A 140,878-nucleotide genomic window follows, 5' to 3' on the forward strand; every position below is an offset into this window, starting at 1 on the left:
TTGATCGTAGCTAGCTGCATAGCTAGCTACATAGCCGTCTTTGTATCAAAGATAATTATGTAGTCTAGAGCGATTTCCTAGGTTAGCTAGCCAGCTATTGTCGTTCTTTTAACGCAACGTAACGTAATCAACACTGCTAGCTAGCCAGCTAGCCCCGTATAGCAGCACAGTAGAAACTATTACACTCAACGGAACGACTTGATTAGTGTAGTGTCAACAACGCAGCCAATGCCAGCTAGCCTACATAGTCAACAACGCAGCCTCTGCCAGCTAGCCTACTTCAGCAGTACTGTATCATTTTAATCATTTTAGTCAATAAGATTCTTGCTACGTAAGCTTAACTTTCTGAACACTCGAGACGTGTAGTCCACTTGTCATTCCAATCTCCTTTGCATTAGCGTAGCCTCTTGTGTAGCCTGTCAACTATGTGTCTGTCTATCCCTGTTCTCTCCTCTCTGCACAGACCATACAAACGCTCCACACCGCGTGGCCGCGGCCACCCTAATCTGGTGGTCCCAGCGCGCACGACCCACGTGGAGTTCCAGGTCTCCGGTAGCCTCTGGAACTGCCGATCTGCGGCCAACAAGGCAGAGTTCATCTCAGCCTATGCCTCCCTCCAGTCCCTCGACTTCTTGGCACTGACGGAAACATGGATCACCACAGACAACACTGCTACTCCTACTGCTCTCTTTCGTCTGCCCACGTGTTCTCGCACACCCCGAGAGCTTCTGGTCAGCGGGGTAGTGGCACCGGGATCCTCATCTCTCCCAAGTGGTCATTCTCTCTTTCTCCCCTTACCCATCTGTCTATCGCCTCCTTTGAATTCCATGCTGTCACAGTTACCAGCCCTTTCAAGCTTAACATCCTTATCATTTATCGCCCTCCAGGTTCCCTCGGAGAGTTCATCAATGAGCTTGATGCCTTGATAAGCTCCTTTCCTGAGGACGACTCACCTCTCACAGTTCTGGGCGACTTTAACCTCCCCACGTCTACCTTTGACTCATTCCTCTCTGCCTCCTTCTTTCCACTCCTCTCCTCTTTTGACCTCACCCTCTCACCTTCCCCCCCTACTCACAAGGCAGGAAATACGCTCAACCTCATCTTTACTAGATGCTGTTCTTCCACTAACCTCATTGCAACTCCCCTCCAAGTCTCCGACCACTACCTTGTATCCTTTTCCCTCTCGCTCTCATCCAACATTTCCCACACTGCCCCTACTCGGATGGTATCGCGCCGTCCCAACCTTCGCTCTCTCTCCCCCGCTACTCTCTCCTCTTCCATCCTATCATCTCTTCCCTCTGCTCAAACCTTCTCCAACCTATCTCCTGATTCTGCCTCCTCAACCCTCCTCTCCTCCCTTTCTGCATCCTTTCTCTCTATGTCCCCTATCCTCCAGGCCGGCTCGGTCCTCCCCTCCCGCTCCGTGGCTCGACGACTCATTGCGAGCTCACAGAACAGGGCTCCGGGCAGCCGAGCGGAAATGGAGGAAAACTCGCCTCCCTGCGGACCTGACATCCTTTCACTCCCTCCTCTCTACATTTTCCTCTTCTCTCTCTGCTGCTAAAGCCACTTTCTACCACTCTAAATTCCAAGCATCTGCCTCTAACCCTAGGAAGCTCTTTGCAACCTTCTCCTCCCTCCTGAATCCTCCTCCCCCCCCCTCCTCCCTCTCTGCAGATGACTTCGTCAACCATTTTGAAAAGAAGGTCGACGACATCCGATCCTCGTTTGCTAAGTCAAACGACACCGCTGGTTCTGCTCACACTACCCTACCCTGTGCTCTGACCTCTTTCTCCCCTCTCTCTCCAGATGAAATCTCGCGTCTTGTGACGGCCGGCCGCCCAACAACCTGCCCGCTTGACCCTATCCCCTCCTCTCTTCTTCAGACCATTTCCGGAGACCTTCTCCCTTACGTCACCTCGCTCATCAACTCATCCCTGACCGCTGGCTACGTCCCTTCCGTCTTCAAGAGAGCGAGAGTTGCACCCCTTCTGAAAAAACCTACACTCGATCCCTCCGATGTCAACAACTACAGACCAGTATCCCTTCTTTCTTTTCTCTCCAAAACTCTTGAACGTGCCGTCCTTGGCCAGCTCTCCCGCTATCTCTCTCAGAATGACCTTCTTGATCCAAATCAGTCAGGTTTCAAGACTAGTCATTCAACTGAGACTGCTCTTCTCTGTATCACGGAGGCGCTCCGCACTGCTAAAGCTAACTCTCTCTCCTCTGCTCTCATCCTTCTAGACCTATCGGCTGCCTTCGATACTGTGAACCATCAGATCCTCCTCTCCACCCTCTCCGAGTTGGGCATCTCCGGCGCGGCCCACGCTTGGATTGCGTCCTACCTGACAGGTCGCTCCTACCAGGTGGCGTGGCGAGAATCCGTCTCCACACCACGTTCTCTCACCACTGGCGTCCCCCAGGGCTCTGTTCTAGGCCCTCTCCTATTCTCGCTATACACCAAGTCACTTGGCTCTGTCATAACCTCACATGGTCTCTCCTATCATTGCTATGCAGACGACACACAATTAATCTTCTCCTCTCCCCCTTCTGATGACCAGGTGGCGAATCGCATCTCTGCATGTCTGGCAGACATATCAGTGTGGATGACGGATCACCACCTCAAGCTGAACCTCGGCAAGACGGAGCTGCTCTTCCTCCCGGGGAAGGACTGCCCGTTCCATGATCTCGCCATCACGGTTGACAACTCCATTGTGTCCTCCTCCCAGAGCGCTAAGAACCTTGGCGTGATCCTGGACAACACCCTGTCGTTCTCAACTAACATCAAGGCGGTGGCCCGTTCCTGTAGGTTCATGCTCTACAACATCCGCAGAGTACGACCCTGCATCACACAGGAAGCGGCGCAGGTCCTAATCCAGGCACTTGTCATCTCCGTCTGGATTACTGCAACTCGCTGTTGGCTGGGCTCCCTGCCTGTGCCATTAAACCCCTACAACTCATCCAGAACGCCGCAGCCTGTCTGGTGTTCAACCTTCCCAAGTTCTCTCACGTCACCCCGCTCCTCCGCTCTCTCCACTGGCTTCCAGTTGAAGCTCGCATCCGCTACAAGACCATGGTGCTTGCCTGCACGGAGCTGTGAGGGGAACGGCACCTCAGTACCTCCAGGCTCTGATCAGGCCCTACACCCAAACAAGGGCACTGCGTTCATCCACCTCTGGCCTGCTCGCCTCCCTACCACTGAGGAAGTACAGTTCCCGCTCAGCCCAGTCAAAACTGTTCGCTGCTCTGGCCCCCCAATGGTGGAACAAACTCCCTCACGACGCCAGGACAGCGGAGTCAATCACCACCTTCCGGAGACACCTGAAACCCCACCTCTTTAAGGAATACCTAGGATAGGATAAAGTAATCCCTCTCACCCCCCCCTTAAAAGATTTAGATGCACTACTGTTCCACTGGATGTCATAAGGTGAATGCACCAATTTGTAAGTCGCTCTGTATAAGAGCGTCTGCTAAATGACTTAAATGTAAATGTAATGTAGTGGAGACCCCGGTTGTGCTGGTGGAGGCGCTGGTAGAACTCCCTGTCTCTCCCAACGGTCCATTATCTGGACTACGCGGTCCATGGCGGTGCCAAGATGGTGGAGCATTGCTGAGTGCTCCCGGACGCGCTCCTCCACCCCTATACCGGGGGTACCTGCTCCTGCTGACTCCATAAGTTTGGTCCGGAATTCTGTAAGGGGTGCATACTGGCAGCAGAGAAGTCAGGCGCAGGAGAGCAAAACTGTGTTACAACGGCACAGTTTAATAATACAAATCACCGTAAACAGAACAATCAATATAATGGTTACAAAACCCGACGCACACCAGAATAACGTGCACAAGCATTTACAATAAACAATTCCGGACAAGGGCATGGGGGGAACCGAGGGTTAAATACACAACATGTAATGATGGAATTGAAACCAGGTGTGTGGGAAGACAAGACAAAACAAATGGAAAATGAAAAGTGGATCGATGATGGCTAGAAGACCGGCGACGCCGACCACCCGAACAAGGAGAGGAAACAACTTTGGCGGAAGTCGTGATAATACCTTTACTTTTGCTACTTAAGTATATTTAAAAACAAATACTCTTACACTTTTACTCAAGTAATATTTCACTGGGTGACTTTCACTTTTAATGAAGTCATTTTTTATTAAGGTATCTTTACTTTGACTCAAGTACTGTATGACAATTGGATACTTTTCCCACCACTGACACACACACACACACACACACACACACACACACACACACACACACACACACACACACACACACACAAACACAGAGAGAGAAAGCGAGAGCAGCCCCACTGGATGAGTTTTGGGGGTTAGGTGCCTTACTCAAGGGTACAATGGCAGTAGGTAGCACATAGGATATTAATGACAGCAACCCTCTGGCTGCTGGAACACTCCCAGTGTCCTGTCCTATATTAGGAATAGAGAGAAGATGGGTCCTAAAACAAGCAGCCCTATGAGATCACAGGTTGGAAATACATTGTAAACCTTTATTACTCACTTTGCATGAAATGTATCTTATACCTGTATAACTCTTATTTCACTAGTAACAACAAAATATTGATATGCTACATTGTACTTCAGTAATTTAATTAGAATTGTACAGAAATTAAATGAAGCTGTTTTGAGAAACCGGGACTGTTACTCCTTAAACATGTGTAATTACAAAAACTGCTCAGTCCATTAGTATGCCATTACAAAGCAATCACTACGTTAGTATGCAACAACACTGTAGTAATTACACGGTTACTACATAGGTATAAGAAAAGGTGCACGTCACCACTTTTTAACCTCATATTCATTATCCATTATCTCCAGCACCATACCAGTGTCTACATATGTTCTCTAGTAAAAAAAAATCGAATCAAAAAGTGTTACAGTTGAAAATATAAAGATACATAATTAGCCTTATTCATAAAGGCTCATCAATGCTTATAACAACATACCTGTCTGCTTGCCCCCTTTTCTAATTTTCTCTATATTTATATATATTCATTGTACAATGACAGCAAACCATGGCTCCATTATTTTACTCTTTAATTATGAAATCATTTCTGCCACCAATGACGTAGCATTGCCATCGTGATGTGAAAATAAACATATTTGGCAGGGCATTATCATTCACATTATATATTTATATTTGTCACTAAGGCACATTTCATATCACACAAAGCACAGAAATTGTACCGAAACGTGACGAGACAGTGAACAATAAACATGAACTTGCTCGACATACAACCAAAAATATATGTAATTCCAACACTATCGTGTATTGAATTTCAAACCACTGTTTATGGTTACACAGTTGCCTGGGTAGTTATGAATAAGGTAGACTTTGATTTATCTATCTGTGTTCACTTGCGTAGGTGTGTGCGTGCATGCCTTTAAGTGTGTACATGTACGGTCTGTGTTTGTGTATGTGTCTAGTGTGTGTGCGTGCCTGTGTGTGTGTGTGTGTGTGTGTGTGTGTGTGTGTGTGTGTGTGTGTGTGTTTGCGTGCGTTCTCGCGTGCGTGCGCGCGTGCGTGCGTGCATGTGTATGGAACAGAATATTGAAAAATATGACCTTGGTATCCTGTAATCCAAACCATCAATTTATACGTTTTAAGTTTGTTCACAGACTGTATTGAACACCAAGGAAACATTTTCAGATTAAATTGACCTCAACTCCCAACTGTTCACTGTGTTGCCTAAATCAGGTAGGCACATTCCTTCGTGGGATGGGAGGTTGTTTTTCTTTTCCTGTTTCTACTAATTTATTATTACTTAAATTCTGTATGTATTTCTTACATGTGTTTTTCTTTTCAGTTGCAGCCCACGGGTATATTTTATATAAATTGAATATATTAATTGAAATGGATAATGTACCTATATTGCTGCTAATCTAAAACTAAAGCGCCAAACAAAGATTCATTTGTGCTTCCTTTTCTTACCCCCAAACTCAGTCCCCATTTATATAACTGAAGAATCAGATATGGCAAGCACCAAAGGTGTTTCCAGGATGCGGAAGATGTTTATCAAGCTGATGATCCTTTTGTGGTGAGTATCTTGTTTCAAAGGTAGTCAGGGGTTGTGTCTCAATAGTCTTGAATAGTTTAAGGAGACAATGTCATTAGCACTGATCTGAAATGACTGGAGGGGACAAAGCAATATAGTAGAGGCCAATTTAAGCCTTCTATAGTTATAAAGTAAAGGATATAAGGAGAGGACATCATTCAGGGGAATATAGACACAACCCTAGAGAAGGAGTGTAAGAGTGGTATGAGTGTCAGTTGTGAGTATAATTAGCTAACTTCAGGATTAGGTATTGACCTTTGACACCGAACTAATTATCTACCAGGGCTGTTTGCTTGAGCAACAGTGTCATCCAGAGGCCCGAGTACGACGACATACTCCAGCCCCAGAGTTTGTCAACCCCACCTGGATGGCAGGCCTCCCGGACAGATGCCTGCTGTTGACGCTCCGGTACCGCTTGCCATTTGGTAGCAGAGAGAACAGTCTATGACTAGGGTGGCTGGAGTCTTTGGCAATTTGTAGGGCCTTCCTCTGACATCATCTGGTGTAGAGGTCCTGGATGGCAGGAAGCTACCCTCTGTAGTGCCTTGCGGTCGGAGGCTGAGCAGTTGCCATACGCAACTGGTCAGGATGCTCTCGATGGTGCAGCTGTAGAACGTTTTGAGCATCTGAAGACCAATGCCAAATCTTTTCAGTATCCTGAGGAGGAATAGGCGTTGTTGTGCTCTCTGCACGAATGTCTTGGTGTGCTTGGACCATGACCGTTCATTGGTGATGGGGACACTAAGGAACTTGAAGCTCTCAACAAGCTCCCCTACAGCCCGTCGATGAGAATGTGGGCGTGCTTGGCCCTCTTTTTCCTGTAGTCCACAATAATCTCCTTTGTCTTGATCACGTTGAGGGAGAGTTTGTTATCCTGGCACCACACTGCCAGGTCTCTGACCTCCTCCCTATAGGCTGTCTAAATCGTTCTTGTTGATCAGGCCTACCACTGTTGTGTCATCGGAAAACTTAATGATGGTGTTGGAGTCATGCAGTCATGGGTGAACAGGGAGTACAGGAGAGGACTGAGCACGCACCCCTGAGGGGCCCCCGTGTTGAGGATCAGCGTGGCAGATGTGTTGTTACCTACCCTTACCACCTGGGGGCGGCCCATCACGAAGTCCAGGATCCAGTTGCAGAGGGAGGTGTTTAGTTCCAGGGTCCTTAGCTTAGTGATGAGCTTTGAGGGCACTATGGTGTTGAACGCTGAGCTGTAGTCAATGAATAGCATTCTCACGTAGGTGTTCCTTTTGTACAGGTGGGAAAGGGCAGTGTGGAGTGCAATAGAGATTGCGTCATCTGTGGATCTTTTAGGACGGTATGCAAATTGGAGTGGGTCTAAGGTTTCTGGGATAATGGTGTTGATGTGAACCATGACCAGCCTTTCAAAGCACTTCATGACTACAGACTTGAGTGCTACAGGTCGGCAGTCATTTATTCAGGTTTCAGGTTACCTTGGTGTTCTTGGTCACAGAGACTATGGTGGTCTGCTTGAAACATGTTGGTATTACAGACTCGGTCAGGGACAGGTTGAAAATGTCAGTGAAGACACTTGGCAGTTGGGCAGCGCATGCTCGGAGTACACATCCTGGTAATCCGTTTGGCCCTGCGGCCTTGTAAATGTTGACGTGATTAAGATCTTTAAACAGATCGGCTATGGAGAGCGTGATCACACAGCTGTCCGGAACAGCTGGTGCTCTCATGCATGCTTCAGTGTTGCTTGCCTCGAAGCGTAGAAGTAATTTACCTCGTCTGGTAGGCTTGTGTCACTGGGCAGCTCATGGCTGTAAATGTGATATTTCCATATTTTTTTTAAATACATTTTCAAAATAATTCTAGAACTGTTTTTGCTTTGACATTATGGGATATTTTGTGTAGATTGATGTTAAGTGGCTAGTGATATATTTTACATCAATTTCCATCAATTCCCATTATTAAAGTGGCTGAAGGCTAGCTGTATTGGGTGCAGTTGACTGAACTGCTCACTTTTGTGTCTGTAGGTATACAGACGAGGCATACAAAGGTATGTCAATTGGCATCGGTATCTTCAATGAATATCCCATCGGATGTGTATGAAAACCATTTTCAAGTTTTTTTCATTCACATTTACCACAAAAACCAAGGTATGAATACTGTTGTGTGCATGTTTTGTTAATCATCTGTATACTTACTATTTTTTGGATTCACAAACTTCATTTTCCATACACCTCTGAATATAACTGCAACATATTTCTGGCTATGGAGGAGGGGGGGGATTAAAAAATTAACCCCAAATGGTTCTTCAAAGAATTTATAGGGGTTGCTCTACAGTTTCAATTTGAAGAAGAACCCCTAAAGGTTACTCCACGAACCTTTTATTTTTTGTGTGTTCCTGAGGCTGTCGTTTCAGAGGCTGTTGCAGCTGCAGTTCCAGAGGATGTAGCAGTCGCGGTTACAGAGGCTAGCATTTCAAAGGTGATTGCAGTTGTGGCTCCAAAAGTTGTCGTGCCCGAGGTGGCAGCTACAGCTCCAGAGGTGGCAGCTCCAGAGGCTGCCCCAGTGGCTGAGGCTACCGCAGAGGTGGTTGCCACACCAGAGGCGACTAAGAAATGAAAAAAGCAGTTCCACCCACAGAGAACCAGAAAAAAGACAAAGGTCCCCGCGTTTGAGCACTTAATGTCATTACTAGATACTCACAGAACAGTTTACTCTGTTTGACTCCTGGCAATAACAGTAAATCAATTATTTGGATCTGTTTTGAAAGTGGAAGAAGTAGTTATTTAATGACAAACTCATGGTTGTACATTGTATTCTACTCTTTTTTTTTTTGTCATTTCATTATTTTCATATGCATGTGATGCATGTCACTTTCAATGCAAGTTGATATGAAGAATAGTTACTGTGCAAATGCCTGTGATGGAGCCTTTAACTTGGTCTTGGTTTCCAGGTGCAAGTTGATATGAAGAGTAGTTACTGTGCAAATGCCTGTGATGGAGCCTTTAACTTGGTCTTGGTTTCCAGGTGTCGGTACCATCGACAGATTTATTTCAGTTTCTCTTTAGGCAATGTTAAGAGCTGAGACATTGGTGGACAGGATATTGTACAATACGTATCAAATCTGACAAAAATGGTCAGGAACTTAAATATTTGATTTTAACAGCACAAAACATGTAACAAAGTATAGGGTAAAACAAAATGGTATTTCTCACATCTCTTCATTGATATACAGTATCGAAATACCTCCTAAGGAGCTTGACAAAGCACAGACCTTTGCAGGAGCCGAGTGCCGAAAGTAGTTAACTGTAACACCTTTAGAAATCAAGCAGTCTGTCTGCTTTTCCACTGCCCTCAATGGGGTGCTTTTCACGGCACCAGGCTTTGTCTCTGCCAATGTCAACATGTGAACATGATGGTTAAATTGTGATATATTTTGCTTTGACTTAGGAGTGTCGATGTACAAAACACTTATGAGCTAGTTGATTTATCACGTAAGGTAAAATCCTGATCGTTGGACTGTGTTCATTTTCAGATTTAAAAACAAAAGGGATTAATTAAGGAAACTGCCACTCCATGCTCCATTTCCCTTAATTCTCACCCTTGAAGATCTGAGTGGATTGGATATGTGTAAGCAATGAATGCACCTTTATCTATCAAATTGCTATACGTAGCTATTAGCATATTTCTTACACATACAGTATGTCTTTAGATCCAGAATTGATGCGGTCCCCGTATATCACCATATCGAGCTACAACAAAACCAGAAGAATGTGCACAGTGTACTCTTCAGATATATGGATGACCAATTAATCACTAAATGTTGAGGCCTGGCCAGCGAAGCCATTGAAAAACCTGTTTAGCTAGCTGGGACGGTAAAATGCATAACAGATCAAATTTTACATCCACGCTACCTCTGAAGAGAACGCAACATCCTCAAACATTTTCCACAGGTTGAGAAACAATGGCAGTTTTATTTTATTCAAATTGCACAGCTCATTACTATAATGAACAAGGAATATAAATGCAACATGTAAAGTGTTGGTCCCATGTTTCATAAACTGAAATAAAAGATCCCAAAAATGTCCCACATGCATAAAAAGCTTCTCAAATTTTGTGCACAATTTTTTTTACATCCCTGTTAGTGACCATTTCCCCTTGTCCAAAGCAATCCATCCACCTGACAGGTGTGGCATATCAAGATTCTGATTAAACAGCATGATTACACGGGTGCACCTTGTGCTAGGGACAATAAAAGGCCACTTTAAAATGTGAAGTTGTCGTCATACAATGCTACAGATGTCTCAAGTTGAGGGAGCATGCAATTAGCATGCTGACTACAGGGATGTACACCAGAACTGTTGCCAGAGAATTTAATGTTAATTTCTATACCATAAGCCACCTTCAAAGTAATTTTAAAGAATGTGGCAGTACGTCCAACCGGCCTCACAGCCGCAGACCACGTGTAACCATGCCAGCCCAGGACATCCACATCTGGCTTCTTCATCTGCGGTATCGTCTGAGACCAGCCACCCGGACAGCTGAGGAAACTGTGGGTTTACACAAAGAATTTCTGCACAAACTGTCTCCGGGAAGCTCATCTGCGTGCTCGTTGCCCTCACCAGGGTCTTGACCTGACTAAAGTTTGGCATCGTAACAGACTTCAGTAGGCAAATGCTCAACTTCGATGGACACTGGCACACAAGAAAAGTGTGCTCTTCATGGATTAATCCTGGTTTCAAATGTATCAGGCAGATGGCAGACTGCGTGTATGGCAATGTTTAGGCGAGTGGGTCGCTTATGTCAACGTTGTGAACAGAGTACCCTATGGTGACGGTGGAGTTCTGATACGGGCAGGCATAAGCTACAAACACAATTGCATTTTATTGATGGCAATTTGACTGCACAGAGATACCGTGACAAGATCCTGAGGCCCATCGTCTTGCCATTATTCAGCCGCCATCACCTCATACATAATGCCTGGCCACGTCGCAAGGATCTGTACACAATTCCCAGAAACTGAAAATGTCCCTGTTTTTTTGGCCTGCATACTCACCAGACATGTCACCCATTGAGCATGTTTGGGATGCTCTGGATCAAGGTGTATGACAGCGTTTCAGTTCCAGCCGATATCCAGCAACTTCTCACAGCCATCGGAGAGGAGTGGGACAACATTCCACAATTAACAGTCTGATCAACTCGATGCAAAGGGTGTGTTGCACTGCATGAGGCAAATCGTGGTCACACCAGATACTGACTGGTTTTCTGACCCACGCCCCTAACTATCTGTGACCAACAGATGCATATCTGTATTCCTAGTCATGTGAAATCCATAGATTAGGTCCTAATTAATATATTTCAATTGACTGATTTCCTTATATGAATAAACTCAGTAAAATATTTTAAATTGTTATGTTCATATTTTGTTAAGTGTACAATTTCAATAAGTCTCTCTGTCATCACTGTATATGATCATGTTTATTCACAGAGGACAGTAGGAGTTTCTGGCTCCTTTAAAAAGATACCAACTCTCCCCCAAAATCCAATAGAGACATATTCCAAACTGGTCAGGTTGAAGTGTCTCCACCACAGGGCAATTCCAACCAGACCACCAAATGTGTTTTCTAACATCCAAAAACCCAGGGAAAGCTTAGGGTTGGATTGACATGATTTAAGAACAGGTCACTGTCCCACCCTTGGAAACATACAAGATGAAGAAAATATCGACACCACATGGGAAACGTTCCTCTTATTCTCAGACTATTGATCATTGGTGGTTCAAGGTGTAATATGAAAAATACCACCACATGAAATTGCATTTAAAGGGTATTTCCCAGGAAACCATATTGTGTCTTAACCATGTGATTTCCTATGCAGCCAAGAACCAACATAATATAAAATAGTCCCACCAAAATGATGGTTTAAATCAGAAATGTTTTAAGTATCACAAATCCAGGGAGGCCAACAAATAAGGGTGAACAAAAAGGAAAGTCAGTGCTAGCATCTCCAAGGATGGGTCTATGAGGTGTGTAACCCCTCCCCCACTGCAAGGGTATAGTATGACCCACGTTGTTGAGGGAACCTTGTGGACTGTACTACTCTAATCTTCAGGGGGAGGGCTATGCATGCCACCAAGCCTCCTGTTACGGTTCTTAGAAGCCGTATTTTGCCTGTGTTTGCCGGCGAGTCAGCTTGTTGTCGGCCCAGCTGTTCTTCAGCTCCAGCTCTCGCTCCTTTGCCTATAGGTGATAAGAATTAGAAAAAGTTTGCTCAAACTGACACATGTTTGTAAACATCCCATATCTGGTTAGATTTAGGTATGTTGATGTGAGGCCAATAATCATGCATGTTGAGTGTTTAAAAAATTGCAAGTGATAGGTGTGCCAAGTCATGGTCAGTTGGTGCCAAACTGGTCCAACTTGTCCAGTGGGAACACATTTTATTTATTTTTCTCCCATTTGGGTCTACTGAATGGGACCTTGGTGTTAGATTCCAAGACAGTACTGTAACACGATCTAGCAATGTATATGTACTCACCTGGTGGATGAGGTATGTGATCTGGTGCTTGCGTCGCTGTTGCCCTGTGGGTTGGTCTCCCTTTTTCTATAGAGGGAAGAGGTCAGGGGGTCAGGCCAAACAAGGTTGAGAACAGATGACAAAATCCTCACCTTTCCACATGGAAAAAGTCCTGCCTCACCAACTCCACAGCTCTCGTTCCACTATTGCCTAATATTCCCCTACCCCATCATCACTACTACGATCCAGTTTCCAATTCAACGCCTAGCCCCTAACAACCCTTTATATGTTCACAGATCTGGAAGGAGTGGACAAGTGTAAGCAATATCGGAACAGCTCCTGTGTAAATCTCCCTCACCTTGCTGAAGGACTTGCGCTCCTGCTTCTCCTCAGTCATGCTCTTGGTCATCCACTGCTGGTTGCCACTCAGCTGGTCATCTCCCTTGATCTCCAGGAACTTCACCTCTTCCTTGCCCCTGTTCCTCTTCCCCTGCAGCCTCATGAACTGCAGACAGAAAACATTATATACTATTCTATATCTTGAAGCAGTAACCTCTTTATACAATGTATGAACAATGCCGACAATTAAAGATATGATCAGGACAATATAAAACAAATCAATTTCAGTGATATACAGGATAATGTCAGACAAGCAGGACTTCCTGATTAATCAGGGGGGGGGAAGAACATTCCTGATCAATAACAAGCCAATAAACCATTGTCAAGTCAGGAAACCTTCATACCGCTTCATCATCAAACAGGGCGGAGGAACCAGTTTGCTCTGGCTCAGGCAACGCTGGGTCAGACTCAGGATCCTGGTAGTAAGCCTCGTTGTAGTAGCCCTATCCAACAGGAGAATGTTTTTGTTAGCCTGTATCAACATGACAAAAGCATTACGCTATCCTGATGTGTCTCAATGGATGAAAACAAGAGAGATTTTACAGCGAACTGTTGTCTGCAAGAGCAACTCGTAGGGGTCAATAAGGATCCATTCTGGGCAGAGTATATCTGATGTTTGAACCTGTATATCAGCTTGGTAAGAGACTGATATAGATCATTTGCTCTCTTCTAAAATAAGTTGTAGTTGGAGATTTAAGTAGGTAATGCACAGCGGGTCTATTGTATTTGGTATATTGTAGAAGTTGAGTATTATTGTAGTTAATTTTGGTGTATTGGCAACATTTTTTTATATAATGCTTTGCAAAGCAATAAAGTTTGTGTGTCCATCCATATAGAGAGAAAGATAACTATATCTATTAACACAGCATTTTCTCAGTACCTGAGGCTCTGCCGAGGGCTGTTGGTACGCCCCTAGCTGTTGACCTCCCCAAGCTCCCTCTTGGTTCGCACTAAAGTCCAGAGGAGCGTCTGACTGGAAGGTACCACGCTGTATGCTTGCAGGAGCGGGTAGTAGGCCTGAGGTGGGGACAGGCTCCGGGTTCAGGCTGGGGATCACAGCGGGGAGAGGTTTGGAGCTCTCTCCCAGGGAGAAGTAGTTCTCTGGGGCCAGTTCCTCGTCACTTTCCTCAGCAGCTATCTGCCTCGCTAGCTGCAGGGCAGCCGACTTGGCTGCTGCTTTGATGGCGGAGGGAGATGCGCTAGCACTGGCGTGGCCCTGGGAGGACCCTAAAGAGGGCTTTGTGGTTTTCTTTGGCTCCGGCCGCTTGGTGAGGGTGTGAGGCACTAGGGCCCTCTGCATCTCCTTCACAACCACATTTTTGGGCTGAGGCAGGAGGGAGGAAAGGCCAGTGCCAGGGCCCTAAGAGAGAGAGATAGGTTGAAAGACAATGAGAAAGCATGTCCTTGAATCAAAGTTTTTCGTACACAGATTTACAGATGTTGTCGCAGGTGCAGCGAAATGCTTATGTTTCCTGTTCCAACAGTGCAGTAATACCTACAGTAGCAATAAAAAAAAAGTTATTTTATTTTATAGAATACAGTATATACATAAAGTGAGTGAACCAACATGCAAACATAATTAAAGTGACCATTGTTCATGACTATGTACATAGGGCAGTAGTCTCTAGGTTGCAGGGTAGAGTACCGGGTGGTAGCTGGCTAGAACAGTGACTTAGTTTCAGGGTTGTCTAGTGGGCGGAGGCCAGCTAGTGGTGACTTAGATCAGGGGTCAGATCATGATATGTATGGTTGGAAAGGCCTATGTCCACAAACTGAGAATTTGACATTGAGAATGATCTAAAATGCAAGTGCAAGTCAGGTTACCTGGGGCAGGGATTTCTTTCTCCTTGGTTCATCTTCATCAGAGTCAGACTGTTGACAAGACATAGAATCATGTTGAAATCTCCACTTTGAATCCATTTAAAAACAAGCAAACAAGGTCTGTAATTGAATGTTTAAAATGTAGCCTAGGTATGAACCTGTGGTCCTGTTACTTACATCCCCTCTTTTTATCTCAGGTATAGTGATTTTGACAGGCTCTGTTCGCTTCTTCGGCTTAGGTAAATCGAAAGGCAACCCTCCTTTAAATGCATGAGAACGGGTAACGGAGTCCTCGTCGCCATCCCTTGACACAGTGTTCCGTGATGATGCGTGTGTTGCCCCTTTGCTTGGTCGCACGTTTCCTAGTGCCTCTGAGGCAGATATTTTTGGGGCAGGAAGGCGTGCGAAAAGCCCCCCGGGTTTGCTCCCCGGAATGATGGAACTAGATGTTTCTGAATCACTGTCATCACTGCTAGCATACGCTACCAAAGACATTATCGATGTTTCTGCAGCAGCTTGTTCGCATAAGTAGCGGGTAAATACAGATATGGCTAACTAGCTACAGCTGCACCCACGACCCACTTTCCAAGCTCACGATAGCTAGCTACAATTGTTTGGCCAGGAAAGTATATGAGACGTATTGCATGAGAACAATTAAATTGTGGACAACCATTTAAAATTGGACCAACTTCATTGCTAGCTTTAAAATTGAATTTAAAAACAACTGGCTTGCCAAAGGCTAGCGAGGCTCAAGTCAAGTCGAGCCACACTGCAGGGTAATGTTTCAAACAGGCCGAGGATTGATTGACTCGTAGCTAATAAGGCCTCAGCAGGTCGTTTTAACAGAATTTTAATGTAAACGTTAAGCTAATTGTAGTTTACCGTTACATTTAATATCATGCAATCGATTTAGTCAATACCCCATGGTTTCTTTCCTCCACCAAAATAGCTATTTCTATCCAATAACATTAGCAATTGCTAGCATTTCCTTTTTGGGTCTCTTATGCCATTCATGGATAGATGCGTGCAAAACAGAAGTGTTCAAGCTGCTACTTATTGCGCAGCTTCGACGCAAATCTACCTTCTTCTTCTTGTGGTTTTCCGGCAGACGAGACGCTTTGTTACATATTGTCAATCTGTCTCACTCACGCAGGACATTTCTGATCCCCAGCAAGACTACTCAGGGTTTTCAGGCACATAACATGCATTTTTTTCTCCTGTACTTGTTCCAAAGGAGAAAGTACTCAGGCTTGTGTTTCACAGTAGGTTGGGGTTTTCACCTTGCACCTTCTTTCTGCCTCGCTTCTTCTCGCCATTCCAACCCCAGTCCTCCAACATGGATGACTTTCATCTGTGTGGGACTTCAGGAAATTCAGTTTCAAGCTGCCCTCTGCAACTTTTTCTTCTTCTTCAAGTTTTATTGGCGAATCACAACCAACTGACAGGTGCATTCTGGCCCTGTCAAAAAAACTTTCCTTTCCACATCATACATTTCATAAAATAATAATACATATTCAACTGTTTCCTCTACCATACAGCCATTATACATTCAAAGATCAATTCAATCCTGTATGCCCTAATCTCATCCCACACAACATAACTTCCTCCCTTTTGTTCCTATTATATGCCACGATGTCCAGTACAGATATCCTTGTACTATAAAACTGTCTGCCATTACTACTTTCATCCCATTGTCTCTGCCAAACCCATTTTTCTGAATCAATGTTTTAATTTCCCCTTTACCTAACTGCACCTGTATATCCACAATATTATTTTTTACTGCTCTTTTTGCTATTATATCTACTAAACTTCTGTATGAGCCAGAATCCAACAGAACTGAATTTCAATACCATTTATTTGTAACCCCAACAACAGCATCATTCTTTCTAACTGTAAATCCTTACGTTCTGACTTTCCAGACCTTAAACTACACAAAACTCCAAACATATTACTACTCTTGGTTGCACCATTTCAATCCAACAATTATCGCAACCATTTTGGTTGCTGCCCGCTGCTGCCATGCGCCCTTTTTCTTTTTCATGGTATTATGGCGGTCCACAAACAAATGTTAGAGGTGCATGCCGCCACCTACTGGGTGGGTGGGGGGGGCGGGGTGAAAACTAGGTAACTTTAATGCAGAAAAAAACACAGGGAATGGGTGAAAAAAAAACATTTCGTCCTCATTTCCACTCGCTCCTTCAGTAATTTCCACTGTCTCTGAATAGGACACTTGCTGGACAGAGCCCTGATTCTTGCTACTTCGACCTCCTTCACTCTTACAGGGCACTCCTGAAACTCAGGAACATGGTTCCCACCACAATTGCACGACCATCTGACCACTGAGTGTAGCTCAGTGTTTATCACCATAATGCCCTCCAAGCTCATCACTAAGGACCCTGGGACTGAACACCTCCCTCTGCCACTGGATCTTGGACATCCTGATGGGCCGCACCCCAGGTGGCGAGTGTAGGCAACAACACATCCGCCACGCTGACCCTCAACACAGAGCCCCTCAGGGGTGCGTGATTAGTTCCCTCCAGTACTCGAAGTGCACCCAAGACTGCATGGTCGCGCACGACTCCAACACCAACTTTCAATTTGCAGACGACACAACAGTGGTAGGCCTGATCACCGACGACAGCCTATAGGGAGGAGGTCAGAGACCTGGCAGTGTGGTGCCAGGACAACATCAGCAAGACAAAGAATCTGATTGTGAACTACAGGAAACGGAGGGCCAAGCACACCCCCATTCCCATTGACAGGGCTGTAGTGGAGCGAGTTGAGAGCTTCAAGCTCCTCGGTGTCCACATCACTAATGATCTATCATGGTCCACACACACCAACACAGTCGTGAAGAGGACACAACAATGCCTCTTCCCACTCAGGAGGCTTAAAAGATTTGGTATGCACCCTCAGATCCTTCAAAAGTTCTACAGCTGCACCATTGAGAGCATATTGACTGGCTGGCATCACCGCTTGGTATGGCAACAGCTTGGCATCCAAAAGCATGGCGCTACAGAGGGTAGTGCATACATCTGCATTGACCCTTTTTGCACTAACTTTTATATCAGACCAAAAAAAGTACATGTACATAATTGTAGGTTGTAAAAGGATACAAACAATTAGATTGGACTCTGACATTAAGCTAGATTTGCACCTGATGGTCCAAAACAAAAACAAACAAAAATTCTACATACTAACCCAAAAATCAAATCTACCCATTGAATGAGAACAGCAGCTACCTATTTCCTATCAGGTCCAGCAGGTCCAAATCTACCATTGCTATGGTGATTTGAAAAAAGGACCCATTAGTTCATGGTATCTTTAAAGTACATGGATATCCTTCAAACATGTCAGGGAAACAAACCCCCTAAACATACACATACCAAGAGACGGATATAGATGCCTGGAGGACACTGTGGGAGTTGTTGCTTCACTTCCCAGCTGTTGAGCTTCAACTCCACCAGACACAGCATGCTGTGGCAGTTGTGGAGTGTCACAAGAGGGAGGCGGTTTGATCTGGCGGTGTAGCGACAGTGGCATCATTAGGTCTCACAATGGTGGAAACATTGTCCATCATTTGGAATTGTGGGAGGTATGTAGTGTATCCCATGAACAGTCAATTGACCTTAGAGCACGTGTTTGTTAGCACCTGATCATTCTAGCTTTTCTGCAGTATTCTGCATAATCGGACTAACCATAGTAGTAATATTCTGCATAGAATATCATAGTACTGATAATCCATCTTCTGCTTTTGGCTTGCTCATCTCCTTATGTCTGGGCCCATTTTTATAAAATGGCAATTGCTGGGTTTAAAACTAATATTGTTGAATGAAGTGTAAATGCTATGCTATGTTTCTGTCACAGACTGCCTCGTGGGACTGTTCGAAGGGGGTAGCAGCAGCTTTTCAGCGAGCCAATCACTCAAAGGTTTTATTTTTTACAAATGTAATGTTGCCATCATGTTGATCCAAAGAGTGTGTTTTAAAAACATTTACTGTCTTTACTCAGCACACTGTTTTTGGTTTGAAATACTGAAATACTGATTTCCCAACATCCTAAAATGGACTTTAATACTGCCAACAACAAAACGGTTCTCATTTCCTGTACTTTATTTGGAGCAGCAATATGATCTTAACGAATCTCCACAAATGAGTCATATGAGGAATTCAGACATTGGCAGCATGAACTCAATGCTAGTTGTTGGATTCCACCAGCCTCCTCAGATGGCATCAGAACCCCTCTATGTCCTCAGGTATACAACAAGAAACAACAACATGATGGATTTGACAGGTGGAGAGGTGAGGGGCTTCTTAAACAATATCATAAGGCAAATGGGACTCATTTATTTTAGGCAGATATGAGTCAAATTGTAGCTGCAGATGCCTTATTTGGTATATCAAGGAAGCTATCCTCAGGCACGACTGTGGAGGGACCCAAATCTGCTGAAAGGTTTTTCTGCAAACAAAGCTCACACATTTGTCTGTGCGGCTCAGAACCTGTCAAATTAGGTACTTTAGATGCTATACAATGAAGTGTCAAAAGTTTATATGTGAGAATAAGACAATATAGTAAGTCTGGCATCACAGATCATGATAAAACACCCAACAGGTTTGATTGGAGATACTTTGGTTGGTCTTGGATTTTGGCTAATATGTCAAGAGAAGACTGGACTCCTTTACAGCCCATTCATGCTAAAAAATAAATGTACTTGATATATCCAGTAATGTCAATCATCTTTACACAGGTTTTTACAGGTACCTTGGACTTCTCAATATTCCCACATGGTGTCTTGATCTGAGAATACCAGGAGCAACTCGGGGACATTTTAGAGTTGGACAATTCAGGATGAATTATCAGTTTGAGATACTTAGTGTACTACTCAACCCTTTTCACACTACTAGTCCAGTGGGGCTGCGCCATGCTGAATTTTGGCCTGGCCCGGTTATGCATTCATTTACCATAAGATTTCTGGAACTGTGCTGCAAAGGAAAGTGAGAATGAAAATAGAGCCAGTACAGTACCCTTTTTTGGATCGGCACAATAGTGGAGAAAATGGTATTGGTTCTCCCTAGATAGGCTACCCAAATACATAAACAATCTTTTATCAGTAGAATATTATAGACAATTGACCTTTTAAAGCAAATCAAATACAAAACAGGCATTTTTGTTGGTGTATTGGAAGGTTTCTGTTCCTTAGAATCCATGGAGGGTATGTAATCTTGCAGAATTCCAATATCTTTGTTACCTCGGTTTTGGCCTAGACCATACTAGTCAATCCCAGATAATGAATCTGCTCATGAGAGGGAAGCGGTTCCAAATTTCAAACAAAAACAAGGTCTGTAGATAGACTACAGAGGATTACGACGGCAGGAATAACGGAATGATTATATTTTTAAATAAGAAAATTACATTTAATAGCTGCAGCTTTTAACCACACTCTGCAAAGCTCTGGATCGCGCAAAGTTACCAATTCGATTGCGTCCATGTTCCAAATTTCTACGCATGATTTAATTTTGACGCGAAAACCTGAAGCCACCCAAAGTTGGAGCTCTTAACCTCACAAGTGCAATCCTCTGGGAGGCTATATCTCGTTGTTCTTACTTGCAACAGTAAACTGACATTCTACATTTATATATATTTTAAAAATATATCTTATTCATCTGCTGAGAAGCTATGCCGAGGTCGAATAGGCAAAAAGAATACAAGCCTGGGGATCTCGTGTTTGCGAAAATGAAGGGTTATCCACATTGGCCCGCGAGGGTAAGCTCCTTCATACTTTTCTTCTTGCTTAACCAAACGCTAATAGTAGGCTTACCTCTTTTTGTTTCTAGTCCACATGCATGTAGGCCTATCTGCTAGATCAGTTCAACGAGGCCTACCCCCTGGTCTTTGCAAAGTTTATTGGCGTATGACTACGTGGTGTGAAATAGGCTAGTGGCATTTTTTTTTTGTACATTCGGTGTTTGATTTTGAGAAATGCGAAATCATTTATTTGTAGTAGTAAACATACTTTTACAGTAACCTAGAAAATGCCGTCCTTATTACTGTTCAGTTCGCAGAGGCACGGTTTAATTTAACCATTGGTACGAGGCCTAGTATAGGCTGTTCGATAGATCCTGGCTTCATGTAAACAAACATGTATAACATCTTCAACTTCGGTAACAAATAGTCTCGAGTAGCCTACGTTTAAGAACAGTTACCACTCGGATATTAGGCTATTCCAAGTCCAACTAGTAGCATTTTACAATGTGAATGTGAGACAAAGTTGAGGCGAGTCGTGAAATGGATTCTTTGAAACACTGTAACCGAGTTTGCTACAATGTGGTAATTCCCGTATGGTTAATATTTGGCGGCAGCGGCGGCGTTTGATTGTCTGGAAGGAATGCATGAGCCTATTGTAACGGTAATGTAAATGTTGTATTTTAGCCTAGACTCCATTCCAAATTAGGGGAAAGTAGGTGATTTATTGTCATTAATGAGAATTGCCATTGTTTATATATATATAAAAAAGAAGTTATATCCTCGGGCAAAGGACAACACACATTGCTTTAATTGGTGCTCTCCCTTCCCGAGGCATTCCAAATCCATTGAAGTGTAATTAACTGTTTCGGCAACGTGAATTAGTTTCAAGTAAATATTCTGCCAATGTATGCAACAACAGCGTTTGGAAACTTCTAAAAGTTTCATTAATTTATTTTCGTCAAAAGTCATGCCAAATTTACCTCTGTAATTTATACTTTTGCACAGTAGCCTCCCCAAAATAACATTGGGAAATGACCAGCTGAAGCAAAAAATAAATAAAAGAAAGTAGTCTTCAGGACAATGTGTTATTTGTTCATTTGTATTAATTGTGCATTGCTCATGATGGCAGTATACTGTACATGACAGAAATTCACAACCATATGCCTAGAGGGCACTGTTACAAAAGTAAGATATAGAGCATGATATCAGAAAGCTCAGAATGGCTGTCAGCCTACGATGACCATAGATACAGGACATGGCTGGTCAGATCCCTGGAACACCATAGCTGTGTCCCACAGAGAAAGATAATGGGTACCTCTCAATTTTATGTAGTCTTAATCTGAAAACAAGGTAGCCTAGGTGTCCTGTGTTGTGTCCCAATAATCTCCTTGCTTCCGAAGTGTGCTCTTGTTCACTTCCCTTCACGGATTTTAAAGTGGCAATATGTAACTTTTTGGGCCACCCTGACCAAATTCTCATAGAAATGTGAGTTATAGATCTATCATTCTACTTGAAAGCAAGTCTAAGAAGTAGAGGTCGACCGATTAATTAGGGCCGATTTCAAGTTTTCATAACAACTGGTAATCAGCATTTTTGGACACCAATTACATTGCATTCCACGAGGAAATTGCGTGGCAGGCTGACCACCTGTTACGCGAGTGCAGCAAGGAGCCAAGGTAAGTTGCTAGCTAGCATTAAACTTATCTTATAAAAAAACAATCAATCTTAACAATCACTAGTTAACTACACATGGTTGATGATATTACTAGGTTAACTAGCTTGTCCTGCATTGCATATAATCAATGCGGTGCCTGTTCATTTTTCATGAATCACAGCCTACTTCGCCAAACGGGTAATGTTTTAACAAAAGCGCATTCGCGAAAAAAGCACAATCGTTGCATGAATGTACCTAACCAATATCAATGCCTTTCTTAAAATCAATACACAGAAGTATATTTTTTGAAACCTGCATATTTAATTAAAAGAGTCATGTTAGCAGGCAATATTAACTAGGGAAATTGTGTCACTTCTCTTGCGTTCATTGCATGCAGAGTCAGGGTATATGCAACAGTTTGGGCCGCCTGGCTCGTTGCAAACTAATTTTCCAGAATTTTACGTAATTATGACATAACATGGAAGGTTGTGCAATGTCACAGACATATTTAGACTTAGGGTTGCCTCCTGTTCGATAAAATACACAACGGTTCTGTATTTCACTGAAAGAATAAATGATAATTTCCGGATTTGACCATATTACTGACCTAAGGCTCATATTTCTGTGTTTATTATATTATTATTATTAAGTCTATGATTTGATAATTGATAGAGCAGTCTGACTGAGTGGTGGGAGACGGCAGCAGGCTCATAAGCATTCATTCAAACTTTACTGCGTTTGCCAGCAGCTCTTAGCAATGCTTGCTTCACAGCTCTGTTTATGACTTCAAGCCTATCAACTTCTGAGATTAGGCTGGTAATACTAAAGTGCCTATTAGAACATCCAATAGTCAAAGGTATTTGAAATACAAATGGTATAGAGAGAAATAGTTGACGCGTCATAATTCCTATAATAACTACAACCTAAAAGTTCTTAACTGCAAATATTGGAGAACTGGTAATATTGAACCACCAGCTTTCATATGTTCTGAACTTTAGCTTTTTTACATGGCACATATTGCACTTTTAATTTCTTCTCCAACACTGTGTTTTTGCATGATTTAAATATGTTCTAGGTGTGCTTTTTTCTATGCTTCCCGTTCTTAATTGTTTTTTGCTACTTTTACTTTCGTTTTTTTTCCCACCAGCCTCAAAGAGCTGAAACAATATTTTGGGTTATGGAAAATGTATTTCACAGCTGTTTAGATAGTGTACAATCTTATTTTGTCACAAACTGAAATTAGTCCACTATTAGTTTTAGCAACCAGAAAATGGTGGTGCAAAAAACCCAAAACATAAGCATGGGAAGCATAGAAATGTTCTATGCCCGCTATATCAACCGCTTCTTAGACTTGCTTTCCATGTGAATGACAGATCTAGAAGTTTGGTCGGGTCGCCCAAAAAGTTACACATTGCATCTTTAAGTAAAAATACTTTAAAGTACTACTTACATTTAAGTCATTTAGCAGACGCTCTTATCCAGAGCGACTTACAAATTGGTGCATTCACCTTATGACATCCAGTGGAGCAGCCACTTTACAATAGTGCATCTAAATCTTTTAAGGGGGGTAGTTTGTGGGGGTATCTGTACTTTACTATTCATATTATTGAATAAGAGAACATCCCTGACTCTGATCTGGCGGACTCACTAAACGCATGCTTTGTTGGAGTGTGCCCTTACTTAAGTATAATTAAAACCAAATACTTTTAGACTTTTACTCAAGTAATATTTTAATGAGTGACTTAAGTTATTTTCTATTAAGGTATCTAAAATTCTACTCAAGTTTGACAATTTTGGACACTTTTTCCACCACTTCACGAGTATCAAGCTATAATGTGAAATTCATATGGCTCAGTAGGTTGGAGATTGGTGCTTAACTTTTGGGTTCAAGTCCTGCAGAATAACCTTGTCGAACATGCCAATCCAAATGTTCTTACTCTATGGCTAGTCTTGGCAAGGTACGCTATATTTGCTCTTACATGTTTGACATGACATCATTGTATCATCTGCTCATCAGAATTGTATGTTGAGTTTGTGGATAAATGGAAATAGAAACAATTCTAATCCTTTGATCTTAGATAGTTTTGAATAAGAAATGTAATTAGAGTACTAATTTAGGCCTACTGCTGAAATGTTCATTTTTAGAATGAGTCTTTCTATTTCTGTGTGTGTATGTTCATGTTGGACACCTCCAAATGTGTAACTACTCCAAAGAATGTGGCAAATGAGCACGCAGAAAAGTATACGCTCACATAAGCATTGGGTAATTAATACATTTGTGCATGATCCCAGATGTGCATGCACATTCATAACACATTCACAGCACGCAAAACAAAAAATCAGTACTATTCCATAAACTAGCCCATAATGCCAAACCTACACACACTGTGTTGTTTTTTATTGTTCAGCACAAAGTGAGTCAGTGAAGAGACCATTTTCACAAAACTAAATGTCAGTCATTTACGCTGTGTGTGTATTTGAGTAACAAAACAAGTGTTGGTCAGTCATTAAAGAACCTGTCGACAACCAGGCCTGTCGAGTGTGAAGTACATTTTTAATTACCTTAATGGAGCACTGGCGTCTTTGTTTACACTGGTCTGTCTCTTCTCTTTGTTTCAGTAGCCAACATTTTTTTTATGTACTTGTTTGTGGTAGCTCCTGCAATTCATAAATCCATATCAGGTACTGGCACAGGTGATATTTAAGAACGGCTGTCCTAGTGCTCCAGTTGCCTTGAGAGATGTGGAGGGTTATCGCCATTAGTTGGTTCTCCCTATTTGATTTCTTAAAAAACAATCCTTTATCTTATATTTGTTTTTGTTTTGCTCCATTTTTTTTTGGTTTGCTTCATATCTTTAAGTTTGGTGTGGGTTTAAATTGTGTTTGCCTCCTCTTGGGCATATTTAGACATGATTGGGGCCTTTAAGTCCCAGTTGGACACCCCATGAGTGTCCTTCTGAAACCCTTTTTGAACCTGTTTAGTTTTGGTTGTTAGTGACTCTTTGTTAGTTCACCTTCTGTTTGAGCTACAGTTTTTGGTTTCTTTCTGGGGGACGTAACAGATGCACTCACTAAAAGATTGCACTCCCTGTTTCCTTCCGCAGATTAATGAGTTACCCGAAGGAGCAGTCAAGTCCCCCTCCAACAAGTACCAAGTGTTCTTCTTTGGGACACATGAGACGTAAGTGAATATGGTTTTTGATGCGACGAATCCTATCACAATTCCAAATGAGCCCCTACCTTCAATACACTTGTGGAGATCTGAGAGAAGTAATATGGTGAAAATACAGACTAGCTTATCAGAGAACAAGTTGGAGCTACCACCATATTGTTTCTTTCGCGTATCAAATTCTCTCCAAATCTCCACAAGTGCATTAGGCGGTTCGTTTGGAATTAGAATTAGCTCCATAGAATAGTAATTTGAAGCTCTGTAGGTTGTTGCATGCGTCAACCTTTGAACTTTCTAAAATTTTGCCATCTCAGTGCATTCCTGGGTCCCAAGGACTTGTTCCCCTATGAGGAGGGCAAGGAGAAGTTTGGCAAGCCCACCAAGAGGAAAGGCTTCAGTGAGGGTCTATGGGAAATTGAGAACAATCCTACGGTGATACACGAACCCGCAGGTTATGAGGTGTGTGTGTGCGTGCTTAGATTATGACGGAAAGGGTCGTGTCTTTCTACCTGCCGACGTGCATGAGCCTTTGTTCCTGTGTGACACATGACATGATTTTAGCCAATATTAAGAAGCTCACCGCACAATGTTTATTTTTCCTTTTCTGGTAACACAAAATCCCTATTACTTTATCATCCATGACGAAAAGTACTCCCAAATACAGATTTACCTATACTCAACCTCAGCAAATACAGGGAGTAATTCACCACATTTTCCTGTCAAAATTATGTTCTTTTCCCTTCAGCTGGCAAAGGAGACCCCAGCAGAGGGGGTGGTGGAGGCAGGTGTGCCGCGAAAGGGGAATGCAGAAGGAAGCAGTGATGAGGACGAAGGGACCCTCATCATCGATGAGAAGACCGACAGGGGAGGGGCCAAGAGGAAAGCTGGGGATTCCGTCGAGGTAAGTGTCAGTCACAAGCAATGTTCCCATTTTTTTCTTTTTACGGCACAGAGCAAATTTCATGTCTGCTGAGCACCAACTTGAACGTTTATAGTGAACACTGAGGCTGTACCCACTTTAAGTTAGTTTTAACAGTCTATTTTATCATAATGTAGACCTACCAGAGTGGCCTACCATCAAAAACAATGGCGAAAATGCATCCCATAACATTTTAATATGGAAATAGCTGTTCTATCATTCAGCCTACAGTAGCAGACAATGTGTGATGTTCAATGAAGGCCTACATTCCATGAGACTTTTAACCTCTTTATCCGCTTGTCCTTCAGACAAGGTGACTGAAAATGTTGTTTGATGCCAGAAACCACTTTACAAAATCAAATGTATTATTATTCCCATAACATTATTACAGAGAATCATACAAATTATGCTACCCTCTGCCTATTGGCTACTTAGCTTATTCAAACCTGTTTCAAAATACAACACTGCCCCTTTAAGACAAAAAAGCCCTTTTACATGGCTCGTTTTTTTAAGATGTCTAGAAATGTATACATTTTGTGCTCGTGTAGGAAGCAATCACTCCCGTATTGCTAACTACAAATGATCTATAACTGGGTTAATAACTCACTAAAGATAAAAGTAACACCCACTCGCCGACAAATTCTCACAAGGAACCCACATCTGCGAACCCTGTATCTCCGTCTCCTCTTCATGCGAATGACTGGCACTGGCCGGTATTGGCGAAGAACTTACTCACAGGCAATGATACCATTTTCTGCTTTAGGCTGCATTATACAGAGTGCATAAAACATTAGGAACACCTGCTCTTTCCATGACACTGTCCAGGTGAAAGCTGTGATTCCTTATTGATGTCACTTGTTAAATCCACTTCAGTCAGTGTAGAGGAAGGGGAGGAGACAGGTTAAAGGAGGCGCTTTAAGCCATGACATGGATTGTGTGTGTGTGTGTGTGTGTGCGCCATTCAGAGGGTGAATGGGCAAGACAAAAGAAAGTTCCTTTGAAAGGGATATGGTAGTAGGTGCCAGGCACACCGGTTTGTGCCAAGAACTGCAACGCTGCAGGGTATTTCATGCTCAATAGTTTCCCATGTGTATCAAGAATGGTCCACCACACAATGGACATCCAGCTAACTTGACACAACTGTGGGAAGCATTGGAGTCAACATGGGCCAGCATCTCTGTGGAACGCTTTCCAATCTAATTGTATTTGTCTCATCCCCCGAATACAACAGGTGTAGGTAGACCTTACAATGAAATGCTTACTTACAAGCCCTTAACCAACAATGCAGTTAAGAAAAATAAGTGTTAAGTAAAAAATAACATGAGTAAAGATCAGCAGTAAAATAACAGTAGTGAGGCTATATACCTAGGGTACCGGTACAGAGCCAATGTGCCGGGGCACAGGATAGTCTATGTAATTTAGGTAATATGTACATGTAGGTAGAAGTAAAGTGACTGCAGGAGCAGATTTCAGGAGGACAAGACACCGTTTTTTTCTTCTGATGACTGATATAAGGGCCTGTACAGTATGTGATAGGCCTATCTGACTTATATGATGGTCATAATGCTTCTTGACTGTGTTATAAAGTGTATTTTCTACAAGGTATTTAAAATATGATGAAAGAATTCATTACAACAAAAAGAACAAAGGATTTAAGAAACAGACTTTCAAACGAAAGGAAACATCTGGGCAGGGTAAAAAACTATAAACAACTTATGTAATAATAAGATAATTCTTCAGATGTTTAATAAATCTAATCATAAATATTATACAATTATTTTAAATACCAATCATGAGTCTTTTTGCATAGCCTCGTCTCAAGCGAGTGCTATTTATACTTTATAAATACTATATATAATGTTGAGTGACCAGTGTAATTTCTCAAAAAGATTGACATGCCATTGGTAGACATTCCAGCAGAACTCGATGCTCCTTTAAAGATGGTATCTGCAGTAGGGGAAACAGTGCCACTGTTAATATACTGTATATGTTTTTGTTTTTTGGGGAGACTAAGCGGAGGTGAGGAGTGTCGCACAGCGTGCAGAACATATTCTGCTGTTTTATCGCGCATGTAGTGATGTCCGAGGGGAATTTCTTATGTTGTTGTTGTTTTGCACTAACTTCTTTGTTATAATATTGCAAATGAACATGGCAGTTTCACCATCAAGCATTCCAGATTTAAGTTTTCAAAATGTCCTAGGACATATTGATGGTTAAACAATAATCACACTCTACAGAGGATGTTAAAGGAAATATAATAAACATTTTATTCCAGAACAGTGGTAGTACAGTAGGGGCCCGAGGGCAGACACTTAATGTGTTGTGAAATCTGTTGATTGTATAGTTATTTTTAAAAATTGAATAACTGCCTTAATTTTACTGGACCCCAGGAAGAGTATCCCTTGGCCACAGCTAATGGGGATCCTTAATAAATACAAATACAAACAGTCACACTGTTGTAATAGTGTGGTGTATACCTTCGTCCGAAAATGCAAACACGACCCTTTTCATGGCAGTGGTTTTTCTACCAAAACCAAGTGTGGATTGCAGTTGCTCCTTAGAGAAGTCCATAGACCTCTTATGTGGTAAGAAAACAAATACCTGAATACATAATTTCACTGAACTATCCCATTACTTTCAAATTTGATTGTATTACGTTTAAAGAATTAATGCCTTTAAAGGCTAGTCGGAATGCCGCCAAAACAAAGCGAAGTGTGAAAATAGTCTGCGTTTTAAAAAGACTGAGGCACTGGAAGAATGTAAAGGTTATGCATGTAACATTTCTAACTCTATCACATACAGCGCCTTTGGAAAGTATTCAAAACCCTTGACTTTTTCCACATTTTGTTAGCTTACAGCCTTATTCTAAAATGTATTAATCTACGCATAATACCTCATAATGACAAAGCAAAAACTTTTTGGCAAACTCCAAGCGGGCTGTCGTGTGCCTTTTTACTGAGGAATGATTGGTGGAGTGCTGCAGAGATGGTTGTCCTTCTGGAAGGTTCTCCCATCTCCACAGACAATCTCTAGAGCTCTGTCAGTGACCATCGGGTTCTTGGTCATCTCCCTGACCAAGGCCCTTCTCTTGGTGGTTTCAAACTTCTTCCATTTAAGAATGATGGCGGCCACTTCTTGGGGACCTTTAATGCTGCAGAAAGGTGTTGGTACCCTTCCGCAGATCTGTGCCTCGACACAATCCTGTCTCGTAGCTCTACGAACAATTCCCCTCGACCTTATGGCTTGTTTTTTTGCTCTGACATGCACTGCCAACTGTGGGACCTTATATAGACACGTGTGCCTTTCTAAATCATGTCCAATCAATTGAATTTACCACAGGTGGACTCCAATCAAGTTGTAGAAACATCTCAAGGATGATCAATGGAAACAGCATGCACATTTTGAGTCTCATAGCAAAGGGTCTGAATGCTTATGTAAATAAGGTATTTATATATAACACATTTGCAAATTATTATTTTTCATAACAGGGTATTGTTTGTAGATTGCTGTTTTAATTTTTAAATTTTTTAGAATAAGGCTGGAACGTAACAATGTGGATAAAGACAAGGGGTCTGAATACTTTCTGAAGGCACTGTATGTAATGAATGAATAAAAATCCACTGGAGAAAAGCTGGCCGGTTCGGCTACATCTCCCTGTTTAATGATTAGTTCTGGTTTGAGAGGTTGACAACGTTAGAAAAACATTAGCATTACAATACTTCCTCATGACCTTGAAACAGTTGTTTTACATCAGTTTTTGTGACAAATCTTCGCTATATTTCTTTTAACATCCTGTATTGTGTGCTTATTATTTTACCATATGTTCTAGGCTATTTTGAGACCTTAATAAGGAGCATCAGGTACTGCTGGAATGTCTACCAATTCATGTCCATCTTTTTGTAAGAAATTACTGGTCACTCAAAACAGATAAAGTATTTCTAATGTATACTTTTTAAAATTTATTTTAATTTTATTTCACCTTTATTTAACCAGGTAGGCAAGTTGAGAACAAGTTCTCATTTACAATTGCGACCTGGCCAAGATAAAGCAAAGCAGTTCGACACAGAGTTACTCATGGAGTAAAACAAACATACAGTCAATAATACAGTATAAACAAGTCTATATACTATGTGAGCAAATGAGGTGAGATAAGGGAGGTAAAGGCAAAAAAAGGCCATGGTGGCAAAGTAAATACAATATAGCAAGTAAAACACTGGAATGGTAGATTTGCAGTGGAAGAATGTGCAAAGTAGAAATAAAAATAATGGGGTGCAAAGGAGCTAAATAAATAACATAAATACAGTAGGGAAAGAGGTAGTTGTTTGGGCTAAATTATAGGTGGGCTATGTACAGGTGCAGTAATCTGTGAGCTGCTCTGACAGTTGGTGCTTAAAGCTAGTGAGGGAGATAAGTGTTTCCAGTTTCAGAGATTTTTGTAGTTCGTTCCAGTCATTGGCAGCAGAGAACTGGAAGGAGAGGCGGCCAAAGAAATAATTGGTTTTGGGGGTGACCAGAGAGATATACCTGCTGGAGCGCGTGCTACAGGTGGGTGATGCTATGGTGACCAGCGAGCTGAGATAAGGGGGTACTTTACCTAGCAGGGTCTTGTAGATGACATGGAGCCAGTTGGTTTGGCGACGAGTATGAAGCGAGGGCCAGTCAACGAGAGCGTACAGGTCGCAATGGTGGGTAGTATATGGGGCTTTGGTGACAAAACGGATTGCACTGTGATAGACTGCATCCAATTTGTTGAGTAGGGTATTGGAGGCTATTTTGTAAATGACATCGCCAAAGTCGAAGATTGGTAGGATGGTCAGTTTTACAAGGGTATGTTAGGCAGCATGAGTGAAGGATGCTTTGTTGCGAAATAGGAAGCCAATTCTAGATTTTACTTTGCATTGGAGATGTTTGATGTGGGTCTGGAAGGAGAGTTTACAGTCTAACCAGACACCTAGGTATTTGTAGTTGTCCACGTAAGTCCGAGCCATCCAGAGTAGTGATGCTGGATAGGCGGGCAGGTGCAGGCAGCGATCGGTTGAAGAGCATGCATTTAGTTTTACTTGTATTTAAGAGCAATTGGAGGCCACAGAAGGAGAGTTGTATGGCATTGAAGCTTGCCTCGCCCTCACTTTAGATGAAGCCACGCAAAAATACATAGCTAATGATTAAATGGCATATAAGGACCTATATTATACATATAAATGATCCTATGGATCATTACTACATACTTTAGAAGTTTATAAATATGTGAATAGCTAGCTTACTAACATTAACAAATGTTGGAGTACTGATTTTAATTAATAAACAATTTACTAATCCATTATAAATGCTTTACTACAAGGTGATATTATAAAGTGCTGCCAAATAAATAGGAAAGGTGCAGGTGTGGGTCACTTTGCTATTCGTAAAGAAATTGTTATTACATGGTATTTTAAAGGTTTTTAAGAGGTTGTTTATTTGAATCAGTAAAGAAAACGTAAGAAAGTAAGCAATCGTGTATGTTTGCCGACTTGTGGAAACATGGCACTTGAATAAGGGTCATGTGTCTTTCTCTCTGAAGAGCTCTCCTAAACGACCTAAGGACACAGAGTGCAAAGGTGACTCGAAGGTGGATAGCAAGAAGTCTGACACCGAGCTGAAGCTCAATGACAAGGCAGGGCCTAAGCCCACAGCTCTGTCTTCTGCAGGTGAACCAAAGCCAGAGAGCCAAGCAAAACCACCGACCGAGGCCCAATTAACATCAGAGAAGGTGAGGGAAGCTGTCTTTTACACGTTGAGTTACAGAGACATAAAACAACAACACAAAATAATAATGAATGTACCCTTCACTGTGTTTTACACCAACCTCCTGTTTGGAGAATATCTATTAATTTGGTCATACTTCAGGGCTGACAACAGGGTGAGTTTTCCAAACGCCTTGTAGCTAATATGGCCTGTTATTTCTCTTGACAATCTTCTGTGCTTGAATTAACGCAATTCAAATTAAGCACTTTGCTGTCCTACGCGAGCTGTGTCATGAAGAGATGTGTTGTACTGTGCTGGCAACGAGGTTTTTGAGAAACTCACCCCTGATCCACTTAACTTTGAATAGTTAGTGGTGTTTGGTTATTTCAACATGATTTAAAAACATAAATTACTGATGCAATGTAACATTTTCTCCATGCTTTTCTTTCAGCCTGTGACTGACAGTGCATAACCGCAACCCTCCGAGGATGACCAAGGACCCGTGGTTCTTTTCCATGGAATTTTGGGCATCAACATAATTAGCTAATCTTTGAATGCTAGGTTTCTGCTGTTATTAAGTAACTGGAAAGTGTTAAGACCTATATAGAAATTGTACAGGCAAAACAAACTTACTTGCCAGTTGGGGGTATTGAATATCCCAGGATTTAAATTGTTGTCAAACCAATAGTGAGGAGAAATGCAATGCTCAAGAGGAAATGGGTTTCGGATGTATACATTTTTTTTTTTAAGTGCAATTATGAAGTCTAGCTGCTAGGTGTCAAAATGCATTACAGTTTAGAGAGTACACACGCCCGCCGGTTTCTTAACAATCTGAACATAAGCAAACAAAAACACAATTTTGGGGAAAATCTTTTGAACATGACATTTATAATGCTTTTCCATTTGACATGAGAATCCTGCTTATCCTGTTTTAAATACGTTTTTAGTTTTGTGGTTTGTTGGTTTGAGAATATTAGATAGCTTTTTATCTATGACGGTGTGCTTTATAAAAATAACACATCTTTATGTTCTTGGCTTTAAGGTGTGTACAGTGCATTCGGAAAGTATTCAGACCCCTCCACATTTTACATTATAGCCTTATTCTAAAATGGATTAAATAGTTTTTTCCCCTCTTCAATCTACACACAATACCTCATAATGACAAAGAAAAAAACAGGTTGTTTTGAAATTTTTGCAAATGTATTAACAAATAAATACGTATCACATTTACATAAGTATTCAGACCCTTTACTCAGTACTTTGTTGAAGCACCTTTGGCAGCGATTACAGCCTTGAGTCGTCTTGGGTATGATGCTACAAACTTGGCACACCTGTATTTGGGAAGTTTCTCCCCTTCTTCTCTGCAGATCCTCTCAAGTTCTGTCCGGTTGGATGGAGAGCGTCGCTGTACAGCTATTTTCAGGTCTCTCCAGAAATGTTCGGTTTTAAGTCCAGGCTCTGGCTGGGCCACTCAAGGACATTTGGAGAATTGTCCCGAAGCCATTCCTGCGTTATCTTGGTAGGTGAACCTTCACCCCAGTCTGAGGTCCTGTGCACTCGGGAGCATGTTTTAATCAAGGATCCCCCTGTACTCTGCTCCGTTCATCTTTCTCTCGATCCTGACTAGTCTCCCAGTCCCTGCCGCTGAAAAACATCCTCACAGCATAATGCTGCCACCACCGTGCTTCACCGTAGCGATGGTGCCAGGTTTATTCCAGATGTGACACTTGGCCTTCTAGCCAAAGAGTTCAAACTTTGTTTCATCAGACCAGAGAATCTTGTTTCTGATGGTCTGAGAGTTATTTAGGTGCCTCCAAGCAGGCTGTCATGTGCCTTTTACTGAGGAGTGGCTTCCGTCTGGCCACTACCATAAAGGTCTGATTTGGTGGAGTGCTGCAGAGATGGTTGTCCTTCTGGAAGGTTCTCCCATCTCCACAGAGGAACTCTGGAGCTCTATAAGAGTGACCATTGGATTCTTGGTCACCTCCCTGACCAAGGCCCTTCTCCCCCAATTGCTCAGTTTGGCAGGGCAGCCAGCTCTAGGAAGATTCTTGGTGGTTCCAAACTTTTAAGAAGATGGCCACTGGGTTCTTGGGGACCTTCAATGCTGCAGAAATGTTTTTGTGCCCTTCCCCAGACCTGTGCCTCGACAAAACCCTATCTCGGAGCTCTACTGACAATTCCGTCGACCTAATGGCTTGGCTTTTGCTCAGACATGCACTGTCAACTGTGGGACCTTATATAGACAGGTGTGTGCCTTTCCAAATCATGTCCAATCAATTGAATTTATCACAGGTGGACTCCAAGTTGTAGAAACATCTCAAGGATGACCAATGCAAACAGGATGACCCTGAGCTCAATTTCGAGTGTCGTAGCACATGGTCTGAATACTTTTGTAAATAAGGTATTTCTGTTTTTAATATTTTATACATTTGCAAACATTTCTAAAATCCTGTTTCACTTTGACATTGTGGGGTATTGTGTGTAGATTAATGAGACAAAAATAATATTTAATACATTTTAGAATAAGGCTGTAACGTAACAAAATGTGGAAAAAGTCAAGGGGTCTTACTACTCTCCAAATGCACTGTACATAATAGTAATTGTACTTACGTTTTTCCTCGGCCTGACTTTGAAATAGGGGATGTATTTTCTTACTCGTGGTGTTTCACTTTTAAGATATTTAACTTTTCTTAGATCACTAGCAAGTTGTCGCTAGCAAAACTATCGCTTTAAAGCTACATAACATGTTGCATGCTGCCTGTACATGGGAGGTGACCAAATGTCTTCATTGACACTTAGATCCCATAGAATTAACTTTTTATTGAATGTCACAAATCTATTCACATAAACACAAGAGAACAAAACCACTTTGCAAAGCCCTGTCTTAACCTGTTACACTCATACCTGTATATTGGTTGAAAAATGCCTGCTAAGCAACTAAATTGGAATGCAGTGGCTATAGAGTAACATGCTATAAATGACGTCAGAGCTCAGGTTCTGTGCTTCACAGTGCTGTATGGGTTTTGACTGACAGCCGTTCTAAACTTGAGTACTGCACACGAGAGAGAAGTTGCCCCCATCCCTCCCGCTAATTGGATAACTTTGGCAAATTTGTCTGAGTGAGGGAAATGCTTTACATTTTAAGAGGACTCAGTGTATTTTGAAAGATGAGATGTTGACGATAATAAATACTGTTTTGATGTCCATCAAGCAAGCCAAACACCCGTGAGTCCAAATGTGCACCTCACATTTCCATATCGTAAAACTCATGTCATATACAGGGTCAACGTTTATGATCACTATGTTGGATGTACAGTTACAAGATGACATGGCGTCATACCCTGGGTGGTTCTGAACAGAATGAGCCTGTGTTTGTCTATTGTGAAGCAAGTTTGCTGCAGTTCACGCAACTGAATGCACTTGACTCCTTTTCTATGCACACCAAAATTACTATCCGTTTCTCTGAATTGCCTTGTGAAAGCCTAACGTTGTAAGATTGTACTTTATAACTTAGCTAGTGATGTTGGCAATAGAACAAGCTTTCAAATTATGCCCACCTGACCCAGATTTCAAATGATAATGGTCTGTTTTTGGATTGCATAAACAGTAATTGTGTGATGGCGTGGATGCAAGGTTGTGTTCCAAACAAAACGACTACAAGTGTGCTTGCTCTAGTTCCTCAATGGCACAGCTAGGAGAGCTTAAAAAAAAGCACCCTATAGTTGACGACTCTTCTTTGAGTCATACAAGTGCATCGGAATGACTTAGTAACTGTGCACACTTTGGAAAGGTGTTTGGCCACATGGAGGCACCAGATAGTCCTCTCACTCAAACCCTTATGTTGCACCTACCCCACATTTTCCAGGAATATTCTTATGTTACTGGATGTATCCAGAGTATTTTCAGATTTTATCAACAAATGTGGCAAAGTACAGTAAACGTAAAATGCACATAAAATCAAGTGTAATGTTTGGATTCAGTCTTGTCAGGTAAACTGTTATCCTCAACTTTTGGTCAAATTATTTCCATCTTCTATCTGTTCACTTTCACTTGCTACCATGTTTATGCATTTGGTTGTCATGTTTCTTCTGTAAGAAACATTCCAATTCAGCCCTATCAAATTCCCACATGGAAAGAGTTCAGGGAAAACTATATTTCAGAAAATACCCCAAAATGAAATGTGCATTCTTAAAAAGCAAGAAAAACATTCCTGGATGTCTTGTGAAACTGTTGGTATTAACCAGTGACATGTTTTGAAGGAGCACAGTACTTTCAGGTGTGTAATATGATTAGGAAGGACATTGTTCTATGGCAGGGGCATTCAATCCTACCCAGGAGGTCTGGAGTACTGCTGGTTTTCAGTTCTACCTGATAATAAATTGCACCTACCTGGTGTCCCAGGTTTTAATCAGTCCCTGATTAGAGGGAAGGAATATTACTTTTTTTTTTAAAGCAGTGGAAGTGGCTTCAAGGTTCAGATTTGAATATGAGGGTTTTATGGTAAGGTATCGCTCATGTCTTAAATATATTTCTTGATAGTTCATGTTAATATCCACTGCACTGTTCATTTGTCCATACATGTACAATGTCATCCATCTTTTATGGTGCTTTAATGGTGACAATGTAATGAGAAGGACATCAGCCAATGTCCAACAAGATGGTGTCCTGGTTATTGTGATATTGGGCCACTTGTGAAAACATAACACTTCAACACTGTGTAGACGACCTGTCTGGGTACATGGTTGTTACGTTTCTGATTTGGTAATTGCTCTGCTTTTTTATGATACTATTCACTGTGGGACATGCTTTGAGTGTGTACTGTGTTACCTTGATATTTCGGTGTGAGTGACTTGTCCTTCAAACCTTTTGAACTGGAGCAAAGATACCTTTTTGATTGAGTATTGTCCTATGATTTTGGATGCTAAACCAAATTTTGAAAGATTTATTTTACTTTTAGCTTGTAAGAATAACCCTTTTGTTGATGTTTGAAATTCAATATGGTTTTTATTTCGGGGAGCCCTTTCTCACATTTTATTGGTCCCTCCCTTATTTGTATGTTATTTGTAATTGTCATTGTGGGGGATCCCTGTGTATTCTGGTTTGTATGATTGGATGTCATTCATTCGTTGTGGCCCATGTTTGGTGAAATCCATATCTGCATTCAATCAGGTCTTTCGAACTCCATAAGTCATTCATTGACTCGTTTTGAAAACCACGACTCACAGGGGCGCTGCAGGACCAGGCCTTAGAACTGCTGTAAGTTTGTACTGAATATGGCCCAGACCTTTCCTTGAGCCTTTCTTTTCAACTGCTAGACTGTCACTCATTCATAGATAACGTTGTATGCTGACTGACCTACTACATGATTCTGGAGCTTTCATTATTTTTCCCTTCTACATTTCAACTTTTAAAACCTAATGCTGTCAGAACGATTCCAAATGTTTTTTTGGGTCATTGCCACATCCTCACCACCTTTGCAATTCACAGTGGACGTAAAGAGAAAAAAAATGGCCTGATTGTCAGTTCGCCACGCTTCTCGCTTGGTTCTTCCATTGTAGCTAGCCACCAGTCCATTTGGTTAAACTCAATAAACATGTTGATGACAAAATGAGGCCACCTGCCTGTCATGTTTTGTAACTTTTTCTATGTTCCTGTGATTGTGAACTTATGTCAGGACACCTACCCAGCAGTGCCTTTCTTAACAATGTGCACATTCCTCTCTAATCATTCAACCTGGACATTAACGTTCATCCCACCCAATTTAGTGGCCTTGTGGTTAGTGTCCGCCCTGAGATTGGAAGGTTGAGAGTTCAATCCCTGCATCTCTGCTTGGCACTCAGCATAAAGGAGCTGGATCTGGGTGAGGCCCTGTGATAGACTAGCATCCTTTCCAGGGGTGTACTTGTACATTAAGCTGCCTCACGCTACAGAAACAGGAGATGGGCTCCTGACCTATGAGCTGTTCCGGCTCACACAAGCAAAGGCTCGTGCCAGCTACTTCCTTACCACCGCTGCCACTAAATATATTAGATGGTGGATGCAAGAAGGCAGGCATATCTTTTACTGGAAAGTCCACTATCTGACAGTGCCATTAACTTCCTGTCAAAGCATTTTCCTATTTATCCTGTGAAATGGGTAAACCTAAATTTATGAACCCATTGAAATCACTTAAGACTAAAGTGTATTTATGAGAGTCTTTGTAGAGCCCCACAGTGGAGGTGTCGTAATACCAATAAAACCTAAACAAACCTAAACCTAAACAAATGCTTCCAATCGTTTATCCGCTGTTCATTTTGACTTGGTTGTTATGTTTTGATAACCAGCAATCTCTCTTGGACAAGGCAACTTTTTGTTAATATATTCAGCTCTATTTACTCTGAATCGAAAATGCTTATTAGCGTCGAAGTAGACATGCAAAACTACAAATCCCTGCAAGCTCTTGCACGTCATCTCTAGCAGACAACTTTGCTAACAGGTATTGTGTCAGTTTAAAACTTGCACAGAATTGTCCATTTTAAACACATTTTGCCAAGTTATTTATGACTACATTTAGCTAACATTGGATAGTTCATCCAGAGATTCTTACCTTTGCCTCGATTCGGCAGTCTCGTCCAGATCATCATCATCGCATTTGTAGTTCTTTATGATAGCCTAATTAGCGTTTCATTTTTCTGGGTAAATGCACACAAATATATTGATAAAAGTCACCTAGTCCTAGAGAGGTTTACATAGTTATCAAAACTTCACTGCAGGGTAAGCCTAGCTGAAACACCGCCCTATGTGAAGAATGAGTGGTGGGAAAACAATGGAACAGTTTCCCTGCCATTTATTATGACTCATTCTGTTGTACATTATAAGGTTCTCACAGTCACCTTTTGTTTTGACCCGACAATACCAAAGGAATTAAATGAGACTGGGTTACATTCAAATCAAAGGTAAACATTTATAGCAATAGTTGGGTTTGTACCCACGTGTACCCATGTCCATTGGAGCTTATGTCCAATGCCTTAACCACTCGGTCATCCTGCTGTTACCAAAAGACTAAAAAGTGCCGAGTCAAAGTGGACATAGTCATTTATTTTGGATTTGATTCACACAAACTTCAAATCAGAGTTTATTACATCCAAATCAAAGCTAAACTTGTTACCAGGAGAGGGGTTCGAATCCATATGTCCACTGGAGCTTAAGTCCAACGCCTTAACCTCTCATTATCCTGATGTAGCTCAAATATACTCAAGAGCCCAGCCAAAGTGGAAAAAGGGGTCATAGACATTTCTTTCAGCCTTTATCCACATAAAATACAAATGAGCAAAAGGAGGGTTGATTACATCCAAATCATACCAGGAGTGGGGTTTGAACCCTCGAGGACATTTATCCATTGGATCTTAATCCAACGTCTTAACCTCCCCGGCCATCCTAGTTTTAATAAAGTACAATCAAGACCCTAGTCAAAATGGAATAAGGAGCACACAATATCTAAATGAGACTTGATTACATCTAAATCAAAGGTACATTTCTACCAGGAGTGGGGTTCAAACCCACATGTCCATTGGATCTTAAATCCAACGCCTTAGCCATTCTGGTGTTAATAAAGTATAATCAAGAGCCCAGTGAAAGGGAAATAAAAGGACACAGATTTTTGGCTTTGAGCCAGGCGATATCTAAATGATTACATCTAAATAAAAGTTCAACTTTATACCAGAATGGGGTTTTAAACAACCAAGAACATTCTTCAGTTCGATCATGAGTCTTAAGGCCTTAACCACACTGCCATCCAGGTGTTTTATAAAGGATAAACACCTAAAGTGCTGAGTCAAAATGGAGTAACTTGTCATAGTCGTTTCTTTCAGTTTTAATCCACACTAAATGCAAATTAATAAAATGAGGGTTGATTACATCCCTATAAACGTCTTACCGGAGTGGGGATTGAACACACACGTAGGCCATTGGATTTTGATTCCAACACCTTCACCTCTCTGCCATCCATTGTCAATTCTTTCAGCCTTAACCCATACTAATTTTAAATGAGGGTTGATTACGTCCATATTAAAATTCTTCCAAGAGTGGGGTTTGAACGCACATGTCGTCCATTGGATTTGAATTCCAATTCTAAACCTCTCAGCCATCCTGGTATAAATAAAGTACTTTCAAGAGCCCATTCAAAGTGGAATAAGGAGCACATAGTCAGCTATTTTGGCTTTGAGCTAGACAATATCTAAATGAGACTTGTTTACATCCAAATAAAACTCTACCAGAAGGGGGTTTGGAACCAACAAGAGGAATCAATTATTTCATATCAACACCTTAACCACTCAGCCATCTAGGTGTTTCTAAATGATAAAAAAGAGCACGGAGGCCGATATTTTTGCTTTGATCAGGACAATATCTAAAAGTGACTTTATTACATTCAAAGTAAGCTTTTAGCCAGGAATTGGGTTGGGACCCACGAGAACAACCTGTTCCTTGGAGTTTTATTCCAACATCTAAACCACTCAGCCATCCTGGTGTAGATAAAGCACGATCAAGAGCCCAATGAAATTGGAATGAGGAGCACACAGTCAGTTATTTTGGCTTTGAGTCAGAAAATATCTAAATGAGACTTGTTGATATGCAAATCAAACATAATACAAGAATGGGGTTTCGAAGCAAGAATAATAATAATTAAGTTGATAATGACTCTAACACCATAACTACTTAGCCATCTTTTGTGTTTTTAAAGGATAAATACTTGAAGGCGGAATAAGGGGAACAAAGTCAATTCTTTCAGCTTTCATCCAAAGAAATTTCGAATGAGTGAAAGAACAATTGATTACATCCAACTGATAGATGCACTTACACCAGGAGTGGGGTTCGAACCCATGAGGACATATGTCCATTGGATCTTATGTCCAACGCCTTAACCTCTCAGCCATCCTGGTGTAATAAACATAATTTCAAGGCCGCAGTCAAAATGGAATATGGAGCACACAGTTAGATCGTTTGGCTTTGATCCAGACAATATGTAAATGAAACTTGATTACATCCAAATCAAACTTTCTACCAGATGTAGGTTTGGAACAACAAGAACATTTTAATTTCGATCATGAGTCTTAACGCCTTAAACACACTGACATCCAGGTGTTTCTAAAAGACTAACAAGAGCTGAGTCAAAGTAGAAGATCTTGTCATAGTCATTCCTTTCAGATTTGAGCCACGCTAATTGGAAATGAATGAAAGGTGGGTTGATTACATCCAAAGTAAGTTTTTTCCAGGAATGCGGTTGGTATCCACAAGAAGATAGCATTCATTGGATTTTTATTCCAGCAGTCTAACCCACTCAGCCATCCTGGTGTAAAGTACAATCAAGAGCCCAGTGAAATTGGAATGAGGAGCACACAGTCAGTTATTTTGGCTTTGAGTGAGAAAATATCTAAATGAGACTTGTTGACATGCAAATCAAACTTAATACAAGAATGGGGTTTCGAAGCAAGAAGAATAATAATTAAGTTGATAATGACTCAAACACCATAACTACTTAGCCATCTTTTGTGTTTTTAAACGATAAACACTTGCTGAGTCAAGGCGGAATAAGGGGAACAAAGTCAATTCTTTCAGCTTTCATCAAAAGAAATTTCAAATGAGTGAAAGGACAACTGATTACATCCAAATGATAGATAACTCATACCAGGAGTGGGGTTCGAACCTCTCGGCCATCCTGGAGTAATAAACATAATTTCAAGGGCGCAGTCAAAATGGAATATGGAACACACAGTTAGATCTTTTGGCTTTGATCCAGACAATATGTAAATGAAACTTGATTACATCCAAATCAAACTTTCTACCAGATGTAGGTTTGGAACAAACAAGAACATTTTAATTTCGATCATGAGTCTAACGCCTTAAACACACTGACATCCAGGTGTTTCTAAAAGACTAACAAGAGCTGAGTCAAAGTATAAGATCTTGTCATAGTCATTCCTTTCAGATTTGAGCCAAGCTAATTGGAAATGAATGAAAGGTGGGTTGATTACATCCAAAGTAAGTTTTTTCCAGGAATGCGGTTGGTATCCACAAGAAGATAGCATTCATTGGATTTTTATTCCAGCAGTCTAACCCACTCAGCCATCCTGGTGTAAAGTACAATCAAGAGCCCAGTGAAATTGGAATGAGGAGCACACAGTCAGTTATTTTGGCTTTGAGTCAGAAAATATCTAAATGAGACTTGTTGACATGCAAATCAAACTTAATACAAGAATGGGGTTTCGAAGCAAGAAGAATAATAATTAAGTTGATAATGACTCAAACACCATAACTACTTAGCCATCTTTTGTGTTTTTAAACGATAAACACTTGCTGAGTCAAGGCGGAATAAGGGGAACAAAGTCAATTCTTTCAGCTTTCATCAAACGAAATTTCAAATGAGTGAAAGGACAATTGATTACATCCAAATGATAGATAACTCATACCAGGAGTGGGGTTCGAACCCACGAGGACGTATGTCCATTGGATCTTAAGTCCAACGCCTTAACCTCTCGGCCATCCTGGTGTAATAAACATAATTTCAAGGGCGCAGTCAAAATGGAATATGGAGCACACAGTTAGATCTTTTGGCTTTGATCCAGACAATATGTAAATGAAACTTGATTACATCCAAATCAAACTTTCTACCAGATGTAGGTTTGGAACAAACAAGAACATTTTAATTTCGATCATGAATCTAACGCCTTAAACACACTGACATCCAGGTGTTTCTAAAAGACTAACAAGAGCTGAGTCAAAGATCTTGTCATAGTCATTCCTTTCAGATTTGAGCCACGCTAATTGGAAATGAATGAAAGGTGGGTTGATTACATCCAAAGTAAGTTTTTTCCAGGAATGCGGTTGGTATCCACAAGAAGATAGCATTCATTGGATTTTTATTCCAGCAGTCTAACCCACTCAGCCATCCTGGTGTAAAGTACAATCAAGAGCCCAGTGAAATTGGAATGAGGAGCACACAGTCAGTTATTTTGGCTTTGAGTGAGAAAATATCTAAATGAGACTTGTTGACATGCAAATCAAACTTAATACAAGAATGGGGTTTCGAAGCAAGAAGAATAATAATTAAGTTGATAATGACTCAAACACCATAACTACTTAGCCATCTTTTGTGTTTTTAAACGATAAACACTTGCTGAGTCAAGGCGGAACAAGGGGAACAAAGTCAATTCTTTCAACTTTCATCAAACTAAATTTCAAATGAGTAAAAGGACAATTGATTACTTCCAAATGATAGATAACTCATACCAGGAGTGGGATTCGAACCAACGAGGACGTATGTCTATTGGATCTTGAGTCCAACGCCTTAACCTCTCGGCCATCCTGGTGTAATAAACATACTTTCAAGGGCGCAGTCAAAATGGAATATGGAGCACACAGTTAGATCTTTTGGCTTTGATCCAGACAATATGTAAATGAAACTTGATTACATCCAAATCAAACTTTCTACCAGATGTAGGTTTGGAACAAACAAGAACATTTTAATTTCGATCATGAATCTAACGCCTTAAACACACTGACATCCAGGTGTTTCTAAAAGACTAACAAGAGCTGAGTCAAAGTAGAAGATCTTGTCATAGTCATTCCTTTCAGATTTGAGCCACGCTAATTGGAAATGAATGAAAGGTGGGTTGATTACATCCAAAGTAATTTTTTTCCAGGAATGCGGTTGGTATCCACAAGAAGATAGCATTCATTGGATTTTTATTCCAGCAGTCTAATCCACTCAGCCATCCTGGTGTAAAGTACAATCAAGAGCCCGGTGAAATTGGAATGAGGAGCACACAGTCAGTTATTTTGGCTTTGAGTCAGAAAATATCTAAATGAGACTTGTTGACATGCAAATCAAACTTAATACAAGAATGGGGTTTCGAAGCAAGAAGAGTAATACTTAAGTTGATAATGACTCAAACACCATAACTACTTAGCCATCTTTTGTGTTTTTAAACGATAAACATTTGCTGAGTCAAGGCGGAATAAGGGGAACAAAGTCAATTCTTTCAGCTTTCATCAAAAGAAATTTCAAATGAGTGAAAGTACAATTGATTACATCCAAATGATAGATTACTCATACCAGAAGTGGGGTTCGAACCCACGAGGACGTATGTCCATTGGATCTTAAGTCCAACGCCTTAACCTCTCGGCCATCCTGGTGTAATAAACTTAATTTCAAGGGCGCAGTCAAAATGGAATATGGAGCACACAGTTAGATCTTTTGGCTTTGATCCAGACAATATGTAAATGAAACTTGATTACATCCAAATCAAACTTTCTACCAGATGTAGGTTTGGAACAAACAAGAACATTTTAATTTCGATCATGAGTCTAACGCCTTAAACACACTGACATCCAGGTGTTTCTAAAAGACTAACAAGAGCAGAGTCAAAGTAGAAGATCTTGTCATAGTCATTCCTTTCAGATTTGAGCCACGCTAATTGGAAATGAATGAAAGGTGGGTTGATTACATCCAAAGTAATTTTTTTCCAGGGATGTGGTTGGTATCCACAAGAAGATAGCATTCATTGGATTTTTATTCCAGCAGTCTAACCCACTCAGCCATCCTGGTGTAAAGTACAATCAAGAGCCCAGTGAAATTGGAATAAGGAGCACACAGTCAGTTATTTTGGCTTTGAGTTAGAAAATATCTAAATGAGACTTGTTGACATGCAAATCAAACTTAATACAAGAATAGGGTTTCGAAGCAAGAAGAATAATAATTAAGTTGATAATGACTCAAACACCATAACTACTTAGCTATCTTTTGTGTTTTTAAACGATAAACACTTGCTGAGTCAAGGCGGAATAAGGGGAACAAAGTCAATTCTTTCAGCTTTCATCAAAAGAAATTTCAAATGAGTGAAATTACAATTGATAGATGAACTCATACCAGGAGTGGGGTTCGAACCCACGAGGACGTATGTCCATTGGATCTTAAGTCCAACGCCTTAACCTCTCGGCCATTCTGGTGTAATAAACATAATTTCAAGGGCGCAGTCAAAATGGAATATGGAGCACACAGTTAGATCTTTTGGCTTTGATCCAGACAATATGTAAATGACACTTGATTACATCCAAATCAAACTTTCTACCAGATGTAGGTTTGGAACAAACAAGAACATTTTAATTTCGATCATGAATCTAACGCCTTAAACACACTGACATCCAGGTGTTTCTAAAAGGCTAACAAGAGCTGAGTCAAAGTAGAAGATCTTGTCATAGTCATTCCTTTCAGATTTGAGCAACGCTAATTGGAAATGAATGAAAGGTGGGTTGATTACATCCAAAGTAAGTTTTTTCCAGGAATGCGGTTGGTATCCACAAGAAGATAGCATTCATTGGATTTTTATTCCAGCAGTCTAATCCACTCAGCCATCCTGGTGTAAAGTACAATCAAGAGCCCAGTGAAATTGGAATGAGGAGCACACAGTCAGTTATTTTGGCTTTTAGTGAGAAAATATGTAAATGAGACTTGTTGACATGCAAATCAAACTTAATACAAGAATAGGGTTTCGAAGCAAGAAGAATAATAATTAAGTTGATACTGACTCAAACACCATAACTACTTAGCCATCTTTTGTGTTTTTAAACGATAAACACTTGCTGAGTCAAGGCGGAATAAGGGGAACAAAGTCAATTCTTTCAGCTTTCATCAAAAGAAATTTCAAATGAGTGAAAGTACAATTGATTACATCCAAATGATAGATTACTCATACCAGGAGTGGGGTTCGAACCCACGAGGACGTATGTCCATTGGATCTTAAGTCCAACGCCTTAACCTCTCGGCCATCCTGGTGTAATAAACATAATTTCAAGGGCGCAGTCAAAATGGAATATGGAGCACACAGTTAGATCTTTTGGCTTTGATCCAGACAATATGTAAATGACACTTGATTACATCCAAATCAAACTTTCTACCAGATGTAGGTTTGGAACAAACAAGAACATTTTAATTTCGATCATGAATCTAACGCCTTAAACACACTGACATCCAGGTGTTTCTAAAAGACTAACAAGAGCTGAGTCAAAGTAGAAGATCTTGTCATAGTCATTCCTTTCAGATTTGAGCCACGCTAATTGGAAATGAATGAAAGGTGGGTTGATTACATCCAAAGTAAGTTTTTTCCAGGAATGCGGTTGGTATCCACAAGAAGATAGCATTCATTGGATTTTTATTCCAGCAGTCTAACCCACTCAGCCATCCTGGTGTAAAGTACAATCAAGAGCCCAGTGAAATTGGAATGAGGAGCACACAGTCAGTTATTTTGGCTTTTAGTGAGAAAATATGTAAATGAGACTTGTTGACATGCAAATCAAACTTAATACAAGAATAGGGTTTCGAAGCAAGAAGAATAATAATTAAGTTGATACTGACTCAAACACCATAACTACTTAGCCATCTTTTGTGTTTTTAAACGATAAACACTTGCTGAGTCAAGGCGGAATAAGGGGAACAAAGTCAATTCTTTCAGCTTTCATCAAAAGAAATTTCAAATGAGTGAAAGTAGAATTGATTACATCCAAATGATAGATTACTCATACCAGGAGTGGGGTTCGAACCCACGAGGACGTATGTCCATTGGATCTTAAGTCCAACGCCTTAACCTCTCGGCCATCCTGGTGTAATAAACATAATTTCAAGGGCGCAGTCAAAATGGAATATGGAGCACACAGTTAGATATTTTGGCTTTGATCCAGACAATATGTAAATGAAACTTGATTACATCCAAATCAAACTTTCTACCAGATGTAGGTTTGGACAAACAAGAACATTTTAATTTCGATCATGAGTCTAACGCCTTAAACACACTGACATCCAGGTGTTTCTAAAAGACTAACAAGAGCTGAGTCAAAGTAGAAGATCTTGTCATAGTCATTCCTTTCAGATTTGAGCCACGCTAATTGGAAATGAATGAAAGGTGGGTTGATTACATCCAAAGTAAGTTTTTTCCAGGAATGCAGTTGGTATCCACAAGAAGACAGCATTCATTGGATTTTTATTCCAGCAGTCTAACCCACTCAGCCATCCTGGTGTAAAGTACAATCAAGAGCCCAGTGAAATTGGAATGAGGAGCACACAGTCAGTTATTTTGGCTTTTAGTGAGAAAATATGTAAATGAGACTTGTTGACATGCAAATCAAACTTAATACAAGAATAGGGTTTCGAAGCAAGAAGAATAATAATTAAGTTGATAATGACTCAAACACCATAACTACTTAGCCATCTTTTGTGTTTTTAAACGATAAACATTTGCTGAGTCAAGGCGGAATAAGGGGAACAAAGTCAATTCTTTCAGCTTTCATCAAAAGAAATTTCAAATGAGTGAAAGTACAATTGATTACATTCAAATGATAGATTACTCATACCAGAAGTGGGGTTCGAACCCACGAGGACATATGTCCATTGGATCTTAAGTCCAACGCCTTAACCTCTCGGCCATCCTGGTGTAATAAACTTAATTTCAAGGGCGCAGTCAAAATGGAATATGGAGCACACAGTTACATCTTTTGGCTTTGATCCAGACAATATGTAAATGAAACTTGATTACATCCAAATCAAACTTTCTACCAGATGTAGGTTTGGACAAACAAGAACATTTTAATTTCGATCATGAGTCTAACGCCTTAAACACACTGACATCCAGGTGTTTCTAAAAGACTAACAAGAGCTGAGTCAAAGTAGAAGATCTTGTCATAGTCATTCCTTTCAGATTTGAGCCACGCTAATTGGAAATGAATGAAAGGTGGGTTGATTACATCCAAAGTAAGTTTTTTCCAGGAATGCGGTTGGTATCCACAAGAAGATAGCATTCATTGGATTTTTATTCCAGCAGTCTAACCCACTCAGCCATCCTGGTGTAAAGTACAATCAAGAGCCCAGTGAAATTGGAATGAGGAGCACACAGTCAGTTATTTTGGCTTTGAGTTAGAAAATATCTAAATGAGACTTGTTGACATGCAAATCAAACTTAATACAAGAATAGGGTTTCGAAGCAAGAAGAATAATAATTAAGTTGATAATGACTCAAACACCATAACTACTTAGCCATCTTTTGTGTTTTTAAACGATAAACATTTGCTGAGTCAAGGCGGAATAAGGGGAACAAAGTCAATTCTTTCAGCTTTCATCAAAAGAAATTTCAAATGAGTGAAAGTACAATTGATTACATCCAAATGATAGATTACTCATACCAGGAGTGGGGTTCGAACCCACGAGGACGTATGTCCATTGGATCTTAAGTCCAACGCCTTAACCTCTCGGCCATCCTGGTGTAATAAACATAATTTCAAGGGCGCAGTCAAAATGGAATATGGAGCACACAGTTAGATCTTTTGGCTTTGATCCAGACAATATGTAAATGAAACTTGATTACATCCAAATCAAACTTTCTACCAGATGTAGGTTTGGACAAACAAGAACATTTTAATTTCGATCATGAGTCTAACGCCTTAAACACACTGACATCCAGGTGTTTCTAAAAGACTAACAAGAGCTGAGTCAAAGTAGAAGATCTTGTCATAGTCATTCCTTTCAGATTTGAGCCACGCTAATTGGAAATGAATGAAAGGTGGGTTGATTACATCCAAAGTAAGTTTTTTACCAGGGATGTGGTTGGTATCCACAAGAAGATAGCATTCATTGGATTTTATTCCAGCAGTCTAACCCACTCAGCCATCCTGGTGTAAAGTACAATCAAGAGCCCAGTGAAATTGGAATGAGGAGCACACAGTCAGTTATTTTGGCTTTGAGTTAGAAAATATCTAAATGAGACTTGTTGACATGCAAATCAAACTTAATACAAGAATAGGGTTTCGAAGCAAGAAGAATAATAATTAAGTTGATAATGACTCAAACACCATAACTACTTAGCCATCTTTTGTGTTTTTAAACGATAAACATTTGCTGAGTCAAGGCGGAATAAGGGGAACAAAGTCAATTCTTTCAGCTTTCATCAAAGAAATTTCAAATGAGTGAAAGTACAATTGATTACATCCAAATGATAGATTACTCATACCAGAAGTGGGGTTCGAACCCACGAGGACGTATGTCCATTGGATCTTAAGTCCAACGCCTTAACCTCTCGGCCATCCTGGTGTAATAAACTTAATTTCAAGGGCGCAGTCAAAATGGAATATGGAGCACACAGTTACATCTTTTGGCTTTGATCCAGACAATATGTAAATGAAACTTGATTACATCCAAATCAAACTTTCTACCAGATGTAGGTTTGGAACAAACAAGAACATTTTAATTTCGATCATGAGTCTAACGCCTTAAACACACTGACATCCAGGTGTTTCTAAAAGACTAACAAGAGCTGAGTCAAAGTAGAAGATCTTGTCATAGTCATTCCTTTCAGATTTGAGCCACGCTAATTGGAAATGAATGAAAGGTGGGTTGATTACATCCAAAGTAAGTTTTTTTCCAGGAATGCGGTTGGTATCCACAAGAAGATAGCATTCATTGGATTTTTATTCCAGCAGTCTAACCCACTCAGCCATCCTGGTGTAAAGTACAATCAAGAGCCCAGTGAAATTGGAATGAGGAGCACACAGTCAGTTATTTTGGCTTTGAGTTAGAAAATATCTAAATGAGACTTGTTGACATGCAAATCAAACTTAATACAAGAATAGGGTTTCTAAGCAAGAAGAATAATAATTAAGTTGATAATGACTCAAACACCATAACTACTTAGCCATCTTTTGTGTTTTTAAACGATAAACACTTGCTGAGTCAAGGCGGAATAAGGGGAACAAAGTCAATTCTTTCAGCTTTCATCAAAAGACATTTCAAATGAGTGAAAGTAGAATTGATTACATCCAAATGATAGATTACTCATACCAGAAGTGGGGTTCGAACCCACGAGGACGTATGTCCATTGGATCTTAAGTCCAACGCCTTAACCTCTCGGCCATCCTGGTGTAATAAACATAATTTCAAGGGCGCAGTCAAAATGGAATATGGAGCACACAGTTAGATCTTTTGGCTTTGATCCAGACAATATGTAAATGAAACTTGATTACATCCAAATCAAACTTTCTACCAGATGTAGGTTTGGAACAAACAAGAACATTTTAATTTCGATCATGAGTCTAACGCCTTAAACACACTGACATCCAGGTGTTTCTAAAAGACTAACAAGAGCTGAGTCAAAGTAGAAGATCTTGTCATAGTCATTCCTTTCAGATTTGAGCCACGCTAATTGGAAATGAATGAAAGGTGGGTTGATTACATCCAAAGTAAGTTTTTCCAGGAATGCGGTTGGTATCCACAAGAAGATAGCATTCATTGGATTTTTATTCCAGCAGTCTAACCCACTCAGCCATCCTGGTGTAAAGTACAATCAAGAGCCCAGTGAAATTGGAATGAGGAGCACACAGTCAGTTATTTTGGCTTTGAGTCAGAAAATATCTAAATGAGACTTGTTGATATGCAAATCAAACTTAATACAAGAATAGGGTTTCGAAGCAAGAAGAATAATAATTAAGTTGATAATGACTCAAACACCATAACTACTTAGCCATCTTTTGTGTTTTTAAACGATAAACATTTGCTGAGTCAAGGCGGAATAAGGGGAACAAAGTCAATTCTTTCAGCTTTCATCAAACAAAATTTCAAATGAGTGAAAGGACAATTGATTACATCCAAATGATAGATAACTCATACCAGAAGTGGGGTTCGAACCCACGAGGACGTATGTCCATTGGAGCTTATGTCCAACGCCTTTACCTCTCGGCCATCCTGGTGTAATAAACATAATTCCAAGGGCGCAGTCAACATGGAATATGGAGCACACGGTTAGATCTTTTGGCTTTGATCCAGACAATATGTAAATGAAACTTAATTACATCCAAATCAAACTTTCTACCAGATGTAGGTTTGGAACAAACAAGAACATTTTAATTTCGATCATGAGTCTAACGCCTTAAACACACTGACATCCAGGTGTTTCTAAAAGACTAACAAGAGCTGAGTCAAAGTAGAAGAACTTGTCATAGTCATTCCTTTCAGATTTGAGCCACGCTAATTGGAAATGAATGAAAGGTGGGTTGATTACATCCAAAGTAATTTTTTTACAGGGATGTGGTTGGTATCCACAAGAAGATAGCATTCATTGGATTTTTATTCCAGCAGTCTAACCCACTCAGCCATCCTGGTGTAAAGTACAATCAAGAGCCCAGTGAAATTGGAATGAGGAGCACACAGTCAGTTATTTTGGCTTTGAGTCAGAAAATATCTAAATGAGACTTGTTGACATGCAAATCAAACTTAATACAAGAATAGGGTTTCGAAGCAAAAATAATAATAATTACGTTGATAATGACTCAAACACCATAACTACTTAGCCATCTTTTGTGTTTTTAAATGATAAACACTTGCTGAGTCAAGGCGGAATAAGAGGAACAAAGTCAATTCTTTCAGCTTTCATCAAAATAAATTTCAAATGAGTGAAAGGACAATTGATAGATGATCTCATACCAGGAGTGGGGTTCGAACCCACGAGGACGTATGTCCATTAAGTCCAACGCCTTAACCTCTCGGCCATCCTGGTGTAATAAACATAATTTCAAGGGCGCAGTCAAAATGGAATATGGAGCACACAGTTAGATCTTTTGGCTTTGATCCAGACAATATGTAAATGAAACTTGATTACATCCAAATCAAACTTTCTACCAGATGTAGGTTTGGACAAACAAGAACATTTTAATTTCGATCATGAGTCTAACGCCTTAAACACACTGACATCCAGGTGTTTCTAAAAGACTAACAAGAGCTGAGTCAAAGATCTTGTCATAGTCATTCCTTTCAGATTTGAGCCACGCTAATTGGAAATGAATGAAAGGTGGGTTGATTACATCCAAAGTAAGTTTTTTCCAGGAATGCGGTTGGTATCCACAAGAAGATAGCATTCATTGGATTTTTATTCCAGCAGTCTAACCCACTCAGCCATCCTGGTGTAAAGTACAATCAAGAGCCCAGTGAAATTGGAATGAGGAGCACACAGTCAGTTATTTTGGCTTTGAGTCAGAAAATATCTAAATGAGACTTGTTGACATGCAAATCCAAACTTAATACAAGAATGGGGTTTCGAAGCAAGAAGAATAATAATTAAGTTGATAATGACTCAAACACCATAACTACTTAGCCATCTTTTGTGTTTTTAAACGATAAACACTTGCTGAGTCAAGGCGGAATAAGGGGAACAAAGTCAATTCTTTCAGCTTTCATCAAACTAAATTTCAAATGAGTGAAAGGACAATTGATTACATCCAAAGGATAGATAACTCATACCAGAAGTGGGGTTCGAACCCACGAGGACGTATGTCTATTGGAGCTTAAGTCCAACGCCTTAACCTCTCGGCCATCCTGGTGTAATAAACATAATTTCAAGGGCGCAGTCAACATGGAATATGGAGCACACAGTTAGATCTTTTGGCTTTGATCCAGACAATATGTAAATGAAACTTGATTACATCCAAATCAAACTTTCTACCAGATGTAGGTTTGGAACAAACAAGAACATTTTAATTTCGATCATGAGTCTAACGCCTTAAACACACTGACATCCAGGTGTTTCTAAAAGACTAACAAGAGCTGAGTCAAAGATCTTGTCATAGTCATTCCTTTCAGATTTGAGCCACGCTAATTGGAAATGAATGAAAGGTGGGTTGATTACATCCAAAGTAAGTTTTTCCAGGAATGCGGTTGGTATCCACAAGAAGATAGCATTCATTGGATTTTTATTCCAGCAGTCTAACCCACTCAGCCATCCTGGTGTAAAGTACAATCAAGAGCCCAGTGAAATTGGAATGAGGAGCACACAGTCAGTTATTTTGGCTTTGAGTCAGAAAATATCTAAATGAGACTTGTTGACATGCAAATCAAACTTAATACAAGAATGGGGTTTCGAAGCAAGAAGACTAATAATTAAGTTGATAATGACTCAGAAACCATAACTACTTAGCCATCTTTTGTGTTTTTAAACGATAAACACTTGCTGAGTCAAGGCGGAATAAGGGGAACAAAGTCAATTCTTTCAGCTTTCATCAAACAAAATTTCAAATGAGTGAAAGGACAATTGATTACATCCAAATGATAGATAACTCATACCAGAAGTGGGGTTTTAACCCACGAGGACATATGTCCATTGGATCTTGAGTCCAACGCCTTAACCTCTCGGCCATCCTGGTGTAATAAACATATTTTCAAGGGCGCAGTCAAAATGGAATATGGAGCACACAGTTAGATCTTTTGGCTTTGATCCAGACAATATGTAAATGAAACTTGATTACATCCAAATCAAACTTTCTACCAGATGTAGGTTTGGAACAAACAAGAACATTTTAATTTTGATCATGAATCTAACGCCTTAAACACACTGACATCCAGGTGTTTCTAAAAGACTAACAAGAGCTGAGTCAAAGTAGAAGATCTTGTCATAGTCATTCCTTTCAGATTTGAGCCACGCTAATTGGAAATGAATGAAAGGTGGGTTGATTACATCCAAAGTAAGTTTTTCCAGGAATGCGGTTGGTATCCACAAGAAGATAGCATTCATTGGATTTTTATTCCAGCAGTCTAACCCACTCAGCCATCCTGGTGTAAAGTACAATCAAGAGCCCAGTGAAATTGGAATGAGGAGCACACAGTCAGTTATTTTGGCTTTGAGTCAGAAAATATCTAAATGAGACTTGTTGACATGCAAATCACACTTAATACAAGAATGGGGTTTTGAAGCAAGAAGACTAATAATTAAGTTGATAATGACTCAAACACCATAACTACTTAGCCATCTTTTGTGTTTTTAAACGATAAACACTTGCTGAGTCAATGCGGAATAAGGGGAACAAAGTCAATTCTTTCAGCTTTCATCAAACAAAATTTCAAATGAGTGAAAGGACAATTGATTACATCCAAATGATAGATAACTCATACCAGAAGTGGGGTTCGAACCCACGAGGACGTATGTCCATTGGAGCTTATGTCCAACGCCTTTACCTCTCGGCCATCCTGGTGTAATAAACATAATTCCAAGGGCGCAGTCAACATGGAATATGGAGCACACGGTTAGATCTTTTGGCTTTGATCCAGACAATATGTAAATGAAACTTAATTACATCCAAATCAAACTTTCTACCAGATGTAGGTTTGGAACAAACAAGAACATTTTAATTTCGATCATGAGTCTAACGCCTTAAACACACTGACATCCAGGTGTTTCTAAAAGACTAACAAGAGCTGAGTCAAAGTAGAAGAACTTGTCATAGTCATTCCTTTCAGATTTGAGCCACGCTAATTGGAAATGAATGAAAGGTGGGTTGATTACATCCAAAGTAAGTTTTTTCCAGGAATGCGGTTGGTATCCACAAGAAGATAGCATTCATTGGATTTTTATTCCAGCAGTCTAACCCACTCAGCCATCCTGGTGTAAAGTACAATCAAGAGCCCAGTGAAATTGGAATGAGGAGCACACAGTCAGTTATTTAGGCTTTTAGTGAGAAAATATGTAAATGAGACTTGTTGACATGCAAATCAAACTTAATACAAGAATGGGGTTTCGAAGCAAGAAGAATAATAATTAAGTTGATAATGACTCAAACACCATAACTACTTAGCCATCTTTTGTGTTTTTAAACGATAAACACTAGCTGAGTCAAGGCGGAATAAGGGGAACAAAGTCAATTCTTTCAGCTTTCATCAAACAAAATTTCAAATGAGTGAAAGGACAATTGATTACATCCAAATGATAGATAACTCATACCAGAAGTGGGGTTCGAACCCACGACGACGTATGTCCATTGGATCTTGAGTCCAACGCCTTAACCACTCGGCCATCCTGGTGTAATAAACATATTTTCAAGGGCGCAGTCAAAATGGAATATGGAGCACACAGTTAGATCTTTTGGCTTTGATCCAGACAATATGTAAATGAAACTTGATTACATCCAAATCAAACTTTCTACCAGATGTAGGTTTGGAACAAACAAGAACATTTTAATATCGATCATGAGTCTAACGCCTTAAACACACTGACATCCAGGTGTTTCTAAAAGACTAACAAGAGCTGAGTCAAAGATCTTGTCATAGTCATTCCTTTCAGATTTGAGCCACGCTAATTGGAAATGAATGAAAGGTGGGTTGATTACATCCAAAGTAAGTTTTTCCAGGAATGCGGTTGGTATCCACAAGAAGATAGCATTCATTGGATTTTTATTCCAGCAGTCTAACCCACTCAGCCATCCTGGTGTAAAGTACAATCAAGAGCCCAGTGAAATTGGAATGAGGAGCACACAGTCAGTTATTTTGGCTTTGAGTCAGAAAATATCTAAATGAGACTTGTTGACATGCAAATCAAACTTAATACAAGAATGGGGTTTCGAAGCAAGAAGAATAATAATTAAGTTGATAATGACTCAAACACCATAACTACTTAGCCATCTTTTGTGTTTTTAAACGATAAACACTTGCTGAGTCAAGGCGGAATAAGGGGAACAAAGTCAATTCTTTCAGCTTTCATCAAACAAAATTTCAAATGAGTGAAAGGACAATTGATTACATCCAAATGATAGATAACTCATACCAGAAGTGGGGTTCGAACCCACGAGGACGTATGTCCATTGGATCTTAAGTCCAACGCCTTAACCTCTCGGCCATCCTGGTGTAATAAACATAATTTCAAGGGCGCAGTCAAAATGGAATATGGAGCACACAGTTAGATCTTTTGGCTTTGATCCAGACAATATGTAAATGAAACTTGATTACATCCAAATCAAACTTTCTACCAGATGTAGGTTTGGAACAAACAAGAACATTTTAATTTCGATCATGAGTCTAACGCCTTAAACACACTGACATCCAGGTGTTTCTAAAAGACTAACAAGAGCTGAGTCAAAGTAGAAGAACTTGTCATAGTCATTCCTTTCAGATTTGAGCCACGCTAATTGGAAATGAATGAAAGGTGGGTTGATTACATCCAAAGTAATTTTTTTCCAGGGATGTGGTTGGTATCCACAAGAAGATAGCATTCATTGGATTTTTATTCCAGCAGTCTAACCCACTCAGCCATCCTGGTGTAAAGTACAATCAAGAGCCCAGTGAAATTGGAATGAGGAGCACACAGTCAGTTATTTTGGCTTTGAGTCAGAAAATATCTAAATGAGACTTGTTGACATGCAAATCAAACTTAATACAAGAATGGGGTTTCGAAGCAAGAAGAATAATAATTAAGTTGATAATGACTAAAACACCATAACTACTTAGCCATCTTTTGTGTTTTTAAACGATAAACACTTGCTGAGTCAAGGCGGAATAAGGGGAACAAAGTCAATTCTTTCAGCTTTCATCAAACAAAATTTCAAATGAGTGAAAGGACAATTGATTACATCCAAATGATAGATAACTCATACCAGAAGTGGGGTTCGAACCCACGAGGACGTATGTCCATTGGATCTTGAGTCCAACGCCTTAACCTCTCGGCCATCCTGGTGTAATAAACATATTTTCAAGGGCGCAGTCAAAATGGAATATGGAGCACACAGTTAGATCTTTTGGCTTTGATCCAGACAATATGTAAATGAAACTTGATTACATCCAAATCAAACTTTCTACCAGATGTAGGTTTGGAACAAACAAGAACATTTGAATTTCGATCATGAATCTAACGCCTTAAACACACTGACATCCAGGTGTTTCTAAAAGACTAACAAGAGCTGAGTCAAAGTAGAAGATCTTGTCATAGTCATTCCTTTCAGATTTGAGCCACGCTAATTGGAAATGAATGAAAGGTGGGTTGATTACATCCAAAGTAATTTTTTTACAGGGATGTGGTTGGTATCCACAAGAAGATAGCATTCATTGGATTTTTATTCCAGCAGTCTAACCCACTCAGCCATCCTGGTGTAAAGTACAATCAAGAGCCCAGTGAAATTGGAATGAGGAGCACACAGTCAGTTATTTTGGCTTTGAGTCAGAAAATATCTAAATGAGACTTGTTGACATTCAAATCAAACTTAATACAAGAATGGGGTTTCGAAGCAAGAAGACTAATAATTAAGTTGATAATGACTCAAACACCATAACTACTTAGCCATCTTTTGTGTTTTTAAACGATAAACACTTGCTGAGTCAAGGCGGAATAAGGGGAACAAAGTCAATTCTTTCAGCTTTCATCAAACAAAATTTCAAATGAGTGAAAGGACAATTGATTACATCCAAATGATAGATAACTCATACCAGGAGTGGGGTTCGAACCCACGAGGACGTATGTCCATTGGATCTTGAGTCCAACGCCTTAACCTCTCGGCCATCCTGGTGTAATAAACATAATTTCAAGGGCGCAGTCAAAATGGAATATGGAGCACACAGTTAGATCTTTTGGCTTTGATCCAGACAATATGTAAATGAAACTTGATTACATCCAAATCAAACTTTCTACCAGATGTAGGTTTGGAACAAACAAGAACATTTTAATTTCGATCATGAATCTAACGCCTTAAACACACTGACATCCAGGTGTTTCTAAAAGACTAACAAGAGCTGAGTCAAAGTAGAAGATCTTGTCATAGTCATTCCTTTCAGATTTGAGCCACGCTAATTGGAAATGAATGAAAGGTGGGTTGATTACATCCAAAGTAAGTTTTTCCAGGAATGCGGTTGGTATCCACAAGAAGATAGCATTCATTGGATTTTTATTCCAGCAGTCTAACCCACTCAGCCATCCTGGTGTAAAGTACAATCAAGAGCCCAGTGAAATTGGAATGAGGAGCACACAGTCAGTTATTTTGGCTTTGAGTCAGAAAATATCTAAATGAGACTTGTTGACATGCAAATCAAACTTAATACAAGAATGGGGTTTCGAAGCAAGAAGAATAATAATTAAGTTGATAATGACTCAAACACCATAACTACTTAGCCATCTTTTGTGTTTTTAAACGATAAACACTTGCTGAGTCAAGGCGGAATAAGGGGAACAAAGTCAATTCTTTCAGCTTTCATCAAACAAAATTTCAAATGAGTGAAAGGACAATTGATTACATCCAAATGATAGATAACTCATACCAGAAGTGGGGTTCGAACCCACGAGGACGTATGTCCATTGGATCTTAAGTCCAACGCCTTAACCTCTCGGCCATCCTGGTGTAATAAACATAATTTCAAGGGCGCAGTCAAAATGGAATATGGAGCACACAGTTACATCTTTTGGCTTTGATCCAGACAATATGTAAATGAAACTTGATTACATCCAAATCAAACTTTCTACCAGATGTAGGTTTGGACAAACAAGAACATTTTAATTTCGATCATGAGTCTAACGCCTTAAACACACTGACATCCAGGTGTTTCTAAAAGACTAACAAGAGCTGAGTCAAAGATCTTGTCATAGTCATTCCTTTCAGATTTGAGCCACGCTAATTGGAAATGAATGAAAGGTGGGTTGATTACATCCAAAGTAAGTTTCCAGGAATGCGGTTGGTATCCACAAGAAGATAGCATTCATTGGATTTTTATTCCAGCAGTCTAACCCACTCAGCCATCCTGGTGTAAAGTACAATCAAGAGCCCAGTGAAATTGGAATGAGGAGCACACAGTCAGTTATTTTGGCTTTGAGTCAGAAAATATCTAAATGAGACTTGTTGACATGCAAATCAAACTTAATACAAGAATGGGGTTTCGAAGCAAGAAGAATAATAATTAAGTTGATAATGACTCAAACACCATAACTACTTAGCCATCTTTTGTGTTTTTAAACGATAAACACTTGCTGAGTCAAGGCGGAATAAGGGGAACAAAGTCAATTCTTTCAGCTTTCATCAAACAAAATTTCAAATGAGTGAAAGGACAATTGATTACATCCAAATGATAGATAACTCATACCAGGAGTGGGGTTCGAACCCACGAGGACGTATGTCCATTGGATCTTAAGTCCAACGCCTTAACCTCTCGGCCATCCTGGTGTAATAAACATAATTTCAAGGGCGCAGTCAAAATGGAATATGGAGCACACAGTTAGATCTTTTGGCTTTGATCCAGACAATATGTAAATGAAACTTGATTACATCCAAATCAAACTTTCTACCAGATGTAGGTTTGGAACAAACAAGAACATTTTAATTTCGATCATGAGTCTAACGCCTTAAACACACTGACATCCAGGTGTTTCTAAAAGACTAACAAGAGCTGAGTCAAAGTAGAAGATCTTGTCATAGTCATTCCTTTCAGATTTGAGCCACGCTAATTGGAAATGAATGAAAGGTGGGTTGATTACATCCAAAGTAATTTTTTTCCAGGGATGTGGTTGGTATCCACAAGAAGATAGCATTCATTGGATTTTTATTCCAGCAGTCTAACCCACTCAGCCATCCTGGTGTAAAGTACAATCAAGAGCCCAGTGAAATTGGAATGAGGAGCACACAGTCAGTTATTTTGGCTTTGAGTCAGAAAATATCTAAATGAGACTTGTTGACATGCAAATCAAACTTAATACAAGAATGGGGTTTCAAGCAAGAAGAATAATAATTAAGTTGATAATGACTAAAACACCATAACTACTTAGCCATCTTTTGTGTTTTTAAACGATAAACACTTGCTGAGTCAAGGCGGAATAAGGGGAACAAAGTCAATTCTTTCAGCTTTCATCAAACAAAATTTCAAATGAGTGAAAGGACAATTGATTACATCCAAATGATAGATAACTCATACCAGGAGTGGGGTTCGAACCCACGAGGACGTATGTCCATTGGATCTTAAGTCCAACGCCTTAACCTCTCGGCCATCCTGGTGTAATAAACATAATTTCAAGGGCGCAGTCAAATGGAATATGGAGCACACAGTTAGATCTTTTGGCTTTGATCCAGACAATATGTAAATGAAACTTGATTACATCCAAATCAAACTTTCTACCAGATGTAGGTTTGGAACAAACAAGAACATTTTAATTTCGATCATGAATCTAACGCCTTAAACACACTGACATCCAGGTGTTTCTAAAAGACTAACAAGAGCTGAGTCAAAGATCTTGTCATAGTCATTCCTTTCAGATTTGAGCCACGCTAATTGGAAATGAATGAAAGGTGGGTTGATTACATCCAAAGTAAGTTTTTTCCAGGAATGCGGTTGGTATCCACAAGAAGATAGCATTCATTGGATTTTATTCCAGCAGTCTAACCCACTCAGCCATCCTGGTGTAAAGTACAATCAAGAGCCCAGTGAAATTGGAATGAGGAGCACACAGTCAGTTATTTTGGCTTTGAGTCAGAAAATATCTAAATGAGACTTGTTGACATGCAAATCAAACTTAATACAAGAATGGGGTTTCGAAGCAAGAAGAATAATAATTAAGTTGATAATGACTCAAACACCATAACTACTTAGCCATCTTTTGTGTTTTTAAACGATAAACACTTGCTGAGTCAAGGCGGAATAAGGGGAACAAAGTCAATTCTTTCAGCTTTCATCAAACAAAATTTCAAATGAGTGAAAGGACAATTGATTACATCCAAATGATAGATAACTCATACCAGGAGTGGGGTTCGAACCCACGAGGACGTATGTCCATTGGATCTTAAGTCCAACGCCTTAACCTCTCGGCCATCCTGGTGTAATAAACATAATTTCAAGGGCGCAGTCAAAATGGAATATGGAGCACACAGTTAGATCTTTTGGCTTTGATCCAGACAATATGTAAATGAAACTTGATTACATCCAAATCAAACTTTCTACCAGATGTAGGTTTGGAACAAACAAGAACATTTTAATTTCGATCATGAGTCTAACGCCTTAAACACACTGAAATCCAGGTGTTTCTAAAAGACTAACAAGAGCTGAGTCAAAGATCTTGTCATAGTCATTCCTTTCAGATTTGAGCCACGCTAATTGGAAATGAATGAAAGGTGGGTTGTTTACATCCAAAGTAAGTTTTTCCAGGGATGTGGTTGGTATCCACAAGAAGATAGCATTCATTGGATTTTTATTCCAGCAGTCTAACCCACTCAGCCATCCTGGTGTAAAGTACAATCAAGAGCCCAGTGAAATTGGAATGAGGAGCACACAGTCAGTTATTTTGGCTTTGAGTCAGAAAATATCTAAATGAGACTTGTTGACATGCAAATCAAACTTAATACAAGAATGGGGTTTCGAAGCAAGAAGAAGAATAATTAAGTTGATAATGACTCAAACACCATAACTACTTAGCCATCTTTTGTGTTTTTAAACGATAAACACTTGCTGAGTCAAGGCGGAATAAGGGGAACAAAGTCAATTCTTTCAGCTTTCATCAAACGAAATTTCAAATGAGTGAAAGGACAATTGATTACATCCAAATGATAGATAACTCATACCAGGAGTGGGGTTCGAACCCACGAGGACGTATGTCCATTGGATCTTAAGTCCAACGCCTTAACCTCTCGGCCATCCTGGTGTAATAAACATAATTTCAAGGGCGCAGTCAAAATGGAATATGGAGCACACAGTTAGATCTTTTGGCTTTGATCCAGACAATATGTAAATGAAACTTGATTACATCCAAATCAAACTTTCTACCAGATGTAGGTTTGGAACAAACAAGAACATTTTAATTTCGATCATGAGTCTAACGCCTTAAACACACTGACATCCAGGTGTTTCTAAAAGACTAACAAGAGCTGAGTCAAAGTAGAAGATCTTGTCATAGTCATTCCTTTCAGATTTGAGCCACGCTAATTGGAAATGAATGAAAGGTGGGTTGATTACATCCAAAGTAAGTTTTTTCCAGGAATGCGGTTGGTATCCACAAGAAGATAGCATTCATTGGATTTTTATTCCAGCAGTCTAACCCACTCAGCCATCCTGGTGTAAAGTACAATCAAGAGCCCAGTGAAATTGGAATGAGGAGCACACAGTCAGTTATTTTGGCTTTGAGTCAGAAAATATCTAAATGAGACTTGTTGACATGCAAATCAAACTTAATACAAGAATGGGGTTTCGAAGCAAGAAGAATAATAATTAAGTTGATAATGACTCAAACACCATAACTACTTAGCCATCTTTTGTGTTTTTAAACGATAAACACTTGCTGAGTCAAGGCGGAATAAGGGGAACAAAGTCAATTCTTTCAGCTTTCATCAAACAAAATTTCAAATGAGTGAAAGGACAATTGATTACATCCAAATGATAGATAACTCATACCAGGAGTGGGGTTCGAACCCACGAGGACGTATGTCCATTGGATCTTAAGTCCAACGCCTTAACCTCTCGGCCATCCTGGTGTAATAAACATAATTTCAAGGGCGCAGTCAAAATGGAATATGGAGCACACAGTTAGATCTTTTGGCTTTGATCCAGACAATATGTAAATGAAACTTGATTACATCCAAATCAAACTTTCTACCAGATGTAGGTTTGGAACAAACAAGAACATTTTAATTTCGATCATGAGTCTAACGCCTTAAACACACTGACATCCAGGTGTTTCTAAAAGACTAACAAGAGCTGAGTCAAAGATCTTGTCATAGTCATTCCTTTCAGATTTGAGCCACGCTAATTGGAAATGAATGAAAGGTGGGTTGATTACATCCAAAGTAAGTTTTTTCCAGGAATGCGGTTGGTATCCACAAGAAGATAGCATTCATTGGATTTTTATTCCAGCAGTCTAACCCACTCAGCCATCCTGGTGTAAAGTACAATCAAGAGCCCAGTGAAATTGGAATGAGGAGCACACAGTCAGTTATTTTGGCTTTGAGTCAGAAAATATCTAAATGAGACTTGTTGACATGCAAATCAAACTTAATACAAGAATGGGGTTTCGAAGCAAGAAGAATAATAATTAAGTTGATAATGACTCAAACACCATAACTACTTAGCCATCTTTTGTGTTTTTAAACGATAAACACTTGCTGAGTCAAGGCGGAATAAGGGGAACAAAGTCAATTCTTTCAGCTTTCATCAAACAAAATTTCAAATGAGTGAAAGGACAATTGATTACATCCAAATGATAGATAACTCATACCAGGAGTGGGGTTCGAACCCACGAGGACGTATGTCCATTGGATCTTAAGTCCAACGCCTTAACCTCTCGGCCATCCTGGTGTAATAAACATAATTTCAAGGGCGCAGTCAAAATGGAATATGGAGCACACAGTTAGATCTTTTGGCTTTGATCCAGACAATATGTAAATGAAACTTGATTACATCCAAATCAAACTTTCTACCAGATGTAGGTTTGGAACAAACAAGAACATTTTAATTTCGATCATGAATCTAACGCCTTAAACACACTGACATGCAGGTGTTTCTAAAAGACTAACAAGAGCTGAGTCAAAGATCTTGTCATAGTCATTCCTTTCAGATTTGAGCCACGCTAATTGGAAATGAATGAAAGGTGGGTTGTTTACATCCAAAGTAAGTTTTTCCAGGGATGCGGTTGGTATCCACAAGAAGATAGCATTCATTGGATTTTTATTCCAGCAGTCTAACCCACTCAGCCATCCTGGTGTAAAGTACAATCAAGAGCCCAGTGAAATTGGAATGAGGAGCACACAGTCAGTTATTTTGGCTTTGAGTCAGAAAATATCTAAATGAGACTTGTTGACATGCAAATCAAACTTAATACAAGAATGGGGTTTCAAGCAAGAAGAATAATAATTAAGTTGATAATGACTCAAACACCATAACTACTTAGCCATCTTTTGTGTTTTTAAACGATAAACACTTGCTGAGTCAAGGCGGAATAAGGGGAACAAAGTCAATTCTTTCAGCTTTCATCAAACAAAATTTCAAATGAGTGAAAGGACAATTGATTACATCCAAATGATAGATAACTCATACCAGGAGTGGGGTTCGAACCCACGAGGACGTATGTCCATTGGATCTTAAGTCCAACGCCTTAACCTCTCGGCCATCCTGGTGTAATAAACATACTTACAAGGGCGCAGTCAAAATGGAATATGGAGCACACAGTTAGATCTTTTGGCTTTGATCCAGACAATATGTAAATGAAACTTGATTACATTCAAATCAAACTTTCTACCAGATGTAGGTTTGGAACAAACAAGAACATTTTAATTTCGATCATGAATCTAACGCCTTAAACACACTGACATCCAGGTGTTTCTAAAAGACTAACAAGAGCTGAGTCAAAGATCTTGTCATAGTCATTCCTTTCAGATTTGAGCCAAGCTAATTGGAAATGAATGAAAGGTGGGTTGATTACATCCAAAGTAAGTTTTTTCCAGGGATGTGGTTGGTATCCACAAGAAGATAGCATTCATTGGATTTTTATTCCAGCAGTCTAACCCACTCAGCCATCCTGGTGTAAAGTACAATCAAGAGCCCAGTGAAATTGGAATGAGGAGCACACAGTCAGTTATTTTGGCTTTGAGTCAGAAAATATCTAAATGAGACTTGTTGACATGCAAATCAAACTTAATACAAGAATGGGGTTTCGAAGCAAGAAGAATAATAATTAAGTTGATAATGACTCAAACACCATAACTACTTAGCCATCTTTTGTGTTTTTAAACGATAAACACTTGCTGAGTCAAGGCGGAATAAGGGGAACAAAGTCAATTCTTTCAGCTTTCATCAAACTAAATTTCAAATGAGTGAAAGGACAATTGATTACATCCAAATGATAGATAACTCATACCAGGAGTGGGGTTCGAACCCACGAGGACGTATGTCCATTGGATCTTAAGTCCAACGCCTTAACCTCTCGGCCATCCTGGTGTAATAAACATAATTTCAAGGGCGCAGTCAAAATGGAATATGGAGCACACAGTTAGATCTTTTGGCTTTGATCCAGACAATATGTAAATGAAACTTGATTACATCCAAATCAAACTTTCTACCAGATGTAGGTTTGGAACAAACAAGAACATTTTAATTTCGATCATGAGTCTAACGCCTTAAACACACTGAAATCCAGGTGTTTCTAAAAGACTAACAAGAGCTGAGTCAAAGATCTTGTCATAGTCATTCCTTTCAGATTTGAGCCACGCTAATTGGAAATGAATGAAAGGTGGGTTGTTTACATCCAAAGTAAGTTTTTCCAGGGATGTGGTTGGTATCCACAAGAAGATAGCATTCATTGGATTTTTATTCCAGCAGTCTAACCCACTCAGCCATCCTGGTGTAAAGTACAATCAAGAGCCCAGTGAAATTGGAATGAGGAGCACACAGTCAGTTATTTTGGCTTTGAGTCAGAAAATATCTAAATGAGACTTGTTGACATGCAAATCAAACTTAATACAAGAATGGGGTTTCGAAGCAAGAAGAATAATAATTAAGTTGATAATGACTCAAACACCATAACTACTTAGCCATCTTTTGTGTTTTTAAATGATAAACACTTGCTGAGTCAAGGCGGAATAAGGGGAACAAAGTCAATTCTTTCAGCTTTCATCAAAATAAATTTCAAATGAGTGAAAGGACAATTGATTACATCCAAATGATAGATAACTCATACCAGGAGTGGGGTTCGAACCCACGAGGACGTATGTCCATTGGATCTTAAGTCCAACGCCTTAACCTCTCGGCCATCCTGGTGTAATAAACATAATTTCAAGGGCGCAGTCAAAATGGAATATGGAGCACACAGTTAGATCTTTTGGCTTTGATCCAGACAATATGTAAATGAAACTTGATTACATCCAAATCAAACTTTCTACCAGATGTAGGTTTGGAACAAACAAGAACATTTTAATTTCGATCATGAGTCTAACGCCTTAAACACACTGACATCCAGGTGTTTCTAAAAGACTAACAAGAGCTGAGTCAAAGATCTTGTCATAGTCATTCCTTTCAGATTTGAGCCACGCTAATTGGAAATGAATGAAAGGTGGGTGGTGTTTACATCCAAAGTAAGTTTTTCCAGGGATGTGGTTGGTATCCACAAGAAGATAGCATTCATTGGATTTTTATTCCAGCAGTCTAACCCACTCAGCCATCCTGGTGTAAAGTACAATCAAGAGCCCAGTGAAATTGGAATGAGGAGCACACAGTCAGTTATTTAGGCTTTTAGTGAGAAAATATGTAAATGAGACTTGTTGACATGCAAATCAAACTTAATACAAGAATGGGGTTTCGAAGCAAGAATAATAATAATTAAGTTGATAATGACTCAAACACCATAACTACTTAGCCATCTTTTGTGTTTTTAAACGATAAACACTTGCTGAGTCAAGGCGGAATAAGGGGAACAAAGTCAATTCTTTCAACTTTCATCAAACTAAATTTCGAATGAGTGAAAGGACAATTGATTACTTCCAAATGATAGATAACTCATACCAGGAGTGGGGTTCGAAAAAAAGAGGACATACGTCTATTGGATCGTAAGTCCAACGCCTTAACCTCTCGGCCATCCTGGTGTAATAAACATACTTTCAAGGGCGCAGTCAAAATGGAATATGGAGCACACAGTTAGATCTTTTGGCTTTGATCCAGACAATATGTAAATGAAACTTGATTACATCCAAATCAAACTTTCTACCAGATGTAGGTTTGGAACAAACAAGAACATTTTAATTTCGATCATGAGTCTAACGCCTTAAACACACTGACATCCAGGTGTTTCTAAAAGACTAACAAGAGCTGAGTCAAAGATCTTGTCATAGTCATTCCTTTCAGATTTGAGCCACGCTAATTGGAAATGAATGAAAGGTGGGTTGATTACATCCAAAGTAAGTTTTTTCCAGGAATGCGGTTGGTATCCACAAGAAGATAGCATTCATTGGATTTTTATTCCAGCAGTCTAACCCACTCAGCCATCCTGGTGTAAAGTACAATCAAGAGCCCAGTGAAATTGGAATGAGGAGCACACAGTCAGTTATTTTGGCTTTGAGTCAGAAAATATCTAAATGAGACTTGTTGACATGCAAATCAAACTTAATACAAGAATGGGGTTTCAAGCAAGAAGAAGAATAATTAAGTTGATAATGACTCAAACACCATAACTACTTAGCCATCTTTTGTGTTTTTAAACGATAAACACTTGCTGAGTCAAGGCGGAATAAGGGGAACAAAGTCAACTCTTTCAGCTTTCATCAAAAGAAATTTCAAATGAGTGAAAGGACAATTGATTACATCCAAATGATAGATAACTCATACCAGGAGTGGGGTTCGAACCCACGAGGACGTATGTCCATTGGATCTTAAGTCCAACGCCTTAACCTCTCGGCCATCCTGGTGTAATAAACATAATTTCAAGGGCGCAGTCAAAATGGAATATGGAGCACACAGTTAGATCTTTTGGCTTTGATCCAGACAATATGTAAATGAAACTTGATTACATCCAAATCAAACTTTCTACCAGATGTAGGTTTGGAACAAACAAGAACATTTTAATTTCGATCATGAGTCTAACGCCTTAAACACACTGAAATCCAGGTGTTTCTAAAAGACTAACAAGAGCTGAGTCAAAGATCTTGTCATAGTCATTCCTTTCAGATTTGAGCCACGCTAATTGGAAATGAATGAAAGGTGGGTTGATTACATCCAAAGTAAGTTTTTTCCAGGAATGCGGTTGGTATCCACAAGAAGATAGCATTCATTGGATTTTTATTCCAGCAGTCTAACCCACTCAGCCATCCTGGTGTAAAGTACAATCAAGAGCCCAGTGAAATTGGAATGAGGAGCACACAGTCAGTTATTTTGGCTTTGAGTCAGAAAATATCTAAATGAGACTTGTTGACATGCAAATCAAACTTAATACAAGAATGGGGTTTCGAAGCAAGAAGAATAATAATTAAGTTGATAATGACTCAAACACCATAACTACTTAGCCATCTTTTGTGTTTTTAAACGATAAACACTTGCTGAGTCAAGGCGGAATAAGGGGAACAAAGTCAACTCTTTCAGCTTTCATCAAAAGAAATTTCAAATGAGTGAAAGGACAATTGATTACATCCAAATGATAGATAACTCATACCAGGAGTGGGGTTCGAACCCACGAGGACGTATGTCCATTGGATCTTAAGTCCAACGCCTTAACCTCTCGGCCATCCTGGTGTAATAAACATAATTTCAAGGGCGCAGTCAAAATGGAATATGGAGCACACAGTTAGATCTTTTGGCTTTGATCCAGACAATATGTAAATGAAACTTGATTACATCCAAATCAAACTTTCTACCAGATGTAGGTTTGGAACAAACAAGAACATTTTAATTTCGATCATGAGTCTAACGCCTTAAACACACTGACATCCAGGTGTTTCTAAAAGACTAACAAGAGCTGAGTCAAAGTAGAAGATCTTGTCATAGTCATTCCTTTCAGATTTGAGCCACGCTAATTGGAAATGAATGAAAGGTGGGTTGATTACATCCAAAGTAAGTTTTTCCAGGATGTGGTTGGTATCCACAAGAAGATAGCATTCATTGGATTTTTATTCCAGCAGTCTAACCCACTCAGCCATCCTGGTGTAAAGTACAATCAAGAGCCCAGTGAAATTGGAATGAGGAGCACACAGTCAGTTATTTTGGCTTTGAGTCAGAAAATATCTAAATGAGACTTGTTGACATGCAAATCAAACTTAATACAAGAATGGGGTTTCAAGCAAGAAGAATAATAATTAAGTTGATAATGACTCAAACACCATAACTACTTAGCCATCTTTTGTGTTTTTAAATGATAAACACTTGCTGAGTCAAGGCGGAATAAGGGGAACAAAGTCAATTCTTTCAGCTTTCATCAAAAGAAATTTCAAATGAGTGAAAGGACAACTGATTACATCCAAATGATAGATAACTCATACCAGGAGTGGGGTTCGAACCCACGAGGACGTATGTCCATTGGATCTTAAGTCCAACGCCTTAACCTCTCGGCCATCCTGGTGTAATAAACATAATTTCAAGGGCGCAGTCAAAATGGAATATGGAACACACAGTTAGATCTTTTGGCTTTGATCCAGACAATATGTAAATGAAACTTGATTACATCCAAATCAAACTTTCTACCAGATGTAGGTTTGGAACAAACAAGAACATTTTAATTTCGATCATGAGTCTAACGCCTTAAACACACTGACATCCAGGTGTTTCTAAAAGACTAACAAGAGCTGAGTCAAAAGATCTTGTCATAGTCATTCCTTTCAGATTTGAGCCACGCTAATTGGAAATGAATGAAAGGTGGGTTGATTCCATCCAAAGTAAGTTTTTTCCAGGAATGCGGTTGGTATCCACAAGAAGATAGCATTCATTGGATTTTTATTCCAGCAGTCTAACCCACTCAGCCATCCTGGTGTAAAGTACAATCAAGAGCCCAGTGAAATTGGAATGAGGAGCACACAGTCAGTTATTTTGGCTTTGAGTCAGAAAATATCTAAATGAGACTTGTTGACATGCAAATCAAACTTAATACAAGAATGGGGTTTCGAAGCAAGAAGAAGAATAATTAAGTTGATAATGACTCAAACACCATAACTACTTAGCCATCTTTTGTGTTTTTAAACGATAAACACTTGCTGAGTCAAGGCGGAATAAGGGGAACAAAGTCAACTCTTTCAGCTTTCATCAAAAGAAATTTCAAATGAGTGAAAGGACAATTGATTACATCCAAATGATAGATAACTCATACCAGGAGTGGGGTTCGAACCCACGAGGACGTATGTCCATTGGATCTTAAGTCCAACGCCTTAACCTCTCGGCCATCCTGGTGTAATAAACATAATTTCAAGGGCGCAGTCAAAATGGAATATGGAGCACACAGTTAGATCTTTTGGCTTTGATCCAGACAATATGTAAATGAAACTTGATTACATCCAAATCAAACTTTCTACCAGATGTAGGTTTGGAACAAACAAGAACATTTTAATTTCGATCATGAGTCTAACGCCTTAAACACACTGACATCCAGGTGTTTCTAAAAGACTAACAAGAGCTGAGTCAAAAGATCTTGTCATAGTCATTCCTTTCAGATTTGAGCCACGCTAATTGGAAATGAATGAAAGGTGGGTTGATTACATCCAAAGTAAGTTTTTTCCAGGAATGCGGTTGGTATCCACAAGAAGATAGCATTCATTGGATTTTTATTCCAGCAGTCTAACCCACTCAGCCATCCTGGTGTAAAGTACAATCAAGAGCCCAGTGAAATTGGAATGAGGAGCACACAGTCAGTTATTTTGGCTTTGAGTCAGAAAATATCTAAATGAGACTTGTTGACATGCAAATCAAACTTAATACAAGAATGGGGTTTCAAGCAAGAAGAATAATAATTAAGTTGATAATGACTCAAACACCATAACTACTTAGCCATCTTTTGTGTTTTTAAACGATAAACACTTGCTGAGTCAAGGCGGAATAAGGGGAACAAAGTCAACTCTTTCAGCTTTCATCAAAAGAAATTTCAAATGAGTGAAAGGACAATTGATTACATCCAAATGATAGATAACTCATACCAGGAGTGGGGTTCGAACCCACGAGGACGTATGTCCATTGGATCTTAAGTCCAACGCCTTAACCTCTCGGCCATCCTGGTGTAATAAACATAATTTCAAGGGCGCAGTCAAAATGGAATATGGAGCACACAGTTAGATCTTTTGGCTTTGATCCAGACAATATGTAAATGAAACTTGATTACATCCAAATCAAACTTTCTACCAGATGTAGGTTTGGAACAAACAAGAACATTTTAATTTCGATCATGAGTCTAACGCCTTAAACACACTGAAATCCAGGTGTTTCTAAAAGACTAACAAGAGCTGAGTCAAAGATCTTGTCATAGTCATTCCTTTCAGATTTGAGCCACGCTAATTGGAAATGAATGAAAGGTGGGTTGTTTACATCCAAAGTAAGTTTTTCCAGGGATGTGGTTGGTATCCACAAGAAGATAGCATTCATTGGATTTTTATTCCAGCAGTCTAACCCACTCAGCCATCCTGGTGTAAAGTACAATCAAGAGCCCAGTGAAATTGGAATGAGGAGCACACAGTCAGTTATTTTGGCTTTGAGTCAGAAAATATCTAAATGAGACTTGTTGACATGCAAATCAAACTTAATACAAGAATGGGGGTTTCGAAGCAAGAAGAGTAATACTTAAGTTGATAATGACTCAAACACCATAACTACTTAGCCATCTTTTGTGTTTTTAAACGATAAACACTTGCTGAGTCAAGGCGGAATAAGGGGAACAAAGTCAACTCTTTCAGCTTTCATCAAAAGAAATTTCAAATGAGTGAAAGGACAATTGATTACATCCAAATGATAGATAACTCATACCAGGAGTGGGGTTCGAACCCACGAGGACGTATGTCCATTGGATCTTAAGTCCAACGCCTTAACCTCTCGGCCATCCTGGTGTAATAAACATAATTTCAAGGGCGCAGTCAAAATGGAATATGGAGCACACAGTTAGATCTTTTGGCTTTGATCCAGACAATATGTAAATGAAACTTGATTACATCCAAATCAAACTTTCTACCAGATGTAGGTTTGGAACAAACAAGAACATTTTAATTTCGATCATGAGTCTAACGCCTTAAACACACTGACATCCAGGTGTTTCTAAAAGACTAACAAGAGCTGAGTCAAAGTAGAAGATCTTGTCATAGTCATTCCTTTCAGATTTGAGCCACGCTAATTGGAAATGAATGAAAGGTGGGTTGATTACATCCAAAGTAAGTTTTTTCCAGGAATGCGGTTGGTATCCACAAGAAGATAGCATTCATTGGATTTTTATTCCAGCAGTCTAACCCACTCAGCCATCCTGGTGTAAAGTACAATCAAGAGCCCAGTGAAATTGGAATGAGGAGCACACAGTCAGTTATTTTGGCTTTGAGTCAGAAAATATCTAAATGAGACTTGTTGACATGCAAATCAAACTTAATACAAGAATGGGGTTTCGAAGCAAGAAGAATAATAATTAAGTTGATAATGACTCAAACACCATAACTACTTAGCCATCTTTTGTGTTTTTAAACGATAAACACTTGCTGAGTCAAGGCGGAATAAGGGGAACAAAGTCAATTCTTTCAGCTTTCATCAAAAGAAATTTCAAATGAGTGAAAGGACAATTGATTACATCCAAATGATAGATAACTCATACCAGGAGTGGGGTTCGAACCCACGAGGACGTATGTCCATTGGATCTTAAGTCCAACGCCTTAACCTCTCGGCCATCCTGGTGTAATAAACATAATTTCAAGGGCGCAGTCAAAATGGAATATGGAGCACACAGTTAGATCTTTTGGCTTTGATCCAGACAATATGTAAATGAAACTTGATTACATCCAAATCAAACTTTCTACCAGATGTAGGTTTGGAACAAACAAGAACATTTTAATTTCGATCATGAGTCTAACGCCTTAAACACACTGACATCCAGGTGTTTCTAAAAGACTAACAAGAGCTGAGTCAAAGTAGAAGATCTTGTCATAGTCATTCCTTTCAGATTTGAGCCACGCTAATTGGAAATGAATGAAAGGTGGGTTGATTACATCCAAAGTAAGTTTTTTCCAGGAATGCGGTTGGTATCCACAAGAAGATAGCATTCATTGGATTTTTATTCCAGCAGTCTAACCCACTCAGCCATCCTGGTGTAAAGTACAATCAAGAGCCCAGTGAAATTGGAATGAGGAGCACACAGTCAGTTATTTTGGCTTTGAGTCAGAAAATATCTAAATGAGACTTGTTGACATGCAAATCAAACTTAATACAAGAATGGGGTTTCGAAGCAAGAAGAATAATAATTAAGTTGATAATGACTCAAACACCATAACTACTTAGCCATCTTTTGTGTTTTTAAATGATAAACACTTGCTGAGTCAAGGCGGAATAAGGGGAACAAAGTCAATTCTTTCAGCTTTCATCAAAAGAAATTTCAAATGAGTGAAAGGACAACTGATTACATCCAAATGATAGATAACTCATACCAGGAGTGGGGTTCGAACCCACGAGGACGTATGTCCATTGGATCTTAAGTCCAACGCCTTAACCTCTCGGCCATCCTGGTGTAATAAACATAATTTCAAGGGCGCAGTCAAAATGGAATATGGAGCACACAGTTAGATCTTTTGGCTTTGATCCAGACAATATGTAAATGAAACTTGATTACATCCAAATCAAACTTTCTACCAGATGTAGGTTTGGAACAAACAAGAACATTTTAATTTCGATCATGAGTCTAACGCCTTAAACACACTGACATCCAGGTGTTTCTAAAAGACTAACAAGAGCTGAGTCAAAGTAGAAGATCTTGTCATAGTCATTCCTTTCAGATTTGAGCCACGCTAATTGGAAATGAATGAAAGGTGGGTTGATTACATCCAAAGTAAGTTTTTTCCAGGAATGCGGTTGGTATCCACAAGAAGATAGCATTCATTGGATTTTTATTCCAGCAGTCTAACCCACTCAGCCATCCTGGTGTAAAGTACAATCAAGAGCCCAGTGAAATTGGAATGAGGAGCACACAGTCAGTTATTTTGGCTTTGAGTCAGAAAATATCTAAATGAGACTTGTTGACATGCAAATCAAACTTAATACAAGAATGGGGTTTCGAAGCAAGAAGAATAATAATTAAGTTGATAATGACTCAAACACCATAACTACTTAGCCATCTTTTGTGTTTTTAAACGATAAACACTTGCTGAGTCAAGGCGGAATAAGGGGAACAAAGTCAATTCTTTCAGCTTTCATCAAACAAAATTTCAAATGAGTGAAAGGACAATTGATTACATCCAAATGATAGATAACTCATACCAGAAGTGGGGTTTTAACCCACGAGGACATATGTCCATTGGATCTTGAGTCCAACGCCTTAACCTCTCGGCCATCCTGGTGTAATAAACATAATTTCAAGGGCGCAGTCAAATGGAATATGGAGCACACAGTTAGATCTTTTGGCTTTGATCCAGACAATATGTAAATGAAACTTGATTACATCCAAATCAAACTTTCTACCAGATGTAGGTTTGGAACAAACAAGAACATTTTAATTTCGATCATGAGTCTAACGCCTTAAACACACTGACATCCAGGTGTTTCTAAAAGACTAACAAGAGCTGAGTCAAAGTAGAAGATCTTGTCATAGTCATTCCTTTCAGATTTGAGCCACGCTAATTGGAAATGAATGAAAGGTGGGTTGATTACATCCAAAGTAAGTTTTTTCCAGGAATGCGGTTGGTATCCACAAGAAGATAGCATTCATTGGATTTTTATTCCAGCAGTCTAACCCACTCAGCCATCCTGGTGTAAAGTACAATCAAGAGCCCAGTGAAATTGGAATGAGGAGCACACAGTCAGTTATTTTGGCTTTGAGTCAGAAAATATCTAAATGAGACTTGTTGACATGCAAATCAAACTTAATACAAGAATGGGGTTTCGAAGCAAGAAGAATAATAATTAAGTTGATAATGACTCAAACACCATAACTACTTAGCCATCTTTTGTGTTTTTAAACGATAAACACTTGCTGAGTCAAGGCGGAATAAGGGGAACAAAGTCAATTCTTTCAGCTTTCATCAAACAAAATTTCAAATGAGTGAAAGGACAATTGATTACATCCAAATGATAGATAACTCATACCAGAAATGGGGTTCGAACCCACGACGACGTATGTCCATTGGATCTTGAGTCCAACGCCTTAACCTCTCGGCCATCCTGGTGTAATAAACATATTTTCAAGGGCGCAGTCAAAATGGAATATGGAGCACACAGTTAGATCTTTTGGCTTTGATCCAGACAATATGTAAATGAAACTTGATTACATCCAAATCAAACTTTCTACCAGATGTAGGTTTGGAACAAACAAGAACATTTTAATTTCGATCATGAATCTAACGCCTTAAACACACTGACATCCAGGTGTTTCTAAAAGACTAACAAGAGCTGAGTCAAAGTAGAAGATCTTGTCATAGTCATTCCTTTCAGATTTGAGCCAAGCTAATTGGAAATGAATGAAAGGTGGGTTGATTACATCCAAAGTAAGTTTTTTCCAGGAATGCGGTTGGTATCCACAAGAAGATAGCATTCATTGGATTTTTATTCCAGCAGTCTAACCCACTCAGCCATCCTGGTGTAAAGTACAATCAAGAGCCCAGTGAAATTGGAATGAGGAGCACACAGTCAGTTATTTTGGCTTTGAGTCAGAAAATATCTAAATGAGACTTGTTGACATGCAAATCAAACTTAATACAAGAATGGGGTTTCTAGCAAGAAGAATAATAATTAAGTTGATAATGACTCAAACACCATAACTACTTAGCCATCTTTTGTGTTTTTAAACGATAAACACTTGCTGAGTCAAGGCGGAATAAGGGGAACAAAGTCAATTCTTTCAGCTTTCATCAAACAAAATTTCAAATGAGTGAAAGGACAATTGATTACATCCAAATGATAGATAACTCATACCAGAAGTGGGGTTTGAACCCACGAGGACGTATGTCCATTGGATCTTGAGTCCAACGCCTTAACCTCTCGGCCATCCTGGTGTAATAAACATATTTTCAAGGGCTCAGTCAAAATGGAATATGGAGCACACAGTTAGATCTTTTGGCTTTGATCCAGACAATATGTAAATGAAACTTGATTACATCCAAATCAAACTTTCTACCAGATGTAGGTTTGGAACAAACAAGAACATTTTAATTTCGATCATGAATCTAACGCCTTAAACACACTGACATCCAGGTGTTTCTAAAAGACTAACAAGAGCTGAGTCAAAGTAGAAGATCTTGTCATAGTCATTCCTTTCAGATTTGAGCCACGCTAATTGGAAATGAATGAAAGGTGGGTTGATTACATCCAAAGTAAGTTTTTTCCAGGAATGCGGTTGGTATCCACAAGAAGATAGCATTCATTGGATTTTTATTCCAGCAGTCTAACCCACTCAGCCATCCTGGTGTAAAGTACAATCAAGAGCCCAGTGAAATTGGAATGAGGAGCACACAGTCAGTTATTTTGGCTTTGAGTCAGAAAATATCTAAATGAGACTTGTTGACATGCAAATCAAACTTAATACAAGAATGGGGTTTCGAAGCAAGAAGAATAATAATTAAGTTGATAATGACTCAAACACCATAACTGCTTAGCCATCTTTTGTGTTTTTAAATGATAAACACTTGCTGAGTCAAGGCGGAATAAGGGGAACAAAGTCAATTCTTTCAGCTTTCATCAAACAAAATTTCAAATGAGTGAAAGGACAATTGATTACATCCAAATGATAGATAACTCATACCAGAAGTGGGGTTCGAACCCACGAGGAAGTATGTCCATTGGATCTTGAGTCCAACGCCTTAACCTCTCGGCCATCCTGGTGTAATAAACATATTTTCAAGGGCGCAGTCAAAATGGAATATGGAGCACACAGTTAGATCTTTTGGCTTTGATCCAGACAATATGTAAATGAAACTTGATTACATCCAAATGAAACTTTCTACCAGATGTAGGTTTGGAACAAACAAGAACATTTTAATTTCGATCATGAATCTAACGCCTTAAACACACTGACATCCAGGTGTTTCTAAAAGACTAACAAGAGCTGAGTCAAAGTAGAAGATCTTGTCATAGTCATTCCTTTCAGATTTGAGCCAAGCTAATTGGAAATGAATGAAAGGTGGGTTGATTACATCCAAAGTAATTTTTTCCAGGGATGTGGTTGGTATCCACAAGAAGATAGCATTCATTGGATTTTCATTCCAGCAGTCTAACCCACTCAGCCATCCTGGTGTAAAGTACAATCAAGAGCCCAGTGAAATTGGAATGAGGAGCACACAGTCAGTTATTTTGGCTTTGAGTCAGAAAATATCTAAATGAGACTTGTTGACATGCAAATCAAACTTAATACAAGAATGGGGTTTCTAGGCAAGAAGAATAATAATTAAGTTGAGAATGACTCAAACACCATAACTACTTAGCCATCTTTTGTGTTTTTAAACGATAAACACTTGCTGAGTCAAGGCGGAATAAGGGGAACAAAGTCAATTCTTTCAGCTTTCATCAAACAAAATTTCAAATGAGTGAAAGGACAATTGATTACATCCAAATGATAGATAACTCATACCAGAAGTGGGGTTCGAACCCACGAGGACGTATGTCCATTGGATCTTGAGTCCAACGCCTTAACCTCTCGGCCATCCTGGTGTAATAAACATATTTTCAAGGGCTCAGTCAAAATGGAATATGGAGCACACAGTTAGATCTTTTGGCTTTGATCCAGACAATATGTAAATGAAACTTGATTACATCCAAATCAAACTTTCTACCAGATGTAGGTTTGGAACAAACAAGAACATTTTAATTTCGATCATGAATCTAACGCCTTAAACACACTGACATCCAGGTGTTTCTAAAAGACTAACAAGAGCTGAGTCAAAGTAGAAGATCTTGTCATAGTCATTCCTTTCAGATTTGAGCCACGCTAATTGGAAATGAATGAAAGGTGGGTTGATTACATCCAAAGTAAGTTTTTTTCCAGGAATGCGGTTGGTATCCACAAGAAGATAGCATTCATTGGATTTTTATTCCAGCAGTCTAACCCACTCAGCCATCCTGGTGTAAAGTACAATCAAGAGCCCAGTGAAATTGGAATGAGGAGCACACAGTCAGTTATTTTGGCTTTGAGTCAGAAAATATCTAAATGAGACTTGTTGACATGCAAATCAAACTTAATACAAGAATGGGGTTTCGAAGCAAGAAGAATAATAATTAAGTTGATAATGACTCAAACACCATAACTACTTAGCCATCTTTTGTGTTTTTAAATGATAAACACTTGCTGAGTCAAGGCAGAATAAGGGGAACAAAGTCAATTCTTTCAGCTTTCATAAAACGAAATTTCAAATGAGTGAAAGGACAATTGATTACATCCAAATGATAGATAACTCATACCAGGAGTGGGGTTCGAACCCACGATGACGAATGTCCATTGGATCTTAAGTCCAACGCCTTAACCTCTCGGCCATCCTGGTGTAATAAACATAATTTCAAGGGCGCAGTCAAAATGGAATATGGAGCACACAGTTAGATCTTTTGGCTTTGATCCAGACAATATGTAAATGAAACTTGATTACATCCAAATCAAACTATCTACCAGATGTAGGTTTGGAACAAACAAGAACATTTTAATTTCGATCATGATTCTAACGCCTTAAACACACTGACATACAGGTGTTTCTAAAAGACTAACAAGAGCTGAGTCAAAGTAGAAGAACTTGTCATAGTCATTCCTTTCAGATTTGAGCCACGCTAATTGGAAATGAATGAAAGGTGGGTTGATTACATCCAAAGTAAGTTTTTCCAGGGATGTGGTTGGTATCCACAAGAAGATAGCATTCATTGGATTTTTATTCCAGCAGTCTAACCCACTCAGCCATCCTGGTGTAAAGTACAATCAAGAGCCCAGTGAAATTGGAATGAGGAGCACACAGTCAGTTATTTTGGCTTTGAGTCAGAAAATATCTAAATGAGACTTGTTGACATGCAAATCACACTTAATACAAGAATGGGGTTTTGAAGCAAGAAGACTAATAATTAAGTTGATAATGACTCAAACACCATAACTACTTAGCCATCTTTTGTGTTTTTAAACGATAAACACTTGCTGAGTCAATGCGGAATAAGGGGAACAAAGTCAATTCTTTCAGCTTTCATCAAACAAAATTTCAAATGAGTGAAAGGACAATTTATTACATCCAAATGATAGATAACTCATAACAGGAGTGGGGTTCGAACCCACGAGGACGTATGTCCATTGGATCTTAAGTCCAACGCCTTAACCTCTCGGCCATCCTGGTGTAATAAACATAATTTCAAGTGCGCAGTCAAAATGGAATATGGAGCACACAGTTAGATCTTTTGGCTTTGATCCAGACGATATGTAAATGAAACTTGATTACATCCAAATGAAACTTTCTACCAGATGTAGGTTTGGAACAAACAAGAACATTTTAATTTCGATCATGAGTCTAACGCCTTAAACACACTGACATCCAGGTGTTTCTAAAAGACTAACAAGAGCTGAGTCAAAGTAGAAGAACTTGTCATAGTCATTCCTTTCAGATTTGAGCCACGCTAATTGGAAATGAATGAAAGGTGGGTTGATTACATCCAAAGTAATTTTTTTCCAGGGATGTGGTTGGTATCCACAAGAAGATAGCATTCATTGGATTTTTATTCCAGCAGTCTAACCCACTCAGCCATCCTGGTGTAAAGTACAATCAAGAGCCCAGTGAAATTGGAATGAGGAGCACACAGTCAGTTATTTTGGCTTTGAGTCAGAAAATATCTAAATGAGACTTGTTGACATGCAAATCAAACTTAATACAAGAATGGGGTTTCGAAGCAAGAAGAATAATAATTAAGTTGATAATGACTCAAACACCATAACTACTTAGCCATCTTTTGTGTTTTTAAACGATAAACACTAGCTGAGTCAAGGCGGAATAAGGGGAACAAAGTCAATTCTTTCAGCTTTCATCAAACGAAATTTCAAATGAGTGAAAGGACAATTGATTACATCCAAATGATAGATAACTCATACCAGAAGTGGGGTTCGAACCCACGAGGACGTATGTCCATTGGAGCTTATGTCCAACGCCTTAACCTCTCGGCCATCCTGGTGTAATAAACATATTTTCAAGGGCGCAGTCAAAATGGAATATGGAGCACACAGTTAGATCTTTTGGCTTTGATCCAGACAATATGTAAATGAAACTTGATTACATCCAAATCAAACTTTCTACCAGATGTAGGTTTGGACAAACAAGAACATTTTAATTTCGATCATGAGTCTAACGCCTTAAACACACTGAAATCCAGGTGTTTCTAAAAGACTAACAAGAGCTGAGTCAAAGTAGAAGATCTTGTCATAGTCATTCCTTTCAGATTTGAGCCACGCTAATTGGAAATGAATGAAAGGTGGGTTTGATTACATCCAAAGTAAGTTTTTTCCAGGAATGCGGTTGGTATCCACAAGAAGATAGCATTCATTGGATTTTTATTCCAGCAGTCTAACACACTCAGCCATCCTGGTGTAAAGTACAATCAAGAGCCCAGTGAAATTGGAATGAGGAGCACACAGTCAGTTATTTTGGCTTTGAGTTAGAAAATATCTAAATGAGACTTGTTGACATGCAAATCAAACTTAATACAAGAATAGGGTTTCGAAGCAAGAGGAATAATAATTAAGTTGATAATGACTCAAACACCATAACTACTTAGCCATCTTTTGTGTTTTTAAACGATAAACACTTGCTGAGTCAAGGCGGAATAAGGGGAACAAAGTCAATTCTTTCAGCCAAAGAAATTTCAAATGAGTGAAAGGACAATTGATAGATGATCTCATACCAGGAGTGGGGTTCAAACCCACGAGGTCGTATGTCCATTGGATCTTAAGTCCAACGCCTTAACCTCTCGGCCATCCTGGTATAATAAACATACTTTCAAGGGCGCAGTAAAAATGGAATATGGAGCACACAGTTAGATCTTTTGGCTTTGATCCAGACAATATGTAAATGAAACTTGATTACATCTAAATGAAACTTTCTACCAGATGTAGGTTTGGAACAAACAAGAACATTTTAATTTCGATCATGAGTCTAACGCCTTAAACACACTGACATCCAGGTGTTTCTAAAAGACTAACAAGAGCTGAGTCAAAGTAGAAGATCTTGTCATAGTCATTCCTTTTAGATTTGAGCCACGCTAATTGGAAATGAATGAAAGGTGGGTTGATTACATCCAAAGTAATTTTTTTACAGGGATGTGGTTGGTATCCACAAGAAGATAGCATTCATTGGATTTTTATTCCAGCAGTCTAACCCACTCAGCCATCCTGGTGTAAAGTACAATCAAGAGCCCAGTGAAATTGGAATGAGGAGCACACAGTCAGTTATTTTGGCTTTTAGTGAGAAAATATGTAAATGAGACTTGTTGACATGCAAATCAAACTTAATACAAGAATAGGGTTTCGAAGCAAGAAGAATAATAATTAAGTTGATAATGACTCAAACACCATAACTACTTAGCCATCTTTTGTGTTTTTAAACGATAAACACTTGCTGAGTCAAGGCGGAATAAGGGGAACAAAGTCAATTCTTTCAGCTTTCATCAAAAGACATTTCAAATGAGTGAAAGTAGAATTGATTACATCCAAATGATAGATTACTCATACCAGGAGTGGGGTTCGAACCCACGAGGACGTATGTCCATTGGATCTTAAGTCCAACGCCTTAACCTCTCGGCCATCCTGGTGTAATAAACTTAATTTCAAGGGCGCAGTCAAAATGGAATATGGAGCACACAGTTACATCTTTTGGCTTTGATCCAGACAATATGTAAATGACACTTGATTACATCCAAATCAAACTTTCTACCAGATGTAGGTTTGGAACAAACAAGAACATTTTAATTTCGATCATGAATCTAACGCCTTAAACACACTGACATCCAGGTGTTTCTAAAAGGCTAACAAGAGCTGAGTCAAAGTAGAAGATCTTGTCATAGTCATTCCTTTCAGATTTGAGCAACGCTAATTGGAAATGAATGAAAGGTGGGTTGATTACATCCAAAGTAAGTTTTTTCCAGGAATGCGGTTGGTATCCACAAGAAGATAGCATTCATTGGATTTTTATTCCAGCAGTCTAACCCACTCAGCCATCCTGGTGTAAAGTACAATCAAGAGCCCAGTGAAATTGGAATGAGGAGCACACAGTCAGTTATTTTGGCTTTGAGTCAGAAAATATCTAAATGAGACTTGTTGACATGCAAATCAAACTTAATACGAGAATGGGGTTTCTAGGCAAGAAGAATAATAATTAAGTTGATAATGACTCAAACACCATAACTACTTAGCCATCTTTTGTGTTTTTAAACGATAAACACTTGCTGAGTCAAGGCGGAATAAGGGGAACAAAGTCAATTCTTTCAGCTTTCATCAAACAAAATTTAAAATGAGTGAAAGGACAATTGATTACATCCAAATTATAGATAACTCATACCAGAAGTGGGGTTCGAACCCACGAGGACGTATGTCCATTGGATCTTGAGTCCAACGCCTTAACCTCTCGGCCATCCTGGTGTAATAAACATATTTTCAAGGGCTCAGTCAAAATGGAATATGGAGCACACAGTTAGATCTTTTGGCTTTGATCCAGACAATATGTAAATGAAACTTGATTACATCCAAATCAAACTTTCTACCAGATGTAGGTTTGGAACAAACAAGAACATTTGAATTTCGATCATGAATCTAACGCCTTAAACACACTGACATCCAGGTGTTTCTAAAAGACTAACAAGAGCTGAGTCAAAGTAGAAGATCTTGTCATAGTCATTCCTTTCAGATTTGAGCCACGCTAATTGGAAATGAATGAAAGGTGGGTTGATTACATCCAAAGTAAGTTTTTTCCAGGAATGCGGTTGGTATCCACAAGAAGATAGCATTCATTGGATTTTTATTCCAGCAGTCTAACCCACTCAGCCATCCTGGTGTAAAGTACAATCAAGAGCCCAGTGAAATTGGAATGAGGAGCACACAGTCAGTTATTTTGGCTTTGAGTCAGAAAATATCTAAATGAGACTTGTTGACATGCAAATCAAACTTAATACAAGAATGGGGTTTCGAAGCAAGAAGAATAATAATTAAGTTGATAATGACTCAAACACCATAACTACTTAGCCATCTTTTGTGTTTTTAAACGATAAACACTTGCTGAGTCAAGGCGGAATAAGGGGAACAAAGTCAATTCTTTCAGCTTTCATCAAACGAAATTTCAAATGAGTGAAAGGACAATTGATTACATCCAAATGATAGATAACTCATACCAGAAGTGGGGTTCGAACCCACGAGGACGTATGTCCATTGGAGCTTATGTCCAACGCCTTAACCTCTCGGCCATCCTGGTGTAATAAACATATTTTCAAGGGCGCAGTCAAAATGGAATATGGAGCACACAGTTAGATCTTTTGGCTTTGATCCAGACAATATGTAAATGAAACTTGATTACATCCAAATCAAACTTTCTACCAGATGTAGGTTTGGACAAACAAGAACATTTTAATTTCGATCATGAGTCTAACGCCTTAAACACACTGAAATCCAGGTGTTTCTAAAAGACTAACAAGAGCTGAGTCAAAGTAGAAGATCTTGTCATAGTCATTCCTTTCAGATTTGAGCCACGCTAATTGGAAATGAATGAAAGGTGGGTTTGATTACATCCAAAGTAAGTTTTTTCCAGGAATGCGGTTGGTATCCACAAGAAGATAGCATTCATTGGATTTTTATTCCAGCAGTCTAACACACTCAGCCATCCTGGTGTAAAGTACAATCAAGAGCCCAGTGAAATTGGAATGAGGAGCACACAGTCAGTTATTTTGGCTTTGAGTTAGAAAATATCTAAATGAGACTTGTTGACATGCAAATCAAACTTAATACAAGAATAGGGTTTCAAGCAAGAGGAATAATAATTAAGTTGATAATGACTCAAACACCATAACTACTTAGCCATCTTTTGTGTTTTTAAACGATAAACACTTGCTGAGTCAAGGCGGAATAAGGGGAACAAAGTCAATTCTTTCAGCCAAAGAAATTTCAAATGAGTGAAAGGACAATTGATAGATGATCTCATACCAGGAGTGGGGTTCGAACCCACGAGGTCGTATGTCCATTGGATCTTAAGTCCAACGCCTTAACCTCTCGGCCATCCTGGTATAATAAACATACTTTCAAGGGCGCAGTAAAAATGGAATATGGAGCACACAGTTAGATCTTTTGGCTTTGATCCAGACAATATGTAAATGAAACTTGATTACATCTAAATGAAACTTTCTACCAGATGTAGGTTTGGAACAAACAAGAACATTTTAATTTCGATCATGAGTCTAACGCCTTAAACACACTGACATCCAGGTGTTTCTAAAAGACTAACAAGAGCTGAGTCAAAGTAGAAGATCTTGTCATAGTCATTCCTTTTAGATTTGAGCCACGCTAATTGGAAATGAATGAAAGGTGGGTTGATTACATCCAAAGTAATTTTTTTACAGGGATGTGGTTGGTATCCACAAGAAGATAGCATTCATTGGATTTTTATTCCAGCAGTCTAACCCACTCAGCCATCCTGGTGTAAAGTACAATCAAGAGCCCAGTGAAATTGGAATGAGGAGCACACAGTCAGTTATTTTGGCTTTTAGTGAGAAAATATGTAAATGAGACTTGTTGACATGCAAATCAAACTTAATACAAGAATAGGGTTTCGAAGCAAGAAGAATAATAATTAAGTTGATAATGACTCAAACACCATAACTACTTAGCCATCTTTTGTGTTTTTAAACGATAAACACTTGCTGAGTCAAGGCGGAATAAGGGGAACAAAGTCAATTCTTTCAGCTTTCATAAAACGAAATTTCAAATGAGTGAAAGGACAATTGATTACATCCAAATGATAGATTACTCATACCAGGAGTGGGGTTCGAACCCACGAGGACGTATGTCCATTGGATCTTGAGTCCAACGCCTTAACCTCTCGGCCATCCTGGTGTAATAAACATAATTTCAAGGGCGCAGTCAAAATGGAATATGGAGCACACAGTTAGATCTTTTGGCTTTGATCCAGACAATATGTAAATGAAACTTGATTACATCCAAATGAAACTTTCTACCAGATGTAGGTTTGGAACAAACAAGAACATTTTAATTTCGATCATGAGTCTAACGCCTTAAACACACTGACATCCCGGTGTTTCTAAAAGACTAACAAGAGGTGAGTCAAAGTAGAAGATCTTGTCATAGTCATTCCTTTCAGATTTGAGCCACGCTAATTGGAAATGAATGAAAGGTGGGTTGATTACATCCAAAGTAAGTTTTTTCCAGGAATGCGGTTGGTATCCACAAGAAGATAGCATTCATTGGATTTTTATTCCAGCAGTCTAACCCACTCAGCCATCCTGGTGTAAAGTACAATCAAGAGCCCAGTGAAATTGGAATGAGGAGCACACAGTCAGTTATTTTGGCTTTGAGTCAGAAAATATCTAAATGAGACTTGTTGACATGCAAATCAAACTTAATACAAGAATGGGGTTTCTAGGCAAGAAGAATAATAATTAAGTTGATAATGACTCAAACACCATAACTACTTAGCCATCTTTTGTGTTTTTAAACGATAAACACTTGCTGAGTCAAGGCGGAATAAGGGGAACAAAGTCAATTCTTTCAGCTTTCATCAAACAAAATTTAAAATGAGTGAAAGGACAATTGATTACATCCAAATGATAGATAACTCATACCAGAAGTGGGGTTCGAACCCACGAGGACGTATGTCCATTGGATCTTGAGTCCAACGCCTTAACCTCTCGGCCATCCTGGTGTAATAAACATATTTTCAAGGGCTCAGTCAAAATGGAATATGGAGCACACAGTTAGATCTTTTGGCTTTGATCCAGACAATATGTAAATGAAACTTGATTACATCCAAATCAAACTTTCTACCAGATGTAGGTTTGGAACAAACAAGAACATTTGAATTTTGATCATGAATCTAACGCCTTAAACACACTGACATCCAGGTGTTTCTAAAAGACTAACAAGAGCTGAGTCAAAGTAGAAGATCTTGTCATAGTCATTCCTTTCAGATTTGAGCCACGCTAATTGGAAATGAATGAAAGGTGGGTTGATTACATCCAAAGTAAGTTTTTTCCAGGAATGCGGTTGGTATCCACAAGAAGATAGCATTCATTGGATTTTTATTCCAGCAGTCTAACCCACTCAGCCATCCTGGTGTAAAGTACAATCAAGAGCCCAGTGAAATTGGAATGAGGAGCACACAGTCAGTTATTTTGGCTTTGAGTCAGAAAATATCTAAATGAGACTTGTTGACATGCAAATCAAACTTAATACAAGAATGGGGTTTCTAGGCAAGAAGAATAATAATTAAGTTGATAATGACTCAAACACCATAACTACTTAGCCATCTTTTGTGTTTTTAAACGATAAACACTTGCTGAGTCAAGGCGGAATAAGGGGAACAAAGTCAATTCTTTCAGCTTTCATAAAACGAAATTTCAAATGAGTGAAAGGACAATTGATTACATCCAAATGATAGATAACTCATACCAGGAGTGGGGTTCGAACCCACGAGGACGAATGTCCATTGGATCTTAAGTCCAACGCCTTAACCTCTCGGCCATCCTGGTGTAATAAACATAATTTCAAGGGCGCAGTCAAAATGGAATATGGAGCACACAGTTAGATCTTTTGGCTTTGATCCAGACAATATGTAAATGAAACTTGATTACATCCAAATCAAACTTTCTACCAGATGTAGGTTTGGAACAAACAAGAACATTTTAATTTCGATCATGAGTCTAACGCCTTAAACACACTGACATCCCGGTGTTTCTAAAAGACTAACAAGAGGTGAGTCAAAGTAGAAGATCTTGTCATAGTCATTCCTTTCAGATTTGAGCCACGCTAATTGGAAATGAATGAAAGGTGGGTTGATTACATCCAAAGTAAGTTTTTTCCAGGAATGCGGTTGGTATCCACAAGAAGATAGCATTCATTGGATTTTTATTCCAGCAGTCTAACCCACTCAGCCATCCTGGTGTAAAGTACAATCAAGAGCCCAGTGAAATTGGAATGAGGAGCACACAGTCAGTTATTTTGGCTTTGAGTCAGAAAATATCTAAATGAGACTTGTTGACATGCAAATCAAACTTAATACAAGAATGGGGTTTCGAAGCAAGAAGAATAATAATTAAGTTGATAATGACTAAAACACCATAACTACTTAGCCATCTTTTGTGTTTTTAAATGATAAACACTTGCTGAGTCAAGCCGGAATAAGGGGAACAAAGTCAATTCTTTCAGCTTTCATCCCAAGAAATGTCAAATGAGTGAAAGGACAATTGATTACACCCAAAAGATACATGAACTCATACCAGGAGTGGGGGTCGAACATATGTCCATTGGATCTTAAGTCCAACGCCTTAACCTCTCGGCCATCCTGGTGTAATAAACAAACAATCATGGGCGCAGTCAAAATGGAATAAGGAGCACACAGTTAGATCTTTTGGCTTTGATCCAGACAATATGTAAATGAAACTTGATTACATCCAAATGAAACTTTCTACCAGATGTAGGTTTGGAACAAACAAGAACATTTGAATTTCGATCATGAGTCTAACGCCTTAAACACACGGACATCCAGGTGTTTCTAAAAGACTAACAAGAGCTGAGTCAAAGTAGAAGACCTTGTCATAGTCATTCCTTTCAGATTTGATCCACGCTAATTGGAATTGAATAAAAGGTGGGTTGATTACATCCAAAGTCATTTTTTTCCAGGAATGCGGTTGGTATCCACAAGAAGATAGCATTCATTGGATTTTTATTCCAACAGTCTAAACCACTCAGCCATCCTGGTGTAAAGTACAATCAAGAGCCCAGTGAAATTGGAATGAGGAGCACACAGTCAGTTATTTTGGCTTTGAGCCAGACAATATCTAAATGAGACTTGTTGACATGCAAATCAAACATAATACAAGAATGGGGTTTCGAAGCAAGAAGAATAATAATTAAGTTGATAATGACTCAAACACCATAACTACTTAGCCATCTTTTGTGTTTTTAAACGATAAACACTTGCTGAGTCAAGGCGGAACAAGGGGAACAAAGTCAATTCTTTCAGCTTTCATCCAAAGAAATTTCAAATGAGTGAAAGAACAATTGATTACATCCAAATGATAGATTAACTTATACCAGCAGTTGGGTTCGAAACCACGAGGACATATGTCCGTCGGATCTTAAGTCCAACGCCTTATCCTCTCGGCCATCCTGGTGTAATAAGCCTAAATTCAAGGGCGCAGTCAAAATGGAATATGGAGCACACAGTTAGATCTTTTGGCTTTGATCCAGACAATATGTCAATGAAACTTGATTACATCCAAAACACACTTTCTACCAGATGTAGGTTTGGAACAAACAATAACATTTTAATTTTGATCATGAGTCTAACGCCTTAAACACACTGACATCCAGGTGTTTCTAAAAGACTAACAAGAGCTGAGTCAAAGTAGAAGATCTTGTCATAGTCATTCCTTTCAGATTTGAGCCACGCTAATTGGAAATGAATGAAAGGTGGGTTGATTACATTCAAAGTAAGTTTTTTCCAGGAATGCGGTTGGTACCCACAAGAACATAGCATTCATTGGATTTTTTTTCCAACAGTCTAAACCACTCAGCCATCCTAGTGTAAAGTACAATCAAGAGCCCAGTGAAATTGGAATGAGGAGCACACAGTCATTTATTTTAGCTTTGAGCCAGAAAATATCTAAATGAGACTTGTTGACATTCAAATCATACTTAATACAAGAACGGGGTTTCGAAGCAAGAAGAAAAATAAACAAGTTGATAATGACTCAAAGACCTTAACCAGATCTGACTATTTTAACCCTTCGAAACAGCCCCTATAACACCAATTATGGCACTTCCGGTTGGCACAGGAAGCTAAAAGTAAAGACATATCCTCATTGGGGTATGCTTTTACAGAATCCTGAGTTTTAAGTCTATACGTTAAGAACTGACTGATTTACACAGGGTTGAATTCACTATTTCTATCAAACATCAGGTTGGGTATGGAAAACACTTTTAGGTTGATTTTAACCACTTCCGGTTGCTTCAGGAAGCTTAGAATCGACACCTAATAGTAGCCTGATGGACTGTCATCGAAGACAGGTTCATAAGCCATTCACAACCCACATAGGCTTCAGTTTGACATTAGAGGAGCAGGCAATGTATTCCTATGGGGAGAGAAGTCATTATAATCTGTGAGATCAAAAAACACTGATATACTGTTAAGGGTTAATGCCACACGGTCAAGGATAGGCTTGCACAGATCGGGAGGACCTCAGGAATGTACCTGAGGTTGAAGTGTGCTTCGCACCCTAATGGTTCTCTCACTGTCAACCAAAAGCAAGTGACATTTAGGGCCAGGCTTCATTTTGAGCCTGCTTTTTTCACGGTTTCTGCACTCAGAGCGAGCTACGGTCAAGTGGGGAGCCTCGTTGAACTCAGCACGGTCTGGAGACTATGGTGATGCCATTTTTAGTGTTGATTTCATAATGCCATTTTGGTGATGGTCCCTCTCTGTTTAAACATATTGCAAATGTACAAAAGTCAACTAGCAAGTCAGTGTCCATCAGTCAATTAGATGTCATTCTGACACCAAACTGATATCATCTGACACCAAACCCACATTTTACAACTCGTTTAGAAGCCAACTATCACATATTTCAGAGCAGGCCCATAATTCACAGCGCCTTCAGTTTAAAACATAATAAAAACGTAAAACACATAGTTACGTTCTAGCTGCAGGTCCAGTCCTGACATTATGTGTAGGCCTATGTGAGGCGATCCCGAATCCCGAGTTTCGGCTCGATAGGTAATACGGTGCCCGAGCAAGACTTTAATTGGTGCTGAAAATCCACTTTTTTTCCATGCCTTGCTACGGGGTCCTTGAATGAGCGGACAGAAACATCGGACAGAAACGTTGGGGTCCGTCTCTATGGGCCGAGCTGGTTTCAATGCACCTAGTCTTGCGACTGGGACTATTCTAAATGTCGTCATTTTCGTAATGGTCAAAATGAATTGAAGTCATTGCAAATGTACGAGGCTGTTTCTCGGTCCGAGAACCTTCTAAAGGCCAAGTAACTCACCACGCACTATCGACCTGAGGTTTAGAACAGGTTTCTAAAGTTTCAGAACTCTAGGTCTGACGGTTCTTTTTTAGTTTGAACAAAGGTAACTATTGCAGGCACTGTCTCTACGCACCACACTGTGTCCCTCTGTCCTAGCTGTGTGTGTGTGTGATTTTTTCTTGGAAATTTTATGGGAGACATGACTGATTTACAGTTCATGGGGGTTGCCTAATCACACATATGAAGTTTTGAAAAGATCTGACCTTTTTAACCCTTCGAAACAGCCCCTATGACACCATTTAAGGCACTTCCGGTTGGCACAGGATGCTATAAGTAAACACATATCCTGATTTGAGTATGCCTTTACAGAAGACAGAGTTTTAAGTGTTTACGTTAAAGACTGACCGATTTACACAGGGTTGAATGCACTATTTATCACAAACTGCTGGTTGGGTATGGAAAAACACTTTTAGGGTGATTTTAACCACTTCCGGTTGCTCCAGGAAGCTTAGAATCAACACAGGCAGACCTCATAGTGGCCTGATGGATTGTCATCAAAGACAGGTTCATAAGACATTCATAACCTACATAGTCTTCAGGTTGAATTTAGGGGCATCTCAGGAACGTTCCTGAGGTCAAATTGCGCTTCTCACCCTAAAGGTTCTCCCACTGTCGCCCAAAAGCAAATTGAAATTAGGGCCAGGCTTCATTATGGGCCTACTTTTTCTCATGGTCGCTGCGCTTAGACCGAGCGAGCTACGGTCAAGCGGGGCATCTCGTTGAACTCGGCACAGCCTAGAGATTATGGTACTGCTATTGTAGGCTCTGAGTGTCTTTAAGCACAGCACTTTGTCACTCCATCCTTGCTGTGTGTGTGTGTTGAGAGAGCTTTTCTTTGACATCTATTGGGAGAAATGACTGATTTGCAGTTCAGGAGGGTTGCCAAATACACATATATGAAGTTTTGAAAAGATCAGACCTTTTCAACCCTTCAAAACAGCACCTATGACACCATTTTAAGGCACTTCCGGTTTACACAGGCCCATTATGCCAAACCTATGCTCACCAAGTTTCGTCTTCGAAATCTTTTCCGTTTAGGAGATAAGGCCACGTCGTGATTGGTGATGTTTTGTACATTTGCAATATGATTCCATTCGCCCTCTTGTGGGATTTACCGGGAGAGTGGAAAAATGACCAAAATGTGAACATTTTATAAAACGGAAACAGAAAGTCCTAGAGACTTCGTTAGATGACTTCATGGAAGATCCGGCCCTGCCACACGGCCCGACGCCGTCCGCGAATTTTAGAAAAGTTGTCGGACATCTTAAGGGACCATACATTTGCAATGTGGACTTTCTCACTAACCATATGGCAAATGTCAAAATGTTCCCTTAAGGTATGAACAGGGTTTCGAAGCAAGAAGAAAAAATGAATAAGTTGATAATGACTCTAAGACCTTAACCACTAAACCATATTTTGTGTTTCTAAAAGATAAACAATTGCTGAGTAAAGGGAACAAAGTCAATTCTTTCAGCTTTGATCCCCAAAAAATTCAAATAAGTGAAAGGACAATTGATAAGATCCAACTCAAAGAATTTTCTACCAGGAGAGGGGTTCAAACCCACAAGGACATATCCATTGGATCTAAAGTCCAACACCTTAACCTCTCAGGCCATCCTGATGTTAAGAAGACAAAATCAAGTGCCCAGTCAAAAGGGAATAAGGAGCACAAGGTCAGTTATTTTGGCTTTGAGCCAGACAATATCTAAATGAAACTGGTTCACATCCAAATCAAACTTAATACAAGAACGGGGTTTCGAAGCAAAATAATAATAAAAAAGTTGATATGACTAAGACCTTAACCACTCAGGCATCTTTTGTGTTTTTAAAGGATAAACACTTGCTGAGTCAAGGCGGAATAAGGGGAACAAAGTCAATTCTTTCAGCTTTGATCCAAACCAATATCAAATGAGTGAATTGACAATTGATAATATCCACCTCACAGAAACTTCTACCAGGAGAGGGTTCGATCACACGAAGACATATGTCCATTGGATCTTACGTCCAACCCATTAACTTCTCGGCCATCCTGATGTAAAGAACACAAAATCAAGTGCCCAGTCAAAAAGGAATAAGGAGCACACAGTCAGTTATTTTGGCTTTGAGCCAGACAATATCTAAATGAGACTGTTTTACATCCAAATCAAACTTAATACAAGAACAGGGTTTCGAAGCAAGAATAATAATGAATAAGTTGATAATGACTCTAAGACCTTAACCACTCAGGCATCTTTTGTGTTTTTAAAAGATAAACACTTGCTGAGTCAAGGCGGAATAAGGGGAACAAAGTCAATTCTTTCAGCTTTGATCCAAACCAATTTCAAATGAGTGAAAAGACAATTGATAACATCCACCTCATAGAAACTTCTACCAGGGGTGGGGATCGAACACACGAGGACATATGTCCATTGGATCTTAAGTCCAACGCCTTAATGCCCATGATTTTGGAATGAGATATTAGACAAGTACGTGTCCACATACTTTCAGTCATAGTTCAAACAAAACATTTCTTCGTAAGCTATAGTATTTGACTGGACTGATTTTATGCTGACGATGTCAGTCATTTATTGCCCATTGTTTCTATGAGCATACAGCATTACAATAGTGGGCACTAAGTTCTATTTAAAACTTTACATTCAATTATTTCAATGGACACTGTAGCAATGCTCTATTGGTCTTAAGTATCTCATTGTCACGTCACTGGTGAAAGGACACTTATCAGCTACGGCAAACTGTTTCACACACAGCTATTCTTACTGATGACAGCCTGACGATAGTGTTTGAAGGCAGTACTTCAGGCCCATTAGCATGATGATTAATTGGCACTCCATTGAGAACATAGGGTCGAAAGTTGAATTGGAGATAATGGGATTGAAAAGGCCACGTACACAATGCAGGCTGTAACCAAGGACAATGACAATGTGGCCATAAGAATGTGCCCACGCTTAGAAAATGAGACACATGCACACCTACACTTGTCTGTAAAATCCTTGTTTTAATATACAAAAACAAATTCACACATCATGCACACTCAACATGGGCTCAGCTTTGCATCACAATCTAGGGTTTTGAGTGTCGTAGGGTTTTGAGTGTCTTACAACTGTGTAATACAAAGGGGTTTAATTACAGGATGAGGAAATTGAAATAATTACATTATTTACTGTACCATGTTAACAATTCATGATTAGATAGAAACTAGCTTCCCCGAACCAAAAGCTAATTGAATTTTTGAACAGAATGGAAACCTGGTTTTAAAAACTTTTGAATGTTTCAGCTTTTTTTGGTTTCCTGTCAATGAACTCTGTTTTTATACAACGTGTGGGTCTAATCCTGAATACTGATTCGTTAAAACCGCATTCTAGCCAGTGTCTGTTCCACAAGTTGCCACCGGCTAAATCTATGACATTAAAATGCCTATTTACTCTGTTCCATCTGACTGTGCAATCAACTTTCTCATCAGCCCAGCCAGGCAATTTATGAACTTGATCTCCACTATAAAAATAATCTAGACATTATCTTGTATTTCTTTTGGACGAACATTTAGTTTTCAACAGCGGAGATTTGCATAAACCTTGCTGTCTGTCTCTCCGACATTTGCAACATTGTCTCGCCGACATTTGCAACATTCAAATTCGATCTCCTGCTGTTCCATGGTAATGAATGTGTCGGGAGTCGGGATGAGACAGACAGGCAGCGTTTCTCAGCCAGTCCAAATCATGAATCAGCTGGCATTATTTTTATGGATATATGCACAAAGAAATCTATTTAAAAAAGGTCAAATGAAACGCAGCTGATTTGCAGTCTTTCCAGCGTCTGTTTGAAGTGTTTGTTTTACTGTAGCTGTGTTGTTGGCTAGCTCCTCTGAACAACAGTGTCCTGGCAGTAAGTACATTTTCTGTGCCAGGCGAAATCGCAACTCATTAGCTCATTGTTATGAATGTATCCAAATAAATGTCACTAGAAAACAGGTTAAACAAATGCAAATGCAGCTACTTTGCAGTTATTCTGGCATCACTTTTTGACGTGACTGTAAGTTAGCCGTAGTTGGCTAGCTAGCAGGCAAGGCATAAGGAAGTTGCCAGCCAGTATGGCAATGGAATATTTAGAAAGAACGAGTTGCGACCCTGCATTGTGTACGTGGCCTTTTCAATCCCATTATCTCCAATTCAACTTTCGACCCTATGTTCTCAATGGAATGCCAATTAATCATCATGCTAATGGACCTGAAGTACTGCCTTCAAACATTCTATCGTCAGGCTGTCATCAGTAAGAATAACTGTGTGTGAAACAGTTTGCCGTAGCTGATACGTGTCTTTTGACCAGTGGCGTGACAATCAGATATGTAAGACCAATAGAGCATTGCTACAGTGTCCATTGAAATAATTGAATGTAAAGTTTTAAATAGAACTTAGTGCCCACTATTGTAATGCTGTATGCTCATAGAAACAATGGGCAATAAATGACTGACATCGTCAGCATAAAATCAGTCGAGTCAAATACTGTAGCCTACGAAGAAATCCTTTGTTTTAACTATGACTAAAAGTATGTGGACACCTGCGTGTCTAACACCTCATTCCAAAATCATGGGCATTAATATGGATTTTGTCCCCACTTTGCCGCTATAACAACCTATATTCTTCTGGGAAGGCTTTCCACTAGATGCTGGAACTTTGTTGTGGGGACTGATGTTAGACTATTAGGCCTGGCTCACAGTCGGTGTTCCAATTCATCCCAAACACTTTCGATGGGGTTGAGTTTAGGGCTCTGTGCAGGCCAGTCAAGTTCATCCACACCGATCTCAAACAATTTCTGTATTTGTGCACGGGGTAGTTGTCCTGCTGAAACAGGAATGGGCCTTCCCAAAACTGTTGCCACTGTTGCACAGAATCGTCTAGAATGTCATTCTATACTGTAGCATTCTATACTGTACCTTTACTGGAACTAAGGGGCCTAGCCCGAACAATGAAAAACAGCCCCAGACCCTTATTCCTCCTGTATAGTTGGCACTATACATTTGTGCAGGTAGCATTATCCTTTCATCTGCCAAACCCAGATTCGTCCATCGGACTACCAGATGGTGAAGCGTGATTCATCACTCTAGAGAATGCAATTCCACTGCTCCAGAGTCCAATGGAAAAGAGCTTTACACCAATCCAGCCAACACTTGGCATTGCTCATCCTGATCTTAGGCTTGTGTGTGGATGCTCGGCCATGGAAACCCATTTCATGATGCTCCCGACAAAAGGTTGCAACAGATGATTTTCACGCGCTACACGCTTCAGCACTCTATTGTGCCATTCTGGGAGCTTGTGTAGCCTTCCACTTCGCGGCTGAGCTGTTGCTGCTCCTAGACGTTTCCACTTCACAATAATAGCACTTACAGTTGACCAGGGCAGCTCTAGCAGTGTGGAAATTTGACAAACCGACTTGTCGGAAAGGTGCCATCCTATGACGGTGGCAAGTTGAAAGTCACTGAGCTCATAAATTATGCCATTCTACTGCCAATGTTTGTCTATGGAGATTGCATGGCTGTGTGCTCGATTTTATACACCTGTCAGCAACGGGCGTTGCTGAAAAGCTGAATCCACTAATTTGAAGGGGTGACCAAATACATTTGTATATATGAATGAAACAATGTCAAAGAAACAGGGGTGGCAGGGTAGCCTAGTGGTTAGAGCGTTAGACTAGTAACCAAAAGGTTACAAGATTGATTCCCCGAGCTGACAAGGTAATCATCTGTCATTCTGCCCCTGAACGAAACAGTTAATGCACTGTTCCTAGGCCATCATTGAAAACATGTTCTTAACTGACTTACCTAGCTAAATTAAATAACCAAAAATGTGCAGGAATACAATAGTACTCAATGTCAGTCAATGAAAAATATATCAAATGTATTGTAATAAGATGCCTTGTCAGTTTACTGTCTTTGTTAGCTGTCTAACTAACAGTGGGGTACAGCAGGTCAGACACCAAGGGACTTGAGACTTGTCGAGGCCTGGTGACAGATGGAGTTTACATCGCGAGGCAATGGCTCCCTCTGCTGGACGTGCCATGTCTCAATGGGCTCTCCGGTCAGGACTAATTGGGGCTTGTTGAGTAATCAAGGGTCTGATTGCTCACCAGCTGCACGAGTCCCATAAAGCTGCCAGATGGACAGCACACGAGGGAGGGGACTGGGGGAAGAGAGGTTACTCCCGTATAGTCGTGCTCCGTAACGGAGGGAACTCAGTTTTGTTCCCCCCAGGACACAGAAAGACCCAGGAGCCCAGAAGACGGTATACCGGCTAGTGTTTCCTTTTCGTTTGTTATTTAAATAAACACCCTTGAAACTGAACTAATCCAACTCTGTCTTTATCTGATCTATGTAAATGTCTTGACCAAACCCCCTGGTCTGCCACAAGTGGTGTAGAATGAGGGCATTCTGTTTACCTGGTCAGATCAGGGTTGACGTTCACATAGCATCAGCATGAACGAGTTGATAGCTCAGTTCGTCCAGGTCCAACAAGCACAAGAGATGGTTCAGGAACGAACTCTGGAGGAACAGCGGCTACAAAATGCCCACCTCGTTGAGTAAGCTACAAGGAGGAGTGCCTCCTGAATCGCAGCCAAACCAGTTTTTAATTAAGCTAACGAAGATGAAGACATCAAAACATACCTCTGCATGTTTGAACGGACAGTGCTACGGCAAAGATGGCCAAGGCTGAAGTGGGCAAGTCTGCAGGCCCTGTTCCTCTCTGGGAATGCCCAACAGGCGTATTGGGACCATAACAACAAAGAGGTGGCTAACTACGACTGTCTCAAACGGGAGATACTCAGCCGCTATGGGTACAGCCTGGCCCATCGGGCCCAACTGTTCCCCAACTGGAGGTTCGTGGACAACGCCTCACCCCAAGCCCAGATGAGCGACCTACTGCGCATCACCAGGGCATGACTCATAACTGACATAGCCACCCTCTCCATTCTAGCCAAAGTGGGCCTGGATACCCCATGACGTTATGAAGTCAGAGTGTCTATGCATTCCCCAGATCTTGGAGGGCCTCCTGGAAGCAGTGGAGACACATCAGGACACTGAGGCCCTGCTGAGGGGGAGCCAAGCCGAGGACCCGTCCGAGCTGACGGAAGGACAACCTCACTGCTGCCGGAATCGACAGTCGGCAGGGCCAAAGGGCCGCAGACCCATAGAGAGACGACTGGGGGAGAGCAGACCCGCTGCCGACGACCCCAGGTAAATGGAGACCAAAGTATGTGTTTTGAGTTTGGCGCCCAGGGGCACCTTGCCTGGAATTGCCTGTCTAGAGAGGAGTCGATGCCATCAGCCAGCCCTTGAGGTGAGGTGGGCCGCGCAGTGCACTACGTCATCTCCTGTTGTGCGCACCTGGAACCAACGGCACTAATTGGCCCGGTGAAGGTTGACGGACACGACACAGAACCTCTATTAGACTCCGGGAGTGTGGTTATGCTCGTAGCAATGAGCCTGCTGGGCCAAGGGACTGAACGTGGTAGGGAGATGGCCGTTTCCTGTGTCCACAGTGACACAAAGCGGTATCCAACCATACAGGCCAGTATCGTGACGTCACAAGGGAGCTGCCGGATGATGATAGGTGCCATACCGGAGTTGCCGGTACCCCTCCTCATGGGATGAGATTGACCGCTGTTCAACCCCCTGGTGAACAACTGGAGGAGGAGCCTATCCTCCCCTTCATCGATTTCGATGGACCAGCTGAGACACTCGCTGGGGGCACACTGAGGGGACAAGTCGGGACAGTTCAGTGGAAGGATCTGAACTTGAAAGCCGCCGCAGCCCAATAGATAGCGGTGGTTGGACAGCTACTTCCGGGGGTGAGTGCCTGGCGATACCCCAATTTCCAAGTCTAAAATAACCTTTTATATAAGGCATTGCACAAACAGGGGGAACTTCGAGAGGTACTGTGGGAACCATTCTTCAGTTGGCCCACACCCACCTGTTGGAGAAGACCCTGGAACGGATCTCCGCCCGGTTCCACTGGCCCGGGATGAGGAGGGCTATGGAAGACTATTGTCACAGCTGCCCGTAGTGTCAAATCACTGCCCCAAAAGCACACTTCCGAAACCCACTGGTCCCCCTACCAATGACCGGGGTACCCTTTGAACCCATCACCAAGGACATAGTGGGACCCCTGGTAAAAAAAAGCATGAGGACACCGGTACGTCCTGTTAAAACTTCTTAGGGATAGGGGGCAGTATTCGGAAGTTCGGATGACTGACGTGCCCAAAGTAAACTGCCTGTTCCTCAGGCCCAGAAGCTAGGATATGCATATAATATGTAGTATTGGATAGAAAACACTCTCTGAAGTTTCTGAAACTGTTAAAATAATGTCTATGAGTATTTCAGAACTGATATGGCAGGTGAAAACCCAAGGAGAATCCATCCGTAATTTTTGTTGTTGTTGAGGTGAAATGCTTGCCTATGGGAAATTGAAAGGAAATCCTCCCAGAATGCAATTCCGGTATTGAACACACTATTCTCCGTCTTAAATTATATCGTTTATTTACATATTAGGGTACCTGAGGATTGATTAGAAACATTGTTTGACTTGTTTGGATGAAGTTTATTGGTAACTTTTGGGATTCCTTTGTATGCATTTTGAACGAGTGGAACAGGTGGATTACTGAATCAAGAACACCAACTAAACTGACTTTTTTGGGATATAAAAAGGACTTTATCGAACAAAACAACCGTTTGTTGTGTAGCTGGGACCCTTGGGATTGCAAACCGAGGAGGATCTTCAAATGTAAGTGATTTATTTTATCGCTATTTCTGACTTTTGTGACGCCTCTGCTGGTTTGGAAAATAATTTGAATGCTTTTGTATGCTGGGAACTGTCCTCAGATCCTCGCATGGTATGCTTTCGTAGTAATGCCTTTTTGAAATCTGACAAAGCGGCTGTCACGCCCTGACCTTAGAGAGCCTTTTTACTTCTCTATTTGGTTAGGTCAGGGTGTGATTTGGGTGGGCATTCTAGATTTTCTATTTCTTTGTTGGCCGGGTATGGTTCCCAATCAGAGGCAGCTGTCTATCGTTGTCTCTGATTGGGGAACATACTTAGGCAGCCTTTTAGGCAGCCTACTTAGGCAGCCATCCCATCTGGTTTGGGCTTCGTGGGACTATCATTTGTTTTACAACAAATTTGATTGATTGATTTTTACATGCTTATATAGTTTAAACAAGGCAAGTCAACTAGAAATGGAATGGAAATACTGTATAGTCAATGGATTACACGGTTCTGGGTGAAGGTGTTTTGCACCAAAAGGTTTTCTCAAAGCCCTCTCATAACAATCACACTGGTCGCACGTACGGCAGGAAGAGCTCAAGTGAACATAACTGAGTGTTTGTGTAAAGCTTAGTGGGATTACGGCCTGAAAGACTATTTTATTCTGTAGACTGTTGACTTTTCTGATTGTGTATTGCCCCTGTACTTTTGAACTCATAATGTACAAATACAATGTGGATTTTCTGGTCATGGTTGTAAAATAGGATTTTAACAGGCATCTGTATATTTATTCTTCTTATTCCAACTGGGTTTGAACCTGGTTTTGAACGAATGAATACACATTTGGTTTTTATATATTTATTGGAGTTTTTTCCTTTTTTTATTGCAAGATAAAACAAAACATGCCACATTATTTAATAAGGCATTTAAATTACTTAATATATAAAAATGTTTAAAAAATTAATTATCAGGTATGAAGTTAAGACCCAGATGCAGACCATGTCGAATAAACAATTGTTTCTCGTTCCAACAGGGGCAGGGAATAGACAGGTCAAGGCAGGCAGGGGTCAGAAAACCAGAGGTGGGCCAATGGTACCGAATGATAGGCGGACTCAGGGTCAGGGTAAGGCGGAGGTCGGAGGTTGGTAATCCAGAGGGGGAAAAGGTACAGGTCGGCAGGCAGGCTCAGGTTCAGGCAGAGTGGTCAGGCAGGCTAGCCCGGAGTCAGGAGAGGCAAGGGTCAAAACCGGGAGGGTGAGAAAAGAGACTGGAAAAAGCAGGAGCTGAGACACAAAATGTTGGTTGACTTGAACAAACAAGACGATAACAAAACTTACAGGTGACCGGGGCAGCTCTAGCAGGGAAGAAATTTGACAAACTAACTTGCCATGTTGAAAGGCATTGAGCTCTTCAGTAAGGATATTATATTGCCAATGTTTGACTATGGAGATTGTGTGGATGTGAGGTTGATTTTACACACCAATCAGTAATGGGTGAGGCTGAAATAGCAGAATCAACTCATTTAAAGAGGTGTCCAAAAACTTTTGTATATATAGTATATTTCTTCATTAAACTACTTTTAATGTTTGAAAAACCAACTTTGATGTTGGAGTGAACTGTCAGTTTAATGAGGAAACTTCCATGAAGAAGAGGTTCTTGATTCTCAACATTTATTTACAAGTCTTCCATTAAATTGTATGATGTGATACAAACTCAAAACTCAGAAATATACTCCTATTTACGTGTGTAATGCTCAAGTCCCAAATCCTAACTTGAGATCTGTGCGTGTAACTGGAGTTATTTTTTAAAAATCGTCCATTGACATCAATGGGCACTCAAGTCAAGTTAGGATTCAGACATCCATCTATTTCCATTTCACAAGATGTCACATTATTATTGCACATGTTGTTAGCCAATGATTTATATATAAACTAGATTACTATTTGGGGGGCTCTATTGAAGCCACCATGCCTCCATCTTGGCACTCCCTCACCATTATTTTGGAAGCTATAGAAATTATCATTTTTATTTCTACATTTGTTTTAGCCACATGTATTATATTGCACACTTTTACATTGTATTATGTGAGCTAAACATACAAATAAAAATCATATTAAAACGTTTCCTTACAGTATAGTTTTTTTTAGATGAATTTTACTGTCCCAACAATAAACAAATATTTAAATACATGTCATTTTGTCCTTGAAATATTTCATTGAAATACTGTAGAATTCAATGTACTCTTGTGAAGGACTGCTCCTACTGGGGAGTGCCAAAATGGCCGACTGGTGTCTTCAAAGCCTGTCAATGGCCAATACATACCATTAGCAATCCAGAGCTTGTATACATCATTACTGTAAACTCCAAATTGAAATATCTGCCCAATTAAGGAACTCTTTGATTTTCATATTTGATTTAACATTCATCTTTAGCATTATACAATTGAGCAGTTGAACATGATGCAACGCAAAACATCTGAGATATTTGTGCCAATGAAAAATCAGAATATAACAGACTGAAAAATGATATCAGCTTGACGCTGGTTGTGTTCATAACACGGTCAAATATGATGACATCAGATACAATACAAAAGTACTAGCAAGGTTGCCCAATATTTATGCGCAAAATTTGTGGAATAAATACAAACGTATGAAATCACTCATTCCAATCATTTTCATCCAATATAACATGCTAAATTCCTGACAAACTATACAGAATCTACAGAGGCTGTGACTTGGTTTTGCTTGTAGCTCATCTTTGTCAGATCTTGTTCTGCAGACAAGAGTTTGCCTGGAAAAATAAATAAAGATGATCAGTTAAATAAACATACATTTACCAAAGATGTTCATTAATATCTATCATATCAGAGATTATTATTTTCTTAATCAAGCATGTTAATATGTTTCATGTGGGTTTGTCTTGCATTAGGACCTGTGGGCTTTACCAGCCCAAAACATAAAGATCCTCACCCATAGTATGGAACTACTGTTGATTTTCCCAATAGTGAAATTGCTTCTTCATTCCAATATGACATATTCTGTTTGAACCCATTTACTGGTAATTTAGACTGAAAATTACAAGTGATTCAAATCACACACACACACAGGGTGGACAAGCCTGTTTCTTTGCCATTTGTCAAAAAGAATGACTCATTGGGAAAAGATCGCTCAATGAATTACCCACAATGGGAAGTGGGGAAAGGCAGCATTGTATAGGCCTCTTCCCATACAATATTGATCAATAACATTTGAGGCTACTATCAATAGGATTTAATTGCACTGGGCAGGGCCACTAGAATGCAGGTGTGAGTATATCTGCCACCTTTACTACCAAAGTAAATACAGTGGTATCAGTCACCATAAAAACAATGTGCCGGGTATCATTCCCAGGAAGTATCCCATATACGCCTTTGTAAGAGTGACATACAGTGGTATTAAGAATCAATGAAAGATTGTAGAGCTTTGCTGTGCATGGGCATGCTGGGTATTGATCCAATATCATCTGATATTAAATAGCTAAGACAAACTGTTTTCAATGTTTTTAACTGTGAGAATCCTCTCTGCCCACAGCAGGCTGTTTGGTTGTCAAGAAATCTAAACTACAGGTTGCGAATTAGATTGAATGTGTTCCATCATTCCATCACTGTGTACATTGACACTAAACACAATGAAGCCATATCTATTTCATTCTTAACCTCAAATATATCTTAGCCATCATTGTGCTGCAAATGATTTGCGTAAATTCCTGCAATGTGATTACCTGACTGTTTCCTTTAACTCATTCCACTGTGTTGTGTATTTTGAAAAGTTTGATGTATGTTTTTGCTCTACTTGTATATAATCTGCTGCAAACTAATTAAACCTCTGTACAGTACCAGGACAGTCAATCGAAAGTTCTCTCATATATATATTTAATTCTAGCATTTTGACTTAAATAATTGTAAAAGTCATTGTAGAACAGTATTATGTGGTTGAATTGATATGTATTACTAACAATAGCAATATGTTATTTCTATGTCACAGGTCAATGATATTTTAAGCCTTATTATAGAGTGACATAACATTCACAACCAATCCAGAATGGTCTTACATTGAGGGTCTGTTAAAACCACCAATCAGGAGCTGTGTTTAGGTACCTGTTGGTTTGTAACCTCCACATCTTCCTGCTCAGAGGTTCACTATGTACATACCTGTTGAGAGATATAACTCAGTATCAGACAGAGGCATTAATTTCAGAGATTCCCATTTAAGCACCCTTTCCTATAATGTCTACTGCCAGGTTATTTAACGTAGGTTAAACAAAATCTGACTAATGAATCAATATTACATTATGGAAAAATGCAATTAGTATATTTGTATGTCTTACACTCAATATAATTTGTATCTATCTGGAGAAGGGCAGAAGGATTGGCATCGATATAATTCAGGAATTCAAACTTGACCACAAATCCATTGATAGACATTGTGTTGAAAACTATGTCAGCGTTTGCGATCACTGATCCATTTCTGTAAAAGATAAGATTCAGAAAATTAAGAATGTTAGATGATACAGTATAATAAAATATCCTCACCCAACCTTGACCGGGTGGAGGTGGGCATTAAACACGTCTTGTAAACCAGAAGATCACAGCCATTTTTATCTAAAGGACCCAGGTGACTTAGTCAAGCTTACTGTACCTGAAAGTCATTGTTGCAACGCCCTCATAAGTGGATGCTGTTCCGGATGTAGAAGACTTGTAGACATCAGCAAGCTGAAAATACAAAATTGTCACAATTTTCATCATTGTCATGAGACCATCACTTTTAGAGATAATTCCTGCTGTGATAATATTGTAAGTAAGTAAGTAAGTAAGCCTTTTCCGAGCGAGAACAGCACATAGGCCCGTGCTGTGGTATAGTTTATATAGTGGTGTTGTTTAAATCAAGGCATGGTTCTCAATCTTACCAGTTGGCTGACCTCGTCATACATTTTCTTGTAGTCCTCGGAATTGGGATTCAATAGGGAGTCATTGAAGACCCGATTGGTGATCTTTATGTCCATCTGGAATACCATTTTGTTTGTTGGGGTGGTGCTCATACCTGCTGGAGTGACTGAGTAGGGCACTGACATGGAACCTGTGGCAAGCAAAAATATACACCTTATTCAAGTGGATCATTTAAGGCTATGAGTGCAACATGGACTTCTATAGCATTCATCTTGGGAATTTGAGGATTTTTGAGGTAGCCTAAAGTACTAACAGATGTAGGATCTTAATTTGAGCCAGTTTGCTAGAAGCCTTTTAGAAGCCTTTTTAAACCTGGAAAATATACTACAAGTGTACATTTTCTGGTGTGCAGGAATTCTCAGTTACAAAAGAGTGATCAAAAGAAGATCCTACATCTGTAGCACACACATAGAGCCGTTGGCTGTATAGTTTGAGATTCAAACGTCGGGTGTAAATGAGTGTTAAGATCAGGAAAAGTTCCTCTCACAACCTTTACAAGCCAGAATGTTGAGTATAATTACACTTGAAATTACTTTCCCTGTTGTCCGTGTAAAGAAAATTCAAATCTCATTTCATTTAACATTCTGGCTTGTAGAGGTTGTCAGTGGAAACTTTCCTTATCCATTTATGCCCGACGTAGAATGCAATGCAATTCAATATCGGGTCTTCAGGCTAGGTTTGAGAGTGTATTTAAAAAGTAATGCAGTGAGCAAATCTGGTGGCCCATTAGGAAACATAACCATCATAATGGAGTATCAGCTACTCATAAAGGTGTGGTATTAATTTGGATTACTCTTTAGCTTTAGATTACTCTATCCACATCAGACATCAATTGAAGTACAATACCCCTCTCAAATTTGTTAACACTTAGATTGACTTTGCTAATTAGTTGTTGCAGGACACTCATGGAGTTCTGACTGTAGAGAATACTCTTGAGCGATTCCATAACTGTCATTATTATACAAGTCATTTAGGGTTGGGACTTTAGTATACAAGGACCATTGTCCTTTTAGCTCAAATGAGACAAACCAAAGTAGATGGAGTTAAATTATGGATATATTTCAGGCATCTTTTCCCACTCAAAATCAGCCAAGTACACCTGAATCAACGCAAAGACAATCACCAGTTGGGCCAAATTATAGCCTGTCTACTTTGTTATCTAATAGACATTTCATAGTCATCACAATATATATTTGTGCTTTGAGTTGGTGCTAGGGACACAATAAATTGATCTGCTGGTCTTTCTGAATGCCGGTAAGTGCCAATGAATACACAGTCTTTGAAAATAGACAGTGAAGGTAGATGGTTTACTGAATCAAACATAAAATATGAATAATATTTTAGGCATACTATACAAAATGTGTACAGATATACTTTAAAATATCTTACCCTAATATATAAATACTATATATAGTGGGACAGTATATTGAAATTGATAGACAAACGTCTTACATAACCATAATAGAAGGGGCTGATTGCTTCAAAATCAGTCTGTAAGACACTTAAACATCTCACAACATTCGATTTTCCTGTCATTTAAGTGCTACCCAAGTACCCATACAGTATGCACCAGGTTTTGATAGAGATTGCATTGTAAAATTAATACCATTTCTCAATACTATCAGGTATATGAGGTATATCATATTATACATTCATATTTTATATGCATTCATATTATATATATTTCACCGCTATATTTTGGAGCCAATGAGGTGGAAGATGTTGGAATTGTCGTTGTAGTTGAAGCCAATTGGATTGTTGGGATTTTGGTAGTTGTAGTTGGAGCCAATGGTGTGGAAGTTGTTGGAATTTTCATAGCTGTACTTGTAGCCAACGGGGTGGTTGCTTTTGGAATTTTTGCATTTATATTTGGAGACAATTAGGCAGTTTTTGGAATTTCCGTAGTTGTATTTGGAGCCAATGGGGTGGAAGTTGTAGGAATTTTTGTGATGTATTTGGAGCCAATGGGGTGGAAGTTGTAGGAATTTTAGTAGATGTATTTGGAGCCAATGAGGTGAAAGTTGTAGGAATTTTTGTAGTTGTATTTGGAGCCAATGGGGTGGAAGTTGTTGGAATTTTCTTAGTTGTATTTGTAGAAAATGGTGTGGTTTTTGGTGGGTTAGTAGTGGTTGCAGTCATGTGAGTTGTATTTATTGTTGTAGTAGGTGTGGTGGGGTTGGTTATGGTTATATTTGGAACCACAACTGGTACTGGTGAAAACAGAAAGTGGGAATTCACTCAAGTAAAAAATCTGAGTATTGAATCAATATTACATTATGGAAAAATACAATATTGGTATATTTGTATGTCTTACATTCAATAGAATTTGCATTTATCTGGAGAAGGGCAGAAGGATTGGCATCGATATAATTCAGGAATTCAAACTTGACCACAAATCCATTGATAGACATTGTGTTGAAAACTATGTCAGCGTTTGCGATCACTGATCCATTTCTGTAAAAGATAAGATTCAGAAAATTAAGAATGTTAGATGATACAGTATAATAAAATATCCTCACCCAACCTTGACCGGGTGGAGGTGGGCATTAAACACGTCTTGTAAACCAGAAGATCACAGCCATTTTTATCTAAAGGACCCAGGTGACTTAGTCAAGCTTACTGTACCTGAAAGTCATTGTTGCAACGCCCTCATAAGTGGATGCTGTTCCGGATGTAGAAGACTTGTAGACATCAGCAAGCTGAAAATACAAAATTGTCACAATTTTCATCATTGTCATGAGACCATCACTTTTAGAGATAATTCCTGCTGTGATAATATTGTAAGTAAGTAAGTAAGTAAGCCTTTTCCGAGCGAGAACAGCACATAGGCCCGTGCTGTGGTATAGTTTATATAGTGGTGTTGTTTAAATCAAGGCATGGTTCTCAATCTTACCAGTTGGCTGACCTCGTCATACATTTTCTTGTAGTCCTCGGAATTGGGATTCAATAGGGAGTCATTGAAGACCCGATTGGTGATCTTTATGTCCATCTGGAATACCATTTTGTTTGTTGGGGTGGTGCTCATACCTGCTGGAGTGACTGAGTAGGGCACTGACATGGAACCTGTGGCAAGCAAAAATATACACCTTATTCAAGTGGATCATTTAAGGCTATGAGTGCAACATGGACTTCTATAGCATTCATCTTGGGAATTTGAGGATTTTTGAGGTAGCCTAAAGTACTAACAGATGTAGGATCTTCATTTGAGCCAGTTTGCTAGAAGCCTTTTAGAAGCCTTTTTAAACCTGGAAAATATACTACAAGTGTACATTTTCTGGTGTGCAGGAATTCTCAGTTACAAAAGAGTGATCAAAAGAAGATCCTACATCTGTAGCACACACATAGAGCTGTTGGCTGTATAGTTTGAGATTCCAACGTCGGGTGTAAATGAGTGTTAAGATCAGGAAAAGTTCCTCACAACCTTTACAAGCCAGAATGTTGAGTATAATTACACTTGAAATTACTTTCCCTGTTGTCCGTGTAAAGAAAATTCAAATCTCATTTCATTTAACATTCTGGCTTGTAGAGGTTGTCAGTGGAAACTTTCCTTATCCATTTATGCCCGACGTAGAATGCAATGCAATTCAATATCGGGTCTTCAGGCTAGGTTTGAGAGTGTATTTAAAAAGTAATGTAGTGAGCAAATCTGGTGGCCCATTAGGAAACATAACAATCATAATGGAGTATCAGCTACTCATAAAGGTGTGGTATTAATTTGGATTACTCTTTAGCTTTAGATTACTCTATCCACATCAGACATCAATTGAAGTACAATACCCCTCTCAAATTTGTTAACACTTAGATTGACTTTGCTAATTAGTTGTTGCAGGACACTCATGGAGTTCTGACTGTAGAGAATACTCTTGAGCGATTCCATAACTGTCATTATTCTGCAAGCCATTTAGGGATGGGACTTTAGTATACAAGGACCATTGTCCTTTTAGCTCAAATGAGGCAAACCAAAGTAGATTGAGTTAAATTATGGATATATTTCAGGCATCTTTTCCCACTCAAAATCAGCCAAGTACACCTGAATCAACGCAAAGACAATCGCAGTTGGGCCAAATAATAGCCAGTCTACTTTGATATCCAATAGCCATTTCATAGTCATCACAATATATACTTGTGCTTTGAGTTGGCGCTAGGGACACAATAATTTGATCTGCTGGTCTTTTTGAGTGCCAGTAAGTGCCATTGAATACAGTCTTTGAAAATAGACAGTGAAGGTAGATGGTTTACTGAATCAAACATATGATATTAATCATGTTTTTTTCATACTATACAAAATGTGTACAGATAGATATACTTTTATATATAATACCCTAATATATATTAGGGTACAGTATATTGAAATTGATATCAGACAAACATCTTAATTAACCACAATTAAAGGTATTGATAACTTTAAAATCAGTCTGCAAGACACTTAAACATCTCACACAAACTTCAAGCCTCGGAAAAATGTGTCCTTCCTTTTTCCATAAAGCAACAATAATGTTGTACCTACTTAACTGGATGCATTTTCTTACCTGAGATGGCAAATATTAAGATGCATTGTGTAATCCTCAACAGGCTAGTTAAAGGTAGTACCATCTTGATGGGTAAAATCTGGCTATTGAAACGAATTCAACCAAATATATGATACAAATGATTTAACTTCTCAAGCATGGAGTTTTCAATGATGAGATGTAGTTTGTCATCTGCAGGGTGAGGTACCAGTCTTTTATCTGGGACCACCTACGTCAGGCTCGACATGAGCTGCGTGGGTCTGAGGCTGGGCGGTGCTAAAAAAAAAATGGTGAGACACGTATCACACCTCAACTCTGATTACTTCAGTGATTCCTGAGCTGAACCCATGTGGATCTGAAAAAAACTTAATATCTTTTTTTGGGCAAGGGTTCATGTCCTGACATGTGTAAACCCTTGGCTGGGCTGCATTAACTTAATAATACAATGGGAAATGGCTTAATAGTTGTATTAGCTCCTGGATAACACTATTAAATACAATTTTAGACTGAAGAGAGCGGAAGGAATGCAATTGAGACTTGCGATTGCTAACCAAATGGAAGTTTTTCCAATACACTGTACTCTTGACTGGGTTTTCTCAGACTAAATCAGCATTTTCTGTAGCTGATCAAAAAGCTATTTTATAATGAATTTAAACTTATTAATAACTCAATTTCAAATTTCATAATTGATTAGGACCTGTTTATACACGAACAAAACATCACATTGACTTTAGATTTTTGACTAACCTATTCCTACAATCGTCCTTCAAAAAGGAGGGTGAGTCAAAGGAGGACACAAAGGAAATTGTTTGATGTATGTAGCTTGGCTTTTTAATCCATATATTATAGGTTGTATTTGATGTCTCACAGCCTTGGACTAGGGAACACATTTGCTTACTATTATTAAGTATCCCAACCAAAAGTTGACTCACTGTTGTGGAATGGCAAACACTGTGGGATGTGAATAAGACCAGGGTTGGGCAGTAACTGATTACATGTAATCTGATCATTCTTTTAACTATTCAGTTACCTTACCAGCAAAGGTATTGTAATCAGATTACAGAAAAATGACAAAAAATGAAATACTTGGATTATTTTTAAATTCAGAAAGGATGTTTGCAGAAAAAATACATTGACACTTTTGTTTTCGCAATGACATTCAATTCAGCATTGAAAATGGTTGTTCCACCTGGCCACAAGTCAGAGACCACAATGATAAAACACCAAATGCATTTGATGGATAATTTTTGTCTTCTTCAAATTCATTTTAAAGGCGCAAGTAAACCAAAAGAAACTGAAAGTAATCATGTTATGTTACTGAGTTGGGTTAATCCAAAAGTTACGTTACTGATTACAATTTTGGACAGGTAACTAGTAACTTTAACAGATTACATTCAAAGTAATTTACCCCACCATGCATAAGACTCATGATGTAGGCTATATATACTGCACCTAGGCTATGACTGAGCTCCCAATTGACAATCCAACACAACACAAATAATAAACAACATCTTCCATTTTTATTTTACTAGGCAAGTCAGTTCTTATTTTCAATGACGGCCTAGGAACAGTGGGTCAGCTGCGTGTTCAGGGGCAGAATGACACATTTTTGTACATTGTCAGCTTGGGGATTTGAACTTGCAACCTTTCAGTTACTAGTCCAATGCTCTAACCACTAGGCTACCCTCCATGGCCACAACATTTTGCAAGGCTGGGATTGTCTTTACCAATGTAAAACCAAATTAACATCATGTCACCTTCAGGCTGGTGAGGCATTGGGTGCAGACTTTCTGTGGATTTTCAACTATAAAAAATGAAAATGTTTGCATTCTGGCTGCCTGCAATCTGTTGGCTGTCTGTATGTGGTTAGTGCCACCCAGCGGTATAATGATTCATATTTGACCTAATTATGCCTTGTCTGCTATTTACCTATACCGTGGTCCATGAAGTACCATCTACAGGGTTTTCAGTGTTTTTGTATGGAAGAGCAACATGAACTAATCAATCATGATGTTATTTGACATCTATCCTGCTTACTGCAGATGTTAAATGTTATCTGCCATAAATGTCAAATTTTGATTTCAATGATGCAAGAACCCTGAAAACGGTTGAGTTTAGGTAAAAAAATTCATAAAATAAATGTAAAAAAGACTGAAACAAAACACTACACATCATGCCTAGGTTTTATATGGATATCAGGATGCAAACCTCCATTTCAACATTTGACCTCGACCCTATGCTGCTCAGAATGGATAATATTGTTATTATTATTATCATCTGCTGGGTTGGCAGGATATCCTAGTGGTTAGAGTATTCGGACTAGTAACGGAGAGGTTGTAAAGGTCAAATCCCCGAGCTGACAAGGTACAAGTCTGTCATTCTGCCACTGAACAGGCAGTTAACTCACTGTTCCTAGGCCGTCATTGAAAATGATAATTTATTCTTAACTAACTTGCCTAGTTAAATAAAAACAAAATTAAGCTAATTGTGCACTGCTAAGTACCTCATCTGTCCTCTGTAAGGGGTATTGGCAAGTGTCATTGTCAAAGGCAACAAACCAGGAGTCATCAGCCTACCACACAACATTTGACAACATCAAACATGATATGAACTGTCACTGACTACCTCTCAAATGCCTCTCAGACCACAAAAAATGTAAACTGAGGAACAAGCAGTTTATAGTTCAACACAATCAAACCATGAGTCAACCAATAAACAAAAATATCCTTTAAATCCTTCCTGTCTTTACATCACTCATGCTCCCAGTTTGTGTGTCTTACATCTAATAGTGCCAATCTCTCCACTGGCCAGACAGTCTGCAGGGTCAGAACCGCGTTGGGTTGGTCTGTACAAAACACAACACACACAACACAACACACTCAGTTTTAAAATTCTGAATGTATTAATTGATACTCATGACAAAAAGTTTGTAGTTAGAATAAGAACTGTAAATGGATCGTGTTGACAACACAATTCACTAAAATTAATTAACCATTCATGTTTAGGTGGGGAATATTTTTTCTTTCAGACTCACCAGTAACGTTTATCTGGATTGGATCACTGTACGGGGTGTAGTAGGCAGGGTCCACAAGGCTCTCCAGAGGGTAGTGCGGTCTGCACAACGCATCACCGGGGGCAAACTACCTGCCCTGCGGGACACATACAGCACCCGATGTAACAGAAAGGCCAAAAGGTGCGGACTCCGGCCGCAAAACCTGAACCTATAGGGGAGGGTCTGGGTGGGCATTACTCCGCGGTGGCGGTTCCGGACAGGAGGGCGGCTCTGGCGGCTCTGGACAGGAGGGCTCTGGCGGCTCCGGACAGGAGGGCGGCTCTGGCGGCTCCGAACTGGAGGGAGAACCTGGAGGGAGGAGACGGAGAGACAGCCTGGTGAGTGGGGCTGCCATAGGGCCCACCAGGCTGGGGAGACATACAGGAGGCCTGGTGCGTGGAGGAGGCACCAGATGGACTGGGCTGTGGGGGAACACTGGAGCTCTGGTGCGCAGCCTTGGCACCACTCCTCCAGGCTGAATGACCACTTTAGCCCGGACCCTCCAGAGTGCAGGCACAGGTCGAACCGGGCTGTGGGGGAGCACTGGAGATCTGGTGCATACCACTCGCACCTCTCCCTTAGGCTCAATGCCCACATTCGCCCGGCATGGGCGGAGTGCAGGCATTGGTGCGAACTGCACCCTCCCAACGCCCCGGAGACACAGTAAGCAGAGCCGGCGCAGGGTACCCTGGACCGAAACGGCACACCGGAGACCAAACTCGCTGAGCTGGCACAATCCGCCCTGGCTGGATGCCCACTCTCGCAATGCACTGGCGACACCGTGCGCTTCATCGCATAACACGGTGTCTGACAAGTACCATGCTGCTTCCGGTAAGCACAGGGAGGTGGCTCAGGTCTCTCGCCTGACTCCGCCAATCTCCCCGTGTGGCCCCCCCCCCAAACAATTGGCCTCTCGTTCCTGTTGCGCTGCCTTACCTCATCGCCGCCGCTCAGCTTTAGCTGCCTCCAGTTCTTCTTTGGGGCGGCGATATTCCCCAGCCTGTCTCCAGGGTCCCTTCCGTTTCTCCAGATAGCGCTGCACCTCCTTACCACTCTGCTTGGTCCTTTGGTGGTGGGTGGTTCTGTCACGGCATTCATCGGAAGAAGAAGAGGAATCATCAGACCAAAATGCAGCGTGGTAGGTGTTCATCTTTAATATACTGAACTGAACACTAAATACAAAAGTAATAACCGAAAACAGTCCTGCAAGGTGAAAACACTAAATGGAAAATAACCACCCACAACTAACAGTGGGAAAATATGCTACCTAAGTATGGTTCTCAATCAGAGACAACGAAAGACAGCTGTCCCTGATTGAGAACCATACCCGGCCAAAACATAGAAATATACAACCTAGACATACAAACATAGAATGGCCACCCACATCACACACTGACCAAACAAAAATAGAAACATACAAAGCAATCTACGGTCAGGGCGTGACACAATTTTACGCATGTAGCGCTGCCCGGATATTGCGATAAAAACCTGTATTTAGAACCCTGCAGTTCGTGTTTGCTTCATGTGAAAGTTTATTTTGATCTATTCATTTTATATGGGCCTGATTCAGACTGAAGACATTTCCAGACTGGACTCATAGACTAGAAGTAACACAGTAAATGTAAATCCGCGACACTCAAATTGGTATGATATGTTATGTTTGCTATGGTTCCATAAGATAGGTTCCATAAGGCAACAATGAAAGAAGCGTGGTTGGACAGGAATGAATGGATGGATGGATGGGTAAGCGTATAACGCAAACGTCTAGCAACATGAAGGTACATTTTTTGCTAATTAGAAACTTTGCAAGTACTTACTACTTTTTAGCTTTGCAACTACTTAGCATGTTAGCTAACCTTAACTCTTTAACCTAACCCCTAACCTTAACTCCTGACCCTAACCCCTAGAGGTAATGTTAGACACCATAACATATTGTACGAATTGCAATTTGTAACGTATCATACAAATTGGATGATGGACATACACAAATGAATACATACCATACAAAACATAACATATCATACTAAATGGAGTGTCTCGGATTTACGTACAGAACAATAGGAAATGCTCTGAGACCATGTTGGCCTTTCCTTTGCTTTTTCATTTAAACACTTCTCAGTATTCGGTATTCAGACTTACTTTTTGCAGGTGCGCAACAAGTGCTTTGGGAGGGGCTCTCTTATGTGCACTGAGTAGTTTTAATTAAACTGCTGTTTATAGTTATCTAAAGCCATCCCTTTAAATACGGTGTACCTTTTAATTAGAATTTTCTCTACAGACTCACTATAATGTAGCGAGAGAACGGGTTCAGAATGTTAGGGATCAATGAATGAATGCCATCAAAATATAGAGAAAACTGTAACAATAAGGGTTGACCATTGACCATTTGGTGCCGAAAGATAGAGTAGCTGTGCTTCTAACTCTTAAGCAACTTTGCAGTATTTTGTTTTTTATGAGTTATTTCTTACATTATTAGCCCAGAATTTTTTTGTGTTATTACGTACAACTGGAAATAACTTTGGGATATCAGAGCGGCGGTAACTCACCAGCATTACCAGAATTACAACCAGGAATACGACTTTCCCAAAAGTATCCTTTGTTCGTACCCCCCAGGGCAATTGTACTGATTCCAGAGGCTGTATTTGGAGTGGATTCCTAGTCCACATCACCCACTGCTTCTGAGTATATTACTCGCTAATGCTCAGGCTCTGGATAATAAAGTTGACATGCTCAGGGCAAAGATTTCCTTCCAGAGAGACATCAGGGATTGTAACATACTCTGTTTCACGAAAACATGGCTCTCTCGGGATATACTGTCTGAGTCCGTACAGCCAGTTGGGTTCTCAGTTCATCGCGCTGACAGGAATAAAGATCTCTCAGAGAAGAAGAAGGGCGGGGGGGGTATATTTCATGATTAACTACTCATGGTGTGATTGTGATAACATACAGAAACTCAAGTCCTTTTGTTCACCCGACCTAGAATACCTCACAATCAAATGCTGTTTGTATTACCTCCCAAGAGAATTATCTTTGGTTATTGTCACAGCCGTGTATATTCCCCCTCAAGCTGATACAACGACGGCCCTCAAAGAACTACACTGGACTCCATGCATACTGGAAACCACATATCCTGAGGCCGCAATTATTGTAGCGGGGGATGTTAACAGAGCTAATCTGAGGGAAACGCTACAGAAGTTCTACCAACACATTGACTGTAGCACCCGCTCTGAGAAAACATTGGACCATTGTACCTCAGCTTTTCGAAATGGCTACAAGGCCCTCCCCCGCCCTCCCTTCTGCAAATCTGATCACGACTCCATTTTGCTTCTCCCTTCCTATAGGCAGAAACTCAAACAGGATTACCTGTGCTACGGACTATTCAACGCTGGTCTGACCAATCGGAATCCATGCTTCAAGATTGTATTGATCACGTGGACTGGGATAAGTTCTGAGTAGCTTCTGACAATGATATTGACGAATACACGGCACGGTGACAGAGCTTATCAGGAAATGTATAGGAGATGTTGTACCCACTGTGACTGTTAAAACCTACCCAAACCAGAAACCGTGGATAGATCGCAGCATTCGCGCAAAACTGAAAGCGCAAAACATCGCATTTAAACATGGCAAAGCGACTGGGAATATGGCCAAATGCAAACAGTATAGTTATTCCCTCCGCAAAGCTATCAAACTGTCACAGATCCCTCCAGAACGTGTGTCATTACGCATACCTGGTCCCCAATTCCCTGATTGTAATTGTATAAATGTGCACTTTGGTTTCCATTGGGCTGTTTATTATTGTTCCAATGTCCGGTGGTCGTGCGAGTACCTGTGCTGTGTTGTTTTGGCTTACGTGCCTCGTGTATTGCGCAGATGATTACAGGTCTTGTCCAGTGTGGTATCATTTTGAGCTTGTGCATTTATTTGAGGTGCTCCTCGCTCTTTTATTTGGGTCTCAACCCTGTGTTTTGTATACGTATTTGTTTGGTCTTCATCCCCGCGCCTTTACATGGCATGCTGTAATGTGGGTAAATAAAAAAAACTATTGCGCATTCCTGCACCTGTCTCCCTATCCCTTTATACCTACGTGACAGAATAACTGATCATTAAGGTAGACAGCGGGAATGGTCCATCCGGTTCCGCCGAGACTAGTTCGTCCGGCGCCGCCGCAACTTCAGCAGCTTCAACTGGGCTGTCCGACGTCAACAAAACGGGTCCATCAGACGACAACTTCAGCAGCTGCAACTGGCCCGTCCGATGCCACCACAACAGGTCATTCCGATGCCACTGCAACTGGTCCATCCGATGCCACCACAACAGGTCATTCCGATGCCACCACAACAGGTCATTCCGATGCCACTGCAACTGGTCCATCCGATGCCACCACAACAGGTCATTCCGATGCCACCACAACAGGTCATTCCGATGCCACTGCAACTGGTCCATCCGACAAGAAGCAACTTCGGCAGCTGAATCGGGTCCTGATCGACCCGCGCTGCGTTCCTGTGATCGTCCTCGGGGCCAGTATTGTTGTGCTGCTAGTGCAGCGTGTCAGGAGGTACTGTCACAGATCCCTCCGGAACTGTGTTATTACACACACCTGGTCCCCATTTCCCTGATTGTAATTGTATAGATGTGCACTTTGATTTCCATTGGGCTGTCGATTATTGTTCCACTGTCTGTTGGTCGTGTGAGTACCTGTGCTGTGTTTTGGCTTTTGTGCTGCTTGTATTGCACAGATGTTTACGGGTCTTGTCCCGTGTGGTATCATTGTGTGCGGGCCTCGCCTCTGTGTATTTGAGGTATTCCTCGATCTTTTGTTTGGGTTTCAACCCTGTGTTTTGTATAGTTGAGTTTGGTCTTCGTCCCTGTGCCTTTATATGGCATGCTGTAATTTGGGTAAATAAAAAACCCTATTACACATTCCTGCGCCTGTCTCCCGATCCGTTTATACCAACGTGACAAACAGGCAGTACTTTAGCACAGAGACAAAGTGGAGTCGCAATTCCATGGCTTAAACACGAGACGTATGTGGCAGGGTCTACAGACAATCACGGACTACATAGGGAAAACCAGCCACGTCTCGGACACTGACGTCTTGTTTCTAGATAGCTAAACACCTTTTTCGACCGCTTTGAGGATAGCACAGTGCCACTGACGTGGCCAGCTACCAAGGACTGTGGGCTCTCCTTCTCCGTCGCCGACGTGAGTAAGACATTTAAACAAGTTAACCCTCGCAAGGCTGCAGGGCCAGATGGCATCCCTAGCCACATGCGCAGACCAGCTGGCTGGAGTGTTTACGGACATATTCAATCTCTCCCTGTCTGCTGTCCCCATATGCTTCAAGACGTCCACCATTGTTCCTCTACCCAAGAAAGCAAAGATAACTGAACTAAATGACTATTCCCCCGTAGCACTCACTTCTGTCATCATGAAGTGCTTTGAGAGACTAGTCAAGGATCATATCACCTCTACCTTACCTGACACCCTAGACCCACTTCAATTTGCTTACTGCCCCCAATAGATCCACAGACGATGCAATCGCCATCACACTGCACACTGCCCTATACCATCTGGACAAAAGGAATACCTATGTAAGAATGATGTTCATGGACTACAGCTCAGCATTCAACACCATAGTACCCTCCAAGCTCATCATTAAGCTTGGGTCTGAACCCCGCCCTGTGCAACTGGATCCTGGACTTCCTGGCAGGCCGCCTCCAGGTGGTGAAGGTAGGAAACAACACCTCCACTTTGCTGATTCTCAACACAGGGACCCCACAGGGGTGCGTGCTCAGCCCCCTCCTGTACTCCCTGTTCACCCATGACTGCGTGGCCATGCACGCCTCCAACTCAATCATCAAGTTTGCAGGCGGCACAACAGTAGTAGGTCTGATTACAAACAATGACAACACAGCCCACAGGGAGGAGGTGAGGGCCATGGGAGTGTGGTGCCAGGAAAATAACTTCTCACCCAACATCAACAAAACGAAGGAGCTGATTGTGGATTTCAGGAAACAACAGAGGGAGCACCCCCTTATCAACATTGACGGGACCGCAGTGGAGAAGGTGGAAAGGGCTCTCCAGAGGGTGGTGCAGTCTGCCCAACGCATCACCGGCCATCAGACTGTTAAATAGCCATCACCAGCACCTTAAGGGCTGCTGCCCTATATACACAGACTTGAAATCACTGGCCACTTTATTAATTGAAACACTCGTCACTTTAATAATGTTTACATATATTGCACAACTCATCTAATATGTACAGTGGGTATAGAAAGTCACCACCCCCTTTCAAAATGTCAATTTTGTTGCCTTACAGCCTGAAATGAAAACACATATACATTTTTCTGGCTTTATTTACATACATTAACCCACAATATACAAGTAAAAAAAAAATCTATATATATATATATATATAGTGCAATTCAAAGCAAAGAATCCACTAAGATCTACGATATGAAGTTGTGGAAAGGCACAAGTCAGGGGATGGATATAAAACGATTTCAAAAGCTTTGTCTATGCCTAGGAGCATACAGTGGGGCAAAAAAGTATTTAGTCAGCCACCAATTGTGCAAGTTCTCCCACTTAAAAAGATGAGAGGCCTGTAATTTTCATCATAGGTACACTTACATTTATTTGCAAATTATGGTGGAAAATAAGTATTTGGTCACCTACAAACAAGCAAGATGTCTGGCTCTCACAGACCTATAACTTCTTCTTTAAGAGGCTCCTCTGTCCTCCACGCGTTACCTGTATTAATGGCAACTGTTTGAACTTGTTATCAGTATAAAAGACACCTGTCCACAACCGCAAACAGTCACACTCCAAACTCCACTATGGCCAAGTCCAAAGAGCTGTCAAAGGACACCAGAAACAAAATTGTAGACCTGCACCAGGCTGTGAAGACTGAATCTGCAATAGGTAAGCAGCTTGGTTTGAAAAAATCAACTGTGGGAGCAATTATTAGGAAATGGAAGACATACAGGACCACTGATAATCTCCCTCGATCTGGGGCTCCACGCAGGATCTCACCCCGTGGGGTCAAAATTATCACAAGAACGGTGAGCAAAAATCCCAGAACCACACGGGGGGACCTAGTGAATGACCTGCAGAGAGCTGGGACCAAAGTAACAAAGCATACCATCAGTAACACACTACGCCGCTAGGGACTCAAATCCTGCAGTGCCAGACGTGTCCCCTTGCTTAAGCCAGTACATGTCCAGGCCCGTCTGAAGTTTGCTAGAGAGCATTTGGATGATCCAGAAGAAGATTGGGAGAATGTCATATGGTCAGATGATACCAAAATATAACTTTTTGGTAAAAACTCAACTCGTCGTGTTTGGAGTACAAAGAATGCTGAGTTGCATCCAAAGAACACCATATCTACTGTGAAGCATGGGGGTGGAAACATCATGCTTTGGGGCTGTTTTTCTGCAAAGGGACCAGGACGACTGATCCGTGTAAAAGAAAGAATGAATGGGGCCATGTATCGTGAGATTTTGAGTGAAAACCTCCTTCCATCAGCAAGGGCATTGAAGATGAAACGTGGCTGGGTCTTTCAGCATGACAATGATCCCAAACACACCGCCCGGGCAACGAAGGAGTGGCTTCGTAAGAAGCATTTCAGAGGAATAAAAGACATGATGGGGAACAGAGGAATAAATACATATGGACTGATTGGGGAATGAAAACCAGGTGTGCAGGGAACAAGACAAAACAAATGGATACATGATAAATGGAGCGGCGATGGCTAGAAACCCGGTGACATCGACCGCCGCCCGAACAAGGAGAGGAGCCGACTTCGGCGGAAGTTGTGACAGGAGTGTGTTTTTTCAGAGCATATTGTGCCTTTTTTAAGAAAACAAAATGACACCCTTCATGCATATAAAATGGCATGGTGAACCCTCTACTATTGCATACACTTACTCAACATGACATTTTTATGTCTTGTTCTCCCTTTAACTTCCTCTTTCTTCCTCTCTCTCTCTAGTCATCCGATGGAACTCAACACCCAGCCTACCCCAGACTCGCCCCCTGGCAGGTCCCCCTGCTGTACAGGTTGCAGCATCTCAGGTAGAACGTAGCTAGCCCGAAGGGGTTAGCTTACCATAGAGTGCCAGCTTAAAATGGCTTCTCCATTTAGCACTGTTGGCTGCCATTTACTGTGAATCTCTTGAGGTCTGATTACCTTTATGTAATATCAAGCAGTAGATAGATTCAAACATTACATGTCAATATTATACCTGTTTCTTTCTCCGTCTTCCTCTCTCGCTCCTTGAGCAGGTGGCAGCTGTTGTCACTGAGCCTAATTCCAGCCAGGTAGAGGAGGTCCCCACTCCCCCCACTGACCCCCAGGAGGAGCCCATCGAGGCGGCCAAGCCCTAAGCCAAATCCCCTTCATCCTTCACTCCAGCCACTTGGGGCAGATTATATGGGCAAGAGTGTGGGTCTTTGATAGAGGAAATTATGGTTGAAATGACTAATTATGTATACATTCCAATCAGAACTGACTAGTCCAAATGCTATAATGTACTGTACATGTGAATTTTCTCTCTTGCTCCCATTCCCAATTGTATATAATGTTGTCAGAAGTTTAGTAACAATGAAGGTCTGTTCCTTAGTTCATTCAGTTGTACAAATCTCCAGGTGGTGGGAACGGGCCATCTCCAGATTGTTGGGAATGTTGATTTATGCTGACTGGCCTTGACTTCGTGCTGATAACGCGAGGGCTCAAGAGCTAGAGGGGCCCTCTGTTTGTGAAATGGAACGTTTGGAAAACACTGATGTCATTTTCAGTTTATAACCTGTGGAAATGTGTGTAAGCATTTAGTACTCTCTGGAATAAAACGCTCTTACCTGGCTTTTAAGACTGGTCTCGATCTACTTCATGCATAATTAATAAACTTACACCTCATTAATGAATTAGAAACGAGTGCGAAATTGGTTTTGGCAATAAAACATAAAGGAATTTAGAATTCCTCTATCAGTCTTATTCTGAATTCCAAATCGAGCCCTAGCCCCTATCTCCGTAGGCTCCTCTATAGATCAAACAATTAGATAGGTAGGTGGTAGAAATTTACCCAGCCTACCAGGAGGCTTACATACTGTTAAAATCTTATACAGATCTATAGGAATGTCAAGGGGTATAGGGGCAGGGGGTTGATTTAAAATTTACATTTTTAGCAAAATGTTGTAGTGACCAGCAGGTAAAAGTCCCATGAATGACATAACTATTGTGCCCTAAATGGAGGCACACAAACCTTTATTGCCTCAGTAATTATTCAACTCTAGAAATGGGAAGAAAATATAAATTGTAACCAATATCAATTTGTTAGTTTTTTTGTTGTCTAGTTTTGCAAATAAATGTATTTAAGTGAATGACATCACAACTCTAATCACTTACCAAGCTAACCAACCAATGATATTACACGCCATCAAACCCTTATGATTGCATTCCCTGATCTGCATGGAAAGTATACAGGTAATTGCCAAAATAAAAGTAACAAATCAAATGAAAGTGTATTTGTCACGTGCGCCGAATACAAGAGGTGTAGAACTTACAGTGAAATGCTTACTTACAGGCTCTAACCAATAGTGCAAAAAAGGTATTAGGTGAACAATAGCTAGGTAAAGAAATAAAACAGTAAAAAGACAGGCTATATACAGTAGCGAGGCTGTAAAAGTAGCAATTCTACATACAGACACCGGTTAGTCAGGCTGTTTGCGGTAGTATGTACATGTAGATATGGTTAAAGTGACTATGCACATATGATGAACAGAGAGTAGCAGTAGCTTAAAAGAGGGGTTGCGGGACACAATGCAGATAGCCCAGTTAGCCAATATGCGGGAGCACTGGTTAGTCGGCCCAATTGAGATAGTATGTACATGAATGTATTGTTAAAGTGACTATGCATATACAATAAACAGAGAGTTGCAGCAGCGTCAAAATAGGGGTTGTGGGGGCACACAATGCAAAGACCGGGTAGCCATTTGATTACCTGTTGAGGAGTCTTATGGCTTGGGGGTAAAAACTGTTGAGACGCCTTTTTGTCTTAGGCTTGGCACTTCGGTACCGCTTGCCATGCGGTAGTAGAGAGAACAGTCTATGACTGGGGTGGCTGGGGTCATTGACAATTTTTAGGGCCTTTCTCTGACACCGCCTGGTGTAGAGGTCCTGGATGGCAGGCAGCTTTGCCCCAGTGATGTACTGGGCCGTACGCACTACTCTCTGAAGTGCCTTGCGGTCAGAGGCCGAGCAAATTGCCGTCCCAGGCAGTGACGCAACTGGTCAGAATGCTCTCGATGTTGCAGCTGTAGAACCTTTTGAGGATCTCAGAACCCATGCCAAATCTTTTTAGTTTCCTGAGGGGGAAAAGGCTTTGTCGTGCCCTCTTTACGACTGTCTTGGTGGGTTTGGACCATTCAGTTTGTTGTTGATGTGGACACCAAGGAATCTGAAGCTCTCAACCTGCTCCACTACAGCCCCGTCGATAAGAATGGGGTGTGCTTGGTCCTCCTTTTCCTGTAGTCCATAATCATCTCCTTAGTCTTGGTTACGTTGAGGGATAGGTTGTTATTCTGGCACCACCCGGCCAGGTCTCTGACCTCCTCCCTATAGGCTGTCTCATTGTTGTCGGTGATCAGGCCTACCACTGTTGTGTCGTCTGCAAACGTAAAGATGGTGTTGGAGTCGTGCCTGTCCATGCAGTCGTGGGTGAACAGGGAGTACAGGAGGGGACTGAGCACACATCCCTGGGGAGCTCCAGTGTTGAGGATCAGCATGGCAGATGTGTTGCTATCTACCCTCACCACCTGGGGGCGGCCTGTCAGGAAGTCCAGGATCCAGTTGTAGAGGGAGGTGTTAAGTCCCAGGATCCTTAGCTTAATGATGAGCTTTGAGGGTACTATGGTGTTGAACACTGAGTATGAGTATATGGGTAAATGAGGGCTACACTTGAGTAAATGAGGGACACAAAGTATATTGAAAGTAGATGATTCCACACAGGTGTGGTTCCTGAGTTAATTAAGCAATTAACATCCTATCATGATTAAGGTCATGTACAAAAATGCTGGGCAGGATGAGAATGCCCTCATTCACAGGGCATGAGTGGTCACTGAATTTGTTGATGAGCATGAAAATAATGTGAACCAAATGCCATGGTCGTCTCAGTCACCAGATCTAAACACAATTGAACTCTTATAGGACATTCTGGAGCGGTGCATGAGAGCGTATTCCAACAACATAAAAAAAAAAATATATATATGGAACTTCTCGTGGAATAATGGTTTAGCATCCCTCCAATAGAGTTCCAGACACTTGTAGAATCAATGCCAAGGTGCATTGAAGCTGTTCTGCCTGGTGGTGGCACACCACCCAATTAAGACACTATTACCTGTATATTTCTGTTAAACCTGTCTATTGAGCAATGTATGTTTACGTATATGTTTTTAATCAAAGCTCAACAGCAACAACATATCTAAATACGTATAAACACAACATGTAAATTGTCCCATTTTTTAAATTTTTTATGTTTTACCTTTATTTAACTAGGAAAGTCAGTTAAGAACAAATTCTTATTTACAATCCCATGTTTCATGAGCTGAAATGAAAAATCACAGAAATGTTCCATACTGTCACCCCTGACTATAGAGAGCCGTTTATTCTCTGTGTTGGTTGAGGCGTGATAGTGACTAGGGTGGGTCATCTAGCTGATTATTAATGATTTATGTTGGCCTGGTATGGTTCCCAATCAGAAACAGCTGTTTATCGTTGTCTCTGATTGGGGATCATTTTTAGGTAGCCATTTCCTCATTGTGCTTTGTGGGATCTCATCTACAGATAGTTGCCTGTGTGCACACCAGTAGCTTCACGTTTCATTTGTGCCTTATTGTTTTGTTTGGTGAGATCGTTTTATTAAGATATGTGGAACTCTAATCATGCTGCGCCTTGGTCCACTCCTTATAACGATCGTGACACATACTCACAAAAAGCTTGTTTCTCAAAAATGTTATGCACAAATTTGTTTACATCCTTATTAGTAAGCATTTCTCCTTTGCCAAGATAATCAATCCACCTGACAGGTGTGGCATATCAAGGTCATGATCATTACACAGGTGCACCTTGTGCTGGAGACAATAAAGGGCCACTCTAAAATGTGCAGTTTTCTCACGTTTTGAGGGAGTGTGCAATTGGCATGCTGACGGCAGGAATGTCCACCAGAGCTGTTGCCAGAGAATTGACTGTTCATTTCTCTACCATAAGCTGCCTCCAACGTCATTTTAGAGAATTTGGCAATATATCCAACCGGCCTCACAACCGCAAACCATGTGTAACCACGCCAGCCCAGGACCTCCACATCTGACTTCTTCACCTGCGAGATCGTCTGAGGGTGCTAGGGGTGCTGAGGAGTATTTCTGTTGGTTATCAAGCACTTTTGTGGAGGAAAACTCATTCTGATTGGCAGGGCCTGTCTCCCCAGTGGATGGCTTTGGCTCCCAAGTGGATGGGTCTATGCCCTCCCAGGCTCACCCATGGCTGTGCCCCTGCCCAGTAATGTGAAATCTATAGATTAGGGCCTATTGCATTTATTTAAATTGACTGATTTCCTTATATGAACTGTAACTCAGTAAAATCTTTGAAATGTTTGTGTGTTGCGTACATTTCTTTGTTCAGTGTAGATTAATTTAGGCGTAGGTGAGGCTAAAAGTATGTGAGCCCAGGCAGTATGTTTGAGCAGCAACAAAACATTTCATCTGGGCTTGGCTACCATTAGCCTGATAGCAACATGCTGTACAAAGTAGACAACTACGTGTCACCAGAGAACTTGTTTTGTCAGTAAAGTTATGAGGTTAATACTGTTAGGTCGTGTCATTTTTAACATTTTGCTAAATGCACGCAATGTACTGTAGTGCTCATTGAGAGGATTGTATAATGTTAGAAGGTAGAATAGATGTAGATGAACACTGATGAACACAGTAAAAAGCAAGCAAATACTGTTGTGTCACATCAACATACAGAATATTTAATTGACCCCTACCATAGCCTAACCTTTTCCTTCTGAGTTATGATTCCATCATAAGAAACCTGCAGTTTGTTTGAAAAACTGCTTTCTTTATTTGATTATTCATTACTTGTTTTTTCATTTAACAATTGGCTCTAACAAAGCGTCTGAGTCTTTGGTTTGTGCTCTAATATTCCAGACATAATAAAATACTCAAACAGCAAGAATATTCTGGACTGCCCTTAAAATAATATAATGTCTGTCCATTTGACATTTAGTCAAAAGCTAACTGACATTGCTGTCCTTGTTTTTGTGTCATTCCAGCCCTTGTGGACCACTGAACTAACTTTTAATGTTCTTCCTTTTGTGACATTCTAGCACTTGTCGACCACCCTCCACATGTTTTCATTGTCAATAAAGTTACTGCTTTTACCGTAATATTTGTGCATGGTCCACTGATGCCTTATCCTCACTAGAGGGCAGCAGTGGTGAATGTGTTGATGTTCTAAATGTCTATTTTTTTAATTATTGATGATGTGTTTGACTGTGCTGTTCATGAGTCTTCATACCCCTTGAATTACCGCACATATTTTTTTTACAGCCTGAATTCAAAATTGGTTAATTCAAAATTTTTTCACTCATCTACACACAATACCCCATAATGACATGTTTTAAGAAATGTTTGCAAATGTATTGAAAATGAAATGTGTGGGCCTGGGATGGCGTGTCTCATTCACATAAGTATTTAGTCAATAAGCTTGTAGAAGCACCTTTGGTAGCCATTAGAGCTATGAGTCTTTCTGGATAAGTCTCTGAGCTTTCCACACCTGGATTGTGCAACATTTACCCATTATTCTTTTTTTTTTATTCTACAAGCTCTGTCAAATTGGTTGTTGATCTTTGCTTGACAACCATTTTCAGGTCTTGCCATAGATTTTCAATCAGATTTAATTCAAAACTGTAACTCAGCCACTTAGGAACATTCCCTGTCTTCTTGGTAATCATCTCCAGCATATTTGGCCTTGTGTTAGAGGTTATTGTCCTGCTGAAAGGTGAATTAATTTCCCAGTGTCTGGTAGAAAGCAGACTTAACCAGGTTTTCCTCTAGGATTTTGCCTGTGTTTAGCTCCATTACGTTTCTTGTTTATCCTGAAAACCGCCCCAGTCCTTAACAATTACAAACATACCCATAACATGATGCAGCCAGCACTATGCTTGAGTATATGGAGAGTGGTACTCAGTGATGCGTAATGTTGGATTTTCCCCCAAACAAAACATTTATATTCAGGACAAAGTTAATTGCCACATTTTTTGCACTATTATTTTAGTGCGTTGTTGCAAACAGGATGCATGTTTTGGAATACTTTTATTCTATAAAGGCTTTCTTATTTTCACTCTAAATTAGGATAATATTGTGGTGTCTACAATGTTGTTGATCCATCCTCAGTTTTCTCCTACAACAGCTGTTAAAGTCTTAAAGTCTGTAACTGTTTTAAAGTCACCATTTCCATTCATTTTATTATATTTTTTTATTGAACTACAGGTCCTCTTTGCTTTTATTGTAAGTCAACCTCAGGAGGCTGAAGAAATTCGGCTTGTCACCAAAAGCACTCACAAACTTCTACAGATGCACAATCGAGAGCATCCTGGCGGGCTGTATCACCGCCTGGTACGGCAACTGCTCCGCCCTCAACCGTAAGGCTCTCCAGAGGGTAGTGAGGTCTGCACAACGCATCACCGGGGGCAAACTACCTGCCCTCCAGGACACCTACACCACCCGATGTTACAGGAAGGCCATAAAGATCATCAAGGACATCAACCACCCGAACCACTGCCTGTTCACCCCGCTATCATCCAGAAGGCGAGGTCAGTACAGGTGCATCAGAGCTGGGACCGAGAGACTGAAAAACAGCTTCTATCTCAAGGCCATCAGACTGTTAAACAGCCACCACTAACATTGAGTGGCTGCTGCCAACACACTGTCATTGACACTGACCCAACTCCAGCCACTTTAATAATGGGAATTGATGGGAAATGATGTAAATATATCACTAGCCACTTTAAACAATGCTACCTTATATAATGTTACTTACCCTACATTATTCATCTCATATGCATATGTATATACTGTACTCTAGTTCATCGACTGCATTCTTATGTCACTAGCCACTTTAACTATGCCACTTTGTTACTTTGTCTACATACTCATCTCATATGTATATACTGTACTCGATACCATCTACTGTATGCTGCTCTGTACCATCACTCATTCATATATCCTTATGTACATATTCCTTATCCCCGTACACTGTGTATAAGACAGTAGTTTTGGAATTGTTAGTTAGATTACTTGTTGGTTATCACTGCATTGTCGGAACTAGAAGCACAAGCATTTCGCTACACTCGCATTAACATCTGCTAACCATGTGTATGTGACAAATAAAATTTGATTTGATTTGATTTGAAACTGTAATTGGGAGAGATTTTTTTTATGCTGATGTAAGCATCAGCGATTATCATCAATTACGATGTCAAAGAGATTATTTGATTTGATTGATATCAGGATGATATCGACACCCGCTTTCTCCATACGCTGCCAATAATTCTTAAGTGTACTCATAATTACCTGTCTAGGTGTACAATATAGAACATTCAGTCCCTCGGTCCTCACTTTGTGTGTGTGTGCGTGTGCATGTGTGCATGTGTTACAATCTGATATCTCTGTTCAAGCACTTTGGGCGTTTCTCCAAATATGATGAATAATGATTGCCATTTAATGGAAAGGCCTGTTGATATATTATCCAAAAATAAGGCCTTTGTTCTGGCCACCTCTCACCTTCTGACGCAAGTAATCTTCTGTAGATACTGTAGATCTAGGTGAAGTGGTGGTGGCCTTTGCCAATGTTTTACTTTAGAAACCAACCGTTAAACATATCAAAATAAACCACAAGTTATCTTTACACAGTTGTGCTATCAATAAAGCAAACTCTTTGGTAAAATGTTATAATAACGTTCAGTAATAAACCACGTATAAGGCATTTGCAAAAATGTTGCTGATCATGTATTAAATCATTACTCCCACATTTGTAAATGTTAGTAAGCTAGTTAGTCACAAATGTATAAACAATGTTTAAATTATGCGTAAGATCATTAATAAGATGTTTAATATAGGCCCTTATAAACCACTGACTAATCATTAGTAAAGTATTTTTGCAGGGTCTTATATAAAGTGAGGGCTACAGTATGTATACTTTACCATGTAGAGTTGTAGGATCTTAATTTGAGCTAGTTTCCTACAGCAGGAAAACAATACAGTAGCAACAAGAGATGTGAATGATTATAATTAATAGATTTTTTGTGCTGAAGACTCAAACATAGCTTGGTGCATTTTTCCACATATTCCATCCATTTTGCTTTAATTTTGTAATATATTACACTTGACCTTTGTTGAATAACTTCCTCTATTTTTTTTGTTTTTCCTCTAACTTATTCTGGTACCTCTCTGGTGACGTTTTTATTGCTATTTATCTGTACTGTTAGTTCCTCAATTTCCTTTGTTAATATGAACTCATTTGACCTCAATTGTTTCTGTTTTAAAGATGAGTATTTAATTGCATGGCCTCTACTGGCACATTTGAAAGTGTCCCATGCAATAAGAGTATCTGCTGTACCTATGTTATGTAGGAAAACGTCAATCATACATTCTTCTGTCTTGGTTAAAAACAAGTTGCCATCTAGCAGCTTTGATTAAATGTCCAATATCCTCGCCCACGTGGAAATTGTGTAAGAGTAATGTTTACGCAAATGACAGTTGCAAGAAAAAGTATGTGGACCCTTTGGAATTACCTGGATTTCTACATCAATTGGTCATAACATTTGATCTGATCTTCATCTAAGTCACAACAATAGACAAACATGCTGTGCTTAAATTAATTAACACACAAATGATTGTATTTTTCTTGTATATATTGAATACATCATTTAAACATTCACAGTGAAGATTGGAAAAAGTTGGTGAACCCCAATGACTTCTCCACAAGTGGAGTCAGGAGTCAGCAGCATACCACCCTGAATCTCACTACTGACTTTAAACAGGTGTCCTGGCACTCTGTGGTCACTAAAGATCCCATAGCACTTATTGTAAGAGTAGGGTAGTTAACCCTGGTGTCCTGGCTAAATTTCCAATATGGCCTTCGTCAACTAAGCATCCCCAACTTACAATTGGCTCATTCTTCCCCTCTCTCTTGTAACTATTCCCCCGGTTGTTACTGTAAATTATAATGTGTTCTCAGTCAACTTGATTAAAATATATATTAAAAACCTGGAGTCCAGTCAATGAGATGTTTGTCAGAGTTGCTCTGCCCTATAAAAAACAGACAACATTTGAGTTTGCATTGCCTGATGTGAACCATGCCTTGAACAAAAGAGATCTCAGAAGACCTAAGGTTAAGAATTGTTGACTAGCATAAAGCTGGAAAGGGTTACAAAAGTATCTATAAAAGCCTTGATGTCCACGGTAAGACAAATTGTCAATAAATGGAGAAAGTTCAGCATTGTTGCTACTCTCCCTATGAGTGTCTGTCCTGCAAAGATGACTGCAAGAGCAGAGTGCAGAATGCCCAATGAAGTTAAGAAGAATTCTAGTGTCAGCTGAAGACTTAAGTGTCAGCTGAAGACAGACATCTTTGGAACATGCTAACATCTGTTGACGAGTCTACGATACGTAGAACACTAAACAAGTGTGCAAATCTGTCATCAAGGGTGACTGAAGAATCTAAAATATATTTTGATTTCTTTAACACTTTTTTGGTTACTACATGATTACATATATGTTATTTCATAGTTTTGATGCCTTCACTATTATTCTACAATGTAGAAAATAGTAAAAACAAAGAAAAACCCTTGAATGAGTAGGTGTGTCCAAACTTTTGACTGGTACTGTATACATGGAGAATGATTAGTACCAAAAAGAAGGGGTTAAATACACATAAATATATATATATATTTCCTTATCTTTCTTTAAATCTCTCAGAACAAACTTGTTTTGATTATTTTTGGGGGACTATCTGTTGTTCCATGTCGTGAATCTGTTATTCAATGCATTTGTATGGACTAACAGCAGTAAAGCCCAAAACAAATTGTAATCAAATTTTATTTTAACATATACTTTATACTTCAAAGGTGTCTTTAAAATTCCAAATCAAATAGCAACATTTTCCTTGTTCTTAAAACAATTCCACATAGCTTAGTAGAACCCCCCTCCCCCCGGCTTAGACATGGCTTAGACTCTTATGGGTTAAAACTGTATTATAATATGGGTTAAAACTGTGTTATAACCGTAATAATAGGTTTAGAGTTACTAGTTAGTTATTTGAAATGTCACTATGTTAATTAGTCTGTAGAGCATCTACAGATGAACTATTCAAATAAAGTGTTACCTATTGTAAAATGTTCAATATATTTCCATAATTTTACTGCAGTGGGCTAAATCAGGGTTCACAAAGTGACTTTTAGTAGTGTTAAACACATCTACTTTGAAACAAAAGTATACAACTCACACACATGGATATGGGCTTAAAAAAAGAAGACACCAGTACCATGTCAGATACATAGGGGAAATGTATTACATTTTGAGTTTCCATCCTAATAGTTTACTTCATATACATCACAGAAGACTGAATTATAACCAAACTGTTTGAAATAGAAACACCTGAAACACAAGATGCACAGGGACGCAGATGTAATTGCGGTGTACAGTGAAATAGTGAGCTCCAACAGTGCAGGTGTGAATGAAACCATTTATTTTAAATAATAATAATATATACATATTTACAACTGTGACTATGATAAATATAAATGTCCATCTGGGTGTGGGCAGGGTAATTGTCCGTGTGGGGGTGGGGGTGGGTGGGGGTAAAGGGTTCTCCGGCTGTCCGCATAGAACAAAGAAGAACCCCTTTTAGTTCCAGATAAAACCCTTTCCACAAAGTGTTCTACCTGGAACCCCAAACAGTTCTTATATGGGGACAGACTTATAACCCTTTAAGAATTTTTTTTTGTAAGAGTGAATAGAGAGCAGCAGAGGGGGAGGTGTAGGAGTAGTGGCGGCTATTCAGCATGATAAATGTCCATTGGGATGGGGCAGGGTAGATGTCAGCTGGGGGGGGAACAGGCGGAGCAGGTAGCTGACTAGTGGTGGCTATTCAGCAGCCAGATGGTCTGGGGGTAGAAGCTATTGGCCAGTCTGTTAGTTTAAGCCACAATGCTCATGTACTGCCAATGTCTGAGTGATGGAAGAGGGGAGAACAGGCCGTGGCTCGGGTGGCTGAGGTCCCTCGAGATCTTGGCCTTCCTGTGGCACGTGATGTTGTAGATGTCCTGGAGGGAAGGCAGTGTCCACCCAATGGTGCGTTCGGCTGAGCGTACCACCCTCTGTAGTGCCTTGCGGACAGCGGCAGTGGAGTTGCCGTACCAGGCTGTCATGCAGCCCCGTCAGCATGTCCCGATGGTGATCCTTTAGAACACCGTGAGGGCCCTCAGGAACAGTCCGAATTTCTTCAGTGTCTTGAGGTTAAAGAGTTGTTGTTGTGCCTTCTTCACGATAGTGTGTGGTTTCACAATTTCAGCTCCTCGGAGACGTGTACGCAGAATAACTTGACGTTTTTGACCATCTCCATGGCAACCACATTGATGAGGATGGGGGCGTGACCAGGCTGGTTCCTCCTGAAGTCCACAATTAACTATTTTGTTTTTCTGAAGTTGAGGGAGAGGTTGTTTACCTGGCACCATACCGTCAGAGTGCCTACCTCCTCCCTGTAGGCCGTCTCGTTGTGTTGGTAATTAGGCCTAGTACTGTCGTGTCATCAGCCAACTTGATGATGGAACTGAGTGAGGCCACGCGGTTGGGGGTATACAGGGAGTACAGGAGGGGACTGAGGAGCCCACGTTGAGGATCAGTGTGGAGAAGGTAATGTTGCCTACAGTTGAAGCCGGAAGTTTACATACACTTAGGTTGGAGTCGTTAAAACTTGTTTTTCAACCACTCCACAAATTTCTTGTTAGCAAACTATAGTTTTGGCAAGTTGGTTAGGACATCTACTTTGTGCATGACAAGTAATTTTTCCAACAATTGTTTATAGAGAGATAACTTCACTTATAATTGACTATCACAATTCCAGTGGGTCAGAAGTTTACATACACTAAGTTGACTGTGCCTTTAAACAGTGTGGAAAATTCCAGAAAATGATGTCATGGCTTTAGAAGCTTCTGACAGGCTAATTGACCAATTTGAGTCAATTGGAGGTGTACATGTGCATGTATTTCAAGGCCTACTTTCAAACTCAGTGCCTCATTGCTTGACATCATGGGAAAATCTAAAGAAATCAACCAAGACCTCAGAAAAACATTTTTAGACCTCCACAAATCTAGTTCATCCTTGGGAGCAATTTCCAAATGCCTGAAGGTACCACGTTCATCTATACAAAAAATAGCATGCAAGTATAAACACCATGGGACCATGCAGCCGTCATACCGCTCAGGAAGGAGATGCATTCTGTCTCCTAGAGATGAATGTACTTTGGTGCGAAAATCCAGGAACAACAGCAAAATACATTGTGAAGATGCTGGAGGAAACAGGTACAAAAGTATCTATAACCACAGTAAAACAAGTCCTATATTGACATAACATGAAAGCCGGCTCAGCAGGGAAGAAACCACTGCTCCAAAACTGCCATAAAAAAGCCAGGCCATGGTTTGCAACTGCACATGGGGACAAAGATCGCACTTTTTGGAGAAATGTCATCTGGTCTGATGAAAAAAAGTTGAAGAACCTCATTCCAACCGTGAAGCATGGGGGTAGCAACATCATGTTGTGGGGATGCTTTGCTGCATAGGGACTTGTGCACTTCACAAAATAGATGGCATCATGAGGTGGGAAAATTATGTGGATATTTTGAAGCAACATCTAAAGACATCAGTTAGGAAGTTAAAGCTTGGTCGCAAATGGGTCTTCCAAATGGACAATGGCCCCAATCAACCTTGCAAGCAAAGTTGTGGCAAAATGGCTTAAGGACAACAAAGTCAATGTATTGGAGTGGCCGTCACAAAGCCCTGACCTCAATCCCGTAGAAAATGTGTGGGCAGAACTGAAAAAGCATGTGTGAGCAAGGAGGCCTACAAACCTGACTCATTTATACCGGCTCTGTCAGGAGGAATGGGCCAAAATTCACCCAACTTATTATGGAAAGCTTGTGGAAGGCTACCCGAAACGTTTGACCCAAGTTAAACAATTTCAAGGCAATGCTACCAAGTACTAATTGAGTGTATGTAAACTTCTGGCCCACATGGAATGTGATGAAAGAAATAAAAGCTCAAATAAATCACTCTACTATTATTCTAACATTTCACGTTCTTAAAATAAAGTGGTGATCCTAAGTGACCTAAAACAGGGAATTTGTACTTGGATTAAACGTCAGGAATTGTGAAAAAACCGAGCTTAAATGTATTTGGCTAAGGTGTATGTAAACTTCCGACTTCAACTGTACCTTCACCATCTGGAAGTGCAGGACCCAGTTGCATAGAAAGGATTTCAGTCCCAGGGCAGTGAGCTTTGCTGTGAGCTTAGAGGGGATTATGGTATTGAAGGTCGAGTTTTAGTCAATGAACAGCATCCTGACATATGCATTCCTCTTGTCCAGGTGGGTGAGGGCAGTGTGCAGTGCAACGGTGATTGCGTCTTACGTGGATCTTTCGGGGTGGTAGGTGAATTGGAGACTGTCGAGTTTGTCGGGGAGGGAGGAGGTTATGTAATCTTTGACTAGCCTCTCGAAGCACTTCATTATGACAGAAGTGAGTGCTACAGGTCGGTAGTCATTCAGTTCAGTTACTTTCCTTTCTTGGGTACAGGGATGATAGTGGACCTTTTGAAGCAGGTGAGGAAAATGGCCTGAGCTGGAGAGAAATAGAAAATGTCAGAAAACAGAACAGCTAGCTGGTCTGCACATGGTCTTAGGATGCCATCTGGGCCGGCAGCCTTGCGAGTGTTAACATGTTTGAATTACTTACATACGTCCTCCATGGAGACAATGATAAGTAGCCCTCGTTGACATCAGGGGCACTCCTCGGCAGCTCAGAGTTGTTTTGCTTGAATAATAAGAAGAAGGTGTTTAGCTCGTCCCGTAGGCCGGCGTAGGTATCCGCGACATGACTGGCTTTATTTTCCTAATCCGTAATCGTTACAAGCCTCTGCCACCAACGCCTCGTATCCAATCCACTGAATTGCTCATCCACTTTGTCCTCCTTCTTTAAACATTTATGTGTTTTAGGCCAGTTTCAGACCTTAGGAGTATCAGGTATTGTTGGAATGTTTACCTATAGCATGTCCATCATTTTGTGAGAAGTTACGCTGGTCACTCAAACCATTTATAAAGTAAACTATAAACAGCCCTCACTTTAGATTAGACCCTGCAAAAATACTTTGCTAATAATTATTATAAGGTTTATAAATACCTATACTAAACATCTTATGGTTTATCTTATGAATCTTCTTTGAAAGTTACTCAGGAATAGTAAAGCCCCCTTTGCTGGCTCAAATAGCCGACCAATCAGCCTGTTACCAACCCTTAGTAAACCTTTTGAAAAAATTGTGATCGACCAGATACAATGATATTTTACTGTAAACAAATTTACAACAGACTTTCAGCACGCCTATAGGGAATGACATTCAACAAGCACGGCACTTACACAAATGATTGATGATTGGCTGAGAGAAATTTATGACAAAAAGATTGTGGGAGCTATTTTGTTAGACTACGATGCTACAAAAAAAAAGTATTCACCAATTTTGGGGTGAAAGGGTAAAAACGTGGGCCAGATGGGTGCAATACGATGCGAGATAGAGAAGCTAACACTGGTCAACCCGGAGTTCAACTTGGAATAAACAGTGACACGAAAGCCAGGTACATTTCCTTGGTAACGAATTCTTCAAAACTGCTCCGGGGCAGTCTAACTCAGGGCTATTTCCACTTGTCCTGAATGAAGTGTCTGAGTCGTGAGCTAATGACCAAGGAAATCAGATTCCCTCTCTCTCGCAAAGATTGCGTCATCATCCCCTTCATTTGAGAAAGACGACGGATTAAATATTTTATTAATTAAATGTTTTTAGTGTTCTTTTTCATATGAAAATACACATTACACATTTAGTAATGACAGGATGAATTTGAAACTTCACAAACAGTAAATCTTTTTTTCTGACTTTATACAATTATTTTATCGATAGCTGTACATTTAATCACACGTTACATTTCACACATTTTATTTAAATTTATCACCGTAATGTGAACAACAAAAGTGTAAGATGCCACTGGTGCATTTGTAAATTGTTGTTCAAGTCACAACTGCTTTGTAAATAGTGTGTTGACATTGACTGAGAAGATGCCTTGGTCAATCAGGGTAACCTTTACATGGCTAATTACAATAGCTAATGTGGTTAATGAGTAGAAGTGCATTTGTAAAACTACACTTGAAGACAATATTAATACACTTTATTTGGAAAGAAAATACAGGAATTCTAATTCAAATAACATTTTAGTATATGTCTAATTTATGAGAAATATAAATAAAATGTATTTAAGATGTTTTCAAAGTATATTTGTTTTGCCCTTTATCAAATATACGCTTAAGTACAAAAAAAAAAGTTTCCCAATTTAGATCATTTTAAATGTATTTAAATTCTAATAAAATGAACACTAAATACAATAAATATATTGAAAATTGTCCCAATTTAGATCATATTAAATATACTTGTTTATCACTGACATACTTAAACATATAAAAAATATATTAATGAAGTATGATTTTAGTGTATTTAAATAAGTACAAATCTTGCTTGAGTCTCCATAAGACAGTGTGCTTCGATAGGACAAAGAGGAAAAGGTCCATTGATGTGCTACCATTTCAAATTATATTGTACTGTACAATGCACTGCGGAAATACCTGGGTTGTATATAACAATATAGTCCACTCATTATCCATAATACTATGACTGACCCTGTAAAACAACACATTTCACTGCACCTATCCCGTGTATGTGACATTAAATACACATATACATACACAATATATATATATATATATATATATATATATATATATATATATATATATAAACTTTATTCCAAATTTTTGATTTTGCATGAATGACTCGGGTGAAAGATGTGTGAATGCACAATCAAATGTTCTGAACATAAGATAGGGGGCATTACAAGTATTATCAGTTTAGAGTGTGATGCTAACAAAAGCTGGCCAGCTTTAGTAAATCCTGAGTAGCTCTAGCTTGCATCGTAGTACACTGCAGATTTGTTCTTTTAATATCCATCTATTTACAAAACAGAACTAGGTTCACTAGACTTGATGGGTAATGACAAAGTAAAGTCAAAAGGTCAAACACTGCAAATATGATAATCACTGACGCAAGTGTTCTTTATGGCATACAGTATCTATTTAATTGATAATGCCAGAGAAGCCGGTGTTTGGAGGACATATTGTCAGAGGTGTTGTTCGTCGAAGGCTGGCAAACGGTGCCGATATATAATATACAACGGGTTACCAACATATTCAAATAATGATTGACATATTTTCATTAAATCGTTATTTCTATTAATGTATTCATACCATTTAATCCTTCCACAAGATATAGTCCCGACACAAATCTAGGGTTGCTAGAGACGCGACCCAATCATTCAGTCTTATTGTTCTGTATCTATGTATGCGACTAAGTCGTTTGTTCTAAATGTTGCATTGCCATACTGGCTGGCAACGTTCTTGAGAGCAAGGTTTATACAAATTTCCGCTGTTGAAAACAAAACGTTAGTCTAAAAAGAAATGTGAGATCATGTCTAGATGCATTTTATAGTGGAGATCAAGTTTCCTGGCTGGGCTGATGAGACAGTGGATTGATGGAAATAGGCATTTTAACATCATAGATTTAGCCGGTGGCAAGTTAAGGAATAGACACCGTCTGGAATGCGGTTTTAACCAATCAGCATTCAGGATTAGACCCACCAGTTGGATAAAAACATAGAGTTCATTGACAGGAAACCAAAAAAGCTAAAACATTCTAAAGTTTTTAAAACCAGGCTTTCATTCTCTCCAAAAATTCAATTAGCTTTTGGTTCGGGGAAGCTAGTACTATCTAATCATGGATTGTTAACATGGTACAGTAAATAATGTAATTATTTCAATTTCCACATCCTGAAAATAAATCCCTTTGCATTACACAGTTGTAAGACACTCAACACCCTAGAATGTGATGCAAATCTGAGCCCATGTTGAGTGTGCATGATGTGTGAATTTATTTTTGTATACTAAAACAAGGATTTTACAGACAAGTGTAGGTGTGCATGTGTCTCATTTTCTAAGTGTGGGCACATTCTTATGGCCACATTGTCATTGTCCTTGGTTACACCCTGCATTGTGTACGTGGCCTTTTCAATCTCATTATCTCCAATTCAACTTTCGACCCTATGTTCTCAATGGAGTGCCAATTAATCATCACGCAAATGGACCCGAAGTACTGCCTTCAAACACTCTATCGTCAGGCTATCATCATTAAGAATAACTCTGTGTTAAACGGTTTGCCGTAGCTGATAAGTGTCTTATCATATTGACCAGTGACGTGACAATCAGATATTTAAGACCAATCGAGCATTGCTACAGAGAGAGTAATAGGATACGGCGCCTGTCAAATTTGATTGATTGCTGACCTTATGACCTGATGACCTGTACAGAATATGTGCCCCCGCCCCGCCCCCCCCCTGTTCGTGTGGTCATGTGTTAGAGGGTGTTTGAACTTTTGGGGCCCATATGCCCCCCCCCCTCCACCCCCCAGTTTTATCTCCCTTATGGTTGTTATCTATGAAGCAGGAATGTCTGGGACTATAGATAGCGCTGGGGCCTCAGCATTATAAATGTCCAGAACAAGGCTTTCGAAACCCAGAACCGTAAACCCTATTTTTTAAACATGGATTTTGCGATCAGTGGTAAAGCTGTGATGACTGTAGCCTCGGAGGCAGGACCGCGTCTGAAACATCGAGAAAGGGCAAAGTATACAGCCGCAATATACGATGCACCAAAAAAGCGGTTTTTAAACGTGTATAGAACCCAGATACCGCCCGCAACGGCGCTGAAAGATGAAGTGTTGATGTCTAATGGACAGCATTGGGGGCATCTGTTTGATTACTTGGCCTGTAGCGTGAAACTCTATACGTTAGCCGAAGGAGAAGAATATACCGACCAGAAATTAGGCGTGACTTATGATGTTGAAGACTGGACGGTTTTTCGACAGGTTTTGTGTCCCGAACTGAGCCGTATCACCAAGGGTTACAGCTTGTTCACAGGCTACGAGACCCGTTGGGAAGGTACCCCGGACACCTCAGGAAGAGTATTTCACAGAGTTAAATTACAACGTATAAATGGACGGCCTTGCGGGTGCGTGGAATTTTACGTCAGCACCGAGGAAATCCGAAACCAAAACATCAGGGCTGGCGGTTCGGACGGGGATTTCCGGCTTCGAATGCTTATACCCCTTAAAAGCTGGCCTTTAATGGAATTGCAAATGTTGGAGCTGTTGGACTCTCTGTTTGTACAGAGCCAAAAGCGCCAGAGCATTGTACGGATAAAGAAGTGCATAATATATACGAATCCTGAGGATTACGACTCAAAGCAACCCCAAGAAGATACAATGCAGCCCCCAAAGAAAGCGAGGTAAGCTGTGTTGTTAACCCCGCCCAGATACCCCGAGGTTGGTTCAAGAATAAAAAGGCTGGTTCTTAAAACCTACAGTTCTTAACCTACGCATTGACCATGGATATTCCTAACGCATACCCGAACTCCGAAACGGCCTGGGCTCCCGACACTAAGGATTGTATGCCTCGCAGCCCTCCATTCTACTCCCCCCTGGCAAGACCCTCGACACCCCCTACCTGTACACAACCTGAGGACGTGTTTGATGGGGTGGTCAGTACTATTTTTGTTGACACAATCAAGGCCTCAGTAGCCGCGCTTTTAGACGTGGTGATTGGAGAATATATACGAGAAAAATGCATCGGTTGTGAGATTAATCACCCCAGCCAGCGAAGGCACCCCTGCCTATACGATCCCCCAAGATACTACTTCTTCAACAATTTTGAGGCGCTGGTGAAAAGACTTTGGTCCCGCCGGTTTATACCATCGCTGGTCAGAGCCCTGGAGGCTATGGGCCTTGTGCCGTCTATCCCCAGAGTTTACGGGGTAACCGAAGCGTTCCTACACGAGCTGAAGGAGGCGATTCACATACACCAGAAACTCAAAGAAATCCGACACACCCTGGTGGAGGATAACAAATACAGGGAGGCTGTGGTGTCGGATGTGTTGGCTTTCTGGCTCAATAAACCCCAAGAGCCCGAGTGACATTTTTGTTATTTAGATGTAGAGCAATGGGTAACTATATGTATACGATGTTAGATAGAATAAATACATTTTTCTTTTGAGAGAACTTACAAGTGTTATGCATCAAATTATTGAAAATAAAGTGAACAATGTCTCGTTCTACAAAACCCCCAATTCCGGGGCTAATGTAGAGCGTGTTTTGAAAATGGACCAAATCATGACTCATGTACGCCATGCTGGCGAGGTTCTACAATGGACACAAATGGTAACCCGGCTTGGTGGTGATTCTGAAGAACTAGAAACAACCTTGTCTAAGATTTTACTTTATTTGTTTGAAACACCCTTTAATTGTACCATGTATCATATTTGTTGTTTATATACTTTTATAGCGGATGTGTCTGTTGTAAAAATTCAGCGAAACAAACCTGTTAATCTAACCCAAATATACAAGGTTTTACATGATTCGATCATAGAGAAAGGGGGGGCATGTATCCTGCAACGAATTAGGGATTGTCTGTATACGTAATACCTAATGTTTTCATGAAAATAAAAATCCCAAAAATGAAAATGAAATGTTGTTGTTATTTGAAAGTGGCTCATTAACATTATTGTACCTCAGAGAGGCAAGAAGGGTGGCAGAGCAGATTTTGAAAAACATTTATTATAATCCCTCTAACCCGGGGTCTTATGGTGGTAAGGAGCGTTTACAGCGCGCTTTAGCCGAAGAAACAGGTCACAGGTTAAGCGATGCTAAAGTCACTGAGTGGCTATCCGAACAAGATGCGCACACTCTACATAAACCCGTGAGAAAACATTTTCCTATAAATATAGTTTTCTCTACACACCCATTGTCCCAATTTCAGGCGGATCTATGTGACATGCAGGCCCTTGCAGATAAAAATGAAGGAAACCGCTACATGCTAACGGTCATAGATATTTTCTCTAAAATAGCTTTTGTCCGGGTCTTAAAGAATAAGAGTGGCGCTGAGGTGACCAGGGCATTTGCCTCTATCTTGAAGGAAGGAGGCGCCCCCAAGAAAGTGCAGACCGATGGCGGAAAATAATTTTTTAATAAGACCTTTCAGAAACTAATGAAAAAGCACAATATAGTACATTTTGCTACAGGATCGGATTTGAAAGCTTCTGTGGTTGAACGCTTTAACAGGACTCCGAAGGAGAGGATGTGGCGCTATTTTACAGCGCACAACACGCATAGATATATCAATATAGTTCAAGATTTAGTAATTGCGTATAACAATAGTTATCATAAAAGTATAAGGATGAAACCCTCCGAAGTCTCTTCGGAAAACTCTTTTCAAGTCTTTAAAAATCTGTATGGTTTGCTCCCTCTTCGCCGTAAGAAAAAAATACATTTTAAATTTATTGTGGGGGACTTGGTTCGTATATCCAAGTTGAGGGGTGTTTTCGATAAAAAATACGTGCAAGGATACAGTGATGAGCTTTTCACGGTTACAGAATGTCTGCCGCGCATACCCCCGGTCTACATATTAAAAGATTATGACGGGGAACTTATAACGGGATCTTTTTATGAGCAGGAATTACAGAAGGTAACGGTTGGTAAAGACAAGGTGTTTCACGTAGAGGAGATTTTAGATCAAAAGAGAGAGAAAGGTCAAAAATGGGTGCTGGTTCGCTGGAAAAACTGGCCGCTAAAATTCAACAGCTGGGTATTAGAGAAGGATGTAGTGGAGGCATCAGGGGTTAATTTAAACCCCCATGTATGATAAAATACATCCTCATTCGGGTGTACAACGGAGGGCATAATGGAACACAGCGGCTTCTACCTGACTCTCCCCAGTAATGCGTCAGCACACATATATCGTAATAATCAGAGTTCTAATTATACAACCAATTTTCCAAAGCCTATAGAGTTATCAGAGGCCTGGGAAGCATCTCCTGAGATTTGTACCCTTTTATTTATAGGGTTGTACATCAGGAATATGTCCATACTGTTCTGCGATAGCCGTTCATTCAACTCGGAGACGAGCCTTTCGACGGTTCTATAGAACCCTTTTTTAACCTTAATAAATTTAGCAGGTTCCGTTAACTTTTTGAAATAAAATTCCCGGTCCTTATCTTTGATATTATACCAGCTATGGGGGTATGTAATCTCGCTGAGCCCTACTTCCCAGGCCTCTGATAACTCTATAGGCTTTGGAAAATTGGTTGTATAATTAGAACTCTGATTATTACGATATATGTGTGCTGACGCATTACTGGGGAGAGTCAGGTAGAAGCCGCTGTGTTCCATTATGCCCTCCGTTGTACACCCGAATGAGGATGTATTTTATCATACATGGGGGTTTAAATTAACCCCTGATGCCTCCACTACATCCTTCTCTAATACCCAGCTGTTGAATTTTAGCGGCCAGTTTTTCCAGCGAACCAGCACCCATTTTTGACCTTTCTCTCTCTTTTGATCTAAAATCTCCTCTACGTGAAACACCTTGTCTTTACCAACCGTTACCTTCT

General features: G+C 40.2%; 3 protein-coding genes and 53 non-coding genes across 58 annotated transcripts; 1 reads left to right on the top strand and 55 right to left on the bottom strand.

The window, feature by feature from the left end:
• Nucleotides 1-11,508: 11,508 nt before the first annotated feature.
• Nucleotides 11,509-16,800, bottom strand: LOC115128488 (proline-rich protein PRCC-like). The gene is made up of 7 exons (XM_029658357.2): nt 14,963-16,800; nt 14,789-14,836; nt 13,845-14,324; nt 13,309-13,407; nt 12,924-13,070; nt 12,587-12,652; nt 11,509-12,288 (listed from the first exon to the last, which is right to left on the bottom strand). The coding sequence occupies exons 1-7, from the start codon at nt 15,278-15,280 to the stop codon at nt 12,202-12,204; spliced, it is 1,245 nt and encodes a 414-aa protein (XP_029514217.2). The 5' UTR covers nt 15,281-16,800; the 3' UTR covers nt 11,509-12,201.
• Nucleotides 16,801-19,979: 3,179 nt separating this feature from the next.
• On the top strand, nt 19,980-37,610 carry LOC115128489 (hepatoma-derived growth factor-like). Of its 2 annotated transcripts, none has more exons than XM_029658358.2 (6): nt 19,980-20,548; nt 25,289-25,365; nt 25,668-25,812; nt 26,099-26,254; nt 31,833-32,021; nt 32,448-37,610. In XM_029658358.2, exons 1-6 carry the CDS (start codon nt 20,462-20,464, stop codon nt 32,466-32,468), a joined length of 675 nt encoding a protein of 224 aa, XP_029514218.2. In that variant the 5' UTR covers nt 19,980-20,461; the 3' UTR covers nt 32,469-37,610. The 2 variants fall into 2 exon arrangements, with proteins under 2 accessions (XP_029514218.2, XP_029514219.2); XM_029658359.2 differs by lacking the exon at nt 19,980-20,548 and adding an exon at nt 20,597-21,191.
• Nucleotides 37,611-40,834: 3,224 nt separating this feature from the next.
• On the bottom strand, nt 40,835-40,917 carry trnal-uaa (transfer RNA leucine (anticodon UAA)). The gene has a single exon. It is a non-coding gene; the product is annotated as a tRNA-Leu (tRNA).
• Nucleotides 40,918-42,441: 1,524 nt separating this feature from the next.
• On the bottom strand, nt 42,442-42,524 carry trnal-uaa (transfer RNA leucine (anticodon UAA)). The gene has a single exon. It is a non-coding gene; the product is annotated as a tRNA-Leu (tRNA).
• Nucleotides 42,525-43,261: 737 nt separating this feature from the next.
• Nucleotides 43,262-43,344, bottom strand: trnal-caa (transfer RNA leucine (anticodon CAA)). The gene has a single exon. It is a non-coding gene; the product is annotated as a tRNA-Leu (tRNA).
• Nucleotides 43,345-44,087: 743 nt separating this feature from the next.
• trnal-uaa (transfer RNA leucine (anticodon UAA)) lies at nt 44,088-44,170 on the bottom strand. The gene has a single exon. It is a non-coding gene; the product is annotated as a tRNA-Leu (tRNA).
• A 730-nt stretch (nt 44,171-44,900) lies between these two features.
• On the bottom strand, nt 44,901-44,983 carry trnal-uaa (transfer RNA leucine (anticodon UAA)). The gene has a single exon. It is a non-coding gene; the product is annotated as a tRNA-Leu (tRNA).
• Nucleotides 44,984-45,726: 743 nt separating this feature from the next.
• On the bottom strand, nt 45,727-45,809 carry trnal-uaa (transfer RNA leucine (anticodon UAA)). Its single transcript has one exon. It is a non-coding gene; the product is annotated as a tRNA-Leu (tRNA).
• Nucleotides 45,810-46,552: 743 nt separating this feature from the next.
• Nucleotides 46,553-46,635, bottom strand: trnal-uaa (transfer RNA leucine (anticodon UAA)). The gene has a single exon. It is a non-coding gene; the product is annotated as a tRNA-Leu (tRNA).
• Nucleotides 46,636-47,377: 742 nt separating this feature from the next.
• Nucleotides 47,378-47,460, bottom strand: trnal-uaa (transfer RNA leucine (anticodon UAA)). The gene has a single exon. It is a non-coding gene; the product is annotated as a tRNA-Leu (tRNA).
• A 742-nt stretch (nt 47,461-48,202) lies between these two features.
• Nucleotides 48,203-48,285, bottom strand: trnal-uaa (transfer RNA leucine (anticodon UAA)). Its single transcript has one exon. It is a non-coding gene; the product is annotated as a tRNA-Leu (tRNA).
• A 741-nt stretch (nt 48,286-49,026) lies between these two features.
• On the bottom strand, nt 49,027-49,109 carry trnal-uaa (transfer RNA leucine (anticodon UAA)). The gene has a single exon. It is a non-coding gene; the product is annotated as a tRNA-Leu (tRNA).
• A 744-nt stretch (nt 49,110-49,853) lies between these two features.
• trnal-uaa (transfer RNA leucine (anticodon UAA)) lies at nt 49,854-49,936 on the bottom strand. Its single transcript has one exon. It is a non-coding gene; the product is annotated as a tRNA-Leu (tRNA).
• A 742-nt stretch (nt 49,937-50,678) lies between these two features.
• trnal-uaa (transfer RNA leucine (anticodon UAA)) lies at nt 50,679-50,761 on the bottom strand. The gene has a single exon. It is a non-coding gene; the product is annotated as a tRNA-Leu (tRNA).
• A 1,543-nt stretch (nt 50,762-52,304) lies between these two features.
• Nucleotides 52,305-52,387, bottom strand: trnal-uaa (transfer RNA leucine (anticodon UAA)). Its single transcript has one exon. It is a non-coding gene; the product is annotated as a tRNA-Leu (tRNA).
• Nucleotides 52,388-53,123: 736 nt separating this feature from the next.
• Nucleotides 53,124-53,206, bottom strand: trnal-caa (transfer RNA leucine (anticodon CAA)). Its single transcript has one exon. It is a non-coding gene; the product is annotated as a tRNA-Leu (tRNA).
• Nucleotides 53,207-53,948: 742 nt separating this feature from the next.
• trnal-uaa (transfer RNA leucine (anticodon UAA)) lies at nt 53,949-54,031 on the bottom strand. The gene has a single exon. It is a non-coding gene; the product is annotated as a tRNA-Leu (tRNA).
• Nucleotides 54,032-54,774: 743 nt separating this feature from the next.
• Nucleotides 54,775-54,857, bottom strand: trnal-caa (transfer RNA leucine (anticodon CAA)). The gene has a single exon. It is a non-coding gene; the product is annotated as a tRNA-Leu (tRNA).
• A 736-nt stretch (nt 54,858-55,593) lies between these two features.
• On the bottom strand, nt 55,594-55,676 carry trnal-uaa (transfer RNA leucine (anticodon UAA)). The gene has a single exon. It is a non-coding gene; the product is annotated as a tRNA-Leu (tRNA).
• A 743-nt stretch (nt 55,677-56,419) lies between these two features.
• On the bottom strand, nt 56,420-56,502 carry trnal-caa (transfer RNA leucine (anticodon CAA)). The gene has a single exon. It is a non-coding gene; the product is annotated as a tRNA-Leu (tRNA).
• A 743-nt stretch (nt 56,503-57,245) lies between these two features.
• Nucleotides 57,246-57,328, bottom strand: trnal-caa (transfer RNA leucine (anticodon CAA)). The gene has a single exon. It is a non-coding gene; the product is annotated as a tRNA-Leu (tRNA).
• A 742-nt stretch (nt 57,329-58,070) lies between these two features.
• trnal-uaa (transfer RNA leucine (anticodon UAA)) lies at nt 58,071-58,153 on the bottom strand. The gene has a single exon. It is a non-coding gene; the product is annotated as a tRNA-Leu (tRNA).
• Nucleotides 58,154-58,886: 733 nt separating this feature from the next.
• trnal-uaa (transfer RNA leucine (anticodon UAA)) lies at nt 58,887-58,969 on the bottom strand. Its single transcript has one exon. It is a non-coding gene; the product is annotated as a tRNA-Leu (tRNA).
• A 742-nt stretch (nt 58,970-59,711) lies between these two features.
• trnal-uaa (transfer RNA leucine (anticodon UAA)) lies at nt 59,712-59,794 on the bottom strand. Its single transcript has one exon. It is a non-coding gene; the product is annotated as a tRNA-Leu (tRNA).
• Nucleotides 59,795-60,529: 735 nt separating this feature from the next.
• trnal-uaa (transfer RNA leucine (anticodon UAA)) lies at nt 60,530-60,612 on the bottom strand. The gene has a single exon. It is a non-coding gene; the product is annotated as a tRNA-Leu (tRNA).
• A 736-nt stretch (nt 60,613-61,348) lies between these two features.
• trnal-uaa (transfer RNA leucine (anticodon UAA)) lies at nt 61,349-61,431 on the bottom strand. Its single transcript has one exon. It is a non-coding gene; the product is annotated as a tRNA-Leu (tRNA).
• A 743-nt stretch (nt 61,432-62,174) lies between these two features.
• On the bottom strand, nt 62,175-62,257 carry trnal-uaa (transfer RNA leucine (anticodon UAA)). Its single transcript has one exon. It is a non-coding gene; the product is annotated as a tRNA-Leu (tRNA).
• Nucleotides 62,258-62,994: 737 nt separating this feature from the next.
• trnal-uaa (transfer RNA leucine (anticodon UAA)) lies at nt 62,995-63,077 on the bottom strand. The gene has a single exon. It is a non-coding gene; the product is annotated as a tRNA-Leu (tRNA).
• A 735-nt stretch (nt 63,078-63,812) lies between these two features.
• Nucleotides 63,813-63,895, bottom strand: trnal-uaa (transfer RNA leucine (anticodon UAA)). Its single transcript has one exon. It is a non-coding gene; the product is annotated as a tRNA-Leu (tRNA).
• A 737-nt stretch (nt 63,896-64,632) lies between these two features.
• Nucleotides 64,633-64,715, bottom strand: trnal-uaa (transfer RNA leucine (anticodon UAA)). The gene has a single exon. It is a non-coding gene; the product is annotated as a tRNA-Leu (tRNA).
• Nucleotides 64,716-65,451: 736 nt separating this feature from the next.
• Nucleotides 65,452-65,534, bottom strand: trnal-uaa (transfer RNA leucine (anticodon UAA)). Its single transcript has one exon. It is a non-coding gene; the product is annotated as a tRNA-Leu (tRNA).
• A 1,557-nt stretch (nt 65,535-67,091) lies between these two features.
• On the bottom strand, nt 67,092-67,174 carry trnal-uaa (transfer RNA leucine (anticodon UAA)). Its single transcript has one exon. It is a non-coding gene; the product is annotated as a tRNA-Leu (tRNA).
• A 737-nt stretch (nt 67,175-67,911) lies between these two features.
• Nucleotides 67,912-67,994, bottom strand: trnal-uaa (transfer RNA leucine (anticodon UAA)). Its single transcript has one exon. It is a non-coding gene; the product is annotated as a tRNA-Leu (tRNA).
• A 740-nt stretch (nt 67,995-68,734) lies between these two features.
• Nucleotides 68,735-68,817, bottom strand: trnal-uaa (transfer RNA leucine (anticodon UAA)). The gene has a single exon. It is a non-coding gene; the product is annotated as a tRNA-Leu (tRNA).
• Nucleotides 68,818-69,555: 738 nt separating this feature from the next.
• trnal-uaa (transfer RNA leucine (anticodon UAA)) lies at nt 69,556-69,638 on the bottom strand. Its single transcript has one exon. It is a non-coding gene; the product is annotated as a tRNA-Leu (tRNA).
• Nucleotides 69,639-70,375: 737 nt separating this feature from the next.
• On the bottom strand, nt 70,376-70,458 carry trnal-uaa (transfer RNA leucine (anticodon UAA)). The gene has a single exon. It is a non-coding gene; the product is annotated as a tRNA-Leu (tRNA).
• A 737-nt stretch (nt 70,459-71,195) lies between these two features.
• On the bottom strand, nt 71,196-71,278 carry trnal-uaa (transfer RNA leucine (anticodon UAA)). Its single transcript has one exon. It is a non-coding gene; the product is annotated as a tRNA-Leu (tRNA).
• A 743-nt stretch (nt 71,279-72,021) lies between these two features.
• Nucleotides 72,022-72,104, bottom strand: trnal-uaa (transfer RNA leucine (anticodon UAA)). The gene has a single exon. It is a non-coding gene; the product is annotated as a tRNA-Leu (tRNA).
• Nucleotides 72,105-72,847: 743 nt separating this feature from the next.
• Nucleotides 72,848-72,930, bottom strand: trnal-uaa (transfer RNA leucine (anticodon UAA)). Its single transcript has one exon. It is a non-coding gene; the product is annotated as a tRNA-Leu (tRNA).
• Nucleotides 72,931-73,673: 743 nt separating this feature from the next.
• trnal-caa (transfer RNA leucine (anticodon CAA)) lies at nt 73,674-73,756 on the bottom strand. Its single transcript has one exon. It is a non-coding gene; the product is annotated as a tRNA-Leu (tRNA).
• Nucleotides 73,757-74,498: 742 nt separating this feature from the next.
• On the bottom strand, nt 74,499-74,581 carry trnal-caa (transfer RNA leucine (anticodon CAA)). The gene has a single exon. It is a non-coding gene; the product is annotated as a tRNA-Leu (tRNA).
• A 742-nt stretch (nt 74,582-75,323) lies between these two features.
• On the bottom strand, nt 75,324-75,406 carry trnal-caa (transfer RNA leucine (anticodon CAA)). The gene has a single exon. It is a non-coding gene; the product is annotated as a tRNA-Leu (tRNA).
• A 743-nt stretch (nt 75,407-76,149) lies between these two features.
• Nucleotides 76,150-76,232, bottom strand: trnal-caa (transfer RNA leucine (anticodon CAA)). The gene has a single exon. It is a non-coding gene; the product is annotated as a tRNA-Leu (tRNA).
• A 742-nt stretch (nt 76,233-76,974) lies between these two features.
• trnal-caa (transfer RNA leucine (anticodon CAA)) lies at nt 76,975-77,057 on the bottom strand. Its single transcript has one exon. It is a non-coding gene; the product is annotated as a tRNA-Leu (tRNA).
• A 744-nt stretch (nt 77,058-77,801) lies between these two features.
• Nucleotides 77,802-77,884, bottom strand: trnal-uaa (transfer RNA leucine (anticodon UAA)). The gene has a single exon. It is a non-coding gene; the product is annotated as a tRNA-Leu (tRNA).
• Nucleotides 77,885-78,626: 742 nt separating this feature from the next.
• trnal-uaa (transfer RNA leucine (anticodon UAA)) lies at nt 78,627-78,709 on the bottom strand. The gene has a single exon. It is a non-coding gene; the product is annotated as a tRNA-Leu (tRNA).
• A 743-nt stretch (nt 78,710-79,452) lies between these two features.
• Nucleotides 79,453-79,535, bottom strand: trnal-uaa (transfer RNA leucine (anticodon UAA)). Its single transcript has one exon. It is a non-coding gene; the product is annotated as a tRNA-Leu (tRNA).
• Nucleotides 79,536-80,258: 723 nt separating this feature from the next.
• Nucleotides 80,259-80,341, bottom strand: trnal-uaa (transfer RNA leucine (anticodon UAA)). The gene has a single exon. It is a non-coding gene; the product is annotated as a tRNA-Leu (tRNA).
• A 743-nt stretch (nt 80,342-81,084) lies between these two features.
• On the bottom strand, nt 81,085-81,167 carry trnal-uaa (transfer RNA leucine (anticodon UAA)). Its single transcript has one exon. It is a non-coding gene; the product is annotated as a tRNA-Leu (tRNA).
• Nucleotides 81,168-81,910: 743 nt separating this feature from the next.
• On the bottom strand, nt 81,911-81,993 carry trnal-caa (transfer RNA leucine (anticodon CAA)). Its single transcript has one exon. It is a non-coding gene; the product is annotated as a tRNA-Leu (tRNA).
• Nucleotides 81,994-82,736: 743 nt separating this feature from the next.
• Nucleotides 82,737-82,819, bottom strand: trnal-uaa (transfer RNA leucine (anticodon UAA)). The gene has a single exon. It is a non-coding gene; the product is annotated as a tRNA-Leu (tRNA).
• A 722-nt stretch (nt 82,820-83,541) lies between these two features.
• On the bottom strand, nt 83,542-83,624 carry trnal-uaa (transfer RNA leucine (anticodon UAA)). Its single transcript has one exon. It is a non-coding gene; the product is annotated as a tRNA-Leu (tRNA).
• Nucleotides 83,625-84,367: 743 nt separating this feature from the next.
• Nucleotides 84,368-84,450, bottom strand: trnal-caa (transfer RNA leucine (anticodon CAA)). The gene has a single exon. It is a non-coding gene; the product is annotated as a tRNA-Leu (tRNA).
• Nucleotides 84,451-85,193: 743 nt separating this feature from the next.
• trnal-caa (transfer RNA leucine (anticodon CAA)) lies at nt 85,194-85,276 on the bottom strand. The gene has a single exon. It is a non-coding gene; the product is annotated as a tRNA-Leu (tRNA).
• Nucleotides 85,277-86,019: 743 nt separating this feature from the next.
• Nucleotides 86,020-86,102, bottom strand: trnal-uaa (transfer RNA leucine (anticodon UAA)). Its single transcript has one exon. It is a non-coding gene; the product is annotated as a tRNA-Leu (tRNA).
• A 13,964-nt stretch (nt 86,103-100,066) lies between these two features.
• LOC115128490 (uncharacterized) lies at nt 100,067-108,109 on the bottom strand. 2 transcript variants are annotated; one of them, XR_010463830.1, is made up of 9 exons: nt 107,927-108,109; nt 106,291-106,460; nt 106,023-106,096; nt 105,712-105,851; nt 103,358-103,527; nt 103,090-103,163; nt 102,779-102,918; nt 102,503-102,602; nt 100,067-101,203 (listed from the first exon to the last, which is right to left on the bottom strand). XR_010463830.1 is itself a non-coding variant. In XM_029658361.2 (9 exons), the coding sequence occupies exons 1-8, from the start codon at nt 107,988-107,990 to the stop codon at nt 102,580-102,582; spliced, it is 855 nt and encodes a 284-aa protein (XP_029514221.1). In that variant the 5' UTR covers nt 107,991-108,109; the 3' UTR covers nt 100,067-101,203; nt 102,549-102,579. The 2 variants fall into 2 exon arrangements, 1 of the variants encoding a protein (XP_029514221.1); XM_029658361.2 differs by having other exon boundaries at nt 102,549-102,602.
• Between the last annotated feature and the right edge of the window lie 32,769 nt (nt 108,110-140,878).

The sequence above is a fragment of the Oncorhynchus nerka genome, linkage group LG4, assembly GCF_034236695.1.
Source record: "Oncorhynchus nerka isolate Pitt River linkage group LG4, Oner_Uvic_2.0, whole genome shotgun sequence".
NCBI lineage: Eukaryota > Metazoa > Chordata > Actinopteri > Salmoniformes > Salmonidae > Oncorhynchus > Oncorhynchus nerka.

Bases quoted from the DNA above. Each gene is read 5' to 3' on its own strand.
- LOC115128488 (XM_029658357.2), bottom strand. From the start codon at position 15,280: ATGTCTTTGGTAGCGTATGCTAGCAGTGATGACAGTGATTCAGAAACA. The intron at 14,325-14,788 runs GTAACCTGACTT...TCTCTCTCTTAG, and splicing joins GAAAGAAATCCCTGCCCCAG to GGCCCTGGCACTGGCCTTTC. The intron at 13,408-13,844 runs GTACTGAGAAAA...CCTGTTGGATAG, and splicing joins AGCCCTCGGCAGAGCCTCAG to GGCTACTACAACGAGGCTTA.
- LOC115128489 (XM_029658358.2), top strand. From the start codon at position 20,462: ATGCCGAGGTCGAATAGGCAAAAAGAATACAAGCCTGGGGATCTCGTG. The intron at 25,366-25,667 runs GTAAGTGAATAT...TTGCCATCTCAG, and splicing joins TTCTTTGGGACACATGAGAC to TGCATTCCTGGGTCCCAAGG. The intron at 26,255-31,832 runs GTAAGTGTCAGT...TTCTCTCTGAAG, and splicing joins AAGCTGGGGATTCCGTCGAG to AGCTCTCCTAAACGACCTAA.
- LOC115128490 (XM_029658361.2), bottom strand. From the start codon at position 107,990: ATGGTACTACCTTTAACTAGCCTGTTGAGGATTACACAATGCATCTTA. The intron at 103,164-103,357 runs GTAAGATTGAGA...TTGTATTTTCAG, and splicing joins ATGACGAGGTCAGCCAACTG to CTTGCTGATGTCTACAAGTC. The intron at 102,603-102,778 runs GTAAGACATACA...ATCTCTCAACAG, and splicing joins AGATACAAATTATATTGAGT to GTATGTACATAGTGAACCTC.